At 38.5% G+C, this 116,427-nt stretch overlaps 2 protein-coding genes across 5 annotated transcripts; both read right to left on the bottom strand.

The window, feature by feature from the left end:
* Positions 1 to 3,629: 3,629 nt before the first annotated feature.
* On the bottom strand, positions 3,630 to 61,006 carry LOC117394725 (FYVE and coiled-coil domain-containing protein 1-like). Of its 4 annotated transcripts, XM_059014580.1 has the most exons (19): positions 60,934 to 60,989; positions 59,184 to 59,270; positions 56,109 to 56,201; positions 54,551 to 54,657; positions 53,853 to 53,978; positions 46,549 to 46,655; positions 45,672 to 45,815; positions 45,242 to 45,335; positions 37,979 to 40,468; positions 37,299 to 37,391; positions 34,644 to 34,762; positions 34,297 to 34,464; positions 33,885 to 34,034; positions 32,446 to 32,663; positions 31,204 to 31,357; positions 13,787 to 13,876; positions 10,601 to 10,811; positions 5,507 to 5,616; positions 3,630 to 5,099 (listed from the first exon to the last, which is right to left on the bottom strand). In XM_059014580.1, exons 3-19 carry the CDS (start codon positions 56,161 to 56,163, stop codon positions 5,024 to 5,026), a joined length of 4,512 nt encoding a protein of 1,503 aa, XP_058870563.1. In that variant the 5' UTR covers positions 56,164 to 56,201; positions 59,184 to 59,270; positions 60,934 to 60,989; the 3' UTR covers positions 3,630 to 5,023. The 4 variants fall into 4 exon arrangements, 3 of the variants coding, with proteins under 3 accessions (XP_058870563.1, XP_058870556.1, XP_033849111.3); XM_059014573.1 differs by lacking the exon at positions 59,184 to 59,270 and having other exon boundaries at positions 60,934 to 61,006; XM_033993220.3 differs by lacking the exon at positions 59,184 to 59,270 and having other exon boundaries at positions 56,109 to 56,204; positions 60,934 to 60,988.
* Positions 61,007 to 82,184: 21,178 nt separating this feature from the next.
* LOC117395002 (chemokine XC receptor 1-like) lies at positions 82,185 to 84,394 on the bottom strand. Its single transcript, XM_033993824.3, has 2 exons — positions 84,293 to 84,394; positions 82,185 to 84,150 (listed from the first exon to the last, which is right to left on the bottom strand). Exon 2 carries the CDS (start codon positions 84,135 to 84,137, stop codon positions 83,094 to 83,096), a length of 1,044 nt encoding a protein of 347 aa, XP_033849715.2. The 5' UTR covers positions 84,138 to 84,150; positions 84,293 to 84,394; the 3' UTR covers positions 82,185 to 83,093.
* Between the last annotated feature and the right edge of the window lie 32,033 nt (positions 84,395 to 116,427).

Below are 116,427 nucleotides of genomic sequence, written 5' to 3'. Positions count from 1 at the left end.
AAGTTTTTAAAAGATATACATTTAAAAGGGAAAAAATTGAAACGTAACCAATAATCAATTTTTTCCGCTACCTCTTGCAAAACTAATAAGCACACCAATATATATATATATATATATATATATATATATATATATATATACAGACGTGCTCAAATTTGTTGGTACCCCTCCACAGAAAACGAAGAATGCACAATTTTCTCTGAAATAACTTGAAACTGACAAAAGTAATTGGCATCCACCATTGTTTATTCAATATTTAATAGAAATCAGACTTTGCTTTTGATTTTTTATTCAACATAATATTGTAAATAAGAAAACAAATGAAAATGGCATGGACAAAAATGATGGGACCGCTAACCTAATATTTTGTTGCACAACCTTTAGAGGCAATCACTGCAATCAAACGTTTTCTGTAGCTCTCAATGAGACTTCTGCACCTGTTAACAGGTAGTTTGGCCCACTCTTCCTGAGCAAACTGCTCCAGCTGTCTCAGGTTTGATGAGTGCCTTCTCCAGACTGCAAGTTTCAGCTCTTTCCATAGATGTTCGATAGGATTCAGATCAGGGCTCATAGAAGGCCACTTCAGAATAGTCCAATGTTCTGTTCTTATCCATTCTTGGGTGCTTTTAGCTGTGTGTTTTGGGTCATTATCCTGTTGGAGGACCCATGACCTGCGACTGAGACAGAGCTTTCTGACACTGGGCAGTACGTTTCGCTCCAGAATGCCTTGATAGTCTTGAGATTTCATTGTGCCCTGCACAGATTCAAGGCACCCTGTGCCAGGCGCAGCAAAGCAGCCCCAAAACATAACCGAGCCTCCTCCATGTTTCACTGTAGGTATGGTGTTCTTTTCTTTGAAAGCTTCATTTTTTCGTCTGTGAACATAGAGCTGATGTGACTTGCCAAAAAGCTCCAGTTTTGACTCATCTGTCCAAAGGACATTCTCCCAGAAGGATTGTGGCTTGTCAATATGCATTTTAGCAAATTCCAGTCTGGCTTTTTTATGTTTTTCTTTCAAAAGTGAAGTCCTCCTGGGTCTTCTTCCATGGAGCCCACTTTCGCTCAAAAAGCGACGGATAGTGCGATCAGAAACTGACGTACCTTCACCTTGGAGTTCAGCTTGTATCTCTTTGGCAGTTATCCTTGGTTCTTTTTCTACCATTCGCACTATCCTTCTGTTCAATCTGGGGTCGATTTTCCTCTTGCGGCCGCACCCAGGGAGGTTGGCTACAGTTCCATGGGCCTTAAACTTCTTAATAATATTTGCAACTGTTGTCACAAGAACATCAAGCTGCTTGGAGATGGTCGTGTAGCCTTTACCTTTACCATGCTTGTCTATTATTTTCTTTCTGATCTCCTCAGACAACTCTCTCCTTTGCTTTCTCTGGTCCATGTTCAGTGTAGTGCACACAATGATACCAAACAGCACAGTGACTACTTTTCTCCATTTAAATAGGCTGAATGACTGATTACAAGATTGGAGACATGTGTGATACTAATTAAAGAAACTAATTAGTTTGAAATATCACTATAATCCGATTATTTATTATCTTTTCTAAGGGGTACCAACAAATGTGTCCAGGCCATTTTAGAATATCTTTGTAGAATAAACAATAATTCATCTCTTTTCACAGCTTCTTTGCTTTATTCTATGACATACCAAAGGCATGCAAGTATACATGATAAAATAGCTTTTAATTTCATCACTTTTCAGGAGGAATGAAGCATTATTTCAATGAACTGTAAGGGTACCAACAAATTTGAGCACGTCTGTATATATATATATATATATATATATATATATATATATATATATATATATATATATATATATATATATACACAGTACTGTGCAAAAGTTTTAGGCAGGTGTGAAAAAATGCTGTAAAGTAAGAATGCTTTCAAAAATAGACATGTTAATAGATTATATTTATCAATTAACTAAATGCAAAGTGAGTGAACAGAAGAAAAATCTAAATCAAATCCATATTTGGTGTGACCACCCTTTGCCTTCAAAACAGCATCAATTCTTCTAGGTACATTTGCACAAAGTCAGGGATTTTGTAGGCATATAGTCAGGTGTATGATTAAACAATTATACCAAACAGGTGCTAATGATCATCAATTCAATATGTAGGTTGAAACACAATCATTAACTGTAACAGAAACAGCTGTGTAGGAGGAATAAAACTGGGTGAGGAACAGCCAAACTCTGCTAACAAGGTGAGGTTGCTGAAGACAGTTTACTGTCAAAAGTCATACACCATGGCAAGACTGAGCACAGCAACAAGACACAAGGTAGTTATATTGCATCAGCAAGGTCTCTCCCAGGCAGAAATTTCAAGGCAGACAGGGGTTTCCAGATGTGCTGTCCAAGCTCTTTTGAAGAAGCACAAAGAAACGGGCAACGTTGAGGACTGTAGACGCAGTGGTCGGCCAAGGAAACTTACTGCAGCAGATGAAAGACACATCACGCTTAGTTCCCTTCGCAATCGGAAGATGTCCAGCAGTGCCATCAGCTCAGAATTGGCAGAAAACAGTGGGACCCTGGTACACCCATCTACTGTCCGGAGAAGTCTGGTCAGAAGTGGCCTTCATGGAAGACTTGCGGCCAAAAAGCCATACCTCCGACGTGGAAACAAGGCCAAGCGACTCAACTATGCACGAAAACACAGGAACTGGGGTGCAGAAAAATGGCAGCAGGTGCTCTGGACTGATGAGTCAAAATTTGAAATATTTGGCTGTAGCAGAAGGCAGTTTGTTCGCCGAAGGGCTGGAGAGCGGTACACGAACGACTGTCTGCAGGCAACAGTGAAGCATGGTGGAGGTTCCTTGCAAGTTTGGGGCTGCATTTCTGCAAATGGAGTTGGGGATTTGGTCAGAATTAATGGTCTCCTCAATGCTGAGAAGTACAGGCAGATACTTATCCATCATGCAATACCATCAGGGAGGCATCTGATTGGCCCCAAATTTATTCTGCAGCATGACAACGACCCTAAACATACAGCGAAAGTCATTAAGAACTATCTTCAGCGTAAAGAAGAACAAGGAGTCCTGGAAGTGATGGTCTGATCTCAACATCATCGAGTCTGTCTGGGATTACATGAAGAGAGAGAAGCAACTGAGGCTGCCTAAATCCACAGAAGAACTGTGGTTAGTTCTCCAAAATGTTTGGGCCAACCTACCTGCCGAGTTCCTTCAAAAACTGTGTGCAAGTGTACCTAGAAGAATTGATGCTGTTTTGAAGGCAAAGGGTGGTCACACCAAATATTGATTTGATGTAGATTTTTCTTCTGTTCACTCACTTTGCATTTTGTTAATTGATAAATATAAACTATTAACATGTCTATTTTTGAAAGCATTCTTACTTTACAGCATTTTTTCACACCTGCCTAAAACCTTTGCACAGTACTCTCTCTCTCTCTCTCTCTCTCTCTCTCTATATATATATATATATATATATATATATATATATATATATATATATATATATCAAATACAAAGGAACATTGTTATGACATGCAAAACTCCTAATAGGAGATATTAGCAGTAGTAGGTGCAGTGGCACAGGGTTGACAAACTCATACAAGCTACCCTTAAGTGGATGCTCAATGAATATTACTACACAGTAATAATCAAAACTCTTTATTGCATGTTGAGACAATTCATTCCAAAACTTTAAGTGAGATAGATTGTAATAATTATACCACACAAAACAGAAATAGTTGATTGTTATCTGTTACTTACTAAATCAGACAAATGCCAAAGCTCTTGAAACCCACATGTCAGTACTTTGAATGGTTAAAAACAAACAAACAAACTGGAGCTTTTTGGGCTCAAGAGGCTTCATTGGTTTTTGGTTTTAAAAATGATTATAATGTTCAAAAGTGTGTGCAAAATTGCATAGATAGTTTTAATAAAATGTATTCTTTTTAAAAAAAAAAGATTGTTTGCTTTTATAATGAATACAATTTGTGTTGTAAAAATAATTATATATTGCTTGCTGCTGTACCAAGAACAGTAGCATCCAATTAAATATCTCATAAATATAAAAACAAAAAACTTGTATATAATGTATTGCAAGTGTTTCTCAGCATTCCAATATGAGACTACAGGAGGTAAATACAAGTTAAATAGCCTTTTAGTGTTATTATATTCCTATAAATATAGCAAATACAACAGTATCAATAACCTATACGTTTGAATAATCTATATAAAACCATTAATAAATCCTGGTGCTAAAAAGTAATTCAATGTATAGACAATGCCACTGCAAGATTATTGCAGTATGTCATCAGCACTGATGTTTGCTACAGAAACATACTCATTATTAGCTTTTACAACTATATAATGTTAAAGTACAGTTTTGAGGTTTATGTATATATTTTAAACATAGAATAATACACATCACATAAAGTTTATAGCCATATGCTCTTCTTACACACACACACTATAGTGGTGCTATCTTTCAATGTTAATAGAATCAAACTTTAGCTGTAAAAGTAATAGAAATATATACTGTAAATAAGTTTTAAATCTCATGATCAATGGCTTATGACCCTGTGAATAGGGTTTGGGCAATTCTATACTATACATTACAAACGGAAAGAGAATATGCCTCTCTACATACTATGCCACAAATGACAGTGCTTTTGTTGATTTTTCCTTTGGCTATTTTCTGCATTGCATTTAAAAATGTTATGCCATGTTATGTTATGAGGCTGGCATTTACACATGCGGTTGCATCTGGAAGATGGTGTTACTGCTTACCAGGATTATCAGATGAAATCTCATGTACAGTCTTTGACAAGTAAAATGTTTTTGTAAAAATATTGCTGCATACTTTAAGAAACTACATACTTTAAACCTTTTTTCCAACCACGACAAAAATCCTATAAAAATCCCCTATTCTAAGTGCACATTTCATTTTCACAACACAGTACTTGTCACCTAGAGACAGAGGCATAATGAGGGTGCGGGTGCTTTAAAATAAACAAATACATAAATGAGAACAATTCCCATATTATGGGAAATCACTTCCATCGTAGATTATGGGTTTCTCAATTGTCAAGTTGTAAAAAACTTTCTTTGAGATGAATCTGTAAAAAAAAAAAAAATATATATATATATATATATATATATATATATATATATATAAAAAGGTAAATACTTAGAACATTAAAAGGAACATTACTTGAGTGCATTTAATAAAAACACAAGGTATATTATACATAGATAATGACTGCTGTGGCAGATATTAATGCTATGAAATAATTATATATATATATATATATATATATATACACACACACACACACAATAGTGTTCATCTAGTTATTAAACATATTTTACTTTTTTTGCACTGTTAAGTTGCTTTTTTATACAATTGCTTAAATATCAATTATAATAAACATCATTTAAAGTAAAGTAAACACTAATAAACAAAACTACTATGTAACTAGCAGCCATTATTATATACCTTGTAAGTATTTTTTAAAGGGCATACCTGGAAAATGAGTTGTCGAATATGAGCATGTAGGAACCAGGATTCCTGACTTTCAGCTGGCCCTGAACGGTTTCCTGGTGGGACTTGCAGCGAGTCAAAGGAATTAAAACCTGTGAATTAATTGGACACAAACATTTTTTATTCCTGTGGTATATTCAGAAGGGAGAGACATTGTTTCAAATCCCTGGGTCCAGTTATTACATATATAGAATGTCACATTTCATCACTGCTGTAACTAGTGCAAACAACACCAAATGTAAAACATGTCATGGAAAATATTTAAAAAAACACAGTACCTGCATACATTACACGCTTGCAACTGCACCCCTTAACACAACAACAACAAAAAAAACCAATAGAACATAACATAAGTTTCTACATTGGAAGATAATGACAAGAAAATCTCTCACTATGGTTAAGAACAACAAAGGTGTTAACAGGCCTTGTTTGCCTGATGTTTTACCGCCTACATTGTGTTTTATCAGATGCAAGCATTGCAAACCTTCCTGGTTTAAAGACACACTTAAATCTCCAATGTACAGTAAATGACAGCTACCAAGCCTAAACCTTGAGTGGAAAATATTGTGATTCTCATTCTCAGTCAAGCAAACAACATTTATTCCCCATTATCAACAACCTATTACTCTACTTGTTTAGGTTTACACAACAGGGTTTGCCTAACTTACAGTACAGAACTAAGTATGAAATTGAGGTCAACATCCTGTGCAAGAGCTGAGTGCTGTCGGTTGATGCAAACATACCACCTTTGTGGCTCCCTTTTGAATGACTCTGTTCCATTCTGAATCATACTGTATGTGGGCTGGAAACTGCTGTGATTTGACTTGCTAAGCTTAAGCTAATTTTCATTACATCTTAGCTGGCTGCATTATTTTAAACTCAATTATTACAACTGGACAGAAAGAGGCCATTTAATATAGGCTTTTCATAGGAAAACATTATTATGTAATATACATAAGAACAGTAATTGACTTCATACCAGTATTGCTCAAAATTCATCCATGCACACAGTTACTTCCTAAAATGGAACTCAGCAAAACATTGGAATTATGTAAACATCTAGGAGAACTTAATTTGTGTAAAAAGGACTAACATTGGTTAGTTCTCAGGATTCTGTTCATTTGGCTGTTCTGGTTCATACACACTTGAGAGAATTGTCTTTTGCTTATCAACTGCCAAAGACATGGAATTCTTTACATCATAGTTTGAAGATTAAATTTGATAAAGTGTCTTTCTCTGGGTGTAAGTATCGTATTTGGGAATTGTTTTACCTCCAAAAATAAACAAACCTCTCCCACAAATCCTACAACATGTTTTTCTACACTTTATTTCTATAATAGTACTACTTATGAGCTATTTAATAATGTAGTCTCTCTAATCTCCCTAACAATCATTTAATTTTGCTCCAGGTCTAAGGCAGGGTCTAGTCCAAAGAGTGAAACTGGTTAAAAACTCAGGGGGTAGGATTTGAGTTTTAAAATACTGTTAAAAATGTACTTTGTCTATCTACTTTGTTTTTGAGGTTAAAGAGGTTAAACAAGATGCGCTGCCTGTTGAGATTAATTAACCACATACACTTCTGTCACGAAAGGAAGTGGCCTTCTAAAGCATGTCAACAACTTGAACCTTAGAGCAAGATCGCACATTTACGTCATTGGCCTATACAAGGAATATATAAAAACGGTGTCAGTGTTTTTCCTGTTTGCTTGTCTGACTCTGTGCACGTCTCTGCTTACAAATGTTAAGGCTTGAATACAGATATAACTAAATCTTGTATGAAACTTTTAAAAATAAATACACCTCTTACTTCATGTGACAGAGAAAGAATGAATCTTGGTTATAAATCCCCCTCCCGACCTGTGAGGGCGCTGTGTAAAGAGAACAGTGTGCCCTAGACTGGATGGTCTGGCAATTCATTCCAGGGAAAGGTGGAAGTTGGTCATCTAGAAAGGGGGCGGAGCCAAAGTACACCAAGTCATTGCCCCAGATTGGAGACGATGTGGCAATCGTAGATTGGAGGATAAGCGATTGCACTTGCTAACAAAGGGGGCGTGGTTTGTTATGGTTGTGAGAGAACCGCTGAAGGACCGTAAAAGTTACCGCGAGTGTTTTGTGTTTGTTTGTTTGCCCATCTAATTATACTTGTTTATCATTATTAGACAGCTAACACGTTCCCGGGAGCTGTCGCTAAAGCCCAGCACTAACCCAGACAGCACTGCACTATTGTACACGAATAAATTGCATTTCACCACTTGCACCAAAGCACTCACTCTGGACTTGTGATCGTGTTTGTGTTCTGTGTGTGTTATATCGTTATGCTATGTTTAAATAATGTACCTGTAATTTTTCTTTTCATTGTTAACATCCTGACAAAGCTTTACACTGTTTCAAGGCTCTTTTCAAAATGGTCACGCTAGTGCACTGGGGTTTGAGATCTGTCTTCTAAATCACTGCAGGAAGAGCGATTTAAAAAAAAAAAAAACCAAAAAAACACATAACAAGTGCTCTGGCTTTTCAGTTCCATACCACATCATGGATTGTTATTGCTGTGCTACCTGTTTGACAATATCAGTGCACTAGAGCTGACATTTCAAAAAGAGCTTTGAAACAGACTTTAAAGCTATAAGTGTAAAAAGTTGCCAGGATGTTAACAATCAAATGAAAAATTATAGGTACGTTATTTAAACAGGTTTAGCAACATGTGGGGATGTGTAACGCTATATTTATCGGAACCCCGCTACTTATTCTTCTTCACATATCCGCCCTAACCGTTTATCTCCCATGATCAAGCTTTTTTTTTTCCATACACCTATGCATTTGGCTACTGTGTAAATCACCCGACGCTGTGGCGGGGCAGAAGCCCTGTGCATGAAGAGGATTTTTTGTGTAAATAAGTATATTGTAAATAGTATGTATTTATTGTAATTAATTAATGAAGTACCTGAAGTCTGTTGTGTGTGATTAGCAGGTAGATGTGTTCCAGCGGGGTGTCAGGCATAAAAAGGTTCCATTTATTTACCTCAGGGCTGCTGCAAAACCAAAGCTAACTGGGCTAAAGAAGCTGAAATTCGCTGGTCTGTGTGTGTGTGTCTGAGAGAGAGAGAGAGAGGACCAGAACCATTGAACAGAGAAGATTAGTTCAGAGACTGTAGATCCCACCAAAGTTTTCATACACTGTGTTGTATGTACTTCGTGCGCTACCATTGCTGGTAGTGTCACGTGAGCTGTTCAGTGTGATGATATGTAAATAAATCCTGTTCGCCTGCGTGGCGTATCAACTTCAACCTCTGTCTCGATCTCCTGCCTGTCCCTCAGCAGCAAATGCACGCACCCACATGGCAGACGGCTACTTTGTCACAAGCATTAATACCCTGTATCTTTCTAAACAAAGGATTTAGGGGAGCTCCCTAATAAAAGCTGAATCTCAAAACAATAATTGTGCAAATATAGTAATTTTTACAGCTGTGTATAATGGTATTTAAAACAGGATTCATTTATGCGACTTTTTACATATCCACCCTCACTTTGGTCCCACCGCAGTCGGATACGCGACGGACTGCTGTAATTACTAATAGTAATACTAATAATACTACAAAAACTACATTAACACCACTATAACTATGATTACTACTACTAATAATGATGATAATACATGTTCATGAGGTAGACAGGACCTCTTGAAGGATAGCACCTCCTTCACCATGATGGACCATTGGTTAACTTCTGGCCCAGTAGGATTACTAAACTATCAACATCACATCCTGGCATTTCTGGACAATGTTGCTAATTTGTAATTCTAAAAGTAGCAAGCAACCTGTGTATCTTCCTAGGGTTAGTTTGTTGAAAACATGCATTATATTGGTATCTAATGATTAACAGCGATGAATAATTCTCCACTAAATTTAACCCCTTTCCTATGGAATGTTATATGGGGAGCAGTGCATATACAACAAAAGTATTGCTAGCTCAAAACCAAAGAGAGACATATTTTTAATATATTCTGACCCATATTATTAATTTATATATTTATTTCATTTATATAGCGCCTTTCATACCGAAGTATCACCAGGCACTGTACATAAATACATAAAAATACAATAAAATACAAAATATACAAATAATAATAATAATAAAAAAAAAAAAAATCATTAAAAGCTAGCAATTATGTTGCATTAAAAATGCCATTTTATAAAAATGTGTTTTAAGCTTAGACTTAAAAATACCCACAGACCCAGCTACCTCCCGTATTGATTTTATTGACCCTGGGAACAACGAGCAGCCCCGCTTCCTGTGACCTAAGAGTGCGATTTGGGAGATACGCGGTCAGTAACTCCTGCAAATAGCACTTGATGTCAGCAAGGCAAGCAGCAAATAACACCCCGACAGAAGTATCACCAGGTTTTAAAGACAAATACTGCTGGGTGTCATCTGTATAGCAGTGGAAGTTCACACCATATATGTTTCTTACTTTCTTCCTTAAGCTGTTTTTGTTTGGCTGAGATAGTTTCTTTTGTTTGTGTAAACTGTGATGGGCTGCTGCAGAAAATGTAACATAATCATCTAATAAATTGCTGCTTTCCAAAACTTAAGGAACGCCAGTGTCAAGTACAATAGTACAGCCCTACCTTTTTCCAACATCATGAACATGAACTTTCTTCTTCTGTTTCAACATGCAAGCTAACCAATGCCACCTCTTAAAAGATAATCAACACATCAGGTATACTCTCTATTTAAACAAAGGTCTAGATCACAGTGGAACTTTCTTGACAGTAACAGGATCCTCCAGGTGACGAATGCACCAGTCGGAAAATCCCTCCATTTGTAAATAATTTGTTTATGACAAAGTTATTAAATTATATGTAATCTGTTTTAAAAATATACCTAAAAATCTGGTAAAAATCATTAAGCTTTGTGTTTCTTTACCAGTGTGATATTAACACTTATTATTGAGTCATTAACAATGTAGTACTGTATGTCCTGTAGACACCTAAGTTTGTGAAGGAAAGGATAACATTTCGTAATTATTGAACATTAAATTCCATATGATATCAAAACAAAACCAATGAACCTGCTTACCTTTGACTGTTCTAAGGGGCTTTCTGCCGACTCTTGGTACACAACGCTGAATGAGATACTTTTTGGCTCAGAAGAAAAAACCCAACTAATGGTGGGGCCAGCTTCCTCAACAGCAATGGGGATGACGCTGTAGCAGCTAGACTTAATGAACAGTTCTCTACTATCATCTCCAAACTGTATGATCTCTTCAATATTCAGGGGGACTCGTAACCTGCAAACAAAGAAAACAAACTCACTGAAAATACATCATTTATGATGATGATGATGATGATGATGATGATGATGATGATGACAAAGATGCAACATGTTGAAGGAGTAAAATCACTTTTCTGACTTTCAACAACACCTTCAAAAGATAGAACTAACTGGACATTGTATTTTTTAGGAACATAAAGAAAGTATCTCCTGTGGCACTGCTTAGGGCATTAACACACTGTCCCATCTAGCACTTAATTTCTACCATGAATAACTTCCAGTAACTTTAACCTCAGCAATGTCTCACGGCAATAATCAAATCAGTCTTTCTGAGCCTTGTCATTGAATAAGGCTAGGCACTAGGAACAACATCTTCTTTATCCCTATATGCCAATTTTGATGATACACTTCAAAAACACACACAGGACATTCATCTACCAGCGCATATTTTGAAATGGAAGAAAACAAGATCGAGAGGGGCCTGTATATGGTCATTGTATTTAGGCAGGAACGGGTTAATAGTTGGTGAGGCAAGAATATTAAATAGTGTGAAAATTGACACATTGCTGACATTTTCCACCACTCTCATACCAGTTACACAGTCAGAACTAAGAATCGCATGTAGCAACCAGCTCTGTTTATAATCAACACTGTCTTTCAAAGGCGATAAATGCTATAACATATCCCGAACGTAGGAAACTTCTTAAAGAGCAGGTATCATGCTTTAATCTCAGCAATGTCATTAAACTGTGTTATCTCCATCAGCTGAGCGCATCTTCCAGGCTCTTTATATAATTGTTTCTGTCGCCCTCTGTTGGCCAGATTGTGCATATCTTCAATGCTTGGCTAAAAGAGATCTCATTAAACTGGGATTTTGAATGACAGACTTGTAATGCAGGCAATGCTGTTTGACATAAATACTTGCTCTGTGGCTGTGTTCTTTTTAAAGAGATGTTCCGACTGTATTTTGTTTCATTTTCTTTCTGCTTCCAAGCCTGATGCTGAAAATGTTGTTGATGTATTGCCACCAACACAAGCTTGCTCACACCTAGCGGCCGCAGACAAAAGTACTGGCACCATAATTCGAGGCAACAGATTAAGGACAAGCATTTAGTAAACTTGAACCTTGAAGGGCAGCAGTGTGGAGTAGCGTTTAGGGCTCTGGACTCTTGACCGGAGGGTCGTGGGTTTAATCCCAGGTGGGGGACACTGCTGCTGTACCTTTGAGCAGGGTACTTTACCTAGATTGCTCCAGTAAAAACCCAACTGTATAAATGGGTAATTGTATGTAAAAAATAATGTAATTGTATGTAAAAATAATGTGATATCTTGTATCAATTGTAAGTCGCCCTGGATAAGGGCGTCTGCTAAGAAATAAATAATAATGAATAATAACAGACACAGAACACAAGTCCTGCCACTAGGGTACCAGCAATGGAAACCCTAGTGTCAGATTTAATAAAGAAAACAAAACAAAGCTAAAAAATAAGTTTGCTAGTGCTAGTTTCACTAAAAGAGACATCCCGTTCCAAGAACCTACTACACTACAAAACCCTCTCTATATGGGTTGGGATCAACATCCCCTAAACTAACCTACTGCTGTTGCTCCTGAAGCCCCGGCCTCCCAGCGATGGCATCGTCTTGCAGCTGAAGGGTTCCATAGTAGTTATCCTCCTCGGTGTAAACAAAACACCCCTATGTGTAGCATGGCTGTGCAGTCAGCTCGAGCTGTGGTTCATACGCTTTTTGAGGTGCACGCTGTCTCTCCAGGCAAGCCTCCCAGCCAATCTGGAGCTCCTGATCAGCTCAGCACTGAGCAAGCCTACCTGCTCAATCGGTTGCTTAGCAACTTGTCTCCTATTATGCTTTTGCCCTAAATGCACAACATCTCTTAGACTCTCTAGACTTATAACGCACGCCAACGGTTTAGTCTGCAAGTATCAGAATTTATACTTATTTTGCCTTACTTGCTTTTCATATGTAGCTGTGCTTGTAGTAATAATGCTTGCAGTTTTCATCCCTACTGGTATATATAAAAAAATAAAAAATAAAAAATATCAAATATAGCTAGAATCTGTCATTCCATTTTTCCACATACAGTAATGAATTGTTTTAGTATGATGTGATTTTAATCAATACATGCCATTTTTTGTTGAACCCCTAACGAGAGATATTTCCACAAAGTTATGAGTGAGTGACCCATGACACATGGAGCTTTTTACTTTCATTTTCTTTAATAGTTCATGAATTTTACAGACAATCAAAAATTCTGAACAAACATGGGCCACTGCAAAGTCAATATCAGGTATCAAATTAAAGCTTTGCCATTGGCATACATAATTAGTGAAAACAAATCAATATTTCATTTCTAAAATGACCTTCCTGTAATAAGCCTCGGAGTACTTTTGGATTTATGTATTTTCCTGATGAAAGTGGAATGAATAGTCGCAGAAAAGGTTTGGTAAAAATCCAGAATCAATAATTTGCTTGACCACAGAAGTAAAAATCTGATTACAGACCACTTTCAAAGTAGATATTAAGATAGCTAGTTACATTTAAATTGCTAGTGAACTGCTAAGTCCTCAGATCACTTTTAAATATTAAGCCATTAGATACTCAAAATCAGTAAGATATACTGCATTGTATTTACCTGGATACTTCTTTGATAATCAAACTATAAATAAGAGGGTCTATAAATATTTTTTCACAAGCTGAATTAACCATAGGCGATCAGTACTTTACCAACCGCTATTTCCTCCTGCATGTCATTGAATAATAGATTGAGAGGATTTCAGTTAGATTAGAATTAGATGTTAAGTACATGATTAGAATAGGATGCTGGGTACATGTGATACAGAAAAAAACAAAAACAATAGCTATGAACTGCTTCTTTACATTCAGTACTGGAACTGCTTAACCATAACCCAATATAGGCCTAATGTGGAAAATAAACATCCTTTATGTACGAGTAAATAATCTGAATCCACTTACGTCAGTTCTCCAGACTTCAACAAGTATATCTCAGCATCTTGAACTGTTGGCTCTAGTTCATCTGGGGTTATTACTTCTGAGCTTGCATTCCTGAAGTAGAGATGTTATTGTTAGAGATGTCAGTAAAAGGTTGGAGATCTTATTTAAATGATGGCAGTATTTAGATCCTCAAACATTTAGATTAACTGAATATTCACAACAGTAGTAGAGCTGAAACTCTGAAAGTACCCACCATGCATTACGGAGGTAATTAAAGTGGCAGTTAAAATAAAATCAACCCACCAAAAAATAAAACGATGATTGTTATAAAACAATTGTTGTGTATTCTTGATCCCCTAAAATTAATTCCATTACAATTCAAGAACTGGTTAATGTAAACCTGTCTGTCCTGGGGTGTCATTAATGTCAAGGGCAGGTAAACAAGTCAAGTAAATGTCCTAATCTGGATAGGTCTTCTTTCTAATAAACCTGAAGCAAGCAGAGAAACAGTTTATGCTGGGCATTTGAACCTGGTTGTATTTGCAACTGAGTACATATTATGAGTGCCAGAAGGTGGCATAGCAAGCTAAAAAATTGCACAAAGATCAACAAACACGATGAATATAAAATGCTATTTTAAAACCTGATGCAACTGAATTGACACCATTCTTTTCAGTGTTAGGAGTTTTTTCAGTATTACAGCTTTTTTCTATTGGGGTTCACATGAACACCTTTTATTTAAGAATAACATTGCTTTACCTAGGGCAGCTCAAGAGATACACATAATGTAGTTAGACAAACAGTGGCAGAACTGGGATCCTGAACTAGATTCTATTGTATCCCAAACCTTCCCTTTTATCGTTAAATCAGTGGCACTATTGGGGATTCATACATATAAATCTTGTATGTTTCCAGATTTTATTTAAATTGAAAAATAAATCAAATAGAAAATTACACAGAAAAGGACGCCAACTAGTACAGTATTGTAGCACTGCAGGGTTGCAAACAAGTTAATGCTGCAGAACAAATGTAAGCTTTATAGGCTAAGCTATTAGACAGGGTTGTCTAATTTTTTATAATTTGGTTGAAATGCATGAACCTTAATTTAAAAGGTACTGACCCTTGCATTCACCTTGCAGAGCATTTATACATAATGGTGTTTTTCAATGTGTTGCTTAAGATATGTGATTGTTTGTTCAGTACTTATTTGTGCAAAGTGGGGTAGTTATTGCCCTTTTATTTCTTTGCTTAAGAATTATAAACAAGGTGTTTCTCTAGAATTTGCTTCTCATACAGTATGTGACACATTGTTTTCACATCTTTTTATGACATCTTTTTATGTGGCGCTGTTTCACAACAAAGAAAACAACCACACCGTTTTGGAAATCTTTATATGTAGAAGCTAAAAAACTTACCATTTATACTGTTTACATGGAGCAATTACATTCTGAAATGTGGTGGTGTTGCAGGAGGTAAAGTGCCACCTGCATTGGTATGAGGTAGCCTATGTTCAAATATCAACCAGTTCATATTTAGTAAGTTGTAATCATGCTCATAGCACCAGCACAACTTACTGTTCGAGGCTGATTAAGAAATGCCTGTAGAGGAAGGAAGAAGAGCTATTGCAAAACAGATTGCATGGCTACTAGTACTTCCCTGTATCTGAGAGTCAAGATTCAAAAGCTATTCCAGCTAATGTTACAACAGGCTTTTGAACTTGATACTATGCTTGATCTAATTTCTCTAGGAAATATTGGTTATTTGAAATGCATGATGCTTACTGATGGTCCTGGTATAACTAGACATGAACATAATATTGCAGGGAGTTGGTCTGTTGCTATAAATGTCTGGCTATTAGTTGCACTGTAAACTGAACGTCAGTTTAACTGCTACACAGAAGTAAAATAATTATGAGTGTCAGGGAATGACAAGCCCATGAATTTAGCACACCCAATCAATGTGCATACCAAACAGAAATACTTTACTGTATTGTGAGTGTGAAATTAAAAAGTTATACTGCATTCATCTGGTTCATGTTTCCAATAAACACAAACATAATTTATTGTGATTTTCATTATTCCTTGGTGAACAGCTCAACAATGTTATTTCACAAGGCTGACCAACAGCATTTTGAAAGGTTAACAACTGTACAAAACAAAATGAAATATATAAAACAATGAAGAGGAAGGTAAAGCTAAACTTAATAAATTAAATGACAAATGTTTGTTGTTTCTTTTAGTATTTCTAAATTTAGCACTGTTGAGTGTTTATAGATATGGAAGATCAACTATTTAAAACTATTTTTGAGTTAAGAATGTATACATAATTTAACACAAAAAACATTTTACTTGATGGTAAGAGCTGACAATTCTGAAAAAGACAGGAAATTGTCAGGCAAGGCTGCCATTGTGCCCTTACCTGACCCATGTTCTGACAAGGCTTTCCAGCACATACTGCTTAACTGGTTTTTTTGTGTTTAATATCCTTTTTTTTTTTTACTGGAAAGCTGATATTTATATGCAATGGAAAGTAAATCCCTCCATTTAGAGTATAGTCCTCTTTGTATATATTAAAGGGAGTTTTTGTGTTTGGAAACAAAGCATCAGACATTTGGTAATGTTAATTATCATGCACATTATATTGTTTGTAATACGTTATCGTACACAATACATTAGTAATACGAATATAGATCTTTTATGCTTATGTTTTAAAGTGTATATAATGCATATAAACTAAATATACCGCGCATCAAAATAAACTTATCACTATTATAACTTATCACTATTATATGCAGCCGTTGTGTGTGCTGATGCGCCAGGGAGGCAAAATAAGCTGATCCCTGGAGCCAGCATTACACTTCAGCCATTAACACCAGACAGAAGGATATCTACATCATCATATGGAAGGAAACGTAAATGGATGGAGACACATATGGATCACATTAGTTTACTGTAAAGCTACGTCTTAGTTGGTGCTTATCTTGGCGAGAGCCGAGTTCAAATCAGCATGAAGTTTTAACATCTACTCTCGTGTAATGGAAATCATTCTTAACATATTTATTTTCGAAAAAAAATAAGGTATATAAATGATGGACATTGACTAAATGTTTTTGGTTTCTTTTTAATCACTCGATCATTCACCCTTGACCATGACACGCTTGAGTGACTATGACTGAAGCATATGCACTTAATCACCTAATTAGTGAAACAGTTGATTGGACACTGGATATGGAGTGATTTCAGCTGTTGAATTGCAAGCTTGAATAAAAGCGATAAAGAAAATCACAGAAAAACACCAATATGCCACGTCTGTCAAGACAGCAGTGCCTTTGTGAAATCGGCATGTTGGAGGCTGGACTGGGGCAGCGTAATGTGGCTCGCCACAGCCAGCAATTTCAAACCTGGCGAGACGGTATAACCAGACACACTCTGTCAATGACAGGCCCTGAACTGGGAGACCAAGAGTCACAACACCTGCCCAAGATCGACAGATCATTTTGCAGCATCTTCGTGCACCTGCTCTAAAACAGAGTTTGTCATTTTTCGATCACATCTAGTGAATTTTATCCAAATATAAGCGATACATTTCTTTTGATGCTCAAAAATAAGTGATACGTTTCTTTTGATGCTCAGTATATATACTGACTAATATCTTGACTGTAAATATTTAAATGAGGTACAATTTAATTCGTTGCTACATCAACTTCTGGAGTCCCCATTGGAGATAGAGCTGTCAATCATGGTACTTCATTTTTTAAAAACAAATAAGTCATAAAAAAAATGAAATGGATAGTCAGGATCTACAAGAACCACAAGACATAAGTGATCTAAGAATTCAAATAAAATTACCCACAGAGAATTATTAAACTGATGAATACATACTCTTGGTGGTGAAGCCCGACTGCGATTGCGCAACTTACCAAAAAATAAACTGTGCATGCGCGAAGAAAGATTAAAATAACCCGCTAAATACTTTATTAATTTTTCATTTACAAAATAAAGGCACTCCACACAGCTGTTTGAGTTTCTTTAGTGCAAAAAAAAAAAAAAAATTGTCAAAACATTTATTTTTTTTGTTTCTGTAACTTAAAAACTACCGCACAGATTTTCACGAAACTTGGACAAAAAAATCTGTCACAAGCACATGGAGCACATGAAATGCCATCACGATCCGTTTTGAAACGGCCGGGAAAACATACCCTTCAAAATCAAGTTTAAACAAAGCTGCCAGCTATTGCACAGTTATAATATAACTACCTGCTGTCGTGCCTAGTACTCTCTTGTAAAATACTTTTGTCTCAATGACATGACAGTTTACAGTAAGTGGTATTTGCACTTACTGTAAACTACTGTAGTATACTGTTTTTCGTTTTTTATTAATTTAATTTTTCAGGGCTTTCGCTTTTTATATACTGTATGAAATTATTGTTTTCGGTTACTTTCCAAAATTCTTGGGTATTTTTTTTTTTGTCACCATATGTATAAACTCGACAGTACTTTCACACTTCAATTGTACCTTCTTTCCTTTGCTGTCTTCCACAACGAAATCCTTATGGTCACGGCTATATTCTGTGGTTTTCTGTGTGCTTAAGCATTTTTTTACATTTCGCCACAATTAATTCAGTTTTAAATTCCACAAACTTGTAAATACTCCCTATGGAACTGTAATATAGCTTTAAATCTCATGAGCAAGAACAATCCTCTGCTTCTAGTAATTGTAATCTCGTTCTAAATCCTGCACGAGTGTTACAATCCTCCAACAGAAATCTATGAATGTGCTGCCACTCAGTAGTTGGGGTGGGTTTAAAGTATTCAGAACAGATCAATGCGAGATACAAGTCAGTAAGGCGGGACATTGCCCAACTGCACTGGAATAAAGTTTTTTTTTTTTTTTTTGTAGGTTGCTGTATTTTATAATTTTTGCAGGGAAAAAAGGGGTAAAGTCAACAAACTGAGTAACAATTTCCAGTGTTTTCCCTGTGTTTATTGGATATCCACTGATTTCATTTTATTGGTATCGGAGGTGTTTTATCAGTTTTTATTGGTTAAAACTGAAAATCAGAAGCCCTAATTATATATTAAGCCTGCATTGTAACCTTGTATTGCCCTGTACCACCTGTAAGTCGAAAATCTTTCATTAGCTTTTCTATAAATAAATCTAATCTTTCTCAGGGGAGTCACCAAACAAATGTAAGTTAAGAAAAAAGATATACAGAGGTATATTCCGTTTTAAATAAAGTCTCTAATTAAATATTTAAAACACTACTCTCCCAGCCATTTTATGTAGTTTTACACAAATATATAAAACAAAGAGACACCCATCCACTGTTAAAACCTTGGTACACAAAATAAACCTTTTTTGATGGCAGTAGTTACATCAAACTATTCCCACAATAAATATTTTCACTGTAAAGCTTGGTCATTTTGTTGATTTTCATTTGCTTTGTCTTGCTGAAAATATAAGAAATAAATGACTTGGCAGTTTGCCTGGACATTGTCTAGTCATCGATCGTAAAACTTGTAGCTAGATGAAACTCGTAAAATTCTTTGAGAAAGACCTCTGTTTGAAACCTTTCTCAATTACCTTTATGACTTCCTTGAGTAAATTAATTTATATAAATCTGCTATGCTATTGAAACTATTATTTGTATTTTGTTCTACTCAGTTAAGTGATTTTGTTTAAGTAAAGATACACAAAAAAAATGTTCCAGATTAAAATGGACTGAAAATGTGTTCATTACCACGTTTTGAAAATAACTACCTCAACTAGCCCTTTGCTTAGGCCCGATCACATCGCAACAGTTCTGTAAGTCACAATGACCTTTATTCAAAACAGTAAATCATTTTGTTATAAAAGGGTTTTTTTTATATATAAGAGTAATGTGGGAAATGAGTAGGTTGGAGTATCACTAAGACTATATATTACAAAGCATAGGCAAAATAAACATTCTGAGGTTACAGCAGTGTGATGTCATTTGCGGTTACAGCAATGTGACAATGTTAGCAATAGATCAATGTCTCTCACCTTCTTGAAATGTATATGTTTAAACGTAAACATTACAACCTGAGACGTCCAAATTAAATGTGAAACCCTGTTAAAACCTTGTTAAAAATGAGATCCACCAGAATAAATAATATTTTACAGATGATTTTTCTGAAAACCAGTGGCATTAAGACTTAACAGGCAAAAGCAGTGTCTGCGTAACCTCCAACACGGGTGCCACTTGGAGCAGTTTGTTATTTTATTCAAGGCAGAATGTGGAGCAGCCTTAATATGTTTAATTGTTTTTGCATGTCTTATTGAGACTTCAGTATTTCCAGAAGCCTTTGGCTGTGTCTCCTGGATCAGCAATTACCACCCTAAAAAAGAACACTTTATTTAGCTACAGCAGAGAGTCAATTATCCAAACTAATTGGGACCGATACTAGTTCGCATAATCGATTTATATGGATAATGGAACAGGTATTAATAACAACTACTGTACCTTTAATAATTCGTAGAATAAAGTTAACATACACAAGTACTTAGTACACAAGGTCACGGAAATTGTGAAAATCATGAATTTGAGGGTCGACTCTGACCAGAAATTAAATCAATTCAGGAAACACCTACAGGTAATGAAATGCCGTAATTAAAACATACCATATACCAAACTTTGAAAATCATCAAAGAATACAATAGTACAACTTTGACACATTACAGAACTTTATGAATCATTAAACTAATTCAGTAAAATGTTTCTATACTCTGATACTTGCTATTAAGGCATTGTAATAACGTGCAATTGAAATGAATACAATAAAAGTTTTTGCTCCTCAATAACATAGACAGGATCTCCAGCCCTTACTGACGAAATAGAAGAAAAATCCAGAACGAGGTGACTGTTTTAATTTGCTTAACTGCAACAATTTAAAGCAAACAATGCTCCATCTAACTTTCAGTCTGCTGGTTGTTTTTTTGGCAGCTAAATCTCGTAGCCGTTTTAGCAGCAGAAGCTGTATGCGTAATACACCACAGGTGCGTTCAGTTGATTAGACAGTATGGTTGATCAGAAACCGGATAATTGACTCTACTGTATTTACTTTAAAACTGAAAAATATCAGCATGAATAAAAAGCTCTGTATTTTCTATTTGAAAATAAGCCATTTATAAAAGGGGGTTACTCTTAATCATGCTATATTTTAAGGGGTCATTTTTATTAACTTAACAAGTAGCTTTCTAATATATTAAATATTTCCTTTTAAGGGTTAGTTAATATAACTTGAATATAATTATTATATTTAGGGTTGCTGTTTTTCTGTGTCCCCCCCCCCCCCCCCCCCCCCCCGGCGTTTTCTTCCCCTTTTAAGAATGAGTGATCCCTGCTATCCATTTAGTATTCAAATTTAATATACATGTTTTGTTTAATATACATGTTTTGGTGCGTAGAGAACGAAGAAACTGCAAGCAAATGAGGGTGCAACATTTTAATAAGCGATTCATCTATAAATTAAAAAAGAATAAATGCAGGACACCCTTTATTACAATCACTATTCGTGACTGCATTTACATTAATACAGACTAGTCACTTATTAAAATGCTGCACTCTTGTTTTAGCGTTCTTCGTTCTGCATTTAATGAGAAAGTAAAAGACTTGGATGATTTAAAAACACATTTAGTTGTTTCACATTAAAACCCTGTAAACCAAAGTGATTTTACTATTATTATTAAAGTATACATTTTATATGATGGTCTTGTCTCACTAACGTCTTATAACAACAGTGCGTTTAATCTGCTATCATAAAATACCCAGCAAAAATGTACTCATTGGGCCCATGCTGGCATAGAGCGGGCACCATGGGCATAGGCAGCCCATGTAAAACCCGCACTGGCCCAACACGGGTGTACCAGCTTACAGTCACCATAGCTGGGCTGATGCATGGGCCAGTGAGGGCACCACTCTGTGTAATCAAATTTGATTCGAAACAAAAAATAAATACACATCATGACAAAAATGAAGACAAACCACCTATATTCTGCTCATTAGGTATTTTTTCAGTGAAAATAAAAATAAAGACGGTTAAGAAAATATCACAAAAGTTTTCTTCACATTCTTTTTAAAAATATATTTACATTTATCTTTAGCTACTGTACACGCTAAATATCTGATTACATATATAAAACTGTACTGCAGATAGTTTTTTAATTATTTTTGTAAGCTACTGAAGGAAAAAAAAGAGCAGTGACTCGCAGATTGCTTGTACCCGCCTTTTCCTGGCTACTCACCAATCATAATAGACAGCCGTTGTGATTGACATCTTAGTATAGCGATTTGACTGGAAGAGTTCGTTACTGTTGTAGAAGAGGCAGCTGCGAGATTCAGAGGTAACTAATTTGTCTAGTGATAAATAATTATTTCAGTTATTCTTAATTTGTTTTTTTGGTACTTACTTTATTTTCTGTTAGTCTTGGAAAGTCATAATTAGTTTTATTTTTTATTTATTTATTTTTGCTTGTTTGGGGACGTAGTTCAAAGATTGAATGAACGTGCTGCTGTTCCGAAAATTTAAATACGAAAAAAAAAATCAGTAAAAAAAGTTCTAATTATTGTGTAGTGTATATTGTAATGTAAAACATAACTGGCAGCCGGTGTGGTGTCCGTGGCACAGTGCTGGCTGCTCACATTGGGGCCGTGTGGATTTGCACATCGGGGCCATTCTGGCCCCATGTCACTGGCCCAATGTAGGCAGCCAGCAGTCTTTTTGAACAAATTCGTGGAACCAACATTTTTTTTTTCTTTTTCATGTTCTTTTTCGTACTTCTAAAATAAATCTTCCTCAATGAATTGGGTTTAAGAGATTTTACTTCAACAGTGGGTGGACGCTCAGACCTGGTGGTGTCAGTATATTTTTATAACATTGCTTATAAAATAACCAAACTATAAAGCACTATCATTTTATGAGTCAAATGGCAATAATTTGAAAGGTTGAATAAATGATGTGACATAAAAATATATATACTGAATGAAGAAATACATCTAAACCCCTTGTACTGTATGCTTATGTTTTCCTATTTAATCAAAGAATCTTGCCATGGCTACTTCCAGCAGCTCTCATATAATAAAGGATTGCTTGGTGGTACATCCTTGACGTACAGTAGAAAGTTGTGTGAGGTTATGTCACAAACAGGGTTTTCAGTGCTGAAATCTCGTAAGCATGATGTAGGACTTCCGGACATGTCTCCATGCAAAAAAAACAAAAACATAAAAACTGTTTTTGGTCAATTGTATGACTTTTTAGCGTGAGAAGACGATTTACCTACCCCTTAAAGTTGTTCATTGTTCTAGATGCGCACTTCCTATAGTGTGTGGAATGCATGTGGTATGTGCTGCTACATCACATAAATAATGACTCTGGAGAGAGTGACAACTTTCTAAGCTTTCACAGCCATTTAGTCCTGCCTTAACAACATTAATAATAGTAACGTCCAGGAAGTTGCTGCTCTCACTGTAGTTAGTTACTGCGTTCACCGAGTCTCCTCCCTCTAGTACTAGGCTGTTACAGCGGTTGTAGTTGTTTTCTGTAAATCTTGCATTCTCAGTCTCTTGTGCTCTCCCTTTCGACAGACAAGATACACTTCCTAAAAATTTAAAAACAAACATAAAACTAATGCAAATTACAGATAGGTAAATTGGTAGGTTAGATTAAGGGAGACTAAGACAGCGCCGAGAAAAGATCAATAATCCAGTCGCTTATTCACCAACACGCATTGCAAATGAGTGGATTGAACCATATTTAGATTTTTTTTTTTTCTTCTTGAAATCCCAGACTTATTGGTCAAGTGTTTCTGGCAATTTCCAGGCAGGCTACAATTAGCTGTCCCGGCATTTCTATTATCCAATCTCTAGGTACTGCTTGTAGGATATTCACAATTGACCATTATGACGCCGGGAAGAAATGAAGTACAAGAAGCTTGATAACATGAAAACTCAAGCTGTGCAGGATATTCACAACTGACCATTGAGACGTGGGGAAGTATAAGAAGCTTGATAACATGCAAACCTAATCTGTGTAGCAAAATTGCTATGCATATTCTTTACATGTTAAACTTAAATATTATGTGTAATTCATATTTTCATATCTTTATTTTATATAGCGCCTTTCATGTACAAACATCACATAGCACTGTGCAGTTAATAAAAAAGACATAGCAGACATTACAATTTAGAGATCTAAACATTAGGAAATGCTAGTGTATAAAAGTACATTTTAAGACATGATTTAAAAATAACCAGTCTCAGAGTCCTTGATCACCCCAGAAAGAGCAGTCCACAATCTTGGTGCATCACTGCAGAAAGCTCTGTCACCCACTGAATGTAGCCTTGTTTTTGGAATAATTAAAAGAGTCCAATAACCACAAATTCCGTGAAGCAGTACAGTTGTGTACTAAATATTTTATATAGCATGGAGTTAATCCATTTAGGGCCATATACGTCATCAACAGAATTTATGGAAATCAATTCTGGACTTGACAGGCAGCCAATGCAAGGATGCCAAAACAGGAGTTATATGTTTTCAGGATTTAGACTTTGTTAAACCCCAAGCAGCTGAATTCTTAACATACTGCAGCCTGTTGAGAACCTTCTTAGATACACCAGCAAGCAGAGCATTGCTGTAATCAAGTCTCGAAAAGACAAAGGCATGAACTAACTTCTCAGCATCAAACAAAGACAGAATAGAATGTAATCGGGCTTCTAAATATAGCACTACACCCCTGCCTGCTGTTCCATATACACCCATTGTTGTTCAAGTAACCCCATGTAAATATTATTTTATGTAAATACGTTTTTGTTCTGTGGTGTTTTCCATTGTCACGTAAATAGTTTTGGACAATGGCAGCATAACAAATAGTTTAAAATATACCTGTTGATTACCAGCACAAAATCAATGTCCTATTTCACGTTTATTCAGGTTTGTTCTGTTTATCTGCATATATTCAGCTTACAACTGTAGTCTGTGTGCAGGTGGACAACTTGGTTTTCCATAATTAAAAAAATTGTTCTATTTTAAAAGTAGAAGAGTTTGGCTTAGTGTTATGATGTCTTTTTTTAATCTAAATACGTAACCTGTTGAATTATTTGAGTTTAAATTAAATTGCTGAGCTCATTCATCCCTCTTGCATGACCCTGTTTTTTTTTTTTATTAATCTTTAAACACTTTTAATCTAGGTGCACACAACTGAGCATAGGCTACAAAAGGTAGTTTACTAAAACTAAAAAGACTAATAGGACGAAAATTAAACCAATGTATTGTCTATGTATTTTCTATATGTCATGTAGAAAAAGGTATACTCATTACACTGGTGCCTGTTCCCATCTTTGAAAATCAGCATTTTTCCTAAAGGGTATTTCTTTTTGCCATATTAATGTATTGTCTACAGTACAGTACCATACAGTACATACATGTGTAGTTTATTTTATAAACTTCTGTTACTTAGAAACACTAGTAAACAAAACAAAACAAAAAAAACTTTCTAGAAAAGAAGTAAAGAAGTTACAAAAATGCAGAACTAATTTGTCAGATCATTTTTATCAGTGTTTGCGCCACAGACAATTCATGATTAATTCCACTGCTTTCCACTGAAAAGTATCTGCACTGTGCTTGCACCACTGTCATACATTTATTTTTGCGGTGAAACTTTTTTATGCAGTAAGATCCTAGAAAAACAGAGGGTTTGAGTGTAAAAGTAACAATCAAAAAGGTTGTTTGTACCAATTAGTAACTTTGCAAACAGTTAACAATTACAATCACATTCCACTACTGTAGCTCCAACAGAGCTATTTAGCACCCATTTCAACCTTCTCCTCATTCAGCACCTTCATTGTTTTGGTCAATCCTAGCACCCACAGTATCACTTGTCACTCAAAAGTTACATAATCGACTGACTTATTACTTAATAAAAAATGTACTGCTCTATATTACTCGTTACATTTCTTTGTTTTGTCCTGCCAAACGGTTGTTGTAACTATTACTTTTTAACTATACGTCTGGTAATTCATTTATTAGATGTGTCAAACAGGTTTTTAAAAACGATGCATATCTTTCCAATGTATACAAAAGGAGTGAAAATTAAGAAAAGCAACTGAAGTTACATAAAAAGGCTTTTTATAAGAGAATAGCGAGTGTCAGTTGGAAAAAAACTGACAATGTATATAAACTGCGTGCTACAGAAATCACTTAACGTAATAGACACACATGTATTCTGTAGATACATATTATACATCTATGCATCAATTTTACTGCAGTATTTTTCATATGCATGCAATTTGAGTTATTCAAAGCGTTGTGGCAAAGTGTCCCAGCCCAGGTTGGTTTGCACCCTTAAAATACTTGACCCAGACACAAGAACTGCAAGTTTCTAAGCACTTTTGCGCACATTTATTAAATCAAACAAAATAAACAAACAGCAAAACAAAACAAAAATATATATTTTTTAATTACTGTGGCAGTGTGCCCCACCCCTGTGTGTATTTTATGTTTATATGTTGTGTGTGGTGTATTAATGTTGGTGTATATGTATTGGTACACAGGATATAATGTGGGGTTATGTAGCACAAGTGTTACAAAATGTATATTTGTATTTAGACACGAGGATGGCACAATCACTTCACATGCAGAGTAAAAGTGGTATTTGTATGGAAGTATGGGAAGTGCATAAAGAGTTCATGTGCAGATGTACTGAGATTCCAATTGAACAGCTGCATAAAAGGGTGAATGTTTCACTCACTCAGGGCTGGGTGTACAGTGAGGAGGTATGGGAGAGAGAGTGGAGAAAATAATTTAATCAATAACTAGTGTTCGTCCCTTGTTTCTCAGTGTCTGTCTGTTTTGGCCAAAGTGACCTCACAGTGCTGAGCTTCTTCCTGGCCTGATGTCACCACACAGGTCATCTTTGCCACAATTACCTAAACTATCAGCGGACAGCTAAGCCATTTCACAGTTTGACAAAACACTTTTTAGACACAGTACATCATTCTCATACACAGTACCTTTTGGGTTTTCAGGAGAACCACACAGGTTCACCCTGTCAGGTCTCTACACAGGCCTTCACACAGACAGCCTCTACGCAGCCCTCTGGCCACACCTTACAGACCTGTTTAAATAACTGCTTGCTAATTACAAGCAGGTGTACTTACTTAAATCAGTGCCTGGGTGATCTGGCTCAATAAAACAATTAAACAATCCAATAATTACCCTGTGGCTGTTCAAATCAGCCACAAAACGTTGTTATTATCATAACATTAGGATATTAGTCAGACCCGAAGAGGTACTGAGCCCAGCGACTGCTAGTGAATCGGCAAAGGTAACCTCATTTGTTGTATAAAGTACCGGCGGGAACGGGAGCAGGTATACGACCTACAGTTACCATGGGAGCAATTACAGGGCCTGCTAGCGTGACACGGTCTCCCAGATCTTATCTATCTGCCCTCTATCTGCTGAACGTGAACGCCAAGCTTTCTTCCTCCTCCGTTTTGGAGGGGGAGACGGTGAAGTAGAACTGTGGGAGGAGGATGAGGAAGACGAGGAGAATGGCTTCTCGACTGTACTACTTCGAACGCAACGCCTCCCCTCCCCTGACAGAGACATGGGGGGCGGGTCCAGTCTCACTGACAGAGCGTGGCAATGCCAAGCGCTGAGCAGACGTGAGGGAGCGTTCCCTGGAATGATGGGCCATCCGACCCTCAAGCGTACGCTTGGAGAAGGGGTCACAAAAATCACACAAAGTGCAATCCGCCAGGGCCTCTGAGCTTGCTCAGGACCCAGACAGACAATGTACTTATATCCGTCCTCTGCAGGCAGCTTGGCCTTGCAAGAAACTAAATCTCGGTACTATGTAGCAGTGCACAGTGGTGAGTTTCATTGCACACAGTAGAGAGCGTCAGTGCACACAGCAGTGTCAGTGCACACAGCAGAGTGTCAGTGCACACAGGAAACAGTGTCAGTGCACACAGTAGACAGTGTCAGTGCACACAGTAGAGTGCCAGTACACACAGCAGTGTCAGTGCACACAGCAAACAGTGTCAGTGCACACATCAGAGTGTCAGTGCACACAGTAGAGTGCCAGTACACACAGCAAACAGTGTCAGTGCACACAGCAGACAGTGTCAGTGCACACAGTAGACAGTGTCAGTGCTTTCAGTAGACAGTGTCAGTGCACACAGTAGACAGTGTCAGTACACCAGGGTTCATACACCTTTGAAAGAATTTTTCTTTCCAGACTTTTTCTAGACCTATTTAACAAAAAATCCAGACTTACCTTGCACGATTCTTGACACTATTCTTGACAACAAGACTCATTTTAAATACTCCATACTTGAGTCACACATCATCATGGTAAGTAAAATGCAGCACTGAGTTGTCTTCAGGACAGTTATTTTAGTTAGGAAATACATAGTCCAAAAGCAAATAACACTGGTGTGCAAAAATAGAAAAAAAAAAGTTTTAGTACACATAATTTGTACTGCCTTATAGGATTAGTTTTACATTTCTTGGAACTTGCTGTCGAGCTCTTGCTCTAAACTCTGCAGCTCCAGTTGTTTTTCTTTGGCTGATCTCCTAAGTGCATTGGAGATCTGAACTGTGGTCTCTGCTTTCTCTGCATAGTCATCAGCAGATTTGAGAAGAGCCTTAATGTTGGTCTCAATTCCTCTTTTTTCCTTTAGAGCATTGACCTCATCCATAAATATTTTTTCACCTCTCTTCTGTTCTTCTTTTGTTCTCCTTTCCTCATCAAGGTAGGCATGGTACTTCTGTCTAGCTGTGGAGGCTGACAGAAGCAGCTCTTTGGTAACTGTCACACTGATGACCCCGCCAACATTCTGCAGGTGGTCTGAGATCAGTCTCTGCGCAACCAATGTCTGTTCTGAGATATTTTAAACAGTTATGTAACTTGGTTGCTGAAGTTGCTGCTTTCACAATATCAGGTTTGAAAAAGCTATCCATCAAACCTTCGATGGTTTTGTAAAGATCACTGGACAGAAATGGCAACATTGGATTATCACTTTGATATTTTTTCAAGAAATGGTGAAGAAAAGGGGATCTTTAAAGCTTTCTTCAACAATACTGAATGATTTGTTTTTAGGATGAGGGACTTTGCGTGACTTAACACTGGCAACGTATTCCTGAACATGTGGCCACACCTCTATGGCTCTATGTTCTCCAACCATCTGTGCTTACAAAACTGCTTGGGGAAAACATAAGATCCGGTTACCTTGGTAAAGTCCTCCCGTCTGGCTGGAGAGTCTTTGAACAGCCAATACAATGAGCTCAATATCTCCTCTATGCCCCATTCTGTCTGAGCACTACTTGATCTAAATGCATTGTGCATAATATGCAGTCCACAACTACCTATATTAAGAAGTTTGTGATTGGTTTCTTCTTCAGTGTCAGTTGAAAGCATGCTGTGTGTTTTCCATTGACATTGGGCCCATCCATTGATAGCTGCAGAATGCCCCGGAGTCCAATGGAGTCACAAGTCCCTGAGTTTTTCATACCAGGCATCAACTGTTGCATGTCCTAGGAAATGTGATGTTGAAAACCAAACAAACAAAACTCACCCCTCCGAAATATCCTACAGCGCCCGGAGAGGCACAGGGAGAATTGACTAAATTATACACATACAAAACAATTTATGACTCTGTTGGTAATACTGCAACACGGCAGAATGTACAATATACTATACCAGTAGTATGAGCACAAAGCGAAGCTATAAGCAAAACACTAGCTAACACTACAAACATACAGCAAACTGTATGTTGAACATACTGTAAAACTGGAATTAAGCAGCAGAGAGCAAAATAAATGAAGAAAACTAAGAAATCGGAGCAAAAAGAACATATAAGAAACAGTGGCTGTGCGCACTCCCTGGTGAATTCTTGCTGTGGCCACACAAAGGAGTAGTTAAACCAGGTCACCCTTCTCTGGAGGAATTGACAAGCGTGGCTGTATGCTGGCAGTCCTGATCAGAAACAGTGTTGTGGTCAAGAGCAACAACGAACACAGCTTTTATAAGGGTAAGTCAATCAGATACAATTAACACACAATTAAGTAGTTAGTAGTCGTCCTACCTGCTACAATAGTAAAATTACAATGCTACAATAAACGTTTATTCTCAGGAGCTTTATAAGCAATAATGGACACTACTCGATGTTATTTTCTAAAAATAAATATTTATAAATAAAAATAATAGTTCTTCATTACATTATTATCAGTAATAAAGAAAACAAGTTTTAAAAACATCTGTATTAAAACACGAGACATAATAACAGTAAACCGGATTAGTGGGCTGACTGAAAGTTAGGGATCCAGCAATCTGACAACATGGTAATTTTTTGACATCTGACTATGAAGAAGTTTAGCAATAGATGCAAGTTAATATTGTAGTTGTAAATTGGTCAGTTTGTCGAACATGAATTTTATGAAGCCATTATCCTGGGTATGAGCAACATTTTCCTTTTTTTTTTTTTTTTGGTGGTGGTCATGTGTGTCTCGTGTTATTGTATTAAGAATATTTGCAAAATACATGCGTATGTTTTCCATATTTTCTAAAACAATTTAGATGAAGAAAGCAGCCTTTTTTGTGCCATCTGATTCAGTACTGTGCAAAAAGAATTCTAGAAACAATATATTTCTTGAGGGCATCAATGCTAGTTCTGTATAACCAGCAAAACAAATTTCACTAGTCGTCCTACATTTCTATTCTTACTGTACATTGTCAACGTTCACCCTTGGGAAATGCATTGTTGCTAGAAACCCATTAATTACGGTCTTAAACGATGAACGTGCATTCACAACTAATGTACGTTGCATAAATACACACAAAAAACAAAACATCAGATCAGAAACAAGAAATTTATTTATTTGCTCTGCTTACTGTTGGTGTGCATACTCATTTTAACAACACATTTTTTTCCTATTAGGTGTCTCCAGCGAAAGCATTGCTTAACTTCTTGATGTATGGCAGGTTTCGGTATATTCGAGCTGTTACCGCAATCGTACAGTACAGTATAAAAATTACTTTAACTCGATGTAAACTTTGTGCTTTAGGTATTTACAAGCATTAGTGTCTGACATCTGCTGATGAAACACTGTATTTCAGTAATAATCTGTAGCCAACCAGTATTTAGTCAGACAATGCCCTCTGGCATGCAGAAGATGCGGCTAGGTTAACAAAACTGCAAATCACATTGACTTCAGTTTTACAGCACAGCGTATTGCACCGTATTTCAACATTTTGATAGCTGGTTTTGGCTACCACTGTACATGCATACTTGAAACACCTTGGTGAGACCGAAAACCGTTTAGCAATTGGTCTAGATTAAAGGGTATTTTCCCATTAAACCTAGATTATTTTGCAAGCTAAGAGTGTTTTCTTATAATATATTGCAACATGTTACTTACTGCTCTGCAGTGCCCTGCTCAAATGACTCTTTCAGGCTACCTGGGGCCTCAGCATCAGTTGGAAGCAAAGAATCACTGTCATCGATTACATTAAGCTCCTCATCTGTGATAATATCAAAGGTAACATCATCTTGCTTTGAAACTCCATCTGTAACTACAAGATCAAAACCATGCTATCACCACCATGTCACACATACTGCAAGCATGTAAGGAAACTTACTATGAAGCGGTTATCAACAGATAAAAGCCAACAGCAGAAAGTACAGAGCGCCATTAGGCAAAAGTAAATATGTTGTAGCAGACTTTAAAATCTGTCCACAAGCTCCAGCTTTGGCCCTATTCACAATGATTAAAGTTATTTAAAGACTTTTCTAAAGTCAGTTTTGATGGATGTCTTCAGCCCGCACAGGACTAAAAATCACCACATAACAGGTGGTTTCGGAATTTTTACAGACAAATTGATTTTTATCCCAGATCATTTTCTCAGAAGTCCTCTGTTTTTTTTACAGGTCATCGGGACCTTCTGTAAAAAGTGTCTTTTTACTCCTGTGTGAATCGACCAGGTCATTGTTATTTTAAAATTGATATACCATGTCCTGGGTAAAAGCAACACCAGCCTTTACAATAAACCATAAGATATCATTAAAATTGGTACGATCTGTCATGATATTCTACAGTTTAGTAAAACGCTATGATTGGGCATAACCAAATTGGGGACGAGCGAAAATACAAAACATAATTGTCGACTTTTAACAGTGCATTTGAAGATATGTATGCAAAATGGCTATTCTAACCTTTGGAAAAGAAGGTACAACGAAATTAGTTATTTACACCCGGTAAATTGTTTACAAATCATGCACAAAAGCGCCTTCTCTGGCCACAACATCGCATTCAATTTTGAATTTACCGACTTTCCTTGATAAAAAACTAATCCACGTCTGGGAGGTTACTAGACGTCCTCTGCTTTTGACCAACTCTGAGGACACCTGGTTTTTAGTCCCATGCGAATCACGCTTTAGGGCAGTTTGGTCTTAGTTTATAAAAGTATAAAAAAGCAGTCCTCATGAGTGAAAGCTTTCTGAATTGGGCCCATAACTTCATAGTGAAATATGTATCTTGAAAGATACACAATTGTCAATAATATCTGAAACAAAGACAGGAGGCTAGGGTTGGAATTCAGCTCAGGTAAAAGGAAAAAAAGCAGGTAGCAAAAAGATATGAGAAAAACATTCCTAGGCCTACCTGTGACACTTGGTGATGGTCGTGGTGGTGGTTGAGCAGAGAGGGATGGAGATCCCTCAGGAGTTTCGGGAGCACTGCATGCATCTGCCTGGCTAAATCTCTTAATCACTGCACTGTGCTGCATGTAGCACTCTCTGCAGCAACGCTCCTTTTTACCACTATGCTTGGTCATCACAAAGTTGTTGCTGCAGTAATAGCAAAATATGCGACCACAAAGTCTAAAGAGAAAATAACAGTAGGATTCTTAAATGTGAGGGAAAACACATCATGGAAACACACTGAGAATATTTGCTTTGCCAGTTTAGCCTGAATAACTACATTTAAATAAATAACATGTATTTACTTAAACATTTATATTGAAACTTGAATTACCAGGTACCATGGTAAAGTAGACAAATGTTTTGGATACTGCTTTAATCTGTGAAACCTGAATTAACTGAGTGCCAAAGAGACTGGGCATTAAAATGGATGCTTAAGATTGATGGTTGTTCATTCAAGGTGCCCCTGTCATAATTCTATGGGAAAAAACTAAAACCTTAATCATTTGATACCAGTTTATTGTCTATTACCTAAGGTACCATTTATTTTACAATGCACAAAAAAGTACTTAATCAGAATCTTATCTCGCAGACATGTATTCAAGAAACTTGTAATTCTACTTGTATTTGTAATTGTATTTGTGCAAATAGATATACACAGATTAAAAAATAATAATAATCTGACAGACTGCTGAAACAAAAACAAACAAACAAACAATATATATATATATATATATATATATATATATATATATATATATATATATATATATATATATATATAGAGTATAAATCCTACTGATGGAGATTAACAAAAAATAAAAATATTATTATATCAAAGAATGACAAAACTGGGATCCACCACAGTTGGACACTTAGAGATTATTATTACAGTTGTGACTGAAGGCCTCAATTAAAGTGGCTGAAGCTAACACATTTATTACATGAATCCTACCTTTTGTACACTTCTAAAATGTACAATTCTGAAAGAAACACTTAACAGCAAAAAAGTATTATGATTTTAAAACATGGTATCTGGTAATATGAAATAAATCTCTGTTCGCAAGCCTTGCTTTCAGGTATTCTTGGTCATTGGTAAAATTGTTTCCACCCTGTCAACATCTTTCCTGTCATTATTCCACCACCCCTATTGTCTGAGTAAGGCAAGCTGACTAGTAACTTTTCTTTAACCTTGTATAGTACCAGGTTTCATGATTTTTAAACACAACTTGCAATTATATGTGTTTCTGTCAAAGCTGCACATTCGTAGTGTGTAATAGGTACGATTTTAGTTATTGTTTTGTTAGCTCCAACTACTTTCAAATAGGTGTGGCTTCTCATTTGATCTATTTTGGGTAATTACTATCTACAGTACTATTAAAATGAATATAATTGACAGACCTGCAGTGGTGTCGGCGAAGCCACCATGTAAATTGACTCTTACAGTCCAGGCAGTGATTAGTCTCCCTGTCAACAAGCCATCGCTCTTCAGCACGAACCTTTTGTTCAAACTCCAGGGCATCTGATTTCTGCCACAGGGCATCTTTGTCTCTGCACAAAAAACAACAACACATTTTTTTAACATCTGTTCTGTTTTCTCGGGAAAAGTGACTTTGAAAGGGACAGAGTCATCTCAAAGGTGAAATACACAAATACACTAGGCACTGTAATAATTTTATGGTATAAAAGGGAGGAGGAATTTATACTACAGACATTTCATATAAACTGTAAATCACTGTCTTGTGTTGTTTTAAATAGTACTACATTCCAGTTGTTCTGCATTTGAAAGGTCCAGTGATAAAATAAAACATACTTAATCAGTTCAATGAGTCGCTCCTCTAGGTTCTGCTTGGTTTGAGTCAAATCATCAAGTTCAGCCAAGAGCTCCAGTTGTTTTTTTTGCTTTTCGGCCACTGTCTTGTCAAGTTCATCTCTGTACTCCTTGCTTTGTTTTTGTGACGCTGATAATTCTTCTTGAATTCTATTTGGAAAGATAATTTGGTTTGCATTAGTTTCCATCATTGGTGTAGGGATAATGGTAGATTTGATCACCAATGCCTATTTTTGAAGAACATTATTCTCATACGGTTTTATGAATATCAAAATGAATGTAATCTATCACAAGATACTTTAAAAACATATGTGGTTGTGAACCCATACCTTGCCAAATTATCTTTTAAAGACTGTAGCTCTTCAGCATTTTGTTGGATTAATGCTTCAGAATTTTTCACTTGCTCTGCTTTTTCATCCAACTGCTTTGAGTAATCACTATTTACCACCTGGCACATGGAAAAAAAAAAAGATTAATAATCACATGAACATCAATTGTATGTCCTTTATAGTTTGCATAAAAATCAGACAGTTAGATAAACAGAAGTTCATAAACATTGTTCACACTAAAGAAAAATGTTGTTTATGACATTAAGCTGCAAGTGCATTTTGTTTTTGTTTTTATTTCCCTTTCTCTTAATTTACAGCCAACACATTTTTTTTTGTATGAACGCAGTGTGTCATACGTGACAAACAGGATAAATGCTATAACCCTAGCCTATTGCAATCTGATGTCAGCAACGTTGGATAAAGTTATGTAAAAACTATAATTGAGTTAACGAAAAAAACAATGGTGTGGTATATTATGTATATTTACAGGTACGTAAAACCTCTCAAAATTAGTATATACAGACGTGCTCAAATTTGTTGGTACCCCTCCACAAAAAACGGAGAATGCACAATTTTCTCTGAAATAACTTGAAACTGAAAAAAGTAATTGGCATCCACCATTGTTTATTCCATATTTAATAGAAATCAGACTTTGCTTTTGATTTTTTATTCAACATAATATTGTAAATAATAAAACAAATGAAAATGGCATGGACAAAAATGATGGGACCCCTAACCTAATATTTTGTTGCACAACCTTTAGAGGCAATCACTGCAATCAAACGTTTTCTGTAGCTCTCAGTGAGACTTCTGCACCTGTTAACAGGTAGTTTGGCCCACTCTTCCTGAGCAAACTGCTCCAGCTGTCTCAGGTTTGATGGGTGCCTTCTCCAGACTGCAAGTTTCAGCTCTTTCCATAGATGTTCGATAGGATTCAGATCAGGACTCATAGAAGGCCACTTCAGAATAGTCCAATGTTTTGTTCTTATCCATTCTTGGGTGCTTTTAGCTGTGTGTTTTGGGTCATTATCCTGTTGGAGGACCCATGACCTGCAACTGAGACAGAGCTTTCTGAAACTGGGCAGTACGTTTCGCTCCAGAATGCCTTGATAGTCTTGAGATTTCATTGTGCCCTGCACAGATTCAAGGCACCCTGTGCCAGGCGCAGCAAAGCAGCCCCAAAACATAACCGAGCCTCCTCCATGTTTCACTGTAGGTATGATGTTCTTTTCTTTGAAAGCTTCATTTTTTCGTCTGTGAACATAGAGCTGATGTGACTTGCCAAAAAACTCCAGTTTTGACTCATCTGTCCAAAGAACATTCTCCCAGAAGGATTGTGGCTTGTCAATATGCATTTTAGCAAATTCCAGTCTGGCTTTTTTATGTTTTTCTGTCAAAAGTGGAGTCCTCCTGGGTCTTCTTCCATGGAGCCCACTTTCGCTCAAAAAGCGACGGATGGTGCGATCAGAAACTGACGTACCTTCACCGTGGAGTTCTGCTTGTATCTCTTTGGCAGTTATCCTTGGTTCTTTTTCTACCATTCGCACTATTCTTCTGTTCAATCTGGGGTCGATTTTCCTCTTGCGGCCGCGCCCAGGGAGGTTGGCTACAGTTCCATGGACCTTAAACTTCTTAATAATATTTGCAACTGTTGTCACAGGAACATCAAGCTGCTTGGAGATGGTCTTGTAGCCTTTACCTTTACCATGCTTGTCTATTATTTTCTTTCTGATCTCCTCAGACAACTCTCTCCTTTGCTTTCTCTGGTCCATGTTCAGTGTGGTGCACACAATGATACCAAACAGCACAGTGACTACTTTTCTCCGTTTAAATAGGCTGAATGACTAATTACAAGATTGGAGACATGTGTGATACTAATTAAAGAAACTAATTAGTTTGAAATATCACTATAATCCAATTATTTATTATCTTTTCTAAGGGGTACCAACAAATGTGTCCAGGCCATTTTAGAATATCTTTGTAGAATAAGCAATAATTCATCTCTTTTCACAGCTTCTTTGCTTTATTCTATGACATACCAAAGGCATGCAAGTATACATGATAAAATAGCTTTTAATTTCATCACTTTTCAGGAGGAATGAAGCATTATTTCAATGAGCTGTAAGGGTACCAACAAATTTGAGCACGTCTGTAGCATATCTGCCTTAAATATTTTTGATTTATGTATGATTTTACAAGACATTCACAATCAAAATATCTGCAAACTGAAATCCGTAATTGTGAAAGGTATAAAACAGATATCAGTGGTATGTGTGAGTTCTATCAGAATTTTGATATTGAGTGAAATGTTATATTTGTATATTACATATTCAAGTACCATTTAAACTATATAACAGAGAGGAAGCCTATCTAGCTCTTTGATAAGACCACTGCTCAGAAGAAGCTATTGTTAGTGCCTTGCCCTGTTCTTTCTGTTTTGGTTTACCTCATAGACTTCAATACACTGTGTGACCCTGAGCAAGTCACTTAACCTCCTTGTGCTCCGTCTTTCGGGTGAGACGTAATTGTAAGTGACTCTGCAGCTGATGCATAGTTCACACACCCTAGACTCTGTAAGTCGCCTTGGATAAAGGCATCTGCTAAATAAACAAATAATAATAACAGATCCAATTCGTCTGCATGAATCATGCCTACCTTTAATTGTGAGGCTGTTGCTTCCAGGTCAGACATCTTTTCTTCATGCTCTTTCAACTGTCCTTTAATATTCTCCAATTCTTCTGTGACACTCTAATAGGTATAAAAATAGCATTTAAAAAGGCATCTACACAGAACATCACAGATCTAGGCTGTGTGTTATGACAAGTATACACAACTAAGCCATATTGGTTATTCTACAGTGGGGATTTAATGTGTATCTTTAGTGCTATTTAAATTACTTTCTTTGTGCACGTCAATTTTTTATTTCAAATTTTAAAATCTGAAAGTACAACATTATAAAGGTTCTTTCATACATATTGGTCCTCACCTGGTAAGTTCCCCATGTTTTATTTCAGTCAAATTGATCTAAAGTGTGGCAGATCAAACTGTTTAAATCATTAAAAGATGTATATGAGTCTCAAGTGTATTATTGTCATTAAATGTAAAATGACAGGTTTGGCGTTACTTACATCAACTACTGTTTAGTACAACGGAATAGACTGTGTCATCCTTGTTTATAGAAAAGGACACAGAGTTAAATATTTTCTCGAAAAGGAAAAGTCTATTCAGCAAAGAGAGTACGGGAGACTATCTGCATGCACAGACAGGAATATTCTTTTAATCATTTTACATTATTGTTTTATCTTCTATTACATACATTTCTTAATTTGAAATACCTTGACTTTATTTTGATAGTTAAGAACTTCGCTGCTCATCTGAAACTTAACAGCAAAGACCTCTTCTTTGGATGTTTCCTGGAGACTCTTTGCCTGTTTTTCAGTTTTCTCTAACTTAGCTTGTAGGTCGAGGATTGCGTCTGCAAGGTTCTCTGATTGCTTCAGCTCCTCCTGAAGGCTTTCGTTCTCCTGTCTTAGAGCAGCCATGCTGGCATTTAACTTGTTTATCTCTTTTCCTGCTTCTTCACATTGCTCTTGAAGCTGAAGAGAAACTCTTGTCCATTTTTCTTTAGCATCTTCTTTTTCTGAGGTGAGGGTACAGATCTGAATGCCAAGCTCAGCCATTTCCACGTTTGCCCTTTGAAGTAATTCCTTGGTTTCCGTGTTTTCCAACTCAAGTTTTTCTAAGTACTGTTTAAGCACCGACATCTGATCTTTAAGAGAAGATGTCATAGTTTCATGCTCAGCCCAGGCCTTGGCTTCAGATTCCTTATCTTTTCTCAGACAGTCTTCCTTCTCCCTAAACTGCACAAGTTCCTGCACATGGTTTCGGTTAAGTGACTCAATCTGTCCCTTCAGTTGCTCTGTAAAGGTTCTCAATTCTTCAAGAGAGGCTTCGGTCACATTTAACTTGGCCTGGGTTTTCATCCTTTCCTCACTGGCACTCTGAAGTTTGCCTCTGAGGTCAATAACCTTTGCTTGTAATCTTCCTACTTCTTTCATGTTTAACTCAAGTTGCCTTTCAGCCGCATACATTTGTGAGTTGATCGCTTTCTCCACAGAAGCCTTTTCCGTGGTGAGAGATTCCATTGACTTGGTTTGCTGCAGAATAGCATTCTCCAAATTTAGCTTCTCTCTCTGCAATTCCCTTACCTGTTTCTCAAATGTAACTGATTTGTCTAAAAGTCCATCAATAAACTTTTCCTTCTCCTCTAAAAGTCTGTGTTTTTCTTGAAGCTGCTCCTCAAGGGATTTCTCACGCTTCTTTAGTGCTGCAATATTCTTCTCCAGCTCTGTAACATGCCGCTTCATGTCTATCTTTAGTGAGGATATTTCTTCCTTTAGATTTGCCTCATCTTGCTTTAGATCTTTATTCTCATCCTCAAACTTCTTTATTGCTTCTTCAAAAACTGCATTTTGCATTAACGCTTTCTGATAACTCTCATCTAAATGTCTGTTTTCTTCCCTGAGCTTCTTTTCCTTCTCATCTACAGTGACCATGGTATCATCTATCTGACTCTGCAGATGCTTTTCAGAAGCACGGAGGCTAGCCAGTTCATCTTCTTGTACAGTTCTGTTTTCCATGAGTTCTTTATTGGTGTCCTCAGTCCTCTTTATTGTCTGTTGCAGTTTCTCATGCAGTGACTTCCAATTGGAACACTCAATTTTAGATTGCTCTAGTTTATCTGATTGTCGTTTCATGTTTTCTTCTAACTCTGCAATGGTATTAATTAGACCTTCTTTCTCATTGATGATCTTGATTCGGTGTTCGTCTAGCTTCTGAACATTTATATTGCTGTTAGACAGATCTTTTTCTTTGGCCTTTAGTTGTTCAGTGAGAGAATGTATCTGTTCCTCAAGACTTTCCTTCAGAGTGTCATACTTCTGTTGCATCTCCTTCCAAATCCCTTTCTCTTTCTCTTCATACTGCTTTTCCAGCAATTCAGTATGCCTTTGCATATCCTGCAGCTGCATTTTCAGATTAGAGGCTTCCCTTTCTTTTACTGTTGGGGCTTCTTCAAACGTATCTTTGGTGTTTTTTAAATCTCCCACTTGCTTATTTATTTTACAGTTTTCTTCTGCAGAGATTATAGTGAGACTGTTGAATTTTGATTCAATTTCTCCTGCAGCATCTTCTCTGAGCATTAACTCGTCAGTCAGTTTTTCAATCGGAGAATCTTGCTCACTTCTATTTTTCTGCATTTCAATCTTCTCTTCCTCTGTCACACTGAAATTGTCTCGAAGTTCGTGAATCTTCTGTGCAGTGTCACAGTGGCTAGCTGTTTGTTGCCCCTTTTCATTTAGAACCCCGTCAAGCTTTGCCAGGAACTTTAGGTTCTTCTGTTCTACAACATTGGGTCTAGCTTGTATACTACTGTTACTGTCCTTGATTTGCTCAGAAGCCTCGATGGCTTCCAGCTCTTCAGTTAATGACTGAAAATGACTTGCACAGTCCCCAGTTGTCTTTTCTAGCCACACAACGGTCTCCTGAGAATCTTTTAGCTTTTCAGATGAATTTAGTGTTTTGAGGCACTGCTGTAAGTCATGAGCAGTGCTTTTGGTTGACAAGGAAACCTCCAGCTGTCCTTCAGGTTGGCTGCTGATTTTCAGGAGCTCTTGCTTTTCTTGTTCCAGCTGATTAACCTGCTCCTGCAATTTCAGCCGCTTTATTTCCGACTGGTCAAGTTCAATGCGCAGCTCATCCACTATGCTTACTGGCTCACTCATTAAAGAGTGGTTAAAATCTGGGCTTGAAGGAAAGTCATGTGCCTGTGAACAAATAACATTTGAAAACCATATTAAACAAAACAACATGGGTATCTAATATAAAAGCTATTTTTAGTACAATGTTAAAAAAAATACCTGTGATATACTGATATCAAAGATCTGGACTACCAAATCTGAATCTAATGAATAAAGATATATGCCTTGCACACCTTTGTTTGCGATTCTCTGAAAAGTCTGGCTAGGTAAAAGACAAAGGTGTAATAGATACACTTTGAATATCAAGAAAAACTGATAAAATGACCGTTAATTTACTAAAATAACTTGCACCTGTATGCATTTCCAAATGAAAAGGCTTTAAAAGAGTGTGTACTAAGGCTGTCAGTTAACCCTCCAAATAGCAATCGATTAATTGGGCACACAAAATCGAACCGTTCAAATAAATATCGATGATTGTATCGCCCTCATACATTATCACTCCATTCCTCTCCCTCGACGTGATTATTTTAATATCATTGCAGCTAAGTAAAAGCTTCTGCACAACAATTGAATGTCAGGGGTAACTACGCCTTGGTAGTGTCAGGAGAAGAAAAAAAAACAACATTCGCAACAAGCAAGTTTAACATACTACAGGGGTGTTACTAAAATATTTATTCCAAACAGATTACAGTATTTTGGAATGTAATCTATATAAAACTAGACACGAGTTTATGAAAAACATCTTTTTGTATTCAGTGGCAGCTGCAGTATCACACATTGCATCTTGTTAATACTGTACCACATAACCTTGTGTGTAACACAAAATGCGGAAATCTCTGCCTAAGCATCATCATAATAATAATAATAATACAAATAAATTGATTTACTTACTACAACATGCATACATCACTGATTGTTTTTTTAACGTTATTGAATATTTTTAAATATTCATTATATAACAGTTAATTTTGAAACTCCAAAGAAGTGCAAACTATATACAGTCAGTTTTCTTCAATGTGCACAATTTATTGACAGGCTGTTTGCCAGGAATACAAGCCTGTCGTCCTGCTCTGGATTCAAGGCAGCAAGATTTTTTGTTTGTTTACATCGAATACACAGAGGGCAATACATACAAAGCATTTTCAAAAGTGATTCGCTGGTAGGATGGTACCAGCAAATCAGATGCTAGTTAACACAAGCAGGAAAAGAAGAGCACGCCCCCTGCTCGTCTGGCAGAAATACTGTAAATAGCATGGCAGGGCGTTCGGTGCATTTTCATTGACAAACTTAAATAATGTTATAAACTATGCGCGTTACCGAAATGTAATTATTGAATCGATTACCCAGTATTTATATAAATGTATATAAGGAGGAATGGAATCGATTGAAAAATCGATTTTCGATTTCATTGAAGCAGCCCTAGTGTGTACTGTGTAGTGTGCAGTCAAATCAGGTTATTGCTGGAAATTAATATGCACGGTTTAAACTTGTTTGAGAAATTTGCAAGTTAATGTTTTCTTTCTTCCCCCCCAATCTCTTGGTCAAATTTAGACAAATGTAGCTTTGTGAAGCTGAGTTGTAAAAATTTGCGTAATCACGAACTGAAATCTCTGCAAACAGGCAATTCTGGACATTGACGAGTAGCAGATCTCTTCCCCCCTCATGAACGCAGAGGGGGGGGAAACAGCATAAATGACGCTTGAAAAGACAAAGGAACTTTGAGCGAACTGTCAATCATGAGCTGTGGGCAAGGCCAAGGAGTGGCCACAGACAAACTGACCAGTGTTTAGGCACGTTGCGTAACTTTAAACACCACCCATGAATTCAACAATCCAATCAAAACGGGTTGAGGTTTAATTCAAAAGACGGACAAGGTCTGAAGTTATGATCAGAAAATGGGACAGAAATGGTTCTGAAATGCGTCTAAAATCATGTCCTGAGAAGGCTGAAATCAGATCTGAAAAGGGCCCTGCTCTCTGTCCTGCGAAAGACTGAACCAGGAAACAGGACACAACAAAGATCCGAAAACGGGTCTTTGTTTTTATTTCGCTGCTTGAAATCAACCATGAAACGAACTGAAGCAACTAGCCAGCAGCTGTGCACCTGGAAGGTCCCGTAACCATACCAAAGAATTGCAACGAGAACACTTTTACAAACGACATAACTTTTCAATTGCAATGCATTCTTTGAACTCAGACTTACGTCCAATCAACAGAACCCATTCCAGTTGGAAACCCTCCGACAAGCCAAAGATAATGTTGCAAGACTACTGAAAATCAACAGCTACCTCCATTCCCATTCCTGAGTTAATTTGAATATAGAATCAATTGAGGTTGATAACATATTGTCAGTTTGGTAGATCACGTCTAAACTAAATTAACACGGTAAAACTAATTTGATAAATTAGTTATTGGAATGTTGGATTCCGTTCTGAATAGGAAGTTGAATTCTCGTGCATTTCAATATGAAATATAATTTAAATGCACAGTATTTGGCTAATTTACATGCCATACCATACACGCTATATGTATTGTGAGCGATAATTTAGTGTGCATGATAATGTCACAGACTTACCCGTGAACACCGTGATATCAAAAGCCCCAGCAGTCTAGGCATATCTTTTGGTCAGTAGCTTATTGTGAAGGTGTAGGTGGCTCCATGGATCAGGGTGACAGCGCTATATGAGTACAATCAATAGCACATGTCCTGTAAACCTGTCCTCTGTAGGAAATTTAATATAATTCCCCATCAGCTTTAGCAGGGTTTTTTTTTTTTTTTGTGTAAATCACAGTTTATTAAATGGGTTGCAGTTAAAGCTGAGTGACATAGTTTAAAATAAATAGTTAATACTCTAAAGCAGGGGTGTCAAACATACGCCCCGCGGGGAAATTTTTGGCGGCCCTCCCATTACTTTATAAAATTGCACTGATGTACTGTATTATTTTGGAATTATTTAAAACAACCCGACTCTTTAATATAACACACGTATTCAACATGTGCATTCTGCATTGTATGAGTGACATTTCCATTAAGCCAATCACAGCTCACAGAGGTAGTAAAATAACCAATCAAATAGCACATAATTTCGATTTGGATAGCGAAGCTTGTCTAAACTATTTATTTTACTTTGTGTAAAACTTAAAATCAGTAGCGAAAAAGTAACTGGAGATGTCACGGAAGCGAACGGTGGAGGCGGAACACAGATGATTCCAAAATCGTTAGCCAGATGATTATTTTTTTACTGAATAATTTTGACGACAAGGCAACATGTCTGATTTGCAGTGCAACGGTTGCAGTTATGAAAGATTATAACATACAACGTCACTATGATACGCTACACAAAGCAACATATTTTGAGTTTACTGGAAATTAAAGAAGCTATGGAGTCTCAACAAAAGAAAAGGACTTTTTTAACTTCAAGAAGCCATGGAAAGTGCAGAATTACCTTGGAAGAAACTAACTGGTGGGATTACAACAGAGGGTGCACCATATATGACTGAGCAAAAGTGTGGGTTGGCCTACAGAGTGCTGGAAAAAATTAAAGAAATGCAGAAGTACCCATTTTCTTACACTGGATTCTGCATCAACAGGCATTATGTGGAAAAGTTGCAGAATTAGAACACGTAATGAGCATTGTTGTATTTATTTTGTGTTAATGAATAAGTGAATCAAACGAACAAATCTGTTGAATTGATTCACTAAACTGAATGAATCAAATGAATCGAGTCAGTAAAAAGAATCAAACTACACATCACTAGTTTTCAGGCCAGAAAAAAATAGATTTAAATAGCGCCTATCATTGGTTAAAGCCTGGTGTCCAAACAACCTAATTATCGCTCACTTTAACCCTTTGCGGTCCTATGTCAGACCTGGTCCGACATTGCAATTTTCCCTTTCCGGTCCAATGACGGACCCTGTCCGACATCATCAAAAAGACGCAAAAAACAGGTCTCTAGTCGTTTTTTCTCCGGAAAAAGCCGAGAAAACCATTCAATGGCCTAGTGAGATCGATAGGAGCCGAGAGAAGCCGAAAAAAAAAATAAAGGGGTGTATCTCATGAATACAGATAGCCCCGGCATCACATAGATAACACGGACATAAACAAACAAGATAGCTGCTTCTGCATCCAGCGCTCAAAGAATATCACAGACATTTGCAGAGCTTTCTTTAGATGTTATAGTAATAAAATAATGACTTGGATCGCATTATTGAGGAGTTTGGGGATAAAACGAGTGATCAGGAGATGATTTATCGGTATGCACTACTATCAAGAGGTATGTGAAATAAACAACGAACGAGGGGTGGGGCGGGGCTAGAGATGCAGTACTGAGTGTACTGTTGATATGCAGTGCCTTTTAAACCTGTTTTACTGTGAAAAAAAATACTTTTAAACAGCACGTGTGAAAATAAATTGGACCTGACGCGCCTGAGACGCGCTGAATAAATGGACCTCTAAGGGTTAATGTGTACAGTACAATTACCAGCCTTTAGTAAATACCATGTGAATGAAGCTCATCTCATAGCGCCCTTTCATAAATGAGGCCCTATGTATCATGATACAAGTTACGGGTTTCTGTTACTGCACACCTATAAATCAACCTGTAGAGCTTGGATCAACCATTGCACCAGTAACTTACAGCAAATAACAAGTCTGTTTCTGGCATTTATATAAAGCTAATTAAATTGTAAGCCTACAGTAAAATCCAGAGAAATAATTATTTCATTAACAATCACCATTTTGTAACAGTTGTTTCTTGAATAACATTAATTAATTGTTAACTGAATTTTATTTGTGTAGATATTGTTTTTTAAACACAGAGCCACTACCAACATGTTTACCTGTGAATAACTGCTAACCAAGCTGTTTATGCTGGAACTGCGACTGGGTGGTTTCCAGAAGTGGGCTGGAGAATTGACCAGTCCCAGTGTCCTCCTATAAGACATAAAATATTATCAAGACTTCCTCTTCTACAGTATATTGCATTTAGTGTTTAAGTGTTTAGAGTACAGTAATTTAAGTTTAAATTACTGTACTCATGGAAGGGGGGGGGGGGGGGGGGGGGGGGCACTGGTGACTTTGTCTATCTGTAAGTCAAATACAATTAAAGCCACCCTACAACACCCAGCCCGAGGCTCTCAATAGAATATTTGCTTAAATTAACCAACTATCAATACTTTTATTGTCTGGTAACCTATTAGTGATATTCAATGGGCTTACCGCAATGTTTAATGTTAAAGGCTGAAAGAAGGAACACATGTATTACCTTACCTTGCAAATGTTGGCCAAGCAGCATCTAGGTCATGACCCCTCGAAGCTATGTCAAACTGAACTTCATTCAATTCGTACAGGTGGTTAATTATGTCAGCATTCAGGTGAGGTTTCAGTAACGGGCTTCGTGAATAATACCAGTCACTAGAGGAAAGCAACATACACAAGAACACATGCATAACAAATATTTTAGAAATGACTACCTACTTGAAACCTTGGCAAAAAGTTCTGCTTTTGACGGGTTAATTTTCAGTATATTATTTTATAATATACTGATGATGAAACTCTTTTTTTGTGTTGAGGGACTCTCTGATTGTTAATAACCAAGGTTATTATTTTAGAGTGACTCTAGCATTGTCAAAAGATAAATGCGCACACACACAGACTTCTTTATTCTTCTTTCTCTTTTTCTTTTCCTTTTCTATGTAATAGCCTTTAATATTACATACTGCTTATATGAACTAGGGTACATGTTGAAACAGATGCCATTTTTAGGGGTTGGTCTATTTTTTGATGGATATCCGGTTAATGTCAGAAAAAAACCACAAGGTACTTTTTGACAAAAAAAGTTCTGCTTTCTCTCCGTATACTAATTGGAAAACAGTTTTAACCTAGATCTATTATTTGGGGAAATAATGGCTACCAAAGGCACTAAACTATAATCAGCTCTTCCTTTGATGTAACATAATATTTAAAGTTACATGTTTTTATTTTTTTTATGTTGTAATATAGAGAACATACTAAAAAGCTTCCAAGTTAGATTCAATCTGTACGGCACATGGTTGAAGATCAACTTACACAGACTACATCCATTTACATCATATATTGATTCAGAACAAAGCTTTATGTTTTTTACAGTGCTCTGTCTTTGACTTACCCGGTGACCTTTACATTGATCAAACACTGCTGAAGGGTGTCAGCCAGTCGCTGATGTACAAGAGAATACCGAATAAAAGCCCTTCCTTTACCAAGAGACGTTTTCAGCTTTAGATCAAGGAACAAACAAAATGAAGTCATTTACAACCAGTTTAAAAGATTTGTTTCAACAACAAACATACCACTTTGCTAAGCATCTGTCTGCAAATGACAAATATTTCTGTAAACATAGTGTGCAGACAATTCAGATTTAACAGAAACACTGCAATTATCTTTAAATTCTAACTGCGAATTTGCATTTTTTTTACACATTCATATTATAAAATATGATTTCAATTATTTATTCAGGTGTGTGAGGTGGTATTGCTTGACTTCTTTTGTAATTATATGGAACTTGGATGGCATCATTATGGGTTTAGCGTTGACCTAATTCTGTATACTATATAGCAACTTCATCGGGAGTATGACTATAGCTCATCTCTACTTTATTATTATTTCTTTATTTAGCAGACGTCTTTATTCAAGGTGACTTACAGAGACTAGGGTGTGTGAACTATGCATCAGCTGCAGAGTCACTTACAACAACATCTCACCCAAAAGACAAAGCTGACTTTCTCAAGGCCACACAGAGTCTGAGTGAGCTGGGATTTGAATTGGGGACCTCCTGGTTACATGCCCTTTTCTTTAACCACTGGACCACATAACCTCCTATTACACAGCTTACTGTTAATTCACACTTCCATTTATCTTAGTTTTCCACACCAGATTTGTTTCACTATACCCAGCATAGCTCACTTCCCCATGAAAAAACGCAAATTGTGGGTGGCAACAGGTCTGGAGTTGCGCACTGTATTTATTCTATTGACAATGAAAATGTTGCGGTTGGGGAGGTGAGCAGAAATATGTTTTGGCTCCAGCAAAAACCCAACGGTATAAATAGCTTCCAGAATTTGAACTCATTTCAACTGTTTGACACAATGTTACAAGATTAATCAAGATTTGTTGTTACAATGTACCTCCCAAGACAGAAAGAACCTACAGAAAAAAATGTACATTATAACTATGTTTAGTTACAATTTTAGTAACAATGTTTAATTACAACTGTGATGAATCTTGTAACATTGTGTCAAAAAGTTGAAATTTGCTTCTAACACTGTATCTATCAATAAAGGTATTTAATGGTCGGTTGGGTAGGTTTTTTTTCAGTAGTATTATATTATACTCACTTAGTTTTGTTATGTGCATCATTTTCATCCCAAATGGAACTTCGGAACCAAGTGTTCTGGCAATTTTATGAATAAAGCTAAATATTTATTGTAAGGTATGTGAAATAAAGGTCAGTTCGGGTGAGTTTTTCATCAGCACTATGGTGCGCTCGCCTATTAATAATAATAATAATAATAATAATAATAATAATAATAATAATAATAATAATAATAATAATAATAACATTTTTTTTTGCTTTTTTCCCAAAGCAGGTTTTTCACTTTGTTATTTTACATACAAATTCTGGTACCCATTTTTACAGTTGGGTTTTTACTGGAGCAACACATTGCTCAAGGGTACAGCAGCAGTGTCCTGGTCAACAGTCCAGAGCCCTAATCACTACTCCACAGTGCATACAGGTATAATGTGTAGCTCTCAGGACTACAACTCCAGACCCAAGTTCAATTGTAGGTCGGATCACAGTGTCGCATTAACACGTTATGGCTAAACAGGACTTTAAATATCTACCATTTCAAATTGGTATTTTTATGAAATAAGACAATGAAAAGCTGTTGTATGTCTTATTTTTTGGCAGGGCCTTAATGATGCTCAATATTAGCTCAATACATTTGTTTTAGCTGGAACACCAAAAAAAGCACTGATGAATCTTTGCCCCCCCATCCCCTATCACCCCTCACCCTCCCATCCACCACCCCCCCCAAGGGGAAAGCCTCTAGCTCCACTGACATTTAAGTGGAAAGCCATAACCACCTTAGGGAGGAATGCAGGGTTCATACATAACGATATCCTGTTTCCATCGTCCCAGACGTGCATACAGGAGCTGTGCACCGACAGAGCCTGTAGCTCGCTGACCCGCTTGGCGGAGGTGATGGCTAATAGAAAGGCTGTCTTCATAGAGAGGTGTTTCAGCTCTATGGAATGAATGAGCTCAAACAGTGCCTTAGTGAGAACTTTCTAGGTGGATGTAACCGCCGAGCGCCCTTCAAAAAATGGGTCGCCAGGAAATGGGCACCTGGGGACACCAAGTCAACAGGGATATGGCATGCAGATATGGCTGCCAGGTACACATTACGCGAAGAAGGGGATTTTCCCGCTTCCAGCAGTTCTTGTAGGAATTGGAGAATAATTGCTATAGGGCAAGAGACAGGGTCATGACCCCAGGTCAGACACCAGTCTTAAAAATACCTCCTCTTGTAGGCGTACAACAACCTTGTGGATGAGGCACTAGTGTTCTATAGTGTACTTACCACCGTGTGGGTAGGTTTGGCTGCTAGCCGCCACAGAGGCCCAAAGGCGATGCCTCAGGTTGCCAAGCTTGGCGGTGGGGATCGGGACCATCCGAGTCACCATGCGTACCACGGGTGGACGCCAGTGTCTCACTTTATCCTGCACCAAAGTGTGGGAAGGGAGCATCAAGGCTACCTGCCGAGACGCCTCATGCTCTCCATGGGAGCGCTGCAGTAGAACCTCCACCGCTGGCCCTAAGGTATGGCTGGGAGATATCGGCACGTCCAGGAAAGCTGCCCGCGAGCTACTACCAGGCTTGCCAGGCTCCGGCCCAGGGCCTTTCCTTGGCAGCCAGAAATCTGGAGCAGCGTGCCTGATACTGGGCACAACTCTGAAGCCACCGGTTCAGGGAGGAGCGCTAAATTGTAGTATGCCATCTAGATAAGCCGTGAGGAGGCTTGCCGTGTTGGCCAGGCACGCTTCCGCCGCGTAGGCCTTTTTTAAATGGGCCTCCGTTACTCTGCATTGGCTGTTAGGGCATGCAGGGTAAACCCACTACTGGAGGGGCTCGCACCAGGGCCGCAATGGTCGAGCTAGCAGGGCTGCCCATTTCACCACACTTGGTGCCGAGGCCTGGTGGATCCAAGAGGACTGCACCTCTTCCAGAAACACTGGCAAGGGCTGGAGGCAGGGCAATGTTGCCTGCGTCCTGAAGACCGACTGGCGCAGTTTGGAACTTGTACCTGTAGGAACTTAAGAGGCTCGCTCTATAAGTGCTGGTATCGAGCTTGGAAGAGTGGAGAGCCCAGTGTCCGAGGTTGTCTCAGAGCTGAGACCTGTCTCAAAGGTCAGCTCTTGGGTGTCTCCCTCCTCCTTATCCTGAGGGAAGGGGCTACCATCCCAGGATGCCACGACTGATATCCTGGTCTTCCTTGGCCACAGCCAGGTCCAGTTCAGAAGCATCCGGGGCGACCACCGGCAAAGGCGGTGTCAGTTCCGGAGTAGGTGTTAGAGGCGGAGCCGGGGCCGGAGCGCGCACCACTAAGGCACCAGGGGCGCCAAAGCAGCGAGGGTCCGAGGTCCCGTAGGTGCCGAAGCACCAGGGGCACCTAAACACCTGAGTATTAGAGTGCCTGGGCGCCTGGGCGCCGAAGCACCAAAGACACTGCACACTGAGTGGAGCACAGGCTTCAAGAGCTGCAGTAGGCAATGGTGCTTTAGTTTAAACAGTAATATTTTAGACAGTACTCTTTTTTGTTTGTTTGTTTTTTGGGGGGATTTCTTAAGTCCGAAAGCACTGAAGTAGGGCAGGCCAAGACAGCTGGTGAACTCTACTCAACAGCGGGGCAAGGTAGAACCAGGCCCCGGTGGAGGTGGCACACGTTGTTTTTTTTTTTTGTTTTTTTTTTTTTAACTGCAAGCGCAGTAAGAGAAAAGACACACACTCACACAACAGCCGAGCTGCAGGGGTAGGGCAGTCACCACGCCAGGCGGGTAGACTGGAGAGTTTGTATTTATTTATTCATAATCACGCGTCTCTTTTTTTAGCTGCAACTAACAAAAGAAAATAACATGTAACAGCAGAAGCTGTGGTTAGAAAGCAGTCTGCCACACAAGCCATGCAGACTGGTGAAAAGACAGAAGACAATAAAGCACAGTTGCACAATGATAATAGCTCAGTTCAGAAGCTTCTGATTCTGGGGAAGCGGCAAGCTGACTTCCAGCAATATTTTTCAAAAATAAAGCAGTGGAATTCCAGAAAACTTGAGTGAGTTCTTTCACACAGACTCAATCACAGCAACTGGTTTGGGTTAGTACCTTACCTTACCGCAGTGAGAAGCAAAAGAGGAAGTGAGCTCAGCGGATTAACTATTTGTTCCCTCGGAAGGCAGGACCGAGGATGTCTCTCCCCGGAGGGGTCTATCGGCAGCTCTGATATAAAATGCTCAGTGAATACCTGACCTGTGGCAGACATATCCCAAAAGTATTTTTGGTGGTTGTCTTCGAATTGAAAGGGAATCATGTTTTGCGTGCGGTATACGCTTTGTAAATGAGGCCCTAAGTATTACTTAAATTGTAATCAAAAACGTCCTCCTTGCAGGTGCAAAACCTGCATCTACAAGTTATAGTTCATCTTAATTTTCCTATATTAATACATTGTGCTTTGTAATCCTGGGTTCCTCACCTAGAGTGGCATGAACAAGTTCTAGTAAACAGAACTAAAATGTCTCGTTGCCCTGAGTGGTATACACACTACCGATGTACAAGAGATTATTTCAGCTGCTTTATTTATATTTTTGAGTTGTCACACCGTGTTATAGGAGGCTGTGTGGTCCAGTGGTTAAACAAAAGGGCTTGAAACCAGGAGGTCCCTGGTTCAAATCCCAGCTCACTCACTGACTCACTATGTCACCCTGAGCAAGTCACGTACCCTCCTTGTGTTCTGGTGAGACCTTGTAAGTGACTCTTCAGCTGATACATAGTTCACACACTCTAGTCTCTGTAAGTCGCCTTAGATAAAGTCGTCTGCTAAATAAACTAATAATAACACCCTCCACCTACATGAATATAATTCCAATTGTGCTGACATTTGATAAATCAAGGTGCAACTATCAAATATAAGTCACTTACACTAACCTTTTGGCAAATCTGTTTTAACTCACTGGTTTAACTTACTTATAGCCATTTACCAGCAGCACTGCACATAGAAAATGCTATAAACATATTGGTCCATGCACTTTTATTTATTTTTATTAAAAAAAAAGAAACAAAAATTCCTGATTAATCAGCCTGTGTTTACTGTATGGTTGTAGTGTAATTGTTTTTGCTTTGACAGACTGTGAAGGACAACCCATTCTGTATGAAAAAGGTAGACATATAAACGAAAGAAACAGGTAAAGTAATTTCCATTTAAATTAAACAAAAACTCTATCTTGCACTTACTTTGTGCTTCCTTTTTATTGCTATTGACATATGCCCTTATTTTGCAAATTACCTTTCATGTTGTCAGACACTACCTATTGTATTCCACTGACTAATCCCTGCCTTGGTTTTACTTGATCCTTTTTTTCTGCTGAATGGTGAATAGTAATGTCCTAGCCTGTTACAGCCCTACAGTACCATCTACAATCCACTGTGTCCCCTAACTTTACCATTGAAACTACAGAAAAATGTATGTTAGATGTGCAAAATATATTAGAATATATATTTTTACAGGAGCCACAGCCTACTTTTCCTAGTGGTAAGAGGGTGTAGAATGCACAATATTTTGCAGCATAGTTGTGTTGCTGGATAGTTTTAGAAATGGAAATTATGAAAATGAAACATCAGTTTTAAAGTTGTTGTTTTGATATAAACATTAAAAAAAGTTTTTTAAGCAAGACAAGGCAAATGTATGCTTACAAGTGATGTGTAGGGTAGGGTACTCTCATATTTCTATTTAGACACAGATACGTGACTTTTTTATCTGTACAAATCATCTCATGACGCATAGGGCAGAGTACTCTCATATTTCTATTTAGACACAGATACGTGACTTTTTTATCTGTACAAATCATCTCACACAGCAAGTAACACATGTTAAAGTGATGCTTTTGCATAAGATAGTTAATGCTGTGATAAAGTCTTTGAAGTAGTTGATACATTTAGACGTTTTCCTTTTACTGAACATTGCTCACTACTGCAGTAGTGATGGGACTGTTTTTTTCCCCCTTTTCAACTTAGACTACTTCCCTTAGATTGACACAATCTCCTCCAACAGGGAAATCTGACTGGTAAGAAAGCATGTCATTGGTATGTTCTTACAGACTAGCTGTGACAGGGATGACGAGTGGTGACGTCAGACCAGAAGAAGGCACAAACAAAAACAAAAGGTACGGTGCAGTGGCGCGGGCGCCGTTTTATTTAAAGAGAACCAAAAATAAATTATTTAAACAAAAATAAACACTTGCTCACAGAGCGAAAATAAAAAGGTTAAACAAAAACAAATCTCGAACACAAAATAAACAATAAATAATACGATCCCAGGTCAGGCTGGGCAGTTGCTGTCACTGTTCCTGGAATCTTTCTTTACGTTTTCTTTTTAGGTTTCGTTTCTCTCCTCGCTCTCTCCACTCTCGCTCCTAACACCCACCACGAGCTACAGAGCTGCAGGCTTTTTATAACAGGTGACCATCTCCCGATTAGCAACAAAATTGATCATTTAATTAATTCGGGAGATGGCCACCTTCTGCACGAGTTTTTTCCCCTATTCCTGGCAGAGGACGAGCACCGATCTCGCCTCTGCCAGGACACGTTTTAAAAATAAACAAAACAATAACACAGCGGCGCTTCGCCGTCATAAATATAATACAATAAAACAAATCATAAAACAAAACAAATACAAAATACACTGCACATGGGCGGAGGGGACTCCGTTCTAAAAATAAACAAAACAATGTACAGGGCTGCTCGCCCTGTTACACTAGCCAACAGAAAATCAGTTAAAAACCAATACTATAAACTGTAACTAATGCAACAGTGATGTACTTCTATTTTGTATGTTACAGTACTTAATAAACAAGCTATGTACTACTAGAAGGTAATCTCTTTTAAATACATATTTTTGATGATGTGTTATACCAAGGTTTTATTGTTTAGAGAGTAAAGTGAATAAGAAATAATCTGATTACCTACTTAGTTTGCTGATATTTAAATACTTGATCCAGTTGTCAAAAAAAAAAAAAAAAAACAGTTATACAGTACTTCCATTTAAACATTGAAGCAAAAATGGCAACACCCGACTGGTTTCCTGACCTTTCCTGATCAGACATATGTTTGATTACACGTAATTCATTCATCAGATCTCCTTACCTCTGGGATAGACTTCACAAAGCGGATTCCGTCATTAGCTCCTTTTATCTTGGCCAGACAGTCACTGAAGTAATCCCAGTAGTCTTTTCTTGTACCCAGAAATGTTGTTTTTTCCTTCTGGTCAAACTTTTTTTTTTTTAAATGAAAAAAAAAATAATAAATATTTGTTTATGCTTAGTGGTACTCTATTGAAGGGATCATGAATAAAAGTGTGACTCTCACTTTTATCAAAAATATGTTATATGCAGGAACATAATTGTAACCCACTTGGCTACCTAGCATTCCAGATTTAACTCTGGAGGAGGTGTAGAACACTTGTCACATTCCTGAATGCCCATTAGCACTCCTCTAGCTCTGGGGTATCTTGAAATATCTCAAAATTACTAAATGGTAGGTTAGTTCTACTGACCATCTCAATTATTACACACAGCGATCCCCATTATTTTGTTACCTGTCCCACCCATAAAAATGTACAGTTTAATGTCAACACGTCCTAACCGTGAATAAACCAAATTCGTGATTTTTAAATCATGAAAAAACAAGTAAGCAATGTTTCACTATTTTGACACAATACTGTATGTCAAGGGAAATACAAAGAAAGAAAAATGTATTTGAGTGATTCCATAATCCCTTTTTTATATTAACTATTCAAATAATCATTTAAATGATAGAAAATACATTCTGTATAAAATACATACTTGTAATAGGTACTCTAATTTGTATGAGAACTTCTGTAGACTTGTGCTGTCATCAGTGATTGGTTCCCCATTTTCTGTATATTCCTTGCTCAGCTCTGAAACTGCGTCTTGAAAGCAAAAGGCAAGAAAGGGAATGACCACAATCAGCTGCACCAGGTGAATATTTTGTGGCAGGGACAGGATTAAAAGCCTCCCTGCCAACCTAAATTGTTTAATTGATGTTAATTGTTTAATTATTAATTGGTAATTGTTTTGGCAGTTGGCCTCATTGTTGTTAATTTAGAGCCAGCTGCCTATACCTGTTTCTCTGGGGCATATAAACCCCAGAGTTAGTTCATTCAGGGTGGCTGCTGTGTGAAGAGCGCGGCTGTGTGTGTTATTCTGTGTGAAAAGGTACTGTGTGGTTGGTGTTTTATGCCAGGTAAACAGCTTAGCTGTCCTGCATGTTAGTCAAGGAACCTGCATAAATGTGTAGTAAATGCTCGGAAGAGCTAAGTGTTTATTTTGTTTTGTTTGTTTTGGATTATTTTTGTTGTTTAAAATAAGTATGCAAATAAAGCGCTAAAAAATCAAGTTTCAGTTTCTGGGTTATGTTTTTATAGGGGCACGAACCCGAAATAAGGCCATTCTGGTCACATATGGTGATCAAAAGTGGGATTACAGCGCCACGGTCACAGGCCAGGAGGGAGATGGTACTGCGGGTGCACTTTCTTAAATTTTATTTCTCTAGATTTTTTCGTTGTGTGTGTGACCAGAATGGCCTTATTTTGGGTTTGTCCACCTATAAAAACGTGAATCTAGTGGTTCTTAGAATAATGTGCATTCCCAACATTATTGAATAAGAAAGACATCTCTGATTCTCACGAAAAACCACATTCTTTTTATTAATTTTCCAATTTTCTCCCAATTTTGGAATGTCCAATTATTATTCAACCTGGCTCACCGCTGCAACCCCTGAACTGACTCGGGAGAGACGAAGACGAGCACTTGCATCCTCCGAAACGAGTGCCGTTAGCTGTCCACTTTTTTCCGCTGTGCAAGCCCGCCGTGCAGCCATATCCAGAACTTACAGCGTTGGAGGACCACACAGTTATGAAATGCGTACAGGCCGGCCTGCAGGCGCCCAGGAGTCGCTGGTGTGTGGTGAGCCAAGGACTCCACAGCCGACCTAACCCCTACCCCGCCTGGGCAGTGCTTAGCCAATTGTGCGCTGCCCCCGAGAACTCCCATCCACGGTCGGCAGTGGCATAGCTTGGATTCGAACTAGTGATCTCCAAGCTATAGCGTGCATCCTGCACTGGGTGGAGTGCTTTTATCGGATACGCCACTTGGAAGCCACCACATTCTGACAATCTGCCAAGTACTGCAAAGCTGCAGATGATTACCACAACTTTAAGACGTTGTGTTATCAGATAAGTAATATTCTGGTTCCTCCTGCACTACTGTTACAATACTGACAGTTGTGAAACTGTGTGTTGGCAGAAAGAAATGGAGCTCGTAGTGAAATCAGAGGAGGTATGACAGGAGGTGGTTGTTTAATCTGTGAGTAATACTATACCATGCAGATCTCTGATAATCCTCTGTAGCTGGTTCTCTCCCACCGACACAGCCATCGTCCAAGTTCGTACATTCACGAGGTCACTGACAAATTCTGCTGAATCAGAGAAACAGCACATTAGCAACCCAACAGCAGACGAAGACTATAATATTTACCTGACAATCGTGGTTCTGCAATTGCAACTATAAATAATGTATTGTAACAAAATAATCTGTGACATAACACGTACATTTCACTCCTACTTTTTTTTATCAAAAATGTACCTATAAAGCAACAGTTATCTACCAATTCAGGCATGCAAACAAGGCTCCCATTGCATAGCAGTTTGACCCAACCCTGGTTTTGCTATGAGTTTAATAAGATACACCTGTGATTATTACCTGTACACTGTGTCTTATCAAGATCATATTAAAACCTGGAATGTGTAAACTGCTATGCAACAGGAGTCTTATTTACATCCCTGCAATCTAATCATATAGTGGCAGCAAACAATCTTTTCCACAGAACAATCTCTGATTCATATGTCAGGACCTTTGTTTAGTGACTAGATTGCTTGTTCACCAGACAAAACTGTGAGAAATAGCTTGCATTGCTTGAAACAGGCATGCATCAGCAAAAACAATATGACAGATGAAATGAACCCTTTTCAAATAAAAACATCCGTTGTGTGACAAGAGCAATGGGCTGGCAGGGTGCAGTATCTGCAGGACAAATGTCTAGGAAGCTACAGTAACAGGAATCATCGCACAGAAGAGTATGATGAGGTGCAGTAAGTCTGTTCCACAGTGAATGCCTTTTATTGCATAGCTGAAGCAGCCATAGGAAGGCATATTACTTCTGCTGGTATATGGATTTATCGTGGCTAGCCGTGTGACCTGGTCATGTCTATCCACGGTGAACTATTTTCCTGGTGGTGATGGGTTCTTCCAAAATAACAACACAAGCATCGATAAAGCAAGAATCACAGTAGGGGATTCAATGTAGGGAACAAGTCGGTTGGGATTGTTTGATGTGCAAAACCAAAACATATGTTTTTTTTTTTTAATGTAGTAGTCGCCAATTAATTTGACCTCGCTTTTCTCCCAATTTGACATATACAATTGTATTTTACCGCTACCACCCCTGTGCTGACTCGGGGGCGGCGAAGACAAACACATGCTGTCCTCCGAAGCGTGTGCCGTCAGCCGACCACTTTTTATCACTCTGCAGGCCCACCATGCAGCCAACCCAGAGCTACAGTGTTGGAGGAAAACGCAGCTCTGGGCAGCTCACAGGCTCCCTTAACGCTACTCTTAGTAGATACAATTAAATATTATAAAATTATTACTTTATATTGTAAAGCCATGTGTTAGCTTGATTATTAACTGGTTAACATAAATCTTTACCAGGCTATAAACAAGAATCAAATTCAAAACAATCCCTAGTTTGTAACAAACAAGCCCAACTGGGGTCATTATTATATGAACATAATAGCCTAGGGTTTCAGTTACTCAAAGCAACCTATTCGTGTTCCGTATTCTTTGATACTTCTGCTTTCGCATTCGTCTTAAAACAAGCTGTCCTTGCATTGCAAAAGTAAATGCAATGTGAAACTTAGACAGAGTGCCATACAGTAATAGCTGGAATGAATGTAACTGTCTAATGAGCCATTTAGGATGTGGCTCTGAATATTTATTATAGTGCCTTTAAATTTTAAAAAAAAAATCACGTTATCCATATCAAACTCAAACTAATCTGGGTAATGAAAGCACTTCTTGTTTTTATCAGAAGTTGAAAATAAGCCAGTAAGTCAGGAAAGAGAGGCTGATTACGTTCTCTTCAGTGCAGCACACTGGTTTGACGGTTGTAATGTGATACATAATACAACTGGTAGAAGCAATTTAATAATAATTGCAGACTGATGTCATAAGACCATTCTTTAAGTCAGCAGATCATCCTGCTATCACATAACACTGAGAGTCCTTCCAAAGGCACAGAAGCAGTAAAACATGTTGTTACTCTGATTCTGTTAACTCAAAGGCTAACTTGAAGTAAATTGCATGTACTGTAAAAAATGTTAATAGGTATGAAAGAAAGGAAATTATCTGAAAATGGTATAAAGATAAGGTAAAGCTTATATAAATGAAGAATTTAGGACTGTGCTAAATGAAGAGTTATGGATTTTAAACTTTTTGAGAATTAGATAACGGATACTTTTTGTTATTGCAGTGATTCAAAATTGCAAGGCACTTTTCCACAACAAATCATTAATAAGGATGTTTTTTCTTTCCACATTAGTTTCAACTCCTTGCCAAAACAACACCACAGATGTTTTGACAAATCATATTGGTGTTTGGCTAAGGCTGTAATTTTTTTTATAAAACACATTTGTATAAAAATTATTTTAACCTATTTATGGTAGTTGGGTTAGGGTTACGCTATAGCTCACATGTTGGTGACAAGTAATAAACCAACAAAATAGCTCAAGGCAGCATCAGTTACATGACCCCACATACAGCTAATCATATTTGTGCAATCGTGTCACCTTCAAAGTAACACAAGCACAGAAAGCTGCATTGCATTGTGATTACTTTTACATTGCTATAAACAAAAAAAAAATCCAACTAAATGCCAGAATGTTTAACAGAGGGATAAGACATGTTATTGCTGCCCACAGGTACAGTACACTTAGTATAGCAGTTCTGTACCTGCTGCTAGCACTGCTGATTCCTGTTACACAGCGTGTTGGCAGGTCTATTAGTCTTGACTCAATACGTGGGTAGAATTTCCTGCATTTTACTTTGAGTGGCAACATAACATTTTTCACCTCTTGGTTCCTTCTTCTGTGTATCACACAATTGTGCAAGTCTGATGACAAAATCAATGACGTACTGAAAATTCTCATATATAAAACCACAACAAAACTGTATACTTTTCAGAAACGACACTCCACAGAGCAATACATATCTAGACAAACACTTTTTAAATCATGTACCATATCATCTACCTTTACAGTCAATGTAAAAGCCAAATATATACAAACAAGTATAAATATTTTAAATGTGTAGACAAATGTCTATATACTGTACTGCATACCTAGTACAGTAGGGTTAGTGTATGTGCCACAATAGGTTTTCTATATTCTCTTCTGGAATTCTCCTGCAGTCCTTTTTTATGTCATATCTATAAAAACAGATCAAATCTTTAGTCAAATAAGTTAAAAAGCCATAAAACTACAGTATATGATGCAATAATAATAATAATATCTTCATATAACACCTTTCATAGTGGACTACCATCACAAAGCGCTTTACAGAGGTAGGCTGTGAACTGTGCATTATATGCAGAGTCACTTACAATAGGACATTGATTTAACAGGATGGAGCACAAGGAGGTTAAGTGACTTGCTCAGGGTCACACAGTGAGTTAGTCAGTGGTTTAGGTGGGATCTGAACTGGTGACCGTCTGGTTACAAGCCCTGGACTTTAACCACTGGACCACACTGCCTCCTAATGGATTGGCGAACAAAACAAAAATTGGAAAAAGCCGTCATGTCACACAAACATGTAAAATCTGACCCGCGACTGATCTGTTATGCAACTAAATCATAGGCATGTATTTTGTATCCTGTTTATCACAATGGGAAAGACATCAGAGCTGACGGACTTTGATAGATGTCAGATGATTAGTTGCCATGTGTCATGTGCTTGGGGAGGGGAGGTAACAGTAGCTTTAGCTAGAGTTAGGAACTCTGTCTTAAAACCATAGCCACTAATTACGGGTTTTGTAATGTTTAAATTAAGAACTAAGTTGCAAACAATTTTTAAAACAACAACTTCCATGTGTCATTCTTGGATAACCCATAAAACTGTATCATAATAAAAGCCTAACACGTGTAATAAAGCACAGAGGTATGATATATATAAAAAAAAAAAAACATGGAAAACCAGCTTAAACTGTAATATAAGTATAGCCATGGGAAAAGCACGGTGAAAGTGTAACAATATCGTGGTAAACTTTTTTTTTTTTTAAGGAACCGCTGATATTTTTAGTAACAATCTTTAATATGTATACAAATGCGTTTTTAAAAAAAACAAACCAAAAAAAAAAAAAAACGAATGGTAGGCATCTGGTTCTTCCTTAGTGCAAGTAAGCACTAAAAACAAAAACTTTATCAACATGTTCCTGTACGTAAACTTCGTTATTTTGTCGTTATGCATATCGCTATTCATGTCTTTACCAATCTTATATGATCATACACCAGCTGGAAAAAACAAAGTTATAAATACTTTTCAGTTTCAACTTCATATACGTAAGGTGTACGTCGTTACTGATCAAGTTCCCCAGTATGACAGATGATTGTTTTCAACACCCACTTTCATTTTTTAGTAACTGAAACTACTAACCTATATTTAAATCCTACAGGACAGTGAGAGCTAAGAAAATGACCCCAATTCGCAACAGCTAACACACACAAAATACATTAGAAAGTGACATTTAAGTAATTGTTTACATAAACAAAATACAACAAACTACTTTGAAGTTGTGCAAAAAAAAAAAAACTACACTTTGTTGTTTTTTTCACTACGTCTGTTTTAATAATAAACCAATCCACCCAATATCTGAAGGTAACTTCATTAAAATACTAAACTACCAGTACTAACGAGTACTGTGTAAACAAACAAACACTAGTGGGTCGTCTTTACCAGTTGCTAAATTGTTCAGTTAAACAACAATAAAGTCATGACTAAAAACTTAAAAGCCTGTGTGACACGGGTACAAATGTATACAAGGATGTCATATAGGCGTTATAATAAAACAAGAAAGAAAACAAACTTTAACATACTTAAAAGTGCCAGATCCCCATCAGCTGAGTTAGTTTACAGGACAGTCTAACTTGCTATTAGGGAGGTGGGGTGTCCTGTGACTGACAAGCTAAAGAAACAAATTAAAGTGAACATTACTGATTGACTGCACCTGTGAAGCAATCAGAGGCAGAGGGTGGGGTATTTTGTTCAAAAGTGTGGCTATAGTTTGTTCGTAAGGACATTCAGGATAAACAGGATTTAGTCGTGTGACTTTGGGATCAGAGTGTAACCTCTTATAGGGAGAAGCTCCAAAAAGTAATTACCAACACCCAGAAAGAACTCGAGTATACAGTAAATGCAAGGCCTGCAGTAAAGTATTTCAATGTATGTAATCCAGTTGTTTCTTGGGATTTGACAGCGCTTTTAAATGTAACTATCTGCAGCAAGGCCTGTGATTGTCTCAAACACAAACCACAACTGACAAAGCCAAGGCAGGTATAATTAAGAGAGCTACACTATCATGGGAAATGTAGACAAATAGGACTATATGATAAAGCAGCGCCAGTTGCACCTGCACCTGGTAGCCTAAATGAGTACTGACCAAATGAAGATTGACTTCACACAGACCACAAAGTATGGGAGCAGAACAATGATTTATTTAACAGAATGTATAAGAAGTACGGGAAAGGGGGAGATAGGGAGTATAAAAGAACTGTAGATTTATGAAACAATTAACACAAATTATGAATTAAAATGAAAATATTTAAATAAACTGTGTAATTATCTTGTTGGAACAGATTGAACATAAATGAAACTTTTGAAGAGGCAAAGGAATGAATAGAGCAGGATAGATTGTTATGTTGTACAAAAGTCGGGGGGATTCCAGCCAAGATTATTAAAGCCGGTCACCAAGACTTATTCTGGGGAGAAGAAATAAAATGAAGGGAGTTGGAAAAAGGGGGGTACCAGGATGGGGTTCTTATCTAGAATAGCGACAGAGTAATATGGAGAAAAACCACTCACTCAAACACACACACACCACACACACCTAACAATATAAAGGAAAGAATAATTGTTTTCTAGGAAACAGAAAATCTATATCCCACTATATTCTACCCACTAAATAAACTCTTAAACTATGAAATTATCGAAAAGTGAACTGATCTCAATTATTTACAATTATACAAGCACTTTTTTTTAGTGCCTAAAAGGAAGGTTCTTGCTTTAGCCAGCAGGTGGCAGCACGCGCCACACACACACACACACACACACACACACACATCTAGGCGCTCATACTGCCCTTGACGCTGTCACACGTCTCAGTCCTCCGAGGATAGCCACAGACGGTTTTACTTCTGCCGCTGCATACAGTAGCATAAGATCGCTAACTAGTAAGCTGACTGGAAAGGGGACAATCGACTCGCGAGAGTTCGTCTTCACCCCAATGCTTAGCAAACCAGACTACTATTACCGTTGCTAGTTACTGTATCCTGTTACAAATTATATTGACAACCAACCTCTCTCACTCCAACCATGCCCCACCACCACGAATGTCAGCAAATAAAAACCATCTCCTCACATGCAACCATGTTTGTGCTGTTAATCTAATAATCCTGGTAAGCACAGATATGTTAAAACCTTGTAGCAACTTGATTTTCGCTACAATACAAAGAAGGCTTAATTATTGAAGAAAACAAAAACAAGGTTACTTGACCAGCAGTGGAGTGCCTAACTTTAAAATATGAGCAGAATTTTCAGCTTTCCAGTTTCATGGCTGAAAACAACAAATGCTAGAGTAACGTTTCTCAAATGCGGGCACCAGGGGATTTTGTGTGGCCACAGCAGCCCCCCAAGAACTCCTCTCTTAGGCCCTGTCCACACAGTGCCTTTAAACCATATTAGTTGCCTTTAAACCGACTTAAAAGTGCTAAATACGGTTAGCGTCCACACTACGCAGCATTTAATACCGGACTTGAGAACCGGACTCGAGACCACCTCAGGGGGTAGTCTCGAGTCCGGTTCTAAATTAGATTGCATCAGGTAATGCGGTTTGTCAGAAGTGTGGACGCTGTAATACCAAACTTCATTTTTTGTGTATCCTCCAATATTCCAAAATGCTTTGTGATATGTTTGGCTAAATACTCAGAGCAGGCACCTGAAGGACTTGCTATCAGTGTACACCCAGCAATGGGTATTTAACTATTAATTTTTATGTTTAAAATAATAATGGCAGGACATCTCTGTTAAACTAGTGGGGAAAATAACAAAAGCACAACGTTAAATTAGGCAACTGCAAAAATGAAACGCAAGTTAAAAGTAGGATCGGGGATGAACAATTCACGTAATTAAGGTGACCAGAATTAGGCTCAGGCAAGATATGACAGTATAAACAAAGATTGCTTTTGAATTAACAGCTTTTTTCTGAGTTTAATTATGAAAACAGAATCAGCTCAATTTGTTTAAAAAAACCCGAAAACTTCAAGCCCTACTTGTGTGTGTGTGTGTTCGCATTTACTTTTTACAAAATACTTGTTTAATTTCTTTTTAGCAATATGCACCTCTATTAATATGAAGCATAATAAAATGCAGTGCATGGTGGGATACTCTCTTATTCCTTTCCACTGTTCATGGCGCTGCTAGGAACTGTAACCAAACTATTTTAACAACGTGTCTGCGCATTAAACCCGACTTAAACATGAAATGATACTTCAGTGTGGCCGCTTTGAGCTGGATTAATAAAAATGTTTTTGAGTAGGGTTCTCGAGATCAGTTGTGTAGTGTGGACAGGGCCTAAATCAACCTTTACTATAATCGGCACCGCTATCCAGCTTTCATTCAGTGCAGTTCATGCTACTTACATTTTGATTCTTCATACTGCTCCTGTTTCTGTAGCTGCTATTGGCCAGCCTTAACGTCAGTATAATCTCTGGATCACATACATAATCATCCACCAGGTCTACAGTGTGTCGAGTGGTCATGGTTCCCGTTGGTGTGTGGGAAGATATGCCTACATTGGCTATTTGCACGCGATCACCTAGTATGTAGTGCAGGTGGACCTTTTCCTCTCATTACTTCTCCTGTTATAAATGGAGGATAGGATGGACTGGGTTGCATTGCTGCAGTCTGTTCTGTCTTCAAGGGTGGTGGGAAATGCAGTCCTGGACACTATCCCTGAGCATGCTAATTTTCAGGTGTCCCTCATGGCCTCAGACCACATGGGCTCAAGGCTTTGAACTAGATTGAATGAGGTCTCGGAATTGCCAGGCGACCCCCTTGGACCCCTACCTTAAGGGGATGTGGAAGCACCCACCTCGGGTAAGCTGGTGTCGAGGGAGATAAATGCCCTATGCAAGGTCACAGAGCCCAATGGGTCAGCCATGAATAGGGCACCTAAGGTTGCTTGTACCGTCCCAACCTCTATTCATTGGATCTTATCAAAGGGGGTAAGGACCTTAATGCCCAAATAAGCAGTGTGGTGTGACATGTAATGGGCATCCTTATGCTTACATGGTCTGGATATCTTCCCCTACCTGGACGACAGGTACAACTGAGGTTTAGGGCTGGATACAAGCAGAGAACGTGTTATTTATAAATCTAGCAACCTTTCATTAAACAACAACCAAAACTAGAAATGGGAGTTTTTGTGAACAAAAATAAAAGCATCCACAGTAGCATAATATAAGGGGTATGTCACAGCCTCAGCCTCAAAGAGGAACTCACCACATATAACCAGTAGCATGAGACAGGGTTGCATTGAACTGTGGTTGCATCAAATTAGGGGGGGGGTGAAGCAAGGGAAATCTGTGGGAATCCATTGAAGAGAATCCTCCTTAAAATTCACCTTCCAACAGTTTGAAGCCCCCCCAAACCTCCAACAATCCCTCCAGAAACCAATCCAGACACCACAAATACAGTATATCACCACATTGCAGATGGAAATATGCCAAGGGAAGAAGCAACAGACTTGTGCTGACAAGTACAGCACAGCACAACCCAGAGAAGCAACATTTAACAAGGGCATGGAAACACAACAGCATAGCATTGCCACTGAAGACAAACATATAGAGCTAGGTGGCAATATCAAAAGCAGAACCTTCACAGCGGTCTTCTCTTAAGTAGGACTAGTACCACAAGCAGGACCACACAGACAGAGGAAGATCAGAAACCTGAATGACTCAAAGCATGCAAGAGGGATTCAGATACATCCGACACTGGGAAACCATGAAAAACTGCACTGGTGCAAATGGAATGGGCTGCATCTGAACAAGAAGTGATCCAACCTACTTGGTGAAGTGAATCAAAGAATACAGCTACCTTATATGGCAAGCCAAATTATCATTTAGAGATATAAAAAAAATTGCTTTATAAGATATCTTGAAATATTTAGAGATATCTGTCCATCATTTGCATATATATTTAAATGCATTTGAGATATCTGCAAACAACCCATTTTGAAGATGTTGTAACGAGCGGTGGTCTCCTTTTCCTCTCAAGCAAACAGGCAGGTTAGTTTAATCAACTCGGATTTTATTGCCCTAATGACAACTTCTAAAGGTTCCTATCGGCTAAGACCCACGCCCCCCCAAAAAAATAACTCTCCATTTCTTTTATTTCTTTTATCTCCCTTTCTGTTTTTCTATCTCCGCTGCTCACACTGCTGCTTCCAGCTCTCTCTCTCTCTCTCAACCACACACTACACCCCCCACCCCTCACTGAAACACACCCCCTTCATGCACACCTACCAATCATTGCGCTGTACCAGCCTGCATGCCAACCTGACCTGGCGTAGCACAACCTAACCTCGGCTACGAGGAGGTCTGACTGGCTAACTATACACAAGTGTGCCCCCAACCCCTCGGCGTGGGCTCGCCTCACAATACACAGAACACGAACAAGACGCACAACAAACAGAAGTCCCTTCAATTTGGCCAGGTCACTACACTGGTCTGCTGAGCCAAGACTGCACCGATCCCCTCGTCGCTGGTATTAGTGTCCAGGATGAACGGCCGCTGCGGATCCGGATCGGCCAGCACAGGTGCGCGGCAGAGGGCTCCCTTGAGCGCATCAAAAGCCTCCTGCCTTTCCCGGGACCAAGCAAAAGCCACGTCCTTGCGGGTCAGGCAATTGAGTGGGGCGGTGATGGTAGCAAAGTGGGGCACAAAGCGGCGGTAGTAAGAGGCAAGTCCCAAGAATGCCCTCAGCTGCCTCAGGTTGGTGGGCTGGGGCCAGTCCCTAACAGCCTCGATCTTGTCTGCCTCGGTAGTGATCCCGTCCCCGCTCACCCTGTGGCCCAGGAAGGACACCTCCCTCCGCAGCAGGTGGCACTTCTCCGGGTGAAGCTTCAGCCCAGCCTCGGTCACCCTCCCCAGGACCTCCCTCAGGGTGGCGATGGCATCTGCGAAGCTACTCCCATGGACCAGCAGGTCATCTAGATAGAACAGGCAGCGCGTGGGGGGTACTCCAGTGAGGACTCTCTCCATCAGACGTTCGCACGTCGCTGGGGCATTGCAGAGGCCGAATGGCATGGCCGTGAACTGCCATAGGCCGTGCCCAGTGGAGAAGGCAGTCTTGGGTCTTGCCTCCGGGGTCAGGGCTACCTGCCAATACCCGCTCCGAAGATCCAGCGATGAGAACCACCTCGACCCCGCCACCAGGTCGAGGGACTCACCAATGCGAGGGAGTGGATACGAGTCCTTGGTGGTCACTGCATTCAGGCGCAGGTAGTCCACACAGAATCGCCACTTGCCGTCCTTCTTGGGTACCATGACCACCGATGAGGCCCAGGGACTGTCAGAGGGTTTGATGACTGCGGCGTCCTTCATCTCCTCCAGGACCTGGTTGGCTGCTGTCTGACGAGCTAGCGGTAGGCGGCGAGGGTTTTGTATGATGGGCCTGGCCTCTCCTGTGTGGATAGGATGCTGTACCAGGTGGGTTCTCCCAAAATCCAACGATGTAGTGGCAAAGCTGTGGCAGAACTCGAACAGGAGCTCCCACAACTGGCGGCATTGTTCTGGTTGCAGCCCATCGCAGTTCCGCTTCCAGACGGTGCGGGCGGTGGCAGTAGCGCAGTTGTTGGCATCGGGCTGCTCTGGGACGCCTTGATCGGAGGCCTGGCGTCAGATACATACTGTGAATCAGAAGAGAGGGAGCGTCCGGCTGGCCAGTCCCTGTCGGGCTGTCCTGTCCTCTGTGGTGGGGCTAAGTGCACAGGGGGCATACCCTGCAACCTCAAAGTCCCGGCCTGTAGATCCAACTGCCCCCCGACAATTGAACGGCAGCCTGCTCCTACCCAGCATGGGCACCACGTCGCCCGTCACGGTGCTGAGGTGCACGGATGTTGGTTCCAGCTTGGGGAGGATGTCAGGGCGGATGAGGGAGACCGTAGACCCGGTATCTATCAAAGCGTGACAGGGGACTCCCTGAATCCGGATGGCAGTGTGGCAGAAGTTCCCAGTTGATATCCATCCCATAAGGTTGATGGGGAATGCTGCATCAGGGGAGGGCCGAGTCACCGCTCCGGCGATTGGTGTCTTTGGAACTGGAGTGGGGGTCGGTGGCATCCCATTTACACCGGCCCTCTCTCGTTTCCTTGCCGGCTGGAGCTCGGTGCGGCGGCGGCGGAGCAGACCCACTGGATGTGTCCTTGTTGGCCGCAGCACTAGCACGGCGGGGTTGGGGGTCAAGCGGACGTCCTTGGACGGCGTCCAGAGTTGCCACCTCGGTGATCTCCAGCTGTCGTGCGGGCCAGGCCTGGGTCCGGGGGTAACTGTCTTGGTTGCTGCCTGGTGTCCTCATCAGCAGCCATGTCTGACCCTATCTCATTTCGTCTAAGCATGCTACCACAGTCTCATATGCAACCGTTTGTTTGCACAAAGTTTGTTCTACTTCTTCAAATTCCTCTTCACTTAAACATCTTGTTAACTGCATTAGTTTCAACTCACTATTACAGTTATTTATCCGTGTTTTTTGTTCAAACTCCCTTTTAAAACTCTCCCAATTTCGCTCACCCTTCTCCTGCTCTTGGTTACGTCCTCTTCAAGATGGCTGCACTTCCGCCCTGAGCCTTCTGCCTTCCCTTCTGACGTAGCCTCCACACTGTTGCTGAACAGAGCGGCCATCTTGCGTCTCGCCCCGTGTTTCCCAGCTATCGCCTCGCCGACCTCTTTCCCCTGTTGTCTTAGCTCCTCCAGCGCCGCTCTCACGCTCTCTCCCTCTCCTCCGCATCTGGACACCGCTCCAAAGCGCTCCACTGTCTGCTCCATCTTGAGAATGGCAACGTGGATTGAATCCCATGCCTCTGACACCAATTGTAACGAGCGGTGTTCTCCTTTTCCTCTCAAGCGAACAGACAGGCAGACAGGTTAGTTTAATCAACTTGGGTTTTATTGCCCTAATGACAACTTCTAAAGGTCCCTATTGGCTAAGACCCACACCCAAAAAAAATAATAACTCTCCGTTTCTTTTATCTCCCTTTCTGTTTTTCTATCTCCGTTGCCCACACTGCTGCCTCCAACTCTCTCTCTCTCTCTCAACCACACACTACCCCCCAGGTCGCTACAATATCTTAATTTAATTTTGAGATATCTAAAAATGAAATATTACAAATTGATTTACAGATATCTTTAAATAATGTTTTGCTAATGACTTCCTGTTCATTTAGAGACATGTCTAAATGAACAAGAAGTTATTTTGAGATATCTTTCAGTGATATCTCTAAATGAACAGGAAGACATTTTGAGATATATTAACTTGCTGTCAGCAAAGATTTTAAAACTTCTGCTGTTAAAACATCTACTTAGTCCAACTCAGTGTTATAAAACTGGAGACTGAATACTGGTCCCCAGCTGAAGTTTTTGCACTGGCATAAAATTCCCTTAGGTTTTTTTTATTTATTTCATTAAAATGAATGTCCATGTTTTTTTCTTTAAACCAGTCTTTAAGTACATTAACAGCTCCTGCTGTGTTTTTTTCAATCTTTGTTTTCTTCTATTTCATTTTGCTGTTCCTCATCTACTGTTATGTGTCTACTCTTGACAGTTGTTGGTGCACTTATTTAATTTGTATTTTTTTTTTCAGGTGGACTGCTGTTTTCACTCAGAAAGTTGGTTTTGTACCAATTATCTGGAGTTTCATCCCCAAATATATATATGTCATGTCACTCATTTTTGGCAGTGGTTTTGTAACTAATAACAAATAAAATGGCAGTTGGTCATGGAATTTAGAATACAGTGGTGCGTAATGATTTATTAAGTGTGAAGTGGCTCATTAGTATGCAAGCCACGGTCATGTGATGCTGTTTAACCAATCAGAGGATGCTATATATATTAGTTATTATTATTATTTATTTCTTAGCAGGCGCCCTTATCCAGGGCGACTTACAATTGTTACAAGATATAACATTATTTTTACATACAATTACATTTTTTTACACATTATTTTTACATACAATTACCCATTTATACAGTTGGGTTTTTGCTGGAGCAATCTAGGTAAAATACCTTGCTCAAGGGTACAGCAGCAGTGTCCCCCACCTGGGATTGAACCCATGACCCTCCAGTCAAGAGTCCAGAGCCCTAACCACTACTCCACAGTGCTGCCCTGGGCCTATATGTTGATGCACAATGATGCTGAGCTCAAGTCATATGATTTCATAAAAATGGTGCTCAGTGTTTGTTATTTCAGTTGAGTTAAAATTGCCAAAATGAGTTGATTAAGAAACTGTATAAATAGCCATTTGAATAGACATGATTTTAATTAACGCAAGAACAGTGAAAGATACGACCATGCCTCGCTTGAGTAATGAAGATCACCTGGTTGCTATCTGCATGATTGAAGGTGGCCTGTCTGTGAGAGAAGTTGCCTGGAGAATGATATGTTCTGCTTCAACAATCAGCAGACTAGTCCAGAGAAATCAGGAAACTGGCTCTGTGAGGGACAGGCTGGAAGGCAGAGGGTCACCACACCAGCCCAGGACCATTATGCTGACAGTTGCGTTGTTCAAGCCAACCAGTGGGACAACCGCGACCAGCCAACCTTCGCCAGCTGGCTGCAGCTGCACAGGAACAGCGGCGGAACATCCCACAGTCTATCCAGAGGCTGATCGGGTCAATACGTCAACGCTGCCAGGATTGTGTTAATGTTCAGGGAGGTCATACCCGATACTAATTTTGAAATGTTTTCATTTTGACAGTGTGTCACGTTTTATACTGAAAACTTATCATAATTCTTTGATCTGTATTATTCATATATTCATATATTCTGTGATTTTGTTTGATATCTCTGTTTTTTTGGTTGTTTTTTTTTGTTTTTTAATTTAGTAGTCGCCAAATATTTTTTATTATTTTCTCCCAATTTAGAATATCCAATTATTTTTAGGCTCGGGAGCGGCGAAGACTAACACACGCTGTCCTCCGAAGCATGTGTCGTCAGCCGACCGCCTCTTTTCACACTGCAGACTAACCATGCAGCCACCTCAGAGCTACAGCATCGGAGGACAACGTAGCTCTGGGCAGCCTACAGGCAAGCCCGCAGACGCCCGGCCAGACTACAGGGGTTGCTGGTGTGCAGTGAGCCGAGGACATCCTGGACGACCTAAGCAGAGCTCTTGCTGGTGGCAGCTGTGGTGCGGGGTTCTCTTTCTCATGCGGTAGCACTGGGCACTCTGGCAATGCTGGGCTCTCTCTCTGGGGCTCTGGCGCTGGCAGCATAGGACGCTCCCTCCTTGGTGGCATGGGGTACTCTCCCTCCGGCGGCGATGGACTCTCTGGTAGCAGCTGCAGTCTCTCCAGCAGCGACTCGACGACCAGCTTCTCCTGGCGCTACACCCCCAGCTGTGCTCTCTCTCCTACTCGTCCTGTGCGGGGCTCTCTGATTCGGCGGGTGGTAGCAAGATAAATAGGAAAGAAAGAGCCAACGAATTTCAAGGTGTATCTCCCTGCATGTGCTTTTGGTCTCCATTTTGTCATGTATGTGTTTTTAAACTAGTATTTTAAAAGGGTTTTAGAGGAGTGCTGGAGACGGGCTGTATTGGTTTTATTGCTGTTTTTTTTGTGATCCCCATCTCCATGCAGGTATTGAGCTGCACTGCCCTTTAGTTTTAAATTGTAATTAGTTATTGTTTTAATTAATGGGCAGTGCAAACCCCCTGCCATGACTGTGTATTCTAGATCTGCCCTGTTTGTGAAGTATAGTTTACCACCTGTATTTAATAAAACGATGTTCGTCGCCTGACATAGTAGTGTGGTCTAGTTTATTTTCCTTCTGGTATTCTCCCTCGCTGATCCCACCCTGATCAGAAAGAACAAGTGCCCCTCCTAGATGCTACATATGTTCAGCAGCAATCTGCCACATAAATTAAAGTGTATTTTTTTTTAAATAGATATAATAATTGATTCAGCATAATGCAATTGACATATCCGAATTCAGTCACGATTTCATATTATTTCATCAACAGTATACCACAAATACATACAATAGAAACTATCAACAGTGAAAATACTTCGACATAATGTAATTGACATATCTGACTTAAATCAGAGATTTCATATTAAAGAACATGCACATCATAGTATCTGAGTATAGGGTGATTGCTGACCAGGTGCTGGATTTGATTTAGGGCCGCTTCGTGTTGTGTAGCCACGTCCATACAACATCTTTGTCCGTCAGTCGTCTTAATGGTTCACAGACATCGGATAGACGAGGTAGGAATTTCGTTAGATAATTTACAAATTCAAGGAATCTCTGCACAGCTTTTGTATCTGTTTGTTGTGCAATCTCTTGTACTGTTTTGACTTTGTTTGGGTCGGGAGACAGTCCTTTTGCAGTAAGTAAATGTCCCATGTATGGCACGCTTGTATCTAAGTGCCGCTGCAGTATGTGGCATTATTTTCCCATTACTGTCAGTAACGTTGCAACTCTTATTTTTTGTCTAGGCCTGTAGCTATTTCGTAATTTTCCCACTGTAATCTGAAAAATGTCCAGTTGTTGTACATGTCGTCTTTCATATCCATAGCTTACGGGAATTTGAGCTAACGCCATCTTCTTATTTTTTCACAGGCCGCGGTCACTCGTTTTGTAGTATTACCTTATTTGCTTGTTATTAACAGTGATTTTAACACATACCTTCTAAGTTCGTACTTCTGACACCATGTTTTGATGTGTCTCAGGAACAATGAAGACAGCTGAGTGTTTGAAATAACTCAGGTTTATTGTGGCTCATCACTGTGCCGTGTGTCTCGCTTTCCGGCTTGCATACAACTGACTCCCATGTCTATTACAGTGCTGCGTAATGATCATAGCAGACTTGTATTGAAAACATACTAGTGCACCATCTAGCGACTTGAAGGTCACTTATCGTAACAGTCATCATATCCTCGGGTAATAAATTTGGAGAGCATTTCTTCAGATTTCAAATTGTGACTCTGTGCTACAGTTCCTTCTAACCCGTAAGAATGGACCTTTCAGTATATTTCTTATCAGTGAGTGAGTTGACTTTTTATTTACCAGTAATGAATTCTGATCCGTTGGTTTATTAAATACAGTAGTTTGTAAGGTGCTGTTCTTAACTTTAAGTCTAAAAAATGTCTAACTAGATCAGATTCATATGTAAATTTTAAATGACTATTTGCGGAATTAATATAATTCACAAAATGATCAAGTTGACCGTATCATCCCGACCATATTAATAAGATATCATCAATATACCTAAGCCAGAGAGAGATACATGGTAAAAAGATGTTATAATTACTGCAGATTAATTTGTCCTCCCAAAATCCCATGTACAAATTGCCATAATTGGGAGCAAATGCTGCACCCATTGCTGTACTCCTTATCTAGGAAAAATATTGACCTTCAAACACAAAATAATTGGAATTTAAGCACAAATCAAGTAAATCTATAATTAATTGAGAGGGTGGAATAACCTCAGTGGGTCTGGAATTTAAATAGAAAGTGACAGCATCAATACCCCTTGTATGTGGGATGTTGGTATACAAACCAGTGACATGAAGAGACACAAGAATATTATCGGGGACCTCCCTGATTTCATTAATATGGTTAAGAACAACACATAAGAACATAAGAACCTAAGAAAGTTTACAAACGAGAGGAGGCCATTCGGCCCATCTTGCTCGTTTGGTTGTTAGTAGCTTATTAGTGGGGCTTGCGAAGCAAGAGTCCTCACTTTAAATCTTCGACATACTTCTTCTTCTTCTTCTTCTTCTTCTTCTTCTTCTTCTTCTTATTCTTTGGCACGCTACTCCTCTTACACTGTTTAAGCTAGAAACGCTGTTCAAACTTTAAAACGTGTAGACCGGTCTGGAATAGTGTGCTTTTATACAACTTTTTGATATATTTTATACTTTTTAAACTATTAAGCTTTTTGTCCTTTTTTTGTCCATCTTCATTCACTTTAATGGGACTTTTTTCAACATTCTAAAGCTCCCCATTGTTTAAAAACTCCCAGACTTCCAACATTCTATTTACTGTAAACGATGTAACTTTTGACACAAATCAGCTGCTTTGACCACTTTCCCAACAAGCTAGATAAAAAGTTAGAGCCATCTTCCTCTACTTCTCTGCTATTCAAATATGAAATCAAAACAGAATTAACTTTTACCAATCAAGAGGTACACCTGTTTTAGTAACCGCACCAACTACATTTTCTGTGAACTTTTAGAAATAACTACTGTTTTGACCACTTTCCCAACAAGTTATACAAATACTTAGAGTAAATTAAATCTTCCTCTACTTCTCAGCTATTCAAATATGAAATCAAAACAGGAATGGTGTCTACCAATCAAGAGGTAGAGCTGTTTTAGTAACCGCATCAACTTCTTTCAGTAGGCTACTTCCCACTGTTGAATTAACTGTCATAGAACTGAAATTTCAAATTATAGCACATTTTAAGCATGAGACAATTAGTAAACAATGTGACTATTGACAAAAAACAGCTACTTTGACCACTTTCCCAATAAAGCAAGCCCCACAACTTTACTTGTAAAGTTACCATCTAGTTGATCCCAGAATCTCAAGCAGCTTTTTGAAGTATCCCAGGGTGTCAGCTTCAACAACATTACTGGGGAGTTGGTTACAGACCCTCACAATTCTCTGTGTAAAAAAGTGCCCCCTATTTTCTGTTCTGAATGCCCCTTTATCTAATCTCCATTTGTGACCTCTGGTCCTTGTTTCTTTTTTCAGGTCGAAAAAGTCCCTTGGGTCGACATTGTCAATATCTTTTAAAATTTTGAATGTTTGAATCAGATCACCCCATAGTCTTCTTTGTTCAAGACTGAATAGATTCAATTATCTTAGCCTGTCTGTATACGACATGCCTTTTAAACCTGGGATAATTCTGGTCGCTCTTCTTTGCACTCTTTCTAGAGCAGCAATATCCTTTTTGTAACGAGGTGACCAGAACAGAACACAATATTCTAGGTGAGGTCTTACTAATGCATTGTAAAGTTTTAACATTACTTCCCTTGATTTAAGTTTAACACTTCTCACAATATATCCGAGCATCTTGTTGGCCTTTTTTATAGCTTCTCCACATTGTCTAGATGAAGACATTTCTGAGTCAACATAAACTCTTTTTCATAGATTCCTTCTTCAATTTCAGTATCTCCCATATGATATTTATAATGCACATTTTTATTGCCTGCATGCAGTACCTTACACTTTTCTCTATTAAATGTCATTTGCCATGTGTCTGCCCAGTTCTGAATGCTGTCTAGATCATTTTGAATGACCTTTGCTGCTGCAACATTGTTTGCCACTCCTCCTATTTTTGTGTCGTCTGCAAATTTAACAGGTTTGCTTACTATACCAAAATCTAAATCATTAATGTAGATTAGGAATAGCAGAGGACCTAAAACTGATCCCTGTGGTATACCACTGGTTACCTCGCTCCATTTTGAGGTTTCTCCCCTAATTAGTACTTTCTGTTTTCTACATGTTAAACACTCCCTAATCCATGTGCATACATTTCCTTGAATCCCTACTGCGTTCAGTTTGAGAATGAATCTTTTATGCGGGACTTTGTCAAAAGCTTTCTGGAAATCTAAATAAACCATGTCGTATGCTTTGTAATTATCCATTGTCGATGTTGCATCCTCAAAAAAATCAAGCAGGTCAGTTAGACACAATCTCCCTTTCCTAAAACCATGCTGACTGTCTCCCAGGATACTGTTACTGTATAGGTAATTTTCCATTTTGGATCTTATTATAGTTTCCATAAGTTTACATATAATAGAAGTCTGGCTTATTGGTCTGTAGTTACCTGGTTCGGTTTTGTCTCCCTTTTTGAGGATCGGTATTACGTTTGCTAACGTAATGTGGGGCATGTTGTCCGTGTCCTCCTTTGTAAAAACCTGTGAAAAGTAATCATTCAATATATTTGCTATTTTTTCCTTAATAATGTTTTCTTGAAAGGAAAAAATAAACCGGGTCAAATCACGTCAAAGTGTGCTCGCTCACCGGTGGTGCACAGTAGGGGTCACAAATTCCAAGTATCTGGCACATCATAAATGATATCTTTCTAATTCCTGTGACTGGAGGTAAGAAGTATGCTTTGTGATTGCAAATACTGCCAGAATGGGCCTGCTTGGGTCACGTGACTGGAACCCCTCACTTGGATTGTTTACATCACGTGTATATGTTTATTGTCTTCAGCATTATTCAAATGCTGGGGACAAAGTAGAATGTACAGATCAGTACTAAACCGTACATTTTTCTAATAAGATAGTGAAAATCATTTAAGCAACTCATATATGTCAAAGAAAATATTATAGGAAGGTTGGTGTTTCTTATGCGTTTCACTTAAAAACCGGGCGTCCAGGCTTGTTAATTCCTGTCACACAGACACAGATGCCAATTTCCGGACTGTCCAGTCAAACCCGGGCAGGTGGCAACCCTAACTCAGGGAGACAGTGTTGAATTCTCAAATGCTCTGCAACCCCCATAAATAACAACACACATTCTCCCCATTCATGAACGGCGTGACCTGCCCCGTTCCCCATATAATACACATATATAAAAGACAGACGAGACAAACTGCACAGACAGCAAGTCCTGCAACAGAGCAATTGTCCGGGTCGTTACAATATATATTTTTAATTTGAAAGTAAAAATATATGAAAGCATGAAGACCTTTATGTACAAAAATCTTCACTAATATACAATTGAACTGTTAAATATTGATTTTAGTTTCATACAGTATTAAATGGCATTGTTTATATGATAGTAAAAATATCAAGATAAATAAATAAAGTCTATGTATTCATTTATGTATTCATTTATTTCAATATGTATATTAATGTATTTATTTATTTATGTTTTACTTTTACCAAATATATAGGCTATCCTTCAGCATAGCTAATTCTCAGAAATTAATGTTCATTTTTGTCCAGTGGGGACCACAAATAGTGTTACTCTCATCAACCAGTATCAAGAGAGGAAACCGTACTTCCTTGCGCCAATAGGGACCACAATGAGCGATACACTGAAAGGAAATAAAAAAAATTCATAGCTCAAGATCAAAATCTCAGAATGAGGATGATGAAGATGAATAATGGCTAGAAAAATCCCAAAAATATAACAGTCCCGAGAATTCTCAGCTGGCTGACTTCATCTTTCCAAATACTGCTTTCTAAACTAATCGTGTACCACTGACAGTTAACACAAAAACGCTCGCAAACTGAAGAAAGATTTTTTTGCAGGCAAATGTTCCATTTTAAAACAGAAATTTAATATAAATGATATAGACGTCAAAATAAATGCATTCCCCAGTATATTTCCGTGTTGACAAAACAAGTTAATTGTCATTAAACGCGGATGTTCTGTAATATACATATGTGTGGATAAAAGTGACTGGGGTCTGCAAAAATACGGCAGAAGAACAAGAAAAAGAAAGAGAAGGAGATGGACATTTGTTACCTTACTTTGGCGACTTATTTCTCTTACTGTATGACAGATACTGACTTTTATTTTTACATTTCACCTAAGAGTGTTGGGAACTACACATAAAAAGTGGAATGGTGGTTCAGGCCCTGGTACTCTCCCGCCAAGACTACTGCAACTCCCTCCTGGCTGGCCTCCCTGCGTCCGCCACCCGTCCGCTCCAGCTCATCTAGAACTCCGATGCTTGCCTGGTGTTCTCACTGCCTCGCTTCTCCCATGCAACTCCACTGCTCTGCTCACTCCACTTGCTCCCGATCATCGCTCGCATCCAGTTCAAGACTCTTGTACTCGCCTACAGATGCCTTGACCAGACTGCACCCAGCTACCTCCAGACTCTCAAATCTCCCTACACCCCCACTCGACCTCTCCACTCCTCCTGCACTAGAAGACTGGCTCTACCTCCTCTACGCTCCCCTGCCTCCAGAGCCCACTCCTTCTCCACCCTCGCCCCGCAGTGGTGGAATGACCTTCCTACAGATGTCAGGACTGCCCAGTCCCTGACCACCTTCCGGCGCCTCCTCAAGACTCACCTCTTCAGACAGCACCTGTAGAACTCCTCTTTTTTTCCCTCTGGCACTTATCACTCTTCCTTAAATGCGCTTTACTTGCTCTTATCTGCCCCCTATTTTACTGCATTTAATCCTGTACTTTAGAGTACTGTAATCTGTCAAGTGTTATTTAATCTGTAGTATTTTGTATGTAATTATATCCTGATGTAACTATCACTGACAATGTTATCTACTCCGTTATTGAATGGTATTTTGTTATACTTGTACTTGCTAGAGTCAAAGTCATTGTATTTTTATCTTGCTCCTTTGTATTAATACTTGTACTGTGATTCTTGAAATGTATTTTTGTTTACAACTGTAAATTGCACTGGATAAGGGCGTCTGCTAAGAAATAAATTCTAAATATATATATATATATATATATATATATATATATATATATATATATATATATATATATATATATATATAATTTATTTCCTAGCAGATGCCCTTATCCAGGGCGACTTACAATTGTTACAAGATATCACATTATTTTTACATACAATTACATTTTTTTTACACATTATTTTTACATACAATTACCCATTTATACACTTGGGTTTTTACTGGAGCAATCTAGGTAAAGCACCTTGCTCAAGGGTACAGCAGCAGTGTCCCCCATCTGAGATTGAACCAACGACCATCCGGTTTAAGAGTCCAGAGCTAGTGGTTAATAAATGCAGAGGTTAAAAAATAACTCTATGATATGTGGAGTAATGGTTAGGGCTCTGGACTCTTGATCGGGGGGTTGTGAGTTCAATCCCAGGTGGTGGACACTGCTGTTGTACCCTTGAGCAAGGTACTTTACCTAGATTGATCCAGTAAAAACCCAACTGTATAAATGGGTAATTGTATGTAAAAAAAATAATAATGTGATATCTTGTAACAATTGTAAGAGGCCCTGGATAAGGGTGTCTGCTTAAAAATTATTAATAACAATAATAATAATAATAATAATAATAATAATAATAATAACAATAATAATAATATTTCCATAAGGGATATGGGCAGTTTGGTTTTGACTGCAAAGGACTATATCCCTTTTTGTGGTTTCATGTTTACAAAAAGTGAAAACTTTCACTGCCGAAAAAGAAGAGGTAAAAAAGCTTTGCTGTATAACTATTGAGCATTTAAAATTTAAATCCACTGGTGCAATAACATGTTATCTCAGGTTATCAGACTTAGAAATTAGGTAACTTCAAATGCTAGACATATGTGAAAGGATGTTGATTGGTTCAGAAAGGAGAATTGTCTGAACAAGGAATATATTTATGTGCTTGATGAACACTTTTATTAATGATTGCCAGCTCTTTAAGTAAAGGGCCTATAGCAGGGTAATGTTGCGGTCAAGGCTGGTCAGCGACAGGAAAGCAGACCCAGAAACTACAGTTTAAAAGAGCTGTTGCGCACATTTATTAAACTCAAAATCAGAGTTGTAATGACTCGAGTCAATGACTCGACTCGACTCAGAATCAAGTCGCAATTTTTTGTGACTCGACTCGACTCGAGTCATTGCCATCAAATGACTCGACTCGAGTCCCTGCAAGCAAAGACTCGACTCGACTCCCTGCTCAAAAGACATGACTCGACTCGAGTCACGCAAGTCTTCATCTGACTCGAGTCATTGTCTTTATGATAAAATCAATAACAAACTTATTTCATTTTCAATACATGCAGCCCCTCTCTAACACACGCAGTCATCTTGTCATTTTGCACATAAACAGGTTCCTGCCATGGTTGTTAAGACCGTTGCACTTCCACGTTGCGGTATACCGTCGCTCCAATTTCCCGTCTACGCAAATTCCATTTTGTTTGTTGATCAGAAAATATGGAAATGCCCGTTTTACACTCTGTGTCTTCAGGAATAACCGTTTCTGACCATAAATGACGTACACAGGATGGCAAAAACATTATGCAAATTGCCAAAAAGCAAGTTGGAAAAGGGGTTCAAGCTAACACTACCTTTGTGACTTAGAAGCTGAGTTAAGTTATAGTAGCTGGATGTATTTCATTCTCATTTTATCAGTTTTTTCAATCTTTAATTTTAATATTATATTACTCGACTGACTTATTTAAGTTATAATATGTTATTTTTCAGCTGTCATTATTTGTGTATATTGCACGGTAAGTTTATAATAATTTATCCATTTCCTTTTCCTGCTATGTGCCTGTTATATTCTTTAGTGTCAAACAAAGACAAGCTGACAGCAGAAATCAGTGTCAGCAGCCAGGGCCCACTGTTTTAGGCCAATGAAGAAGAGAAGCCGCATGATTTAAGAGTAGGGGGTGTAGGGAGAGATGAGGGTCGGGAGGTAGCTGGGTGCAGTCTGGTCAAGGCATCAGTAGAGAGTACAAGAGTCTTCAACTGGATGTGAGTGGTGATCGGGAGCCAGTGGAGTGAGCGGAGTAGCGTGGGAGAAGCGAAGCAGAGAGAACACCAGGCGAACAGTGGAGGTCTGGATAGCTGGAGCAGATGGATAGCAGACGCAGGTAGGCTGGCCAGGAGGGAGTTGCAGTAGTCTAGGCGGGAGAGTACCAGGGCCTGGACGAGGAGTTGCGTGGAGTAGTTGATTAGGAAGGGTCGGATTCTTCGTATGTTGCTCAGGAAGAATCAGTAGGTGCGTGCTAGAGTGGAGATGTGCTGGGAGTAGGAGAGGCAGGGGTCCAGGGTTACTCCAAGGTTCTTGGCTGAGGAGGAGGGAAAGAGCATGGTAGATTCCAGAGGAATGGAGATAGAAGGATCAGAAGGGGAAGATGAGGAAAGGGAAGAAAAGGAGGTCAGATTTAGAGAGGTTGAGTTTGAGGTAATGCAAGTGCATCCAGGAGGAAATAGCAGACAGACAGGTAGAGATACGGGAGGGAAGATATCTGAGGCGTATATAAAGATTATTCTCAATCATACAAGTCAATAGTTGCAAGTATTGGTTCATCTGGTGACAAGCCTCTTGTTGATTTTTTGTTTGGAAGAGTGCAAGTAGGCAGTGTAACTTTAAAATGTTACAGATTGTATTTGAAAAATGCCAGTAAACACTTCAGAAAAATAGATTTAAAGTAGGCCTATTAAAAATGAAAGCTAAACGTAACATATTGGAATATATATTTTTTACAACTTGTTTTCATACATGCAATGTTAATATACTGAATTTTTAAAAAATGACCATATCGGTCGTTGCAGGTCTGTGACCAAGAACTGCATCCATTAAATCATAATATTTTCTTTTTTTGCTGTCTGACCTGCTTTATTGTTATGTTCTTTATTTTTTTTGTAATCCTGTTTTGTTTTTGTTTTTTCACAACACTGTTTCGCTCTGTGGTTTAGTCCCATATTTCTCAATTCCTGTGAAATCTTTTGGTAGACTTTATTATTTTGGACAGTACAAGTTAACCCTGCCCCCAGCCTTGCTCAGCACCAGGCCAGAGTTTCACGGTTCCGGCTCAGCTCGGCTCAACAAAATGGCAAGTGTGAAACTAGCCGTACTGTGAGGGCTCAGCTCGGCTCGGCTCAGTGCGCAAGTGTGAAAAGGCTACTTTACTCCTATTTTTCATAATTTCGCTCACTTGTCAGGTGGTTCCCCCTTTTTTCGAGAATGGAGAGATAAGGGGATACATACTTTTGCAGATAGTTGCAAAGATAAACAACTTATCACATTCCAGATTTACAATTGCAATACGACTTGCCAGGTACCTCTTTCTTCTTTTACATTCGGCTTCGTTCTGCAATGCGTTCCTATGGGGTTCCCTGGGGGACAGATTTGCCTTCACATGTACCACATGACATGTTAGACACAGGGTTAAAAACTAAAGGGCTCATTTCCTCACTTTATGTTCATTTCCTTAAGTCATCATATAAACCTTAACACTATCTGGAATAGGGATTTATCTATTGAAAATTAAGGAATCTGCTGGGAAACTATTTGGGATAATATAAGCTCTTCTTCCAAAAATCCAAACCATCAGCTGATTCATTTTAATTATCTTCAAAGAACTTATTTAACTCCTCGCAGACGCTACCAAATGAAACTCATCCCTACCCCTGCATGTGCATACTGTCCCCTAGATACCATTGGCTCCTTTTTACATATGGTTTGGGAGTGTCCTGTTGTGGCTGTGTTTTGGCATCAGGTATCTTCAGCTCTGTCCACTGTTCTTGAGAAGAATATCCCTTGCTCTGCTAAGATATTATTACTGAATGATGACTGATCCCTTAATCTACCATTGCAGCAGAAACAGATCTGGTTGGCTGGTCTCTCAGCTGATAAAAAAATGATAGCTCTTCATTGGCAACCTCCGCATTCCCTCCCATACCGTCAATGGACCCTTGCCTTCCTTGATATAATTTATATGGAACTTTCTACTGCTCGGGTCCATGGTGCTGGGGAGAGGACGGTGCAGGCCTGGAGATCAGCTGCAGACTCCATTAGATCCTTGCTTAATCTTTCTTCAGTTTTATCTGACTGATATTGGTTAGGGAGGTTCTTTGTGGGGGGTGGTTTGTGTGTGAGTGTGGGGTGGGGGGGGGGGGGGGGGTAAAAATGTAAAATTTGGGGAATTATTGTATTTATACTGATATGTTTTTGTATTTTCCCCAATAAACAATTGATCACAAAAAAGAGAACATCATTACAGTATCAAGAAAAACATCTGAACACTGGCATATCTGAAAATGATATTAAATGTAGTGGTTGCAAAATGTCCTACATATGCAATAAAAAAACAAAAACAGAGTTGATACAGATTCTCTCTGGGTATGTTTTTTTTTTTTTTTTTAATTACAAATAGTGCTGTTTGAAGCCGATACAAATATCAAACTGTGTAAGTGTCACTTAAAACATATTAGGAATAAAAAAAAATACATATTTAATAAATCAGTTATAAGTACAGTATTATGTAAAACATACATTCGATTTTAAATCATGTCTAAATAGTAATGATAAAATCAAGTACAAACTTCATAATAAAAGGTCAGAGACAGAATGTGGTCATTTTTGTAAGACGGAATGGGAACTCATAACTCACAATTTCAGTGCTGGGTTGTTCCCTTTCCTGTTTTCCTTGTGTACAAACAAAGGTGTTAGCTACACAGATTTAATTGATTGAAATATTGAAAACTCTTGAAATTAAATACTACACTGCCATGTTTTTCTAAACATTCTGGTAGCTTAAGGAACTTGCTTGGGACCTCTGACAACACTATCCAGTTTGGCAACATTTTAACCAAATTGGAATTTAAAAAGATAAAGCATTATCTTATCAATCAATATACTTTCAGCAATATTTACTCTTCAATCACTTGTTTATTCTTTTCAATGAAGAAAATCTAACAACCTTATGTTCTAAATAACAGAGCCCTCCACAAAACATAACTCCAGCCAATCTCTGGTGTTGTACTACAGAACAAAACAATGCAATGGACATTAATGGGTTAAAAAAGTATAATAAATCATTGGAAAGTATCTTATTTACAGTACAATGTAACACATTACATCTACAGTAGTGATAAATGAGGCAAAATCATAAAATATGTTTATATTTGTTAGCCATTATCTTTACATTAATATTCACACATGTCAAAGTATAGAAGTAAATTCAAGTTTTAAAAAAACTGCATGTTTAAAAACTAACTGTGCACTAATTCTCAAACATGTTGTTACTTCTAGCTAAGGTTAAAGTGGCAATCCATCTCCAAATATTTCTCAGTAAATTGAGCCTTCTCCATGAAAGCTGAAACGAACTCGAGTGGGAGTCATTGGCTGCTCTTCAGTATTCTTATAGAACCAACATTTCTGCAACAAAGTCTTCAGATGGTTTCTGAATTTCACTCCCATAAAGGCATAAAAAACTGGGTTGAGGCAACAGTGGAAAAAGGCAATCTTTCTGCAAATATACAATGCATAATCAAGGTGTTTACTCACTGTGCAGTCTGTAAAGTATTGTATGTCAAAATGTACCAGTGTCCGTAAGAAGATAACAACATTGAAAGGGGCCCACCCAAAAAAGAAGACAACCACAATAGAGAATATGAGTTTAACTGTTCTATAACGCTTATGTGTTTTGGACTGAAGTAACTTCTGAAGTATTCTGAAATAACAGTATATAATAACAGAAAAGGCAACTAAAAAAAAAACATTTTGCTGATATGCTCCTATTTGCTTCCATGGGTGTGTGTGATAGTCACAGGTCATAACATTACTATCCGATTGTTCCGCTTTTACTTCGTTGAAGTATATTACAGGCACTACTGCTAAAATACTGACAAGCCAAATGACCACTGTTGCTGTGATGCCGTAACAACTCTTCCTTGACCCTAGGTCATATAGTGGATGAACCACTGCAATATAGCGATGGATAGTCATCATTGTCAGGAAAAGTATACCGCTGTAAAAACCACCATAAAAGGTAGCTTGTATGACTTTGCACATATCTCCTCCAAAGACCCAACCATACCTGTATGTATAGGTAAAAGCCCAAAAAGGCAACGAAAATGTGAAAAGCAAATCTGAGACAGCAAGGTTTAGAGTAAAAATGTTTGTGATTGATTTCAGATTTTCACATTTTACCAGGATCCACAGGACCAACAGATTCCCAATGAGGCTCAAAACTATAACCAGGGTGTAAAGAATAGGTGTTACAATGGCTCCAAAGTTTTGAACATCCTCCTTATTGCAACTTTCATCTTCATAGTCTGTATCTTCTGCATAGTCTCCTGTGTAATTGTAAGTTCCAGCACCTTCCCCCATGCTTGGATTTTTCCTTAAAGTACAAGACATAAATAAATACAATATATAGTTTAGTAAAATAATAATAATAATAATAATAATAATAATAATAATAATAATAATAATAATAATAATAATAAATCATATACAGTAATCATATCAAAAAAATGTCTTACCTCTTAGTGCTGCTTTTGTGTTTATTTTTTACTTTTAAAATTCAGTTGTTGTTCTTGACCAAATAGAGTTAATGAGAACTGTAGCTGGCAGGTAGAAGTGAACTTCCTGTCTTGTAATCTGCAGTAAAATAAACTATCAGAAGAGGAATAAGGAATTTTACAAGGAAAAAAAACAGTAACCTCCTCTTACTGTGCGAGTAGGGTGTTGGCTGTTGTTGAAGTTATTTTATTTTTATTTTCAGGTCCCCTACATCAAAGTCCAGTGCCTCTGTGGCAGGGTGGAAGCCCTGCTGGTGTAAATAGTACGGGTGGCATGCGGAATGTGGCTGGGTCTTGATTGAATAATTGATCCTCAATCAAGGCCCAGCCACATGGTATAAAAAGGGGAGAAATCCTTTGTTTGGGAAAGGAGTGGAAAGATAATTCAGTGAAGGCCATTGCCCAGCCTTACTTTGTTTGTTCCTGTTTTATCTGTATTTTGTGCAGAGTTGTAACAAGTCACCAAAATTGGGACTCGAGTCTAGTCATGGGGCGTAAACTTGAGTCGAGTCACCAATCTGGCTCGAGTCACTTCGAGTCATTAGTTCTGACAGTTAAAGATATCTTGATTTAATCAGATTAGTTTTACAGGAGATTAGCAATCTATACATAAAACACTGAGTTGGATGTTTAGTAATTTAATACAAATTTAGAAATGCAAACTATGAAGGTATGAAACAGAGACTAACAGAAGTAGATTGGAGTAAAATAGAGAAAACATGTAGTACTAGAGGCACAAAACAATTACATCCTAAAAGTAGACAAATCTAAATCTAAAACAAAATGGCCAAAATGGTTTAATAAATCAATTAAAAAAATATTCAGTGAAAAAAGGCACTTTACAGAGCGTTTAAAAGGGACCAAAAACAAAGTACACAGAAAGAGTACTTGGAACTGCAAACACAAGTCAAAAAGGAAGTTAGAAAGGCCAAGAGAGAGTTAGAAATCAATATTGCTAAGGGGGCTAAAACCAATTCCAAAATGTTTTTCCAATATTATAACAGGAAGAGAACATTCAAAGAGGAATGTAATTGTCTAAGAGACACAAATAGAAAAATCATAGATGAAGAAAAAAATATAGCAAATATATTAAATGATTACTTTTCACAGGTTTTTACAAAGGAGGACACGGACAACATGCCCGACATGTCGACCTGTTCCTATCCAATTTTAAATAACTTTAGCATAACAGAGGCAGAAGTGTTGAAGGGACTAGGAGCTCTTAAAATAAACAAATCTCCTGGGCCAGATGAGATCCTCCCAATAGTACTCAAAGAAATGAAAGAAGTTATTTACAAACCGCTAACCAAGATCATGCAACAGTCTCTTGACACAGGGGTTGTGCCAATAGACTGGAAAATAGCAAACGTAATACCGATCCACAAAAAAGGGAGACAAAACCAAACCAGGTAACTACAGACCAATAAGCCTTACTTCTATTATATGTAAACTTATGGAAACTATAATAAGATCTAAAATGGAAAATTACCTATATGGTAACAATATCCTGGGAGACAGTCAACATGGTTTTAGGAAAGGGAGATTGTGTCTAACTAACCTACTTGACTTTTTTGAGGATGCAACATTGAAAATGGATAACTGCAAAGCATACGACATGGTTTATTTAGATTTCCAGAAAGCTTTTGACAAAGTCCCGCATAAAAGATTAATTCTCAAACTGAACGCAGTAGGGATTCAAGGAAATGCATGCACATGGATTAGGGAGTGGTTAACATGTAGAAAACAGAAAGTACTGATTAGAGGAGAAACCTCAAAATGGAGTGAGGTAACCAGTGGTGTACCACAGGGATCAGTTTTAGGTCCTCTGCTATTCCTAATCTACATTAATGATTTAGATTCTGGTATAGTAAGCAAACTCGTTAAATTTGCAGACGACACAAAAATAGGAGGAGTGGCAAACACTGTTGAAGCAGCAAAGGTCATTCAAAATGATCTAGACAGCATTCATAATTGGGCAGACACATGGCAAATGAAATTTAATAGAGAAAAGTGTAAAGTATTGCATGCAGGCAATAAAAATGTGCATTATAAATATCATATGGGAGATAGTGAAATTGAAGAAGGGAACTATGAAAAAGACCTAGGAGTTTATGTTGACTCAGAAATGTCTTCATCTAGACAATGTGGGGAAGCTATAAAAAAGGCTAACAAGATGCTTGGATATATTGTGAGAAGTGTTGAATTTAAATCAAGGGAAGTAATGTTAAAACTTAGTAAGACCTCACCTAGAATATTGTGTTCAGTTCTGGTCACCTCGTTACAAAAAGGATATTGCTGCTCTAGAAAGAGTGCAAAGAAGAGCAACCAGAATTATCCCGGGTTTAAAAGGCAACCTATGCAACGTATGCAGACAGGCTAAAAGAATTGAATCTATTCAGTCTTGAACAAAGACCTGATCAAACATTCAAAATCCTAAAAGGTATAGACAATGTCAACCCAGGGGACTTCTTTGACCTGAAAAAAGAAACAAGGACCAGGGGTCACAAATGGAGATTAGATAAAGGGGCATTCAGAACAGAAAATAGGAGGCACTTTTTTACACAGAGAATTGTGAGGGTCTGGAACCAACTCCCCAGTAATGTTGTTGAAGCTGACACCCTGGGATCCTTCAAGAAGCTGCTTGATGAGATTCTGGGATCAATAAGCTACTAACAACCAAACGAGCAAGATGGGCTGAATGGCCTCCTCTCGTTTGTAAACTTTCTTATGTTCTTATGTTCTTATCATGAGTCACTGTGACCTATACATTTTTAAACTGCTTCGTTATGAAAATTAAAGACATACTTTTTTAAGACAAGGTTTTATTTTTAAAATGAGCGCATATACAGCATGACTACAAACAGTGAAAGAATATACATTTCAAAAGAAACGGGTATGTACATATACTCGTGTACAGGTGTAAACGGGTACATGAACACACAAAACTATAAAACCGAGGCTGTTTTTTTTTTTCTTCAACTCTTTTGTCAATTGCAGTTAAATTAAAAAAAAATGTCAGTGGTATGTTCATTCCACGAACATACAAGATTGCAATAAACACTTCTAATTCCTCCAATGACATTGCCCAGGAATCATCATTTTGTATCCTATGTGCCTCTGCTACAGCGCAGCGTTGAATGTGGTGTAGCATTCGCATATCGATTTTGTGCAGCATGTCTTCCCACAGCGTTAACACTGGATCTATAATTTCCCAAATAGTGCCATCTTTCCCAGTCTCGAACAGGCTTGTATATTTAAAAAAAATAGAATATTGTAGGTTATATTCAAAATAAAAACATGTATTGTAAAAGGCAGTCAAAATTACTGTTTTTGCGGTTTTAGGTGGGTGGGTATATAACTTCCTTACTTTCGCAATCCTACCTTTCAAACGTCGTCATGGTATTTAATGCATGTAGTTAGGAAAAGTCATAAGTAATTTAAATATGAAAACCTCAAATCATCAAAATGACTGCCATGGCGGTTCTAGTGTTAAGCAATCACAAACCACAAGTTTGAGTAATCATTACTCAGTTAAAACCCCCAATATATATCACCTCCTAAGAGAACACTTCGGCTTAGGGAACAACCTTGTCATAAAACAGAATTTTCCCATTGTAAATGCTCTTCCTAAAGGAAAAGGAACGTCACTTAAAAGAGCACCTTTTTGGCACCGATAGCAATTAGTTGCTAACTGATTCAAAACTGATACAGTACTGTTAAGTGGCTGTTTTGTATTTATTGATTCATATCGTGATTGGCCTTGGCATATTGTGGTCGGTGGTCAACTCTTAGAGAACACTTTGGCTAAGAGAACATAGAGCGTGCTTCCTGAGTAATGAGAACCTTACCTGCACTCGCACAAAAAAGAGAAGCAAAATCTGAGAATTCACGAATAAAAAGAGCATTGTGTTTTGGTGGGCGATAAATAATAGCAAGAAACAATGAGGACAATAAGGGAAATTTAAAAGTCAAAAGTTAAAATGTTGAAAACTCCGTAGTTGGAATAATGATCGGAGCTAAATGAGATATATAGATACAGTGCCTATAGAAAGTCTATACCCCCTTGAACTTTTTTTTTTGTTGTGTCAGTGCCTCAGAGTTTCATGCATTTAAATTTTATTCCACTTATCTACACACCATACTCCACACTGTTAAGAGGAAAGAAGTTTTTTTTAAATTATATATTAAAAATACAAAACTGAAAGATCATAATTGGATAAGTCTCCACCCCCCTGAGTTAAAACTTGGTGGAAACACCTTTGGCAGCAATTACAGCTGTGAGCCTGTTGGGATAGGTCTCTACCAACTTTGCACGCCTAGATTTGGCAATATTTGACCATTTTTCTTTACAAAACTGTTCAATCTCTGTCAAGTTCCTTGGGGAGCGTTGATGGACAGCAATCTTCAAGTCATGCCACAAATTTTAGATTGGATTTAGGTCGGGGCTCTGACTGGGCCACTCAAGGACATTTACCTTTTTGTTCCTTAGCCACTCCAGTGTAACTTTGGCTGTGTGCTTTGGGTCGTTGTCATGCTGAAAGGTGAACTTCTGTCCCAGTTTCAGCTTTCTTGCAGGGGGCAGCAGGTTTTCCTCAAGGACTTCTCTGTACTTTGCTCCATTCATTTTCCCTTCTATCCTGACAAGTGCCCCAGTCGCTGCCGATGAGAAACATCCCCACAACATGATGCTGCCACCACCATGCTTCACAGTAGGGATGGTGTTCTTTGGGTGATGCGCTGTGTTGGGTTTGCGCCAAACATAACGTTTTGCATTTAGGCCAAAAAGTTCAATTTTAGTTTCGTCAGACAACAAAACTTTTTGCCAGATGGCTACAGTATTTTTTTGCATACTTCAAATGGGATTCAAGGTGGGCTTTCTTGAGTAATGGCTTCCTTCTTGCCACCCTATCATACAGGCCAGATTTGTGGAGTGCTTGGGATATTGTTGTCACATGCACACTTTGACCAGCCATAAAAGCCTGTAGCTCTTGCAAAGTTACCATTGGCCTCTTGGTAGCCTCTCTGATCAGTCTCCTTCTTGCTCGGTCATCCAGTTTGGAGGGATGGCCTGATCTAGGCAGGGTCTTGGTGGTGCCGTACACCTTCCACTTCTTAATAATCATCTTGACCATGCTCCAAGGGATATTCAAGGCCTTTGATATTTTTTTATACTCATCCCCTGATCTGCCTTTCAACAATTTTGTCCCGGAGTTCTTTTGAAAGCACTTTGGTGCTCATGGTTGAGTCTTTGCTTTGAAATGCACTACCCAGCAGAAGGAACCTACAGGAACTGCTGAATTTATCCTGAAATCATGTGAATCACTACAATTTAACACAGGTGGCCACTTACATTAGTGTGTGATTTTGAAGGTGATTGGTTACACCTGTGCTAATTTAGGATTGCTATTACAAGGGGGTGGACACTTATCCAACCAAGTTATTTCAGTTTTTATTTTTAATTAATTTTCTACAAATTTCTAGAATATTTTTTTCACTTGGAAGTTGTGGGGTAGGATGTGTAGATAAATGAAAAAAACTATTTTAATGCATTTTAATTCCAGGCTATAAGGCAATGAAAGGTGACAATTTTGAAAGGGGGTGTAGACTTTCTATAGGCACTGTAAGTGCTAAGCTCCCACCCCAGCCACTTACACACAGTTTCTCCATAAAGGAGTATCCCTGTGGAGTAGCTAACTGAATTGAATGTAAATCATAGCGGGAGTGCCAAGTTTCAGTAAGACATAGTATATCAAGTGAATTATCAATAAGCAAGTCTACAATCATATGAGCTTTAGTAGCAAGCGAACAAGTATTAAATAAACCTACTTTAAATGGAGGAATTTTTTGTACCAGTGGCAGTAAGGCTCCCACCGCCACAGAAGCTGACCCTGGAATTGGAGTTAATAATCTTTTCCTACAGGTTTTTTCTAACAAGCATCAAAATGTCTGGGGGATCCAGACATTTAAGGTAGAACTTGGTACTAGAATAGTCATTTGCTTCTCAAACAAACACGTTGATTATAATACTCTGCAGTCAATACACATATACTCTATACCAATATATCAACTGCTTCCAAGGCGCAGACAAGCCCTGCACTTCTGTTTAGTATCCACCACGTCCTGAAAACTTCCTGCGAGATCTCAGCTCACACCCAAGACTGCAGGTAGTAGTAAGGAGATGAAGTCTTTTTGTTTTTTAAAAAACAATCCAAGGTTTCCAATAAGAGTCACAAAGCAGTTCAATTACAGTTCAGTAACAGTCCTGCACAAGCAGAGTAAAAAAAAGAACAGTTTCGATTGCGCTGCATTAAGCAATTGATAACACTTCACTGGTGCGTTCTGTAATGTTTTAATCTGTAATGTTTTATTTAAAAACAAAGAACAGTAAAACTACACTAAAGACCTGAACTGACGTTTTAAAGAATAAATTACCAGTTTAGAAGTACTGGTTTATGATAACCTAGGTTATACAGTATAGTGGGACACAGTAATGTGAAAGAAAAACCCCCGATTTTGTACTTCTTCCAACAACGCTTGTCTAGCTTCTTGCCTCTCCTGACTCTTCGGGATGCACCTGACTTTGGCCAAAAACTGTATAAAGCATGAAACCATAAAGTAATCAGGCTATTAAAGACGTGGCTACCAAAACTGCATTTTATGAGTTATTCATTAATTTCCTTTGTACTGCTATGAAATTTATAAACATTATATCAAGTAAACCAGTACTGTTTTTCATATAGCTGTTTTATGTTTTACATAAGTTGGCATGCAGGTATGTAATAACTGAAAAATGCTAAACTTGTCTGAACTTTCAATCCATGACTTATGGATGACTTCCAATGCATTCTCTTCTAAAAATTCTACCACAGCATATTGAGGCACCTGGAAGATTAAAACACAATACACTTTTACAAATGTGTAACCACATGCTGGTATATTGTCCTGATTTCTTTAAATGACAGTTCCTTACTGCCTGCTGCCACCCACTGTCAGTTAATTGTCCTCTGCAAGGTCTTCAAGGAAGGCCTTGCATTTGTTGTTCCACCTTCTTACTCCCAGAATAAATGTTCCTCCCATTTGGTTCATCTGACTTCACCAAACACTGCCATGCGATGCAAACTCCTAGGTCTTTTACATCTGGGTACAGTTTTCGCCATGAGAGCCATTTTGGGTAGACGGTTATTTGAGGTGTCATAATTCATGCAGCACTGCCAGAAATACAGCTTTTGTGCCCTCCTCTCAAGGCATCTTACAGAGAGCAATTTCATGTGAGCCTTCTGTGCGTGAACTTTATATGCACCAATTATGAGTGAGTCACAAGGTTGGACAAACAATGGCTGAGCTGTCTCATAAGCTCTGCACAGCACCATTTTGTTGTTGTAATGGCAACAACTTCACAGCAATATGAACTGTTAATTATATATGCATTGTTCGGTTTGTTCACTGAAATCACAGTCGCCCCGCTGCTTGATGGCTCCAGCATTTGGTAATTCAACTAATCTCTTGACTATTTGTGCCACTGGGTTTTTTCCAGATCATACCCTTCTCTTCAACTGCTGCATATAGTTCTCGAAGGGAAAAGCCCCACACCTGTCCAAACTTCCATATTTTTCTACATCTGCAGCAATATGGATCAAGCTATGGACATTGTAAACATGAAATTCTTGACCATACAATGTATGCCCCTGTGTAACCAAGTACAGTAATAGTTCATGTGCATATTCCAAGAAAACTTGTGCAAGTCAGGTCAAAACTAAAAGTCATAAAATGATCATAAAAAATCTTGTTTCAATATGCCTTTCAACACAATATTTCCTGTGTACAGAAGAAACTGTCTGTATTCAGTTGCTTTCCAGTGGTCGATCTCTGCCAAACTTCTTGGTTTTCGTGCAAAGTTGGTGGCACAAATCTTTGTAGTTCAATTATCTTCCTACTAACTTCTTCAATATGGTGTGCTGGCATTCTCAGTTCCTTTTTTCCTCTCATCCATGCTAAATCTTTTTTCACTTTTCACCACCCCTAGGCCAACTTGGAGCACGTAGGAGGACACACCATTGCGGTGTTCTTTGTTGGTCTGGTTTCTAAATGACTCGTCTATGCAAAGTTCTATATTCTTCATGTCTTGATATATCATTCTACCAATCCAGACACCTTTCTGAGCACACTTGTCTCAGCCATAATAGTCTGAGTATAGCTTAATTGCCTTAACCAAGGCCTTGGCTGGAGCATCACAAACAATGCATCTGAGGTTGACTTGAATTGTCTTGTCATCATACTGCAAACTGTGCTGTAGGAGTTGGTCAAAATCCCTGAGTGTGTCCAGCAAAAAGTCTAAATCTTTTGGCTTGGATTTACCGAAAGTTAATTCCACTGGAAAAACCTTCAATGGTTCTAAATTAAATGCACATAAAACTGGCCATAAAGTTTTCTTTGAGCATCTGAAAAGTGGAATGCCATCAATATTGAAGGAGATTTCGAAAACAGTTACATTTCCTCTTATCTCTAATGGATATTTCTTGAAATTATTGAGCAACTCGTCACTCAGTCCAAAATAGATATATTCCATTCCTGATTTGACCTCTGCATATACTTCCCTGGTTGTATTCAGTAACGTGCAAAGATGTAGAGGGCAAGTCAGAATGTCCATGTTTCCTCAGAAGCTTAAGTAGATCATCTACTGCATTATGTATTACTTTAAACTAATTTTCACATGTTGTTAAACCTTCTGCAAATACCATACCATGCATACATTCCATCTCATTTTCTGAATCTGATGACAGAGTAACTGGTCAATTAAATCCCAGCTGCATTCCACACTTACTGTCATGTTTATCCCCATGGTCACTATCAGTGGGATTTGGTTCAGGAATTTCATTACTGGGTCCATACTTGTGATCATTATCAAACTCCCAACCTCCTGAACTTAAACTATCCTCATCACTGTGCTGATCTGGCCTCATGCCACTGAGTAATTGTGTAGCAGATGTCCGTCCACTTTCTCTTGTACTTAGATGTCTCTTCTCTTCGCCTCTTAAATTCTTTAATTTTCAAAAAGAAAATAATAATAAGTAAATGAATCTACCATTCCACAGACTAGAAGTTTCCTTTTTAAAATAATGGATTAGATTGAAAAATGTTATGACTTCTGTTTTCCACAGAATTTCATATATGAAAATGATATATTTGTATGTCAGTTCAGATGATACTATAGCCAGTGTATCAGAAGCAGCAGAGCGAGCAGGTGCCCAACACACCAAGCAATTCTGAAAGTACCTTAGCGGTTTAGTTTTTAAAATGTTGTAGAGCATAATTAGGGATAAACAATCACACATTAACCCTTTCAGGACCAAGCATTTTTCAGTGGGATGCTCCCCCGGGACCAGGCAGTTTTTGGCTGTAGTTGACTCTTTTCCTATAAAAATTCACAAAAAATCTATTTTTTACAGTAGCATTTTGGAAACGGTGTCGTTTTTTTCAGAACACTCTGGGGAACATTATAAAATACTTCAGAAACGATACAAACTTTTCACTTTTACTTTAAACACGCTGCATTATGCATGAGGTTTACACACACTGTATTATAGTGTATATATATATATATATATATATATATATATATATATATATATATATATATATATATATATAAGGGCGCTTGAAAGAAAAAGTAAGTACGGTTCTGAGTTTGTCACAATGACAGCAACCAGGGAGGACAGAGTGAGGAATCTAAAGCTTACAGACCAAAAGCTAAATGTATTAGCAGAAGGGAATTATGAAAGGCTTGTTGGTGCTGAATCAATGAGAACATTAACATCAATGAAACATTAAGGACAAAATAGGAGGGCAGGGGTCTTGTCCCAAATCACAGCGTCCTGTGAGACAGTCAAAGCAGAGAAAGTAATTGTTAATGGAACCTTTATGTTTAAATCTGAAAATCAAATAAATATGTACTTGATCTCCCTCTGATTTATTTTGTAATATTAATCAAAAGTCAGCAAAGCACTCGCTCAGTCAATTAAAAGTTCACTATTTACATTTCAAAAGGTGTTTGGCGCAATGTCACTTTTTTAAAATTAGATGCCATTTGATTGCTTGTATTTATGACTGCACCTCAACTTGCACTCTGTGTACATTCATTTATTGGACATTTACAGTTTCTTTTGTATATTTTAAGCATAGCCTACTTAAATATCACAAGTACATGGTGACTGTATGCATATATTAACATAGTCGAAAGTGTTGCATATACACCTGCCTCGTAATCTTCATATATCCCGGACTGTCTAGGATGTACGAGTAGATTGTATTTGTAACACTGAAACTCGAGTCGCTATTGAAACAATCTTTAAAAATGAAACAATCTTTAAAAATGAAACAAACTTTTGCTGGAAACGGGTCGTTTAAAATGTTGGCTGCAAAACTAAGTAACAAGCAGACAAAATAGATTTTTTAAAAACAACCCTGAATGACATATTCAGGAACATTTTCGAGTTTTGTAAACCTTTAAAACGTATGTTGACAGATGTGCAAAGCTGGTAGAGACTTACCCCAAAAGACTCACAGCTGTAATTGCTGCCAAAGGTGCTTCTACCAAGTATTAACTCAGGGAGGTGAATACTTATGCAACCAACAAATGTCTTTATTTTTTTGTTTAATTAACTTTTGTGTCACAATAAAAAATATTTTGTACCTTCAAAGTGTTTAGTATGTTGTGTAAATCAAATGATAAAAATCCCAATTAAATCCATTTTAATTCCAGGTTGTAACACTACAAAATGTGGAAAAGTCCAAGGGGGGTTAATACTTATGCAAGGCACTATATATATATATATATATATATATATATATATATATATATATATATATATATATATATATATATGTATGTCCCTTTTATCATCAAAAGACATGGATGGCTTCATTACATGCATAGATGTGGTTTAACAATTAACATAACATATTGAATAGGGGCTGGTAGAAGGCTCATAGCAAACTTCTTAAGCAGGCAACTATATATCCAAGCATTCTCACTTAAATTCAGTCTATCAAGGAAAACAGTCCCATCTTAGCCATTCAGTGCTTTAAACTAAACGTAACCTCTCTCTGTTTTTCTCTTACAAAAATCCTGTTCAGGCAAGTTCTGAACCACCTGTTTCTCTATCGAGGTCATCCATCATTGATAGAAGACTCTTTTGTAAGCATTTTCTCAGACGTATGGCATACCATGGTCCTATGCTATGGCTCTCCCTCACATGTACCAAGAGGTATTTTTTATATGTTATAGATCACTCATCATAGAAACCTTGGATTCCAAACTCCCAAACATCACCAACCATTATTTCTTTTAATTCAATTCTAACTGTCCCTTCACTGTTTGGGCTATTTTCATAGAGTTTGCTCGACTTTGCTTTACTGGATTGGAATGGCAAGGAGGCTCCATGTTTATTTTAGAGATCGTACCTCCTGATAAGAAAGAGGCCCCAGACTTCATCATGCTAGCATGATTTAATAGCAATGAACCGCCTACACAAACTCCACCCAGTTCCACTAATAACATTGTTACTGGTTACAAATAATATTTTAAAAAATAATACAGTAGATTAATAACAGGGTATATCATATTATATTATTGTAAATTAACACAAAGAATATAGCATAATACATTTATAACTAGGGTACTTCAGCAATCTTAGATTCTCCCATTGATGTCAAGCAAGTCAGCCCTGCTCCAGCAGGATTCAACTTCTCTCTCTGGTTCAGCTCTGAGTGGTTCTGTGAAGGCCACGACAGGATAAGATAGCCATATTTTCACATCACAGGTATGAGGGACAATAGCCTTCACTCGATACCTGCAAAATATCTGGAAATATCTAGCAGGGATACCTTCTTTGCTTTCCAGTTTACCCAAATGTGCCCATCTTACAGTATGATCAGTTTCACACCCCACATATTCGAATCATCTTACATTATCTAGATCAATATTCAGATGCAAGAATGACACACCTTCGGGGCCATCACATTGAAATAGCATTCGACAATGCTTAACCATATGGCTACAAGCAGGGCAGGGTTTGGGCCCTGTCATTGATAACTCACCCTTACATTTGTCACATCCACAGTTTACTAGAGACTTGCTCCTACTTCCTTTATTCAGAGTCATTATTTCACCAGCAACAATAGTACTGGATTGATAGCTATTTTCTTGATGCATTTCACGTTGCTCACAAAAGGGTAACCTTAAGAGGGATTCCCTTCATCCAAAACACAGGTGTAGGCCAGAACTCACTATTTTTCATATCACTAGGTTTCCAGCCTATTCCTTCATTTATATCATCAGTGGGTAAGTTCATAGTAACTGATTCTGGACCCAAAGAGGATCAGGACATTAAAGCTACAGTGGCCTTCCATGCAAAAGGGTCTAAATTCTTATAGCACAGGAAATACAAACCAAAGCTGCTTGTGACTGCTGCATTTCTTGAAACCCCTCTTGTACAACAAGCAGGGGTGGCTTGGAAGTGAGCTTTATCCCAATGTCAGCGTACAGAAGCTACCTCAGCCTTAGTTGGAACCCCAGGATCCAGAGGGGGATGGTCTCCCTGCTGGTGTGTTAGTTTCCCATGCTCTATAGAGAATAGTGAAAGGATTAGTATATGTCCCAGTTGTTAATGTGGGGGTTACTGAAGCCTGGTTGCAAGCTAGGTCAGTTTTGGGCATGGTGCATCAAGCACATCCTGTTCTGGATAAGGACTCATTGGCACAGGCAGAAACTGCCCAAGGGCATGAGGCATATACCCAATTAAAGAGTGTGAGCACAGTGTCTAGCAAAGTACCATTGCTTGAGCTTTACAAAGTGGTAGGACTTTCACCTAGTGAAACAGAACAGACTGAGAAGTTAGTGAGGAAGTATAGTGGGATATTTGCTCAAAGCGAAGGAGATCTAGGGTTCGCCAACCTAGTTGCTCATGAGATTCCATTACTAGACGAGATACCTGTCCATCTCAGTATGATGCCATACTGCTGGATAGCCAGGTTATTGGGGAGAGCAGTAGTCCATACTCCTCTCCAGTTGTCCTGGTTCAGAAGAAAGATGGGAGCCTTCGGAAGTGTGTGGATTATCGACAGCTTAATGCAAAGACTCGCAAAGATACCTGCCCCCTGCCCCAAATTGAGGAATCGTTGGATGCCCTTTCTGGAGCCCAGTGGTTCTCGACCTTGGATCTGGCCAGTGGGTACAATCAAGTCCCAGCAGCAGAAAAAGATTGTGCAAAGACTGCATTCTGTACTCCTTTCGGTCTCTTCGAATTCAATAGAATGCCTTTTAGGCTTTGTAATGCCACAGGTACCTTTCAACGTTTAATGGAATGGATTTTTAGGCACCAGTGCTTTCAATCCTTATTACTCTGTCTTGACAATGTAGTTGTTTTCTCTTCCACAGCAAGCCAGCACTTGGAGGTTTTTGAGTGGCTGCAATCTCAAGGATTTAGGGTAAAATTATCAAAATGCTGTTTTTTTCAGAAGGAGGTGAGGTACCTGGGGCACACTGTTTCTAACACAGGAGTCCATACTGACCCGGAGAAAATTGCTGCCATTGCCGAGTGGTGACCACCTCAGACTTTAACATAGCTCCATTCCTTTATAGGCTTTGCAAGCTATTACAGGCGGTTCGTGGAAAGATTTGCCAAGCTGGAGGCACCATTGCACCAACTGGTGGTCACATTGTCTGGAACAGCAAAGAGGAACAAGAAGGTGAGTGGTGCCATTTCGGAACACAACTGGACAGAGGAATGTGAACAGAACGTTCAGTCTCTAAAAGCCAGGTTGGTTTCAGCCCCTGTGTTGGCCTATGCCGCATTTAGAAAACCATTCTTTCTAGAAATAGACGCTAGTCATAGTGGACTTGGTGCTGTTTTGTCACAGGAACAAGAAGGGAAACTTCGTCCTATTGCATTTGCTAGTCGAGGCTTAAGACAGACCAAATGTAATATGCAAAATTATAGATCCATGAAGCCAGAATTTTTAGATCTTAAGTGGGCAATGTCAGAAAAATGTTGTCTATAGCGATAATAACCCCTTGACCAACCTGGAGACTGCCAAATTAGGGGCCCTAGAGCAAGGTTGGGCAGCCCAACTTGCTGTTTTTGATTTTGAGATTAAGTATCACCCAGGCCGTGCAAATGGAAACGCAGATGCTGTATCTAGGCAGTATGGGGACAAGTCTGGAATGGATTATATTGCAGGAATTGTACCTGGAACAAGAATGCCCATAGAGGTATGCCAGATTGCTGCACAAGATTTGGAGCCTTTTCGGGGCCCAGGAGAGGTAAGGCAAGCAACCATCCAGGCATTTCCGTCTCAACCAAAAGCGGACTTGGTCTCTCTTCAGGCTATGGATCCTGTGATTTCACCATTCTTAACTTTTTGGAATAGGGGGCAAGGTCCAAGTCATCAGGAAAGAGAAGGCTTATCTAAGCAGGTGTTGGATCTCCTCCAACAGTGGAATTGTGTAGAAGAGAAGAGAAGGATGGGGTGCTGTACCATCGCATCAATGCTCCAGATTTGGGGTAAGGGGCTTTTTCAGTTGATCCTGCCTAAAGTACTCCAAGAGGTCCTGACAAGTCTCCATGATAATCATGGACACCAAGGAATTGAACGGACGATGCAACTTGTCAGGAGGTACTGTTACTGGCCAGGAATGGGGAGTGCAGTGGAACACTGGTGCCAGGAATGCCAACGATGCATCTTAGCTAAGGCAGTTCAACCAAAGGTACGTACCTTTAAGGGACATTTGACAGCATCTCGCCCTGTTTACTGTCCAAGAATCTGTCAGTGATGGGAGAGAAAATGTGCTGGTGCTAACCAATGTGTTTTTCTAAGTTCACACAGGCCATTCCAACTAGGGACCAGCATGCAGCTACAGTGGCAAAGGTTCTCGTCCAGGATTGGTTCTATCGCTTTGGGCTGCCTGGACGGATGCATTCTGATCAGGGTATGAATTTTGAAAGTGCCTTGATCCAACAATTGTGCAAACTGTATGTTGTACAAAAGATCCGCACCACACCTTATCACCCAGAGGGAAATGGACAATGTGAGCGGCATAATCATACACGTCACGATCTTTTGAGGACTCTTCCCCCTGAGAAGAAGAGGCATTGGCTAGAGCATCTGCCCCAAGTTGTGTTTGCTTACAACACTGGTGAACATCAATCTCCTTATTTCCTTACTCATGGTCAGGAGCCCCAGTTGTCAGTAGATTTTCTACTGGGTACCGAAGTGGCTACGGAGGGAGATCTCGATGACAGGGTATAAGGACATTTGGAGAAATTGCAAACCGTGTATGGAGATGTTCAGCATCATCTGAAAGCTGCTGTTGCCCATAGAGCCCAAGTAAATGACATGTCAGTGAAAGACTATGCTTTACCTGAGGGAAAATTGGTTTATCTGAGAGACCACAGCGCACAAAGCAGACATAAGATTCAAGACTTTTGGAACTCAGTATTATACCAGGTGGTTCGTATTACCGATGGTCAAGGTGCTGTGTACTCGGTTGTCCCTGTTGAAAAGGAAAGCCCGGTGCGGCACATTCATCGCATTGAAATGCACCCTGCACGTCACTCACTTGTTGAGCAAAGACCACCTACAGAAGCCTTTGATCAAGGTTTGGATCTGCCAGGTACCCTTATCGGCTCAGATTCTGATGATGAGGATTCTTTAATATTGTTTGCCAATGTCCCCCAGAAAGATGACCCACCCGGTTCCTCAATCCATCCTCAGAGGGAAGTTGCTGAAGCCCCTCGACGTTCTGGCTGATCTACCACTGGTAAACATTCAAACCCACATCGCTTGACAAGACCAGCCTTATAAGAAATTAGGAACCAGGTACAAGAGATTGGGTTAGCTGCTTTCCCTGAACAAGGTTCCAGTGGTTTGTTCCAATATAACCATATTTTTAGACCTTGGCAGTAAACTTACCATCGTCGATACAATTGGTGTGGGGGGGGGGGGTGGGGGGGTAGATTGTAGCGAGTTACTGATCATTGTTCACAAGCGCTACTGATTGATTGCCAGGTGCTACTGATTTGATCTTGTTAAGGTAATCAAGTGATCAGGTAATACACACCTTGTTAAAAGCCACGTAGCCCACTACACATTCAAGAGCACACATCTGGTAGCTGTCTTCCTGGGTGTCGGTCCCGTACTGCTGATCAAAGGGCGTTTAAAATTTAAAGGTGTAGAGTGTGATTATTGTTGGGGAACACTCATTTCAAATGTACATCCTAATGTCTATAACACATAGAAGTAGGTTGTTTTATTTGAATATAATTTTGTTTTTCAGAAAAAAAACTGAATATATTCAAGCTGCAGTATATTATTAAATAAATAAGTACATACATTTGCATATCTACAAAGTAAATGAACAACTAATTCAGCAGTAATAAGTTCTCAGATGTAAAATGCAGCATCTGATGATTCTTGGATTGCAGGACTAAGCATATGAGTTCTAATTTCATAAAGTAGAAAAACGGGTAAACTATCAATCAGAAGCATGCAATTAAAGAGTAAGTAGTGGGGTTCCGAAAAATATAGCATTATATGTCCCCACGTGTTGCTACAATATATATAGTATAAATAACGTACCTGAAATTTGTCTTTTCATTGTTAACCTCCTGACAACTTTTTACACTTAACTTTAAAGTGTGTTTCAGAGCTCTTTTCAAAATGTCCGCTCTAGTGCATTGGGGTTTGAGATCTGCCCTCTAAATCACTGCAGGAAGAGAGATTAAAAAAAAATGAACATAACAAGTGCTCTGGCTTTTCTGTTCCTTGCCACATCATGGATCGTTATTGCTGTGTTACCTGTTTGACAATTTGAGCAATAATCCATACACTATCAGTGCATAAGAGCTGAAATTTTTGGAAAAAAAGCTTTGAAACTAATTTTAAAGTTATAAGTGTATAAAGTTGTCAGGATGTTACAATGAAAATAAAAATTACAGGTACGTTATTTAAACACACTGGGACATGTAACACTAAAATAAGCTTGTATAAAACAAACGAACACCAGGGCAGGCTCAATGTCCAATTCCAAAAATGAATGCTGGGCCTGAGTCCTAGATCTTTTATGTAGACAGCAACTCTACTCTACTACCAACCCAACAAAAAGGTGCTGCAGAAAGAATGAATAATATGATCCAAGAACAACTATGAGTCCCAACAACAATATTAAAGAGTGAGCTTGAATTACATTTAATTGCAGTTTAAAACTATATACAGGACACAATATGTGTAATGTCAAGGGTATGCATTTCCGGTGAGAAAGACTTGATGAGATTTTAAAATCAGACCGTATGAGAAAATATAGAAATACTGTATTTCTTAGGGCTACAAGTGGTGAAACTAGATGATGCTTCAATGGACCAACATATGCAGTAGGGGGGTTCCGTTGCCGAGGAGACCCGACAAACAGGAGGGGGGCCACAGTCTTTGAGGTGACCCGACATACAAAGGGGCATCGTATTTGAGGTTACCCGACATACAAAGAGGCTCGCGAATTGGAAAGAAAACAAAGTTAGTAGATGTTAGAACATATAGAGTGGGGTGCTCCGACAAACAGAAGGGGGGGTCACCATCTCTGAGATGACCCGGCATACAAGGAAGGGTCATCGTCTCTGGGATGACCCGACATACGAAGAAGCTCGCGAACCAGAAAGAGAACACATTGATTAGTAATATTAACAAGTAAAAGCAGTTCTGGCTCTTCAAAAGCCCAACATATGCAGTAGGGGGGTTCCGTCGCTGAGGAGACCCAACAAACAGGAGAGGGGTTCCGCCGTTCGGGGCCCTCACATAAATAGAGGCATCAGTACCTGAAAGAGAAGAAGGAATCATGCATGATAAAGGAGGGGTTTGGCCGGGGGTCCCCTCTGACTCATGGAGAACCCTCCTCTATGAGGTAAATGAAGCGATGCTTATCAAAGGGTTGGAGAAAGTGGACCCCCGGCTCCCCACTGAAGACGTTTATGAGAAAAAAAGAGAACCGCCAATGCATATAGAAAAGAAGAAAAGAGAGAAAACGTTTAACACAAAAAGAAAGAAAAACACTGAACGTGACACAGGGGTTAGTAACTGTACTCTCCTGACTATGTGAAGACCCTCCACACAGTGGAAAGGAAAAACCCCCTTCATTTTTATTTTTTTTATTTTTTTAGGAGGAAACCTTTTGTGACCCAGACAGATAGGTTGTCCTCACTGTGGACATACTGCAATAGACTGATGGGCAGATGCTATTTCGGCTGGTGAAGAACAAATGTAAGCTTCGACTGCTGATGAGGTCCAGCATCCCATGTTTTATATCTTCTGTACACCCCCCGAAAAAAAGTAAAATTCTCATTCTGCTTTTGACCAGTACTATCCTGAGTGCCCCTTTGTAATTAAATTCTGTAAAACTATTTTGTGTAGCATAAGTATTTCATTGATATGCAATTGCTCATTAATTTAATTTGCATGTTAAAATAGAGTCCACAGATAAGGGTGTCTGTGTGTATCCATCTTTAGACAGCCATTGCAATACTGTACTCATATTACATATGTATGTTTATTAAGACTTTCCGGCTCCAAATAATTACACATTTCTAAATAAAACTAATATCGTGTCATTTTGACTGCATCTTGACTGTCTATAATATAATTGCACAGCATTAATGGGGGTTATTGCATATCAACTAAATACTCACAGACGTAGTTTGATCTAAAAGTGTCTGTCTGACACAGTCATAATTACACAAACTTGATGAACAGCATGAATAACATTGAACCAGATTGTCCACTGTGCATCCTGATGTTAAAACAAAATATGTAGGTTGTCATTTCATGCAGGCTGTGAAAGAATGAATTTGAAGAACAATTCTGCTCAGTGATACAGTATTATTATAAACAGCATCATGTATAAAAAGCAGATCTGTAGATCTATACAGTATATGATATTTAAACCTGATTCTAAATGATTTTATATGCAAACATGCTCTTTTAAAACTTTATTTCAAAACAAAACAATGTTTTAAAAGATCATGCTGCCACTAGTGCCAATTACAGTCTTAAATGTAGGTAATGCTCCTTTTAAGTAAACCTCAGCACGACCTGGAATAAAAAAAAAAAATTCCAATATAGAGATAACAATAATGGGATGGAAAATGCTCAGAACAGTTTTTTTTGCCACCCTTGTATTATTTTCTATACTGAGAAAATCAATGACAGCTGAAGGATGCAATGTACTGGATGACTCATGTTTCAATACACAAGTAATATTGAATGTAACATTTAACATTTTGTGACTTTTCTGAAAGAATAATCAAATTAGAAACAGGGTAAAGTGTTCAATTGAAGTTTCCTGAAAGGGTAATAGCACATTAACCAATTGTTCAGAGCTAAACAAATCAGCAGCAAGGCTCGAAATTCTTCAGAAAGACGAAACTAATACAATTGAAAGCCGAAGGGCAACCCTACCATTAAGACATGGACTGAGAGAGTTCAATATGCACATGTATAGTGATTTAACAAAAATGCAAATGGGCAGCCAGTCTTGTATGGGTTCTCCATGTGGGATTTCTGACTATTGCTAAATAATTACTCTCTCTCATTACTGCCAAAGGATGGTTATCTGAAAAGCTACAATCACTAGAAATAAATATTAAGATAATGCAGACCAATACAGAAAAGTTAAAGAAACGTAATAACCTCTTTAACCATGAAGGTCAGGGTTGGGTTCCACTATGAAAGCAATAACACATGACAGGGTGTTCAAATATGGTATATATCTGCTGCCTAGTGCCATTGATCCTTTGCGGTCCATTTATTAAGTGCGTGTCAGGCACGCCAGGTGTAATTTATTTTCACACGCGCAGTTAATTTTAGACGCGCTGTTTAAAAGTATTTTTTTTCACAGTCAGACAGGTTTAAATGGCCCTGCATATCAACAAAGCACTCACTAGGCATCTCCAGCCCCACCCCACCCTTTCATTCACTATAGCTTTCACCTATGTAAGAAATAAATAATAATAATAATAATAGTCGTACATACCGATCAATCATCTCCTGATCACTTGTTTTATCACCAAACTCCTCAATAATGCGATCCAAGTCATTATTTTATTACTATAACATCTCAAAAAAGCTCTGCAAATGTCTGTGTTCTCTGTCCGCTGACTTACTATCAGCCAGCTTGTTTACTTACCGCCCCGTTATCTGATACCAGACCATGTATGAGATACGCCTTTTTTTTTTTTTTTCGACTTGTCTCGGCTCCTGTCGTTCCCACTCGGCCATTGAATGGTTTTCTCGACTTTTTTCCGGACAAAAAATGACTAAAACCCTTTTTTTGTGTTTCTATAATGATGTCGGACAGGGTCCGACAATGGACCTGATAGGAATAATTGCAATGTTGGACCAGGTCCGACAATGGACCGCAAAGGGTTAAATAGCTTAAGCCTTGTGAATGTCCTCAAGTGTGTTATTGTGCTTTTTAAAATGGCACCTCCAACCCTACCACACCCCTTCCAAAGTGAATTAGTTGTCAAGTGGATAAGGCAGAATAGTTATAAAAGTTACAAGCCATACTGGTATAGTGAGTGACATACGTGCACTGGCTGGAACACTTGTTAGCCAATGAGATTGCCCCCTTTATTCTTTCCATTTTATAAAAAGAGATATATCAACTTAAAATTATAGTGGATGTCTGTTTGATTTATGCTGTGTCTGTTGTGCTAAAAGACAAGTTCTCTTAATATCTCAATGTTACTACTCAGTCAGCTATTGGAGAGAGTCCATTACATGAACAGCTGTCCATAAATTCAGATCACATTTGACATATCTTGGCACATTTTTTGGCTGCCTTTCACAGAGGCATTTTATGGAATGAAAATGTTTAAATATGTAAGAGCAATGTCCCAGACACAACAGGGCTGATTCTACAGCTGCAAGTTCTATAACAGCTTTGAAAATGTAAGCATCTGTGCAAATAATTTTACATACTCATCCAAAGAGAAATAAAGTGGTGATGCTGGAGTGGAGAAATCCTGCTGTATTGTTGTTCTTTCCATTATTCAACTTTCTGATACACTTTTTAAAGAACTACAAAAAGCAAAGCCAAACAATAGAACAATTATTAGATGAGCCAATCATTCAGTAAGCAAACAGCTGTGAAATACATTAGTCAAGAAGCCTAGTAACAGAAACATGACATTAAACTGACAATTAAGAAAATAAATCTTCTTGGGCTCTATTCTCAAGCATTCAGCATTTTTAGGAGAATTGGTTCTCCACTGGAATATGGAACTTGAATCAAGTCTGCTCCACTGTATCAAGGCAATATCCAAATGTATTCTCCATTCGCAAAGCAGCATGATAATCTCTTTTTACTCGAATTAATTCAAATCGTGCATTCGCTGTTCTCAATTTACATAAATTACCACAGGTGATCGGTGTCTCTTCCTATAGATTCCCTGATTACATTTGCCTTTGTTCTCCTGTAAAGACATGGTGGAATCAAATGGATGTTCGGAAACCTCAGCGCTTTCTAATACCCCAAATGTGCAGCCCAAAGCTGTCAAAGGGAGAAGGAAGCGACCACATTTTAGAAAATACTAAAATAATAGAGCTGGTCCTGCAAAATAAAACCTCACTGTTTTTAAACAGACAGACGGGTCCCAAAGAGAAAAAGAAAATGGGATACCATAGCCACTTCTGTAAACAGTTTGGGCTATGACAAAATAAATGTATCCAATGTTCAAAAGAGCTTTTATGATATTCCCAAACAGGTTAAAAAAATGCTCTGCAATTAAGTCGCCAAGAAGACCAGAAGGAATATTAATTGATAAATAATATATTATTATTATTATTTATTTCTTAGAAGACGTCCTTATCCAGGATGACTTACAATTGTTACAAGATATCAAATTATTTTTACATGCAATTACATGATTTTTTTACACATTATTTTTACATACAGTTACCCATTTATACAGTTGGGTTTTTACTGGAACAATGTAGGTAAAGTACCTTGCTCAAGGGTACAGCAGCAGTGTTCCCACCTGGGACTGAAGCCACGACCCTCCAGTCAAGAGTCCAAAGCCCTAACCACTACTCCACACTGCTTCCCTATATAGTCAGATAATAGATTTTTTTTTAGAAATAATCATTATATTTTATCATGAATACAAGGGGGTCACTCCAATGTATTATCTGGCTATATATTATTTACAAATTAATATTCCTTCTGGTCTCCTTGGCGACTCAAACAATCGCCCTAAATTGAAATTTTGTAGTACAGTATATATTAATCATGGCAAGATCCTGGATAGCAGGCACACACATGAGTGATGATACATGTGGCATCTCACACCACCTGTACGTTTAACGAAGGAAAGTTCTTCCTATTGAAAAAAAGCATCAGTTTTAACCTTATCTAACTCCCTTTGCTTGTGAGGAAACATGATATTTTATCCTCTTATTCAATGCAGTAGTTACTTAATTAATAGTAAGGAACATGGAGGCTTGACTAATGCCCACCCTATCTCCCCCAGGACACTGAAACGACCCAGAGGCATAGAAACCCAAAGCTGATACCACTTTAAGATAGACAGGTAGGGCTATATTCCTTTGTGACGGACACTCTAAATCAGTGGTACTCAACTCTGGCTCTCGATATCTAATCCAGTCCAGGTTTCTACTCCAACCATGTTCTAATGTAGTTGATTGAAGTTGCTAAGAGGCAATTAACACATTCAACTAAAATTAGCAGTAATGTGGGAATTCAAAAGGAGACGTATTGGTATGTAAATGAAGCAATCGAGATGTCTATTCGAATGTATTCTTCTAGTGGAATTTAAAATGGAAACTTGAGAATCTTTGTTCGAGTAGCCTCGAATACCCAAATTCCCCTTCTTCAGTATCACTAATAGAATACATTCGACAATCGCATAAATTGCCTTTCTGCAAATTCTGTGGTATGGTAATGATCACGGTAAACAGGGGTGTGCAATTCGTATCACCCCATACCTGGGACAACAAGATTTGTGTAAGGGACAACACGTTTTGCTGTTATACTTTGCCCATCGGACAAGTAGTTTTTATTTATTTTTTTTTCTGTTTGTTCTGTTGCTAGAAAGATACTCCAGGTATATTTTTTTTCCTATTTGCGTGGTGGTTTGGCTCACAGCAAGTCCCCTCATGGTAATCTGGTTTACGTTGACAATTGTTGGATTGGTTGGGGGTGTGGGGAGGGAGGTTGGGGAGGTGGAAGTAGGGAAAGGGAGGCAGGGGTAGATAGGGAGCAGAACCAGCGAGTGAGAGGGAATACATATGTTAACTGTGGTCTGAGATTGCTGATATGCAGTGTGCTTTTTTCATTATAATTCTAAATTTTTGTGACAACGCTCCCTTCTCAGTTTTATTTACTATGTTTTTGACAATTGTTGTATGGGGAGGGGGGGAGGCTAGGGAGGCGGAAGTAGTGAACGGGAGGCTGAGATTTTGGGATTGGGGGTAGGCAGGGAGCGGAATCTGCAAGCGAGAGGGAGTACATATGTTAATTGTGGCTTGAGCTTTCTGATACGTAGGGGTCTACTTAAATCGTGGTAAATTTAAGTATTTTTCATGGGTATGTTGCGGAATAAAATTAGGATTTCGCAGACATTTTTCAGACCTGTTTAAACATTAAATAAACCTAAGTAGACAGTATTTCAGAACACTATAAAACCAAAAAATAGTGGTACTTGCTTCCTTACTAAAACAGAGTGCTGTTATTTGTTAAAAAAGGCAAGCATGCAGCATCTCCCAGCAGTTGACTTGCCCATACATTGAGACTGCATGTTCTACATCCACTGAATTGGTTGGAAGTTAAGGCAAAGCTTTGCCAAGTTATACAGATGTGGTAATCGGTTAGAAACAGCCCAAAAACTCGGTTACACAAGGGCATCTGGCATATTTTAATAAAGGCAATGTATGCAGCAAGTTTGTTGTCATGTTATTTGTCCCATCCAATAATTTATTTTATAAGTACCGAGTCAAAACAAAGAAAACGTGACTATTCCGGTCTAAAATAGTAAGCTATTGTTTTAGTACTGATTTAACTTGCAGACAGGAATACTTCTTGTCTGGGCTGACTTTCCAGTTTGGTTTCTGAAAGCTGTTTATTTTACGTTCTGTTCAGCAGCCTCTGTAGTAGCCTTTTGTTTAATGTGAGATTCTGAAGCTAAATAGTGATCGATCGTATTTTCTCCAAAGGCACATTAAGATATGCAAAACAATTACCTCAGTCTGCATGTACAGTTTCTTTGGGAAATATCTTGAAACAATCATCAGCCGAAATATACTTTTGCTTTTTTTGTCGTCCATTTCTACTATTTTACCTCCAATGCTGAAAACTAGATTTTACCACCCTAAATCAAAACGATGCAGCACCAACTTTGTCCCACCCCCTACTGCACAGTATAGGTCATATAAAAGCAGTAAAGATGCACTGATAGGCTGATTAAAACTTTGTCATTTGAATAGTAAACAAGAACATTAACTGCTTTGGAGAATTTCTTTTGTAAATGTTACTTGTGGACGTTTTTTGTTTGTTTGTCTTTTGCTTGTGTGCAATGCACACAGGACAGCGAAGGAATCAAAAAGGGCTATCTACAGAAGAAAGATACGTAGTTTGCGTCGCTTGCGTTGTGCAGTAGTTCCTTTAAACAAGGTTGATTTTTTTTTTCCTCTCTGTACTTGTTTGTATGCATTGGCCCCTAATAGGTCAATTTCTGCGAAATCGCGATTTAGGCAGATCCCTACTGATACGTATTGTGCTCCCTCTGGCTCTCTCTTCTTTATCACAATTTTTATAACCATGTCCCATCTCTGTTTATATTGCTGCGTTTTTGTCATTACTATGCTGCTGTCCTATAGGATATTGCTATATGATGAGTGCCGAGTCAAAGATCTTTCTCCATGTCATATTTTCTTGCTCTGTGAGTGCTACGTCTTTTACTCGTTCATTCTCCCTGATATTTATCTCTATTTTTGAACATGGGTAGTGTTGTCATTAATTCCTGAAATTTGCAAGGGGCCAATCATCCGATAAAAAGAGCACAGTGTTTAGATTATCTTTTAAGAAAAAAAGTTGATATTGCATGTTTGCAGGAAGCTCATTTGGTTTCAAGTGATATTAATCATTTTTAAAATAATCATTACAAGGTAATTGCATAAGTATCCTGTAATATTTTGAGGTTTGTGAAGCCCACAGAGATCCAAAATATATTAATCTCGGACCACACCCGTGTCATGCACTTTCAATTTTCCATTCTTTTGGAAAGATCTACACTTAGCCTTGAGTGGGGAAAAGAAAGGAACATTTATAAAAATAATTGTTCACAAAAGAATAAAGACTGAATCAGCAAAACAAAGCACATACAAATAAAATAATCAACAGATCTTCTAAGTCAATGCAAAATACATTTTACAATCCTATAACATATACTCACTGTATTTCATACACTTTGAGTAAAAAAGATGATCTTACATAGAAAATGTAGGCTTGTTTAAAAAAAATCTATATACAATTTTAGAACTGTGCTATACGAGTACTGACTCCGGTATATGATTGTACAGGTATATGATCCACTCTGTGCCAGAAATGGAAAGAGAGGAAAATGGGTTTAACATCAGAATTCGTTTAAACCAGGATGTATTTATATATAATTTATGTTTTTTAAAAAAATCACTATGATGTAAGGAATAGTCTACGTTAACCTACATAAACAACAAATCAACACACAGTATATGAATCACACAGGGATATCGGTAATTCACAATAGGGACAGATTTTTTATTTTGTTTGCTTATCTCAGCAATGCCATGACAGCAGTTTTTCAGTTTTAACACACGTTTCAACTTCTCATTTCACAGGACTGCAGTACAGAGTGGTTGACATTATTGACAGGCTTTAGTTTTAGCTGTGTTTATGGATTATAGTTTTATGAAAGCGGGAGAAGGCAGATGATGTGAGAAAACCCCATTCAATCCCCCAAAGTAATTACAGACCTATAAATAACTCACCTGGAATGTCCATCTCAGAAGTGATGAGTCTGCTTTTTCATTTCTGGTGACGTCACCCCGGAGTTGACTGCTGTTGGTCGAGTGCAGACGTGTTGGACGAGCGTAGAAAATTGCTCTGGGAGAAATCTGGACTAGACACGACGCGACGCCCTAGTTGTGTGAGGGTACATCGAAATCCATTATATCAAAAAGTGACGCTAGGTGAAGCGACTCGACATGACGCGTTGGTGTGTACAGGCCTTTATTATATTACTTAAATTTACTAGCAAATTTATTCCAAACTGCACTGAAAGGAACATTTCTTTAAAGTGTGTTATACATTTGTTGAGGTGAGGTGGGGTCACAGGGAACCTTTTGTGTATCTTGAAGAATTTAGTGAACCCATCAAGCTACAAGGTTAGATCCGCCCCTGTTAATCATTAATCGATTGTGTTCACGGTTAAATAAAACCACATTCCTATGAGTTATATTCTACTTTTTTGTGTGTGTTTTGTGTGACAGGGAGGGGGCAAGTAGATTTTTAAGAAGGACAAGTAGATAGCATTTTGTCACACCCCTTTGGTACAGCTTCCTACAAGTGATACACTGGAAACCATCCACATACAACTTCATATCTGAACATTTTCATATTCCGAGAGGCAACAGCATTGTTCAAATGTCATCAAATGCTAGCTTTCACTAAATATTTTATATAACAATAGTACACACATTGCTTCTAATGCAAAGCAGAAAATACCACATTTTAGATCTTCTGTTTGAAATGTTGTAATGAGACCAACTGGAATATGCACCAAGCAGTCTTTACTGAACAATAGTTAATTTTAGATTGGACAGTTTATTGTGCAGTGGTATATTAGAAAAACAGCCAACGGAACAGATGGCAAATAATACTAAGTGTCTAAGTTAATTTTAGTGACAATTTTCTACAACCTGATAGTGATGACACAGCTGTAATTCTCATCATTTGTGCTCTGTCCAGCTGTACACTTCTTTAGACAATGCATTTTGAAAAAAGCGTGGAAAATCTGTACTGATATAAAAATTTCCTTGGCAATCCATCATCAGCTTTATTTAATAACCAGTGCAAGCTGGTTTGTTACAGCTATTGAATTCTATAGATAAATATAAATCTAGGTGAGAAATTAAATATTTTGTAAAGTATAAAGTCTATAAATATGTAGATGCTAAGGTCTGGCAAGCTTGCTGTGAGTTGCTTCATGGCCCACAATAAAACCTGTATGGCTGACCCCTATATTTCTTCATTATTAGAGACACAGTGCTGTCACAAATCTGTACCAAACAATACATGTTTTAAACATTACTTTGAAAGAAGTTATTGCTGTTACAAAATTTAAATGTCTACTAAAATTACACAAAGATGTACGCAAAACAATACTGAAGTTACTTGAAAACAAAGTGTTTTAGAAATATACTTGAGTTAATGGCCATGGTACCAGTACTACCTAATTTCTATCCAATACATTGTTGTCAATTGATGAAAGAAATAGTTAGTGTTCTGAGCAATTTGGAAGGCTTGTCATCGACAACAAACTCACCCAAGCTCCATTCAAAATGAATAAACTTTTTAATTTATCTGCAATAACTCAAATTTTGTTCCATAGTGGACTGTTCTTATTTCTTTCTTTTTCCCTTAAAAAAGCTCACAAGATGGAAGGCTTTCTTGCTTGTCACAATGTTTCTTTCTGCTGACTGTGAAATGGAAAGACAGAAGGGATTACATGTTTTTTCTTTATGACACCACATGGCAATTTCCTTATTAGTACTTGCCTTGTTACAGAAATATATCTCACCTACAGTCTCCTCATCATTACAACTTAAAGTTGTAATAAATAAAATATTTCAAAAAAGAGTATTGCACTACAAAGAAGAGTGTTTGTTATGAATCTCATTTGTTATGAATACCATTTAAACAATCCGTAAGGAAATCTGCATACAATACTTCAAAATAAACTCCTCTGGTGCATAAAATTAAAATAGTCTGGAAATATTTGTCGGACTGAGATCAAGTGGACATTTTGGAAAATTAAGTTAAATTAAATATGGTGGAGTATAATATCAAGCCAGCAACCTCATTGGTCAGGAAATTAGAATTTGAATAATACTGCATCTAACACTGTATTCATACATGCCAACAGTCTATATATGGTTGGGACAGTCCTGATTTCCTAATGTCCCGCTTCCCGATGCATAGTAAGAAAATCCCAATATTTATCCTTGGAAATTTTTCACAGCTGTAGGGCGTTCACTCTCACGGCTGTACTGTTTTTTTTGTTTCGCTCTCTTAGCGGCTGCTGACCCTCGTTCACATGACTAGATCTCAGTTTATTGACATATGCCAATATCCAGTCATACTGGAGAAGCGTATTGTTTCCACACTGCTGCATATATATATATATATATATATATATATATATATATATATATATATATATATATATATATATATATATATATATATTACTATTTATTTCTTAGCAGACGCCCTTATCCAGGGCGACTTACAATTGTTACAAGATACCACATTATTTCACATTATACAGATATCACATTATTTTTTACATACAATTACCCATTTATACAGTTGGGTTTTTACTGGAGCAATCTAGGTAAAGTACCTTGCTCAAGGGTACAGCCGCAGTGTCCCCCACCTGGGATTGAACCCATGACCCTCCGATCAAGAGTCCAGAGCCCTAACCACTACTCCACACTACTGCATATATATATATATATACAGACGTACTCAAATTTGTTGGTACCCCTCCATAAAAAACGAACAACACACAATTTTCACTGAAATAACTTGAAACTGACAAAAGTAATTGGCATCCACCATTGTTTATTCCATATTTAATAGAAATCAGACTTTGCTTTTGATTTTTTATTCAACATAATATTGTAAATAATAACACAAATGAAAATGGCATGGACAAAAATGATGGGACCGCTAACCTAATATTTTGTTGCACAACCTTTAGAGGCAATCACTGCAATCAAACGTTTTCTGTAGCTCTCAATGAGACTTCTGCACCTGTTAACAGGTAGTTTGGCCCACTCTTCCTGAGCAAACTGCTCCAGCTGTCTCAGGTTTGATGGGTGCCTTCTCCAGACTGCAAGTTTCAGCTCTTTCCATAGATGTTCGATAGGATTCAGATCAGGACTCATAGAAGGCCACTTCAGAATAGTCCAATGTTTTGTTCTTATCCATTCTTGGGTGCGTTTAGCTGTGTGTTTTGGGTCATTATCCTGTTGGAGGACCCATGACCTGCGACTGAGACAGAGCTTTCTGACACTGGGCAGTACGTTTTGCTTCAGAATGCCTTGATAGTCTTGAGATTTCATTGTGCCCTGCACAGATTCAAGGCACCCTGTGCCAGGTGCAGCAAAGCAGCCCCAAAACATAACCGTGTCTCCTCCATGTTTCACTGTAGGTATGGTGTTCTTTTCTTTGAAAGCTTCATTTTTTCATCTGTGAACATAGAGCTGATGTGACTTGCCAAAAAGCTCCAGTTTTGACTCATCTGTCCAAAGGACATTCTCCCAGAAGGATTGTGGCTTGTCAATATGCATTTTAGCAAATTCCAGTCTGGCTTTTTTATGTTTTTCTGTCAAAAGTGGAGTCCTCCTTGGTCTTCTTCCATGGAGCCCACTTTCTCTCAAAAAGCGACGGATGGTGCGATCAGAAACTGACGTACCTTCACCTTGGAGTTCAGCTTATATCTCTTTGGCAGTTATCCTTGGTTCTTTTTCTACCTTTCGCACTATCCTTCTGTTCAATCTGGGGTCGATTTTCCTCTTGCGGCCGCACCCAGGGAGGTTGGCTACAGTTCCATGGACCTTAAACTTCTTAATAATATTTGCAACTGTTGTCACAGGAACATCAAGCTGCTTGGAGATGGTCTTGTAGCCTTCACCTTTACCATGCTTGTCTATTATTTTCTTTCTGATCTCCTCAGACAACTCTCTCCTTTGCTTTCTCTGGTCCATGTTCAGTGTGGTGCACACAATGATACCAAACAGCACAGTGACTACTTTTCTCCATTTAAATAGGCTTAATGACTGATTACAAGATTGGAGTCATGTGTGATACTAATTAAAGAAACTAATTAGTTTGAAATATCACTATAATCCAATTATTTATTATCTTTTCTAAGGGGTACCAACAAATGTGTCCAGGCCATTTTAGAATATCTTTGTAGAATAATCAATAATTCATCTCTTTTCACAGCTTCTTTGCTTTATTCTGTGACATACCAAAGGCATGCAAGTATACATGATAAAATAGCTTTTAATTTCATCATTTTTCAGGAGGAATGAAGCATTATTTCAATGAGCTGTAAGGGCACCAACAAATTTGAGCACGTCTGTATATATATATATATATATATATATATACACATTTTAATGGTTCCGGACCAAAACAATAGTAATTATTACTTTCCCAAACTCAGTTTGTAGGTGCTCCCCGTATCTAGAATGTAAAATAGACATAGCCGACAGATATGAAATAGGAAACAATTCGAATAATGTAAGATAAGGAAGCTTTACTGTAATAATAATAATAATAATAATAATAATAATAATAATAATAATAATAATAATAAAGCACAGAATGGCAGACTGGACTGGACGGGGCAGCTAATTCAACTTTAATAACATACGTAATATGATACGTGTTATGTAAGTTGAATTAACTGCTCCATCTGGGCTTGTCTGGAAAGTCTAAGCCAAATGCATACTGTCAGTTTTTATTGAAGTGTGAGATAGTGTAGTCCTGGGGGAATGGGACTACATCTCCCAGAGGGGAACAGCCTTAGTTTGTTTAATTTAATTTAATTGTTTAATTAGTAATGATCCCCTGCACCTGGTTAGCATTGTAAATTAGAGCCAGGTGCAGGGTATTTAAGAAAAGCAGCCAGTCTGTTTGAGGCTGCTGTGTGAAGAGCCTGCTTGCGAGTGCATACAGGCGTACAGAGAGAAAGGTAGTGTGAAACCTTTTGTGGAGTGTGCTGTATAACTTTGTGTTTGTTTTGTTTTTTTGGCAACAGGTAAACAGCTTAGCTGTCCTGTGTTTGCTAGGTGTTTGTTTTGTTTATTTTGTGTTTGTTTTGTTTATTTTGTTTTTGTACAAAAATGTGGTTAATCTACCTGGGAGCCCTATAATATGGGGGATAGGTTCATTATTACAACAGTGTTGCCTTCATATGGTTTGTATAAATGTCAGCAGTTTATATACAAACATTCCACATTCAGAGGGCTTAGAAAGCCTAAGAATATTTCTCGATGAACTCTACTATCTCCCCTCTTTCTCTTTCCCAGCTGTCCTGTTAGGTGATTTCAATATCTCCAACCCTAACCACTCTGCCGGATTCCTTCCTCTCCTTCACTCCAACTTCTCTCTCTCTCTCTCTCCATCCCCTCCTACCCACAAAACTGTCCGTCAACTGGACCTCACCTTCTCCAGGGCCTGCTGCCCCTCCACCCTCTCTGTCACCCCTCTGGACCTCTCTGATCACTATTTCATCTCTTTTTCTCTGTCTCTCCCCTCTCTCCCTACTCCACCTTTCCCCACTGTCACCTCCCGCCGTAACTAAACTCGCTTAACTCTGCCAGTGCTGCCTCTCTCTCCTCTGTCCTAATTCTCCTTGATCTCTCTATGCTGCTTTTGACACTGCCGATCGCTCTATTCGCCTATCCTCTCTCGCTGACCTGGGAATCTCCGGCACTGCTCTGGCCTGGTTCTCCTCCTACCTCTCCGACCGCACCTACCAGGTAACCTGACGTGGCTCAACCTCCAAACCTCACCCTCTCTCAACAGGAGTCCCCCAAGGATCAGTCTTGGGTCCTCTCCTTTTCTCTCTCTACACCTGTTCCCTGGTCTCACTCATCACATCCTATTGTTTCTCATACCATTTCTATGCTGATGATGCTCAGATCTTCCTCTCCTTCCCCCCCCCCCCCCCCCCCCTGACCCCACAATCCCCCATATC

The sequence above is a fragment of the Acipenser ruthenus genome, chromosome 3, assembly GCF_902713425.1.
Source record: "Acipenser ruthenus chromosome 3, fAciRut3.2 maternal haplotype, whole genome shotgun sequence".
In the NCBI taxonomy this organism is placed as follows: Eukaryota; Metazoa; Chordata; class Actinopteri; order Acipenseriformes; family Acipenseridae; genus Acipenser; species Acipenser ruthenus.
This window is presented reverse-complemented; position numbering and strand designations above follow the sequence as displayed.

What these genes read in the sequence shown, in the direction of transcription:
- LOC117394725 (XM_059014573.1), bottom strand. Translation starts at nt 56,163, where the DNA reads ATGGCTGTGTCGGTGGGAGAGAACCAGCTACAGAGGATTATCAGAGAT. An exon ending in CAACAGCCTCACAATTAAAG is followed by an intron (nt 34,763 to 37,298) that starts GTAGGCATGATT and finishes TCCATGTGCCAG; the next exon opens with GTGGTAAATAGTGATTACTC. An exon ending in TTCGACAACTCATTTTCCAG is followed by an intron (nt 5,100 to 5,506) that starts GTATGCCCTTTA and finishes TTTTTTTTACAG; the next exon opens with ATTCATCTCAAAGAAAGTTT.
- LOC117395002 (XM_033993824.3), bottom strand. Translation starts at nt 84,137, where the DNA reads ATGGGGGAAGGTGCTGGAACTTACAATTACACAGGAGACTATGCAGAA.